Genomic DNA, 144179 nt, shown 5'->3' on the forward strand with positions numbered 1-144179 from the left:
TCCCGTGCCCCCTTGCTCTGCCCCATAACCATACAGCTTGTCCTTCTTGGTGTTAGGATTTCAGTGATGAGGAGGCAACTTCACATCAGTCCCACTCCAGGGATTATGGTGTGTGTGTGTGTAGGAGCATAATGTATGGTAGCTGGACCCCTGTAGTCATCATTCCAGGTGCACCAGTGTTACATTGATTTGCTCATGTAACCAGTGGGTACAATCCCTTCTTCAAAGTGTTGCAAGAGCCACTTTTCAATATGAAATGTTGCCTATACCACTTTGAGCCGTCTGTGTGGCCTACACATGCTGCCATGGCCTGCAGCGTCTCTGGACTTGCCTCCTATCGAACACATCTGGGACCTCATTGTTCATCAATCTCAAGAGAAACTGCCAGCCAGGAATCTTGATGATTTGAGGGCCCGAGTGCATTCAACGCCGCAGAACATTCTTTAGCCATTGTTAGGAAAATATGGCTGCTTTCTTCTAAAAACCGTGACACAGTAGTCCTTTTGTGTGGTAATAGTCAGCTCGATTTACTTTAATGGACCCGAGCTGCAATACTACACACAAACTGAGGACAGGAGTGGCGCTGTTTTCATAAACCTTGAAATATTGTTTGGTTTTAATCAAATACAGTGTTTTACAGTATTTTGGGTGCCTTTTTGTGTCTATTTCTAACTACATCCTTTTCAGCTCAAAAACCATATAAAAATGCTACATATATAGTATTTTTATATGTAGTGTTTTGTAATCACTGGCACTTTTTTTTCTTCAATACCATGCGGAGATTGATCAAACATGGTGTAAAGTGAAACTGGCTCAGTTGCCCCTAGCAACCAACCAGATTCCGCCTTTCATTTTCCAAAGAGTCTGTGAGGAATGAAAGGGGGAATCTGATTGGTTGCTAGGGGCAACTGAGCCAGTTTCACTTTACACCATGTTTGATCAATCTCCCCCTTGGTGTTTTTTTTCCCTCTGTTGCCTTCTCTATAGAACATCAAAGGGTGTAAAATATACACTGGTGCAAACTACCCACAGCAACCAATCACAGCTCCTCTTTTATTTTACCAGGCCTAAAAGCTGAGCTGTAATTGGTTGCTGTGGCCACTTTGCACCAGTCTATATTTTACACCCTTTGATAAATCTCCCCTATAGTTTTCTGCAGTTCAATTCAGATGAATGAGACATAGAAATTTCTGCCACAAAATCTTTGGTGCTTGAATCCCCCTTAAAGGGATTTCTTTTATTTTTGTGGCAATAATGCCTTTTCCTTCCCCCAAATTCAGTCACTTAAAAGTACTTTTCTTCCAGCTAATTCTGCCAGTGAATTGTCACACCCCGCCTATACCTCCCTGAGACAGTCAGCTGCTAAAACAACAGCTGAGCAAAGAGCTCAGTTGACTTTGAGTCCATGTTTAGCTGAGCACATGTTATACGGTAGCCGCTGATCTAACAGACTGGCAGCTGTACTACACTGCTCACAACAGTATACATGACCTAATTCTCTCCAAACTAGAAGGAAAATGCTAGACAGCTCACAGGGCAGAAAAAAGCTGACCTCACCCTATACACAGATCCCCCTGCTTTGTGTGCATTTGGTTATGAGTTTATATATAACTGGTAAAAAACTATGGTATAGGTACTGAAAGACTTGTTTATGGTGCGTTCACACCTACAGGATCTGCAGCAGATTTCATTTAAATAACTGAACACAGCATCAAATCTGCACCATCAAATCTGCTGCAGATCCTGTAGGTGTGAACGCACCCTTAATCTATAGTAAGAAAGGGTATTATATTAAGGATAGGTTCACAGGTGCTCCATTATTTTTCCATTCATCTGCTCTGTCATTGGAGTAGAAGAATTAGAAATGGAGCTGGAAGATATGCTGCACGACAGACAATAGTGACTTGGGTCCGTCAGGTTTTCTGTCCAGTAACTTGGATCTGTGATTGTGGTCCCCAACAGGGGCTCCAATGCAGATGTGAACATAGTTGTGATGTCCGCACAGTACGCAGAAGCCGGGGTAACAGCATGCAGTGTACCAGTTAGTTCTGTGCTTCACCCCCAAGCTTTGTGTACAGACTCTATTTTCAGGTCTCATTTTGAGGCTCAAGAAAGCAGTGGTTTCCGAGGGTTGAAAAAGGGATAATTTTCAATCTTTTTTTTTTCCTATTTGGCAAAACCTACAGCCCCATAAATTTTGATTTGGGCCACTATACAGCTGCAGAAATGTCTGTAATAAATGACTGGTGACTTAATTTTACGCCTATAAAAACTATCGATGTAAAGTTAAAGGGGTTCTCCAATTTAAATGTGTTCCCTATCCACAGGGTGGGGGACGGACAAGTAAGGGTCCTATTCCACATGCCAATGGGGGCCCGATCAATAATGTAAACGAGTACCGATCTGCTAGATCGGCGCTCATTTACTGTGCCTATTACACAGCCCGATAATCGTTTAGCGAGGGCTGCAGGGACATCGTTACCGATGTCCTTGCAGCCCTTGTTTAAACACCATACATTACCTAAGCATGTTGCAGGGCTTTTCCTGCGCTCCTTCTTCCTCCCGGTCCCACGGGCAGCAGCAGCTTCGGTACGGCCTGTCTGAGCTGACAGACCGCTCAGCTAATCACTGGCCGTGGCGGTCCTGGACAGTGATTGGCTGAGCACTCTGTCAGCTAAGACAGACCGCACCGAAGCTGCTGCTGCGCGCGGGATTGGGAGGAAGAAGGAGCGCAGGAAAAGCCCTTCAACATGCTTAGGTAAAGCATGGTGCTTGTGGAATCGTCGGTCGCCCGCCGCGCAACACTATTGCACGCAGCGATGTGCGGTCGGTGCCCGATGATTTTACGCTTGAACATAAATAAACGTGACATGATCATCGGCTGATCGTTGTCTCTATACCATGGAGCAATGTAGCCGATTACCGCTCCGTGGAACAGGCCCCTAAGAGATTGCAATGGGTTCGATCTCCGTACCCCCTGCTGATCTCCAGATCGGCCTCCTTTGTTTGGAGTACAGCTCTATTCATTCTCTATGGAGCAACAGCACCTGGATCTTTTACTTGTTCCGTATCCTGTGCATAGGGGACACATGCAAAACTCATTAGTGAAAAAAAAACAATAAAAAAAACCCAACTCTTGAGACATAAAACATTTGTTGAACATAGTGATTTCAAGTACAGGTGAAGCATGGCTATTTGCAGTAATCCCCAAGTGATTACCACAGTAAAACCATGGACTGGAGCCCTTTATATGCAGGTAGCTTTTATTTTCCCTATGAAGCACAGGCCACAGACTGACCAGGGAAGGAAGGGAGGAGAGGAAAGGAAAGGAGAGGAGAGGAAAGGAGAGGAGAGGAGAGGAAAGGAGAGGAGAGGAAAGGAGGAAGGAGCAAATGTATGATGAAGGTGAGGACTGTAGACCTAGTGTGATAAGTAACTACTATAGATGCTATTACCAATGTAGAAGTACCAGAGCTACTAAAAAGGAACAAGTGAATATCTTCATAATAATAGGTGATAGGAGAATCCAGAAAGGACAATAAAAACAAATGACTTGTTGCTGAATTTTTATTTTGCAAATATAATCACTAGAGATGAGCAAACCTTGAGCATGCTCGGGTTGTCCAAACGTTATCCTTTGGCAATTGATTACCAGTGACTGAAGAAGTTGGATGCAGCCCTAGGGAGTCCTGGAACATGTTTTCCAGGTAGCCTTAGGGTCCTATTCCACGGGCCAATGGGGGCCCGATCAATAATGTAAATGTCTAGCAGATCGGCGCTCGTTTACTGGGCCCGATAATCTTTAAGCGAGGGCTGCAGGGACATTGTTACCGATGTCCTTGCAGCCTTTGTTTAAACACAATACTTTACCTAAACATGCTGCAGAGCTTGTCCTGTGCTCCTTCTTCTTCCCGATACTGCACGCAGCAGCAGCTGACAGACCGCTCAGCCAATCACTGGCCGCGGCTGTCCCGGCTAGTGATTAGCTGAGCGGTCTGTGAGCCCAGAAAGGCCGCTCCAAAGCTGCTGCTGTGCGCGGGACCGGAGGAAGAGGGAGCGCAGGAGGAGCCCTGCAACATGTTTAGGTAAAGTATGGTGCTTGTGGAATCTTCGGTCACCCGCCGTTCATCGCTATTACACGCAGCAATAAGCGGTTGGTGCACAATGATTTTAGGTTTGAACCTAAATAAACGATTAGCCGATGACACGATCATCAGCTGATCGTTGTCTCTATTACATGGAGTGATTCGGCCAATTATCGCTCCGTGTAATAGGGCCCTTAGGGCTGCATCCAAATTCTTCAGCCACCGGTAATCAAATGCAGAAAGATAATGTTTGGACAACCTGAGCGTGCTCAAGGTTTGCTCATCTCTAATATTACATTACATCATTATTAGATAACAGTATTAGTTTACTTAACAGTGTTTCCAGAACCTTTTATAATTTACATTTTCTATATGACTGCAGTGTCTGTAGAAAATTGATTTAAATACATGTACATTCTCAAATACTTGGAGAACTACTTAAAGGGAGTGCCATGAGAGTTATATATACATTAAAATACAAAAAATAAATAAATGACAAAATCACTCACCTGTTTTAACTATGCCGAGTCCTACAACCTGGCTCTGCCCCCCTCCCCACCACCTTTGTTTATTTCCCCACAGTAATAACAACCCCCTAATCTCTGGTAGCAGAAAAAAACCATAGCAGCATCACTGGACACCAGAAAGTTAAAACAGGTGTATTCTGTTATTTTAATAAATACTATTTTTCATCTACTTTGGACAATCCCTTTAAGAACTAGTAAAAAGTCTTACAAAATCAGTTACAAGCTAAAATACAAAACTGGTCTTTCCTTATGATCCCTACATATTTTTTTTCAAAATATGCTAAATATTAAGCCATGACGTCCCATAGACCTTGTAGAGTGAAACCGTCCTTTAGCTTCTCAACAGCGAGGCCAAGTTCCTCAGAAAAGACTGGCTCACGATCTTGTTGCTTGTAGAATGGGGAAAAAAAAGTTTCATAAGTCTCCCAGTATATCCTAAGGCTGTACACTACAAATACTGAAATACTGTACCTTGTTTCCATCAGCAAAATAGGCCTGAAAAATATAAACCAAATACACAATCAGTATGACACTGATGGGCAAATGCTAAAATTGGTCTAAAATTGGCCATTGACCAATTTTTAACAAATTCTGGGTAGTGTTCACTTTAAAGTGGGGTTTCTAACTTTAAAAAAATAGAAATAAAATGAACCATCCACAATAACATCATAACTGTGGCCATTGCTGCAACCAAAGGCTGACAAGGCCCAAAGAACTGTGAGAACTTTATAGGTGCACAGGGAACATTATAGTTGCGTATTTGCCTATTTTTCACCCAAAATGTCACAGCAAATGTCATTGCATTGATTTCATGTAGACAAACAGGGGAGGGAGACATGAGAAGTGCAGGTACCATGCTGAGGCAGTGAAATTTTGGGTGAGATCATACTTCTTGCATGTGAGGACTTTACCCTATCTACAATAGTGGTGCACCCCCTAGCTGCATGGTGTATTACTGGCAACCTCTTAATCGTGCCTTCTAAAATAGCATATATGCTGGACTATCGCTACATATTAAAGACTGTGTGAACTGGTGCCGGATTTGTTTCTCTAGACTTGTGTGTGTGTGTGTGTGTGTATATATATATATATATATATATATATATATATAAATTAGGATAAAATATGAATGAAATCCACACCTGTGTATGGCCTAAGGGTCAACCTGGCCTGAAAGCACTTACCACAAATGCATCCGTGTGCTCATCAGCTTCTATCTCCACATCATCCTGAACCTGTTCTACTGTTAGCTCCTCCAGAGCCTGGGGCTGAAAAATAAGATAGAAGACATATGCATTGATCTTCCCTACAGTGCTCAGAGACATGACAGTAGTTTACAGCCTATTTTAAGTGGTTACTATTAATAGTTGTTAAAGTTTTTTCTTATGATTCCTTTAAAGTGTCCCTGTCGTTATAATTTTCAAATCTAAATCAACAGTAGATGTGATATAAAGCAAGTTTGCAATTTACTGTAAATTTCTTTTTTTTTTAGTTATCATGGAAAACACGGCACTTCCTGTTTCCTGACAGTTTTTTTTCTAAAAGAGTCAGAAAAACAGGAAGTCCAGTGTATCCCAGGCCATCTGAGCGCTCACAGAGAGAAAGCAGTCATGTGATTGACGCATTGGGCTGTGATTCTCTGTACTGGCCGGAATTCCTGTGTTTAGTCTGTTTTTTACAACCAGCACAAGTCAGAAAATCTGCCTTCAGGAGACTGGACCTGGATTGCTGGTAAGTACAGTTTTGTTTTACAGCATAATAACGGCAAAAAAAATAAATAAATGTATATTGCATACTTGCTTTATATCATATCTACTGTTGATTTAGATTTTAAATGATATAACGACAGTGACACTTTAAGATAGGCCAGTCTCACACAAACATAATATTGGACATGTTTTCATTTCTATTGCAGCCACAAGCCCTAACCTGACCACAGGTCAGATGACCATGATAGCTGTCAGCTCAGGTCATCAGATTTGTGGTCGGGAAGGAACTTGTGGCCGTAATATGAAGGTCTGTATGTCTGTATTATGTTTATATGAAACCAGCCATAAGCTTAAAGGCTGTTCAGCTGTTAGCTGGGAGGGAAATGGGCAGGTCTATCAAGAGTCATATGAGACTTTACACATTTCCCATTTAAATCAATAGGCTGCCTACAGTATAGCTTGGACCTGGTGGGTCTTAAAGAGAACTGGAAGCTCTTTGTTGCCACTTCAGCTTGATAAATAAGGCTTTTGATCTTTTAACTCTGAATAGCCTTAAAGGAGTTGTGTGGCAGCTATTGGTCATCCTGTACGTGTGTGGGTTCACCAGCATGCGATGATCGGATATACACCAATCCCCTCCCATCTCGGAAAGTACACTTCCAAGATGTGGAAAGACAGGAAAGGCTTTGCCAGAACAACTTCTTTAGGAGCTAAGTGAATATAGGATTTTTTCTGTAATGTACTATAAATACATAAGTGTGGTTATACTTCTTGCTGTCTCATGCCTATGACAGTGAAGAGATGTCACGGACAGTGTAAATGAAGTGTCCTGGGTCACCCATGAGTAAAAGGGCACCTCGCCATGAATAAATCACAGAGCGCTGCACCTTGTCATTTTATTTATGGTACAGCTAATCTTCTCCAGGCAACTATACACATATATTCTTGAAAAGACCTTTAACATGACTCACAGCGCAGTTATGTGCCTCCGTGCCAAGGTATTATAGAACACACATAAGCCTTCCAGCAACTTACTACGTCTGTGACACATGAAGTCTAATAAACTCTTAAAGGTTTATTCCCATCATGTAAAGTGACAGCATATCACTAGGGTATGCCATCCCTTAATGATTAGTAAGGCCCGACCTCTGGGACCCCCACCGCCCCTAATAATGAAGCATTCTCACCACTGATTCACTGCTGTAAAGCCGTCACATTCCTCCCCAGGACAGTACGTCCCAGACACCTAGCCGGGCAGGGAACTGAAACTCTATGTAAGCTGAATTAATGCTGTGTCCTCCTCATTCTCAGGATCAGTGGGGGTCTCAACATTGATCATGGAGCAATAGCATATCTGGATGATATGCCATCGCTTTATGAGACGAGAATAGCCCTTTAGGCATCTGACAAACAGTATGATATGTAAAAAAGGAGTGGGGAGGTCAATTTAAAATCATCTCCTAAAAAAGGCTGTGTAAGGGTAAATAGTGAATGAACGTGTCCTAAGGCCCTGGAGAATTACTTGAGTTAAAGTTATTCTGCTGAAACGCTGAAACTAATCAACGTAAAGCGAATGTACCATCGGTACATTCACTTGAAGTTTTACACATGAATAGAACATTGCCAGAGCGGCCCAGTTCCCACACACAGCGCCGGTCTATTACAAAGCACCGGCCCGGGCTGAAGCACTGAAGTAGGCCCGGCTTGTCCCCAGTGGGAGGAAACCCCCGCCCCTCTAAGGAACGGCTGCTTTAATTCTAATTTTTTATCAGATGATGAATAGGAAAAATCCTGCCCAGGGGCATTCCTAATGGTAAAGAGGGTGGGGAGGAGGGACAGACACTCTAGGCCACACCAATTTGACACAGGACTGCAAGTTTTGTTTTTTTAGGACAATAACTGCATCACCTGCTGAACGGACCCCAGGACAGATCTTGGATTAAAAGCAGCTATATGAAGGTACAAGTGGGGGGAGGCAGAGTCACTTTAAGAATAATTAAAAAGAGAAAAAAAATTTACCTTTTCTTCCATTTCATATTCCACGCCAAATATGGGGCTTGCAGAGTAGACTCTGTGCAGCGAATTGATCTCTTTTACGGAATCCTGGAGCTTCTCTACCGGGTCAATTTTAAAGCCGAGCACATACCCGCCACTCTATATGACCAGAGAAAATGACAACACAATAACAATGTTTCTAGGAAATTATGATTTATATACGTGAAACATTTACTACAAGGTTAGGTCCATATAGGGTGGAAATTAGGGCTGGGCGATATAAACGATATGCCAAAATATCGTCATCAATTCGGTTGACGATATAGATTTTTGGCATATCGTCATATCGCGATATACCACGGAGCGGTAGTGAATAAGCTTCTCACTTACCGCTCCGTGGTACCGCGCTGCAGGGCCTTCCGTTCACGCATCGTCAGCGCGCTAGCGCGCTGATGCGTGTGACGTCAGGTCTCCCAGTGCATGCTGGGAAGAAGACGCGGCCCGTCTCACCTCGCGGACTCCATCAGCCAGCCCTGCAGGAAAGGTAAGTAGCAGAGGGGTCGGGGGCGGCAGATGGCTTGGCATGGGGCTGATGATGGCCCTGGCTGGGGGGACATGATGGCTGGCACATGAAATGGCTGGAAAACAGAGGGGAGATGACTGGCAAGGGGGGGCTGATGACTGGCAACGGGGGGCTGATGACTGGCAAGGGGGGCTGATGACTGGCAAGGCGGGTGATAACTGGCACAAGGGAGGGCTGATGACTGGCACAGGGTGGGCTGATGGCACAGGGGAAGGCTGATGACTGGCAAGGGGGGCTGATGACTGGCAAGGGGGGCTGATGACTGGCGCAAGGGGGGCTGATGGCATAGGGGAGGGCTGATCACTGGCACAGGGTGGGCTGATGGCACAGGGGAAGGCTGATGACTGGCAAGGGGGGTGATAACTGGCACAAAGGGGGCTGAAGGCATAGGGGAGGGCTGATCACTGGCACAGGGGAAGGCTGATGACTGGCAAGGGGGGGTGAGTATACACACAAAATTTTTTTTATATATCGTGATATATCGTTATATCGTGCATGCATCAAATTATATCGTGATATAAATTTTAGGCCATATCGCCCAGCCCTAGTGGAAATGCTGCTTAAAAATATAAAAGCATCATACACTAGTGATCAAGTGGGTGAGTGTTTGTAAATGTCTACCACATGCTGAGGACTTTCTAATTTATTAAATATCCGCTAGAGATAAGCGCAAATCAGGCATGCTGAGGTCAGTTGGAACCCAAGTGTGCAGCATTTAGATATTTAAAAGTTGGATGCAGCCCTAGGGAGTCCTGGAAAACATGGATACAGACTATGGATTTATCCATGTTTTCCAGGCAGCCTTAGGGCTGTATCTATCTTCCTTGAATAAGCATTTATCCCCTACAGGAAAGTTCTGGTTGGTTGGTTACAACTGGCATCACTCACTGGGCTGTTCTCTCACCAATGTAAAAAAGCAGCTATCACTGTTTCCTGCCATCTACAGCAATAACACTAGTCTGAACAAAGCATTTATTGTAGAAAAGCAATACATAATCTTAAACCATGAATCAGTTCATTACATTTTGCTTTCACGTCAGCAAGTATTTAATCCCAATAGCTTTACCTCATATACAAGCATCTGGCATTGTGAAGGTATAAGCAAATACAGTATTATACAAGTCAGTAACATTTACCTGCTGGGAGCTTTCAATCACAAGAGCCAAGCCAAACTTAGAGTCTCGTATCTTTATAGAGCGCTAATATAAAAAACAAACAAACAAAAAACTAAAACAACTATACAGGTACACAATCTATGAAATGCAGTACAATATGTAACATGTAAGCATGAAGGGGGTCACATAGTGTTAAAGGGAATGTATCATTTTAGATTGTTCTTTACTGGTCAGAGCCAGATGCTGGAACATGTTCTTTTTTTCTAATCTTGACTGTAATTTTTTTTATTTATTATTTTGTACAACACTATTGGGATTCTCATCTTGCCTGAGTTATTTTAACAGAATTTAGAGATCTGTTTTACAGCAAGCCCCCTGGACTATGGACAGGACATGTCGCATTCAGATAATTAAGAAAGGCTTCTGGGCATGCTCAGTGACCTTTATGGAGGTCAGTCTGCAGGGAGGTGGCTCTGTTGTGAGCAGCAGCTTCTGTGTGTACCTCTCTTATCTATATACTGGTGTCACCTGTCAAAGTACTCCTGCCTGTGATGATAAGGAGGAGACTGCTGGGAAATGATCTGTACAGAACAGGAAGTCTCAGCTTAAGGCCCTATTCCACGGAACGATTATCGTCCGCATTCGGCTGAAATCGGCCGCTACGGACGATAATCGTCCCGTGGAATAGAGTGCAACGATCAGCCGACATCGTTCATGTCGGCTGATCGTTGCAGTCGCTTGTTTTTCAACATGTTGAAAAACAAGCGACTGATACAGCAACGATCTGCTGCCGTTGCTCCGTTGAATAGGAGCATCGGAAGCAGACGCTGCTGTATCCTATGGGCTGACCGGACAATCAGCGATCCTCCGAGCAGCCCCCCCGCAGCCCCTCCCGCACTCACCCGCTTGCTGCAGCCGCATGGAATAGCGGCAGCAGCAAGCGGGGAACGAGGAGCAAACGAGCGCTGAGTTTGCTCCTCTAGACGGCCCGTAGAATAGGGCCTTTAGTCTTAGGCATAGTGACAAGAATAGTAACAATAATTTAGGATTATTTTAAAATATGCATAGTAAAATAGAAAATTAAAAAAATTCACCAAAAAGATTATTTAAATAAAAATTTTTGGGGGAGTGGAGTATCTCTATAAGAACAGGGTCCAGCAGCCGAATCTTAAAATGTTCAAACCCTCTTAAACCCAACATCATCTGTCTGGGGAGAGTTGGGAGGCCCTCAAATCTGCCATAATTATGTAATGCCTGGAGTTGTTCTTTCAGGTTACAACAGCATTTGGCTATGAGGTGGTATCATAGGACAGTTACATATATGTAAATTACTACATAAGTAAAAGGCATAGATGAAGGGGTATAGTCTGCTCACTCCATAAATTTGGTCATATTTCATTACTGAGTTAATTTATTATGTATCATGATGCAGCATTTCCAATATTCTGACTGAAGATCAAAACAAAACACATCAAGGATTTTTTTTTTAGAAGAAAAAACAGCAAGAAATCAATTTCTTTTTACGTGGAATAGTTTCTAATGGACCGGTGCAGATGGAGAGTGGATTTGTTTTAGTGTCATGGGAAATGGTCTTCAAAAAGGTGCTAGCAGCTGCTCCTGAAGACAAATCCAGCAATCCCATTCTGCACGTGTATTCAGCCTCACTCCTACAGTGTTTCTGTAGCAGCAACAACTGACTGTCTTCCCACAAGATTTAGTGCAAGGAAAGAGGAAAAGCACAGGGCACCGGTAGCCATTCTGTTATGCTTGGCAAAATTCCTATACAAAAAGGAAACAACTTACGATTTGAAGGTAAGGGATGCTGACATTAAAGCTATCGTTCATGTTGGCATGCCAAACTATTCTGACATTAGTTATGAAGAACGTGCCTAAGTTGCCCTGTAAAAGAAAAATAAAAGTATATATATGGAGTTAAAAAAAACAACAACTTAATAACATATATGATGCTTCGATAGACTGATGTGAATTCTAAAGGAAAACTACGGTACTCCATGTCCTGTGCTGTGTAGAGTCAGTGTTGCCATTGGGAGATGGCAGGGAATAGGAATGGCTACACAGTATGATCCAAAACAAAGGAGAAGACAGCACTTCCAAAAGCTTCCAAATGTAATATCACATCAGATGTGCGATGTTATATAACACACAGTGTCATCATTACACAATCAATTAGTGATGTGTCAATTATTAAAAAAAAAAAGGTTAAATATCAAATAACACACAGATGCATGTGGATTGGAATAAACAGTGTATCATACTATAGGAGGACCAATGTACAAATAAACAAATCCATATACAAATGTATATTCATATACCTAAATGAGGTGATACTCTTATCTAAAAACATTAACAAATAAACCCATGTGAGTATACATACATCAGGCAGGTCAGGGGAATTAGCAGGCCGGGAAAACACTGTCTCTCCATAGTGAGAAAGGCTATAACAGCCGAAACGTCACGCCTCTGATGAGATATTAAATATGAAAGCGTCTTCTCCTTTGTTTTGGATTTATGACCTTACGGGCCCAGTTTGGTGAGACGTGCCCCCACCTACAACAGTATTATCCTATCCTTTATCTGTGCTTTTGTTTTGTTTTTTGTTTTTTTTTACACGGCATGATAAATTCTCCTATAAACCTTTATGTACATTTATGTCTGCATCTTCACGTGCTAACATTAGTTAGGATGGGAACACCAAAGTAATGTGGCTTCATTGTAAAACCTAAGGCACCATCCTAGAAGGGTTAGTGCTCCTTTGACCAAGTCTGTCTGCACAAATTAATTTTTCATTTAATCAAATTCATCCTTTTATTCAAATTCCGCACTGAAATCCGTGGAATCCGCGCTGAAAAATTTCAGAGCAGAAACTCACTGCTCAATTCATTTCAATGGGATTCCTCCAGCGGAATTCACCAGAAGAACTGACACGTCAATTCTTCTGGCGGAAAGCGGATCTGCCGCAGAAAATTCAGTGCGGAAATTCCACTGTGCGAACTGCAGAGCGCAAATTCCATTGTACTCAATGTAATTTGGCTTTGCACTATTTTTTCAGTGAGGGATCAGCGCTGAAATTCAGCACTGATTCCTCAGTGTGAACTGGCAGTTATACTAAACTGTACTCAGCTGAATGGTATTTCCTTATTACCTGGTCACTGGATAAGTTCCACACGCCGTTGATCTTGTCATACACTTGTTCCCGAGGAAGGAGTCTCAGTTGCTTATTTTGGATGAGGGCGCCTCTTAGCTTGAGATCTCGGTACATCTTAGACGTTTCATAAGCTCTACGTAAATATAAAAGCAAGCAAAATGATTGAAATACATAATAAAAGCATAACAAACACTCCAGACTTTCTACTGCAACTGTCCCTAATAAGATACATTAGAAACAACCCAAAATCTCCACAATACAGAACAACAGGAAAATGTCACTACCATGAGGAAAAATAACAATGGAAAACATAACATTATTACCTGTGTACAGCAATAACTGAAGTGAACAACCGCGGACTCCCCGGTACCACATTAGTAAATATAAACTCGAAGCGAGTGTTGTTGCATTTAGTCAGTATGTAGAGCGCTTCTGTCTGGCCCCGCAATTTCTAATGGCAAACAGAAAAATATCACAAATTACATTCACATCAGAGCACGACTATCTATCTAATAGAGCACGACTACTTAATACAGCATGACTATCAATCTTATCTAATTATGAAAGGGAATCTGTCAGCTCCAAAACATGTCCAGAGCTCAAAAGTCCAGGAGGCCTTGCCAAGTCGCAACACATATGCCTCCTCCATGCCCCATTCCTTCCAGCTCTGCACATGAATCCATCAAGGCGGGGAGGAGGAGTGCAGGCAGAGACCTGACACCACCTCAATGACACTCGAGCTCTGAGCCTGTCTTCTGTCTGTGGTGCAGATGTTGTAAAAAGAAAACCCTTTTGGTGCGTTTACACAGAACGATTATCGTTCAAATTTTCACAATAACGATCGCATTTGATCGATAATCGGCTGGTGTAAACACAGCGAACGTTCAGGCAACGAGCGAAAAATCCTTCATTGTGATCTTTCAACATGTTCTCAAATAGTCGTTGGTCGTTTGCTAAAAATTTGCAGATCACTTTGTGTAAACAGACTTTCAGAGATTCATCCTATGTGTGAGATGGGCTTAAGCGATCTTAAAAAAGATCGCAATAACAATTTTTCTAACAAATTTTCTAACGATTTATTAGTCTAAATGCTAATCTGGTATAAAAAGCAAATCGTTGCTTCAAAATCGTTATACGATCGATTGGGCGAATTATCACTTCGTGTAAACGGACCATTTGTCTACTGACTAAAGAAAGTTAGTCGGCAAACAGCTATCTCTTCCAATTCCACCTGCACACAAGCATGGCTCAGCTGGGTGTGCAAGTATTGTAAATGGTGAGAGACAACAAAGCCACAGCCAGTCAGCTCTGGTTGTGTCCTGTCACCCCAAGAACAAACCCACCATGCACAACCATCTGCCGCCGAGGGAAAGTCAGGAGACTCCATACACATTAGATGGTTGGCCATTTGGTGGATGAGTAGTTTAAAAGGAAAATTCCAGGCATGGACATGTGTTCAAAACTGCCATGGAGTTAAAAAAAAAACAACAAGCTCCAGCAGTGGCGTCCGCTGTCCCTTGTTCCAGTCCCTGGTCGCTTCTAGATCTGAGGGGGGATCTGTGACATGGTGTGTCAGGCCTGCTCAGCCACTCAGAGGTGGTACACTGCTACAGCCGCTAACTGGCTGAGCGCGCTTGGAGCACCACTTCCCAACTCCTCTTTCTAGACCTGAAAGCAGCCAGGGACTAAAACGGAGGACAGTGGACACCAGCGCTGGAGCCAGGGAGGTAAGTACATGTTGTTTTTTTCACCCACCCCCTCCCCGGAGGTCTGTGTCCAGAATTTTCCATTAACAAACATGATTAAAATGTCTTTTATGTGTTTGTCCCATTCATGCTACGTTATACTTTTGTGCCAACACAGCTCAGAAGAGTTAAGTTTTTAGTTCATCCATGGAACAAAAATCAGCAACACTTACCGAGTTGGCTGTTCTGGTGGTAATGTTTATTATACAATTGTAGCCAACCGCTGGAAAACAAAGGAAAGAGGAAATACAATGAACACATTTCATTCCCAACGGCCGAGGGCCAGTAGCTCATACAGGATATTCATCAATATAGATGAGGCTCTTATATAAACTATCCAAATACACCGACTATACCATACTTGTATACTTACCAAGGTTCACTCTGGGCAATGCTATCGAATGCCAGATGATTCTCAGATTGCTTACTAAAAGCCTCCCTAAAAGAAGAAGCCAGGTATGTGAGTGATAAAAGCAACGTTAAAACGTCCAAGGTCAGCAGATGTATACATTACACCAATAACACAGGCAAATACTTCATACATCTTAATCATAAGTTACCTCTGTCCCCATTGTTCCCTTTGGTATCTTCAATAGAGTCCAAGCAGTCTATAAGAACCTCTCCTGGTCTCATCTTCATTTGTCTGAAAGATAATGCATTGACACAGAAAATAAGACCGACCTTGTGGTGAGACAGAACGTCGCTTTGGCCAGTGATTGGCTGAGAAAGCAAGTTGAGGGGACTGGATGGAGGCGAAAAGTGGCTGGAGGGGAACAGGGCTCAGTGAGTATGCTTTTTTCTCACCTGGCCGCTTGTACCCTCCTCAACCACTTTTGTCAGCTACTAGTGTAAGTAAGATCAACATTACTGCTTATGTGCTGACCCACTTTGCTGGGCTTTCTCAGCCGAGGGGAACACCCTGTGGGCTTTTATTACTCATTCATCTATCATAAAATATCAGTGCTGGAAGGGTAAAAAGGGGTTATCCAGCGCTACAAAAACATGGCCACCTTTCCCCCTACTGTTGTCTTCAGTTCAGGTGCAGTTTGCAATTAAGCTCCATTTACTTCAATGGAACTGAGTTTCAAAACCGCACCCAAACTGGGGACAACAGTAGGGGGAAAGTGGCCATGTTTTTGTAGCGCTGGATAACCCCTTTAATTATGATAAAAAGGTATGCACAGACTAAGGGGCACAAGCCCTATAGATATGGTATATACACTGAAAACCTCACAGGCTCACAGGAGAAAGTCCGCTGCCCACCCCTGGTCTATATGATGGCTGGGAGGCAAAAAAAACGACTGTGAATATATATTCAGTGGTATGTAAGGATACACTTCTGCTACCACCCTTATACACCAAACCAGTGTATGGGATTGTTCTGTATTATTCCAGCTATTTGGAGTCTGATGGCTGAAGCAGCTTACTGTCAGGGCTCCTAATAAGATTATCTACAAGGACAGATGCGGCTGATACCAGAATACACATGTATTATAAGGCCGGGTTCACACATAGCTAGTGAACTGTGTGGCCGCTTCCCATGCACTAGAGATGAGCAAATCTCCAACCCAATCGCTCTGCATTTCATTACTGAAGACTCCCTAAGGCTGGGTTCACAATACGTATATTTCAGTCAGTATTGTGGTCCTCATATTGCAACCAAAACCAGGAGTGGATTGAAAACACAGAAAGGATTTCTGTGTGAACAGAGCCTGTGTGAACAGAGTCTGTGTTTTCAATCCACTCCTGGTTTTGGTTGCAATATGAGGACCACAATACTGACTGAAATATATGTAGTGTGAACCCAGCCTTAGGCTGCATCTTACTTCTTCAGCCGCCGGTAATCAAATGCCGAACGATCGGACTCACACATATTCTAGTTGCGCTCATCTCTTGGTTATACCGTTTCTGCTCCCTGGACAACCCCTTTAAGTGCAGATCTTTTCAAGGTGTGTAAGACCCAAAATGTGTTCTCTTTCCAACTGGCACTTTTTTTGGGCATCGAGGGTGGGGCACCACTATGGTGGACCCGGTGGGGGTTCAGGCAGGTGATTGTACTATTTTTCTTCTAGCCCAAACCCCAACAGCAACATTTTATTTGGCTGGACAATCCCTTTAAATTTCATTTATAAACTGTGCTCAATTCCCCATCCCTGCAGCCGCCCGCCATCAATGTACTCAGCGATCACACTGGGTGGGGGGCTCCAGTAGCATACCTGCGTCCGCCATCACTCTACTCAGCGATCACACTGGGTGGGGGGCTCCAGCAGCATACCTGCGTCCACCATCACTGTACTCAGCGATCACACTGGGTGGGGGGCCCCAGCAGTATACCTGCCATCACTGTACTCAGCGATCACACTGGGTGGGGGGCTCCAGCAGTATACCTGCGTCCGCCATCACTGTACTCAGCGATCACACTGGGTGGGGGGCTCCAGCAGCATACCTGCGTCCACCATCACTGTACTCAGCGATCACACTGGGTGGGGGGCTCCAGCAGTATACCTGCGTCCGCCATCACTGTACTCAGCGATCACACTGGGTGGGGGCTCCAGCAGTATACCTGTAGCCGCCATCACTGTACTCAGCGATAACACTGGGTGGGGGCTGCAGCCTCCGCCATCACTGTACTCAGCGATCACACTGGGTGGGGGGCTCCAGCAGCATCCCTGCGTCCGCCATCACTGTACTCAGCGATCACACTGGGTGGGGGGCTCCAGCAGTATACCTGCGTCCGCCATCACTGTACTCAGCGATCACACTGGGTGGGGGGCTCCAGCAGCATACCTGCGGCCTCCCGCCAGTACTCAGCGATCACACTGGGTGGGGCTCCAGCAGTATACCTGCGTCCGCCATCACTGTACTCAGCGATCACACTGGGTGGGGGGCTCCAGCAGTATACCTGCGTCCGCCATCACTGTACTCAGCGATTACACTGGGTGGGGGATCCAGCAGTATACCTGCGTCCGCCATCACTGTACTCAGCGATGACACTGGGTGAGGGGCTCCAGCAGTATACCTGCGGCTGCCATCACTGTACTCAGCGATCACACTGGGTGGGGGGCTCCAGCAGTATACCTGCGTCCGCCATAACTGTACTCAGCGATCACACTGGGTGGGGGGCTCCAGCAGTATACCTGCGGCCGCCATCACTGTACTCAGCGATCACACTGGGTGGGGGCTCCAGCAGTATACCTGCGTCCGCCGTAACTGTACGCAGCGATCACACTGGGTGGGGGGCTCCAGCATTATACCTGCGTCCGCCATCACTGTACTCAGCGATCACACTGGGTGGGGGGCTCCAGCAGTATACCTGCCATCACTTTACTCAGCGATCACACTGGGTGGGGGGCTCCAGCAGTATACCTGCCATCACTGTACTCAGTGGTCACACTGGGTGGGGGGCTCCAGCAGTATACCTGCGTCCGTCCTCCATCACTGTACTCAGCGATCACACTGGGTGGGGGCTCCAGCAGTATACCTGCCTTCCCTGTACTCAGCGATCACACTGGGTGGGGGCTCCAGCAGTATACTTGCCATCACTGTACTCAGCGATCACACTGGGTGGGGGCTCCAGCAGTATACCCGCCATAACTGTACTCAGCGATCACACTGGGTGGGGGCGCCAGCAGTATAATTGCATCCGCCATCACTGTACTCAGCGATCACACTGGGTGGGGGCTCCAGCAGTATACCCGCCATAACTGTACTCAGCGATCACACTGGGTGGGGGCGCCAGCAGTATAATTGCATCCGCCATCACTGTACTTAGCGATCACACTGGGTGGGGGCTCCAGCAGTATACTTGCCATAACTGTACTCAGCGATCACACTGGGTGGGGGCTCCAGCAGTATACCTGCCATCACTGTACTCAGCGATCACACTGGGTGGGGGCTCCAGCAGTATACCTGCCATCACTGTACTCAGCGATCACACTGGGTGGGGGCTCCAGCAGTATACCTGCCATCACTGTACTCAGCGATCACACTGGGTGGGGGCTCCAGCAGTATACCTGCCATCACTGTACTCAGCGGTCACACTGGGTGGGGGCTCCAGCAGTATACCTGCCATCACTGTACTCAGCGGTCACACTGGGTGGGGGAGCTCCAGCAGTAAACCTGCCATCACTGTACTCAGCGGTCACACTGGGTGGGGGGGCTCCAGCAGTATACCTGCCATCACTGTACTCAGCGGTCACACTGGGTGAGGGCTCCAGCAGTATACCTGCCATCACTGTACTCTGCGGTCACACTGGGTGGGGGCTCCAGCAGTATACCTGCCATCACTGTACTCAGCGGTCACACTGGGTGGGGGCTCCAGCAGTATACCTGCCATCACTGTACTCAGCAGTCACACTGGGTGGGGGGGCTCCAGCAGTATACCTGCGTCCGCCATCACTGTACTCAGCGATCACACTGGGTGGGGGGGCTCCAGCAGTATACCTGCCATCACTGTACTCAGTGGTCTCTCTGGGTGGGGGCTCCAGCAGTATACCTGCGTCTGCCCCCCATCACTGTACTCAGCGGTCACACTGGGTGGGGGGGCTCCAGCAGTATACCTGCCATCACTGTACTCAGTGGTCTCTCTGGGTGGGGGCTCCAGCAGTATACCTGCGTCCGCCATCACTGTACTCAGCAATCACACTGGGTGGGGGCTCCAGCAGTATACCCGCCATAACTGTACTCAGCGATCACACTGGGTGGGGGCTCCAGCAGTATACCTGCCATCACTGTACTCAGCGATCACACTGGGTGGGGGCTCCAGCAGTATACCTGCCATCACTGTACTCAGCGATCACACTGGGTGGGGGCTCCAGCAGTATACCTGCCATCAATGTACTCAGCGGTCACACTGGGTGGGGGCTCCAGCAGTATACCTGCCTCTGCCCCCCATCACTGTACTCAGCGGTCACACTGGGTGGGGGGGCTCCAGCAGTATACCTGCGTCCGCCATCACTGTACTCAGCGATCACACTGGGTGGGGGCTCCAGCAGTATACCTGCGTCTGCCCCCCATCACTGTACTCAGCGATCACACTGGGTGAGGGCTCCAGCAGTATACCTGCCATCACTGTACTGAGCGATCACACTGGGTGGGGGCTCCAGCAGTATACCTGCCATCACTGTACTTAGCGATCACACTGGGTGGGGGCTCCAGCAGTATACCTGCCATCACTGTACTCTGCGGTCACACTGGGTGGGGGGGCTCCAGCAGTATACCCGCCATAACTGTACTCAGCGGTCACACTGGGTGGGGGCTCCAGCAGTATACCTGCGGCCGCCATCACTGTACTCAGCGGTCACACTGGGTGGGGGCTCCAGCAGTATACCTGCGGCCGCCATCACTGTACTCAGCGGTCACACTGGGTGGGGGCTCCAGCAGTATACCTGCCATCACTGTACTCAGCGATCACACTGGGTGGGGGCTCCAGCAGTATACCTGCCATCACTGTACTCAGCGATCACACTGGGTGGGGGCTCCAGCAGTATACCTGCCATCACTGTACTCAGCGATCACACTGGGTGGGGGGCTCCAGCAGTATACCTGCGTCCGTCCTCCATCACTGTACTCAGCGATCACACTGGGTGGGGGCTCCAGCAGTATACCTGTGGCCACCATCACTGTACTCAGCGATCACACTGGGTGGGGGCTCCAGCAGTATACCTGCCATCACTGTACTCAGCGATCACACTGGGTGGGGGCTCCAGCAGTATACCTGCCATCACTGTACTCAGCGATCACACTGGGTGGGGGCTCCAGCAGTATACCTGCCATCACTGTACTCAGCGTTCACACTGGGTGGGGGCTCCAGCAGTATACCTGCCATCACTGTACTCAGCGATCACACTGGGTGGGGGCTCCAGCAGTATACCTGCCATCACTGTACTCAGCGATCACACTGGGTGGGGGCTCCAGCAGTATACCTGCCATCACTGTACTCAGCGATCACACTGGGTGGGGGCTCCAGCAGTATACCTGCCATCACTGTACTCAGCGATCACACTGGGTGGGGGCTCCAGCAGTATACCTGCCATCACTGTACTCAGCGGTCACACTGGGTGGGGGCTCCAGCAGTATACCTGCCATCACTGTACTCAGCGATCACACTGGGTGGGGGCTCCAGCAGTATACCTGCCATCACTGTACTCAGCGTTCACACTGGGTGGGGGCTCCAGCAGTATACCTGCCATCACTGTACTCAGCGATCACACTGGGTGGGGGCTCCAGCAGTATACCTGCCATCACTGTACTCAGCGGTCACACTGGGTGGGGGAGCTCCAGCAGTAAACCTGCCATCACTGTACTCAGCGATCACACTGGGTGGGGGCTCCAGCAGTATACCTGCCATCACTGTACTCAGCGATCACACTGGGTGGGGGCTCCAGCAGTATACCTGCCATCACTGTACTCAGCGATCACACTGGGTGGGGGCTCCAGCAGTATACCTGCCATCACTGTACTCAGCGATCACACTGGGTGGGGGCTCCAGCAGTATACCTGCCATCACTGTACTCAGCGATCACACTGGGTGGGGGCTCCAGCAGTATACCTGCCATCACTGTACTCAGCGATCACACTGGGTGGGGGCTCCAGCAGTAAACCTGCCATCACTGTACTCAGCGATCACACTGGGTGGGGGCTCCAGCAGTATACCTGCCATCACTGTACTCAGCGATCACACTGGGTGGGGGCTCCAGCAGTATACCTGCCATCACTGTACTCAGCGATCACACTGGGTGGGGGCTCCAGCAGTATACCCACATACAGCACACTATAGCACTGCCCAGCCCCAGACACCACTTGGGGGCGCTCTCTTGTTATTTGTTGGAACATGTTACTTGCTATGCAAATGCTGATCACATGACCAAGGCAAAGTGACGTCTTTGAGGGCACGCTGCGACTTGTAGTACAACTGCTACTACTATAGCAGATTGAATTTTTTAACAGTGTGTACTCACTGGGGCGATATATCAAACCGGACATCCCGGTCCTCCCACAGGGCATCCAGGACGGACAACATGCTGAGCTAAGGTTCCCGGCCTGTACGGAGAAAACGCAATGAAGCCGGACCAGGTTACCAAGACGACCAGCTTCCGTACAGCGCATGCGCGTTGACTGACGGTAATCTACCATCTCGCAGCGTCGGAAGGTCACGTGACACTCTCGGAAGCTTTGCGCACGCGCAGCAGCTACGTCTTGAACATTATTATTGCTGAGAATATGCGCAGAAATGTACTCTGCTGCCCCCTGCTGTTCAATGTGATGTGTATCAATAATAAGGAAAATACAGATGAACAATAAATTGAAGAGAATAAAATGGAGTATAAGGGTGCATGAAGGGGTGCTGCTAGGGGGCAGAGGTTGTGATGACAATAAGGTCATCACTGTGATGTATCGGGGTTCTTCCTTTTAATTAGTGCACCCATACCTTCCACCTGTTGTGATAAGGTTTTCAGGATGGTTGGGGGTTGTGTATATATGATGTATATATGGTGGCGTCCATGTTGGCATGATATGCTATGGTGTGTCACTGTCACTTTAACCCCTTAGGGACACAGCCAGGTTCGGCGTTTATAACACGGCCAAATTTTTCAAATTTGATATGTGTAACTTTATGTATCAATAATTTTTTTCTGTGACATATTCTACTTTATGTTAGTGGTAAATTTGCGTTGATACCATAAGAATTTTTTTGTGAAAAACTCCAAAATGTTGTGAAAAGTAAAAAAAAACAAAACCAAACCATTTTTCTACATTTGAAAGTCTTTGCCAATAAGGAAAACAGTAATACTACATAATTTATTTATTGATTCATATCTATAACATGTCTACCTTATATTAACATCATTTGGTGATTGTGCTTTTACTTTTTAAGGATGTTAGAGGTCGTAAATATTTAGTAGCAATTTTCAAATTTCTTCATGAAAATTTGAAACTCAGAAATTCTTTAGGAACCAGTTCAGTTTTGAAGTATATTGTAGAATCCTGTATACAAGAAACCCCCAAAATTTACCCCATTTTTAAATCTTCACCCTTTCAAGTATTCACATTTTTCATACAGTTTTTTTTAACCCTTTGGGCATTTCACAGGAATAACTGCAAAGTAACAAAGAATAGTTAAATTTAGCATTTTCTTTGCAGAGATTCGAATGTAACCTTATGTGGGGGGCACTTTGAGTTTGGTCCTGTGACATTGGGGTTGCAGGGCCATTCCATGGCCTCCCTTCCCTGTTTGTGCAGGCTTTGCAGGGTTAGCGGTCGCTGACCGACACAGTGTGGAGATACCCATGTAAACCTGGAGACCGGCATGTGGTACATGGGGCAATATGGTTTGATCAAATTATATACCAACATCCTGGCGTTGGTTTTTAAATGTAGTTGAGTGGCATTGGTATCAGCCATAGGTGTGAGGTGCAGCAGCTCCTTTCTCTCCATGTCGTATTTTATTTTTCTCCCTTTTCTGAGCAGTTGGCACTCCTCTTCATAAGACCCACATGACCCAAATTAGCAGGATACACCTGTGCTCACATGTCAGTACCTTCTATCTCTCCCATTCTACCTGCAGCAGTAATGGTGGGTACAAGAGCATATTCACACTTGTGTTATTTGTCGGCAGCTTTCTCAGCCGGTGGTGCCAACTGGCTTTGGGGGGGCACTTTGGGTTTGGTCCTGTGACATTGGGATTGCAGGGGCATTCTATGGCCTCCCTTCCCTGCTTGTGCTCGCTTTGCTGGGTTGGCGGTTGCTGACCAAAACAGTGTGGAGTTGGTGTAGGGACCCATGTGAACCAGGAGACCGACACATGGTACATGAGGCAATATGGTTTGATCAAATTATATACCAACATCCTGGCGTTGGTTTTTAAATGTAGCCGAGTGGCATTAGTGTCAGCCATAGGTGTGAGGTGCAGCAGCTCCTTTCTCTCCATGTCTTATGTATTTTTTACCACACCAATTAGGCTGGGTTCACACTGCGTTTTTGAAATCCGTTTAACTTATACGTCTTATGGAAAAAACGGATGCAAAAAAATTATGCCAAAACGGATGCAATTGTGTGTCATGCGTTTGGATCTGTTTTTCCATTGACTTCTATTATAAAAAAAAAAACGGATGACACAAAAGTAGTGTTGACTACGTTTTTCTGTCCGTTAATAGTAACCAATTAAAAACGGGTACCTTGAACAGATTGCAAAAACTCAGTGTGAACCCAGCCTTACCATTACCGATCCACCAATGCCGGTGATTGCCCTTTGTGGGTCCAGCGGCAGTTACACTAGACTGTCAGCTATCAGTTGACAGTTTAGTTGTGGCTCCCGGGCACTGTTTGTGTAAACAGTGAACATCAGAAGGAGGTCAGTAAATATACGTCCTGGTGCTGAAACTAACCTCCTACAAGGACTGTCCCCTGCTCCATCCTGATTGTAGGTGGTGGTATGTGATGGACCCCAAACCACCAAGCGAAATAAATAAAACCCAAGATTGCATAATAAAGACACAACACACTGTAATCAGGTGTCAAATAATCACAATTTTATTTAAAATCACATGACACTGAAAATGGCAGACCCCTGACTCACGAAAAGCCACCCTTCAGCACTCAGACGAGGAAAAAACCCCTGTGGGGGAAACCTTGAGGGAGCCATGGCTGGAGGGTTGCCCCTCCCCTGGGCTTAGAGGGTAATGTCGATATAACATAGTTTGTAGATTTTACCAGGATATAAATATACTTAACCTGATGTGGGAGAGATCTGGCTGCCATATCTGTCACCTTAGTAATAGCTAAGCTGATGTATATCTTCCAGGTCCACCTTTAATGGGTAGTCTTAAGCAGACAACCCCATTTCCCCTGCTTGAACCTCCAAAATTAAGGGTAGAAGAGAGTAAGTTAGTCAAGCTCAAGGTCCTCTGGCGCATCCAAGATGGCACTGATCCAGACAGCGGGCCTTTGTTTTATAGAAGCTTCTTTATGACATAAGTGATTGACCTCACAGCTCACGGTTGCCATGGTTACTATGTGTACACACAGAGGTCTAAAGCATTAACCCTATAATGACTGGTGATACACTTTACTGCAGAGGTCATCAAACACACTGCTTGTGGTTAGGACATAATAAGAAGGCTTAATAATAAGAGCTTAGAGATGACATGTACAGGTAGTTGTGGATGTGCTATACCCCAGATCGGCCATGTAACTAGCTGACGTCGCAGGGCTGCTATGCAAAGTGCCAATTCCTATTGGCAGTCAGTAAATGAGTGCGGATCTGGCAGATGGTAGGGGGCTTGACCCTCACACAATTGTTGGATCATTCAGTGCATTTATTTCGTGTAATAGGGCCCTAAGGACAAGGTGGAGGGGCCCTACAATTCCTGATGGCAGTTTCACGTTTTTTTCACCTCACTGTAGCTTTGGTGTTGTATCGGACACACCCAGTGGACAGGCCGCCAGTGTGATCATACGACCATGGAAGTGCATAAAGGAAGTATATGAAATATACAAAAAAAATTCCTTATATCACCAGTATTTTTTTATTAAATTTTATTCGATTTTAAGAGTCGTACAAAAAAAAAAAAAAAAAACACAACATCTCTACTCTCTAAAAAAAATAGTGATATGTACAAAGATGAAGGTTACATTCATGTATACAGCAGTGTGGGTGCCGGTGTGACCGTCCTATGTGATATGGACTGAGAGCTAGTATAAATATTAACTTATGTTTGACACACAACTAGTCACATGTCATTGTAAAAAACATAAAAACAAAAAAACAAAAACAATAATGTAAAGTATAAAACATCAATCTAATGAAAACTACTATTCATGGCTACAGTAATGTTGTACATAATATACATTATAGATTCAGCACCAAAAACATAGATTGACAATATGCCTTTAGGGTAAACATAAGGCAGATGTGCTAATATGTTAGAATTTGACTTATTAGAGGAGCAGTTTGTGCTGCAGAGCTGCTATTCCTAAAGTACGTAAGGACTGGAATGACTAGGAATACTAGGAATGGACCTTGCTCGTCTTTAAGGAACACTTCAGGTAAAACTCAGTGCACGGCCTGGGGGTAGCTAATGTCACATGGTTTGGAAGGCTAGAATCCCTATGTCATATACCTATGTACGTCACATTTGAATGGAGTGTTCCCTTTAAGAATTATTGCCATGTCATAGAATGATAGTAGGGGTTTAGATGCTGAGACCCCCCCACCAATTGCTGAAAAGAAGGACACGCCTTGCTGGGTTCTCGTTGGGTAGATGGGACTAGCATTGTACAGGCTCATAAGACAGCAGAGCTATAGTGAATACAGCTGTAGCTTTAAATACAGTATTGAAATAGTCTATCCTAAGGGACATTGGTCGACAAGATAAAAAAAAATCCTTTAGTCTCCTATTGTGTGACGTCAGTTCAAGTGAGCAAAACCTTTTGCTATTGTGCTAACAGCATAAGACTTTGCCCCCGGGGCATAGAAGGCAACATAACATTGGGATAAAGCTATAGGTCACTAAAAAAGCTATTCCGTGACATCATAAACAGCACTGGCGGTGAATCGGCACACTTAGGGAAATGTTCTTGTGAATCCTTCAGTTTCTAGAGTATCGCCTCTCGCTTTACTCCACCTTATTTTTCTGTAAAAATATAAAAGAAAAAAGTTTACCTCCAAGCATCGCTATACAGTAAAGTCAATTCACTACACGCCTATGCCGGCTTTTGTAAGAAGGTTTGTGTATTGCTTTTTGACACCGTTGGCAGTGCCCATTGGAGGCAGAAATTAGGGGATGATCTTACATATACCTCTGTTGTATATCTGTTACAGTTGATACAAATGGTATTTACCATACATCACCTATATAAACCTATGGTTATAGAACAGGGGTAGGGAACCTTTGCGCTCCAGCTGTTGCAAAACTACAACTCCCATCATGTCTGGACAGCAAAAGCTTTAGCTTAAATGGGATTACTATAGAGGGCACTATTACTAAGAGAGGTGCACTAAGGGGCCACCACCATTGCTGAGTAGGGGCCCAATTACTGTGTGGAGGGCACCAAGTTGGCACCACTACTGGAGGGGGCACCTTGTAGGAGCACTTTTACTGTGTGAGGAATTCATGGGGCACCATTACTGTGTGAGGGCACTCAGGAGAAACTCCTGTACTATGTGGGTCCCAAAGCAGGGTACCACTAATATGGGGGCACTAAGTAGGGCACATAACCCTATGGTACCCTATGTATTTAGGAGTCATCATGGTGGTCTGGGCTGGATGGAGAGGAAAAGAGAATGACTGTAGTCATCCATCACCAGTGAGGCAATGGATGGATGGATGGATGTGATCAGACATACTGTATTCACTTATATGTGGTCTAATGCAGGGCTATACTGTGCAGGGTGCCACTATAGGACTGGTATGTGACAGCTATATGGGCATTGTGATTAAGCAATGTATAGGTATTGTGTAATGTGGTGGTTAGGAGCCTATCCTATTCTATTTTGTATCTGCCTTCAAAAGTTTTATTATATTACTTTGGGATTTTTTGTATAACTTACCTCCCTCATGGGGGTAGACACAGGATTTCTTACATTCATCTTCAGTATCAAAACGATTACCATTCCCACTGCAGCCACCGTACCAGAACTGGGCACAAGAGTTGGCTTGTTTATCGTAATACCATTTAATGATATAAGTCCGGCATGGACCCTGATCTAATGGCAGCTTGCATCGTGCATCCTGGATGTATTCTACAAGACATTAAGAGGGATATAAGGATAAAATAAATATTTACTGCTGTGGACTTAAAGGGATCTCCCCATGTACACCAGATCTGTGGGGGTCACAACGATTGGATTCCCATGATTCTGCAGGTTATCCCCTATACACAGATAACATGCTCAGATGGAAATAATATCTTTAAAATTCAAACCACTGGTGCATTTCTGCACTGGTTTTCTTTGCACCAAAAAGGGTTTTTGCATGCAAATCCACTATAAAAAAAGTTGCAAAGTATCTTCCTCATTCATCGCGGCAGGTACCATTGAACACGTGTCATAACTCAATACTTTTCATAGGTCTGTCTCAGAGAAGGGTAGGTATAAATGAAGCGCACCTATTTTTGGTTTTATTGGTTCGACAATCTCTGATGAGCTTGGGGACAGTATGACAGTCCTAGATGACGTTGATGATCCTGGAGATGCAATCTCCGCTGACGATACTGTATAGCAAACACAAAGCAGACATAGTTAAGTACATTAAAGCAATATTCCAATACTATGGTATATCCATTAGATACGTAAATGTCTGATGGATGCAAGTCCCATCGCTAGGACCCACCCCTATCTTTCCACCAGGGGCCTCCTATCCCCCCTCCAGTCTGATTGATGTAAACTAAAAGCAGCCGAGGCAGTTGTTTTACGCAGTGTGTAATCCCCATTGACAATGTAGCATCACAATTTATGTTGTTTCTGTAACTCCTGAATTACAGAAACATCATCGCTAACAGCGCCATTGATATGCTGCTTATGCAACTCCCATTAACGTCTATGGCTGTTATCTAAACTACTAGTGTATGTGGCTGTGTTCAGCTTCCTAACCACTTCCAGTGACCACAAGGAGGATGGAAAAGGCCAGGGGGTCCTTGATCTTGTGATAGGTACAGGTCCCAGAGGTGGGATCTATTGGTTTTATGCATCTACTGGACATTTATGGGGTATCTTGTGGATATTCCATATGTGTCCAGATGGGAATATGCCTTTTAGGTAATAAAGTAATAGACTGTAAAGGGAAAAATCAAAGCATTAGTTACCCCTGGTGTTGGAAGATGACGGCTGCCCTGTGTCCTCATTCTCATCAGCATAATCTTCTTCTTCTTCTTCTTCTTCTCCTTCATCTATGCTTGGAATAGGGACCACTTCTTTTGGCTACAAATAAAAAACAATAACCATTGAAGAATACAAAAGATGAATAATCATTTCCTGCAAGTTGAATTTTAAACTTTAGGTTTATTACGTTTGGCCACATTCTACCTACAGTATAGTTTTGGTGCAAACATAGTCTACATAGTCTAAAATGCACCATATTTACTGGAGTGTATTACATGTGGTAAATTTGGTGCACTGTCTGGTCTGGACTGTCTAGTTTGCTCAAAGGTGAACCTATAAATTACTCGATTAGTGGGAATTTGAGTAGTTGACATTTGCATATTTTGACAATACCGAAACTTGTGGCTGCCGATTAATAACAATATTCTGTTCTGTCCTTCGTCTCTCTTCCTCTAGACGAATCCTTTCTTCTTCTCGTCGAATGATTTCTTGCTGCCTAAGTCTTTCTTGTTGGATTCTTTCTTCTTCTAACCTTATTCTTTCCTCTAACCTACGTTTTTCTTCCAGTCTAAGACTTTCCTCCGTGTTGACGCGGTCATTGTTGCCTGGAGATGCCACAAAGGTAGTACTGCTGGAGGAGCCTTTCTGGGTATACATTGTACTGATTTTGTTCCCTACTCGGTTGTAGATGAGGGCACCATTTTCATCCTCACAGAACTGGTTCACCAATTTGGATTCCAAAGCTAGAAGAGATTATAGTATAGATTATTGACCTTACTAATAATACGGCAATATATTCACAAAGTTACTCAACTTTTTTACCTGGTAAAGTGTTGAAATCATCTATTAAGTACATGTGTTCAGCATCAGGGTCGGATGCAATAAGATTTAGTTCCCTAATGAATTCTTGTTGAGTTGGGTCACTGGAGTTCACAATTCCAATGGCGTACATTTCTATATTGGCCGCCTGAGCCTCCCGAACAGCTATGTCCAGTTTCACAGTTTCCCTCTTGTCTGTCTGACCATCGGTGAGGACAATGGCTACTTTCCTCACACCATTCCTTGCTCCGTAAAAACCTTCCTGTGTAGCTTTTCGTATGGCGGTTCCCGTGTAGGTACCTTCTCCCATGTACATCATCTTTCTGATGGCTTGCTTTACGTCTTGCTGAGTGGTGAACCTGTTTAGGCCAAATTCGAGCTTTACTTCTAAACTGTATAGGACAAGTCCTATACGAGTGGCATTCCGTCCTACGGTTACGCGCTCAACCAGCGCTGTCACAAAGTCTTTGATGATTTCAAAGTTTTCTGGTCCAACACTCTCAGAGCTGTCAATGACGAAGACAAGTTCCATGGGGATCTCTTTACATTTAACACCGCAACCTATAGGGAACAATACAAAGAATTGTAGTTATAATCCCCTCTAATCTTTTATGTGATGCCACAGTTCAGATTCCTTTAGAGGGAATTTAACATTTCCAAGTAACAAAGTTGGGCAATGTTTTTTTTGTGTGCAGAAAATGGGAGTTTTCACACAAAGACAGGGCCTTCCACTTTCCTCTGGCACAGGAAATTATATATTCCCTCTATATGTGAGCAAATAGTAAAAAGATAAAAGATTGTATTACTTAAAGACCAGACTACACAGGGGTTGGTTGCAGTCTGTTACCATGGGACACATAGGCCTACATAGAAACAAAACTACAATACTAGCTCCCCAGTTATATTGCGAGGTTTCAGGTTTTTTTTTATAGATACAACAAAACTAATATGGTCTCCAAGGTGGATATAGTTTTTAAAGTTTTACCAACATATGATGCAAAACAAACAGTAAAATAACTTACCACAAATTTCCTTGATCATCTTAATGATATCTTCTCTCTGTGTGATTAGGAAATAATACAGGCGTGTATATGAGAAAAACATATATAAGTATGGTACATAAAATACATAAAAAGACTATATAACATGATTTTGCTAAATTTTATGCATACTTAACATAATAATGGTATAGTAACAGCATTTAACTTACTGTTAATCCCGGGTCTCCTTTATTTCCAGGTCTTCCCTGTAAAAACATGGAAAATATTGTTATTTCTGGATGGCAGGGCGGCTTTCCTGCTCTCCCAAAACAAGACAATATTCTGTCCTCTATTCTTAAAGGGGTTATCTAGCGCTACAAAAACATGGCCAATTTCTTTCAGAGACAGCCCCACTCTTGTCTCCAGCTTGGGTGGGGTTTTGCTGCTCAGTTCCATTGAAGTGAATAGAGCTTATTTGCAAACCGCACCTGAACTGGAGACAAATCGTGTTGTCTCTGAAAGAAAGTGGCCATGTTTTTTTGTCAAGAGCAGTAGCAAATCCCCATAGAAAACTTCTACTACCCATAACAGTTCCTGACCTGGACAGAGGTGGCAGCAAAGAGCACTGTGTCAGACTGAAAAGAATACAGCACTTCCTGCAAGACATACAGCAGCTGCTATGTACTGGAAGATTTTTAAATAAAAGTAAATTACAATCTATGATTAAGGGCCTGCCGGCCAGAAACGCACATGTTCGTGTCTCCTTACTTGTGACTTTTGTACCATGAGATTTTAACCCATTGGAATAAAGTACAGAATTTTTTTCATCTCAGGACGTGCTGACCTGCCTTTTCTTTTTTTAAAATTACAATCTTTTTAACTTTCTGAAACCAGTTGATTTGAATGAAAAAGATTTTCGCCAGAGTACCCTTTTAAAGCCAGTGTTGCACTCCAATTTGGAGTCCCTGTGATAAGAAGCCGGCTGCGATTGCCCATTATGTTTTACTTATTTTGAATCTGCAGTGTAAAACCCAACCCTTAGTGTTTGAAATCACCTGATGTTAATGTGTGTGTGTAATATGTTAATTTCTATGAAATGCTATGAAATGGTAACCTTCCACCAGCCCTCCTTAGCTATGAGCCGACCGACGTGGTTCTCATTTATGGATTTCCACTCTTCTGTTTGTATGTTCTCCTTGTAAGATAAACTCTACCAGTTGTGTCTTGCAGCAGTTTAACCTTCTCCCTCATGAAATGAACAAGTATATACACTTAGGGAGGGCTGGGCAATATTGGCCTAAATCAATATCGCGGTTTATCACACATGTAGCCGCAGTAACGATAATTCAACGATAACTATGACACGCCCCTTTTTGCAAGCCACACCCACTTGCCGTGCCATACTGGTGACATTTTGATTAAAAAAAGTAAAAAAGAGCAGCAACCTGTGGTTAGTTTATTATCATTATTAATTTTTGTCATTATTAGGGGATCTGGACATGTATATAAAGGTATACAGCCTCTACAGGATGTGTATACACAGAGGGTCACATAGGGATAGGTGTGTATGACTATATGGGGGGGTGGAGGGTGGATAGGGGTGTATTACTATACAGGAGGTACATAGGGATGGGGGTACAGGACTATACAGGGGGGACGGATTGGGGTGTATGAATATACAGGGGGGACAGATAGGGGTGTATGACTATACAGCGGGGACGGATTGGGGTGTATGACTATACAGGGGGGACTGATAGGGGTGTATGACTATACAGGGGGGACGGATTGGGGTGTATGACTATACAGGGGGGACGGATAGGGGTGTATGACTATACAAGGGGGACGGATAGGGGTGTATGACTATACAGGGGGGACGGATAGGGCTGTATGACTATACAGGGGGGACGGATTGGGGTGTATGACTATACAGAGGGGACGGATTGGGGTGTATGACTATACAGAGGGGACAGATTGGGGTGTATGACTATACAGGGGGGATTGGGGTGTATGACTATACAGGGGGGATTGGGGTTTATGACTATACAGGGGGGGTGGATTGGGGTGTATGACTATACAGAGGGGACGGATAGGGGTGTATGACTATACAGAGGGGACAGATTGGGGTGTATGACTATACAGGGGGGGATTGCAGTGTATGACTATACAGGGGGGATTGGGGTGTATGACTATACGGGGGGGGTGGATAGGGGTGTATGACTATACAGGGGGGTGGATTGTGGTGAATGACTATACAGGGGGGACGGATAGGGGTGTATGACTATACAGAGGGGACGGATAGGGGCGTATGACTGTACAGGGAGGGCGGACAGGGGTGTATGACTATACAGGGGGGGGTGGATTGTGGTGAATGACTATACAGGGGGGACGGATAGGGGTGTATGACTATACAGGGGGGACGGATAGGGGTGTATGACTATACAGGGGGGACGGATAGGGGTATATGACTATACAGGGGGGACGGATAGGGGTGTATGACTATACAGGGGGGACGGATAGGGGTATATGACTATACAGGGGGGACGGATAGGGGTGTATGACTATACAGGGGGGACGGATAGGGGTGTATGCACTGGCGGAACTACCACCGTAGCAGCCGTAGCGGCTGCTACGGGGCCCCGCCGCATCAGGGGCCCGTGACGCGGGCCCCTGGAGCTTACATATCCTGCAGCACCCGGCGGCTGAGCATGCCTCCCGGGTGCTGTAGCCGGGGGCCGGTCCCGTGCTCCTCCCGACCCGGAGACTCCTTTCCCCAACCATAGGGAAAAGGAGTCACTGGGCCAGGGGGAGCACGGGACCGGTCCACAGCGCTCCTGTCATCCCCTGTCTGATGGGCAGCTGCCGTCTGATGCCGCGTCCTAGCCCCGGCAGCGCGCGTATCATAGAGTTCTGTGTGGGCTTGTGCTGCGGCCGCGACTTCCGGCACAGAGACGTGTGCCGGAAGTCGCGGCCACAGGCTCACACAGAACTCTATGATACGCGCGCTGCCGGGGCTAGGACGCGGCATCAGACGGCAGCCGCGCATCAGACAGGGGGTGACAGGAAAAAGGCTCGACGGGGGAGCATGTTGTTAGGTGAGTCTTTTTCTTTTTTTTAAACTTGCTTTCCTCGGACAAAGGGGGCGGAAGGGGGAATCTATAAGGAAGGGGGGGGGGGAGAAGGGGGCATCTATAAGGAAGGGGGGGAGAAGGGGGCATCTATAAGGAAGGGGGGGAGAAGGGGGCATCTATAAGGAAGGGGGGGGGAAGGGGGCATCTATAAGGAAGGGGGGGGAAGGGGGCATCTATAAGGAAGGGGGTGGGAAGGGGGCATCTATAAGGAAGGAGGGGGGAGAAGGGGGCATCTATAAGGAAGGGGGGGGGGGGAGAAGGGGGCATCTATAAGGAAGGGGGGGGAGAAGGGGGCATCTATAAGGAAGGGGGGGGAAGAGAAGGGGGCATCTATAAGGAAGGGGGGGAGAAGGGGGCATCTTTAAGGAAGGGGGGGAGAAGGGGGCATCTTTAAGGAAGGGGGGGAGAAGGGGGCATCTATAAGGAAGGGGGGGGGGGGGGAGAAGGGGGCATCTATAAGGAAGGGGGGGAGAAGGGGGCATCTATAAGGAGGGGGGGAGAAGGGGGCATCTATAAGGAAGGGGGGGGAGAAGGGGGCATCTATAAGGAAGGGGGGGGAAGAGAAGGGGGCATCTATAAGGAAGGGGGGAGAAGAGAAGGGGGCATCTATAAGGAAGGGGGGGAGAAGGGGGCATCTATAAGGAAGGGGGGAGGAGAGAAGGGGGCATCTATAAGGAAGGGGGGGGGAGGAGAGGAGGGGGCATCTATAAGGAAGGGGGGAGAAGAGAAGGGGGCATCTATAAGGAAGGGGGGGGAAGAGAGGGGGGCATCTATAAGGATGGGGGGGGAAGAGAAGGGGGCATCTATAAGGAAGGGGGGGGGAGAGAAGGGGGCATCTATAAGGAAGGGGGGGGGAGAAGAGAAGGGGGCATCTATAAGGAAGGGGGGGGGGGAGAGAAGGGGGCATCTATAAGGAAGGGCGGGGGGAGAGAAGGGGGCATCTATAAGGAAGCGGGGGAAGAGAAGGGGGCATCTATAAGGAAGGGGGGGAGAAGAGAAGGGGGCATCTATAAGGAATGGGGGGAGAAGAGAAGGGGGCATCTAGAAGAGAAGGGGGGAGGGGGACATCTATAAGGAAGGGGGGGAGAGGGGGGCATCTATAAGGAAGGGGGGGAGAGGGGGGCATCTATAAGGGAGGGGGGAGAGGGGGACCATCTATAAGGAAGGGGGGGAGGGAGACATCTATAAGGAAGGGGGGGGAGGGGGGCATCTATAAGGGGGGGGGGAGAGGGCCATCTATAAGGGGGGGACACCATAGGGGGAGAGCAGGCCATCTATAAGGGGAGAACATAGGGGGAGAGGGGGATATAAACGTACAACATTGGGGGAGAGGGGAACATCTATAAGGGGACAATAAAGGGGGAAAGGGGGCCATCTATAAGGGGACAATATAGGGGAAGAGGGGGCCATCTATAGGGGGGGCAACATAGGGGACCATCTATAAGGGGACAACATGGGGGGGCATCTATAAGGGGGACAGCGGGGGGGGGGGCAACATAAGGAAGCTATCTATAAGGAGGGGCGACAGAGAGGAGGGCCATATACTAAAATGGGATCACATAGAGTCAGCCTACCCACTAAATGTGGGTGTAAAGGGGCCAATACAGATGTGCAGTTGGTAGAGATGAGGATGGTGACAGAGTGTGGAGCCTAATATGTCTGTCTGGCAGATTCTGTGGATTCGTGGCCCGGAGAAGTTCTCATAACGGCCCAGGACGGATGGAAAATAAAATGAAAAGGGAAAAACTCCGATCAGAGAAGACGTCTCCTGTAAGTCACCTGATGTAACTGTACTGTAATTTATATGGTGTACAGAACCTGTGTAGAGCTGAGTGTGTTGATGGCGTAGTGGTCGATCGAGAGGGGGTGGGGCGGGGGGGCCCCAATCAAAAGTTTGCTATGGGGCCCAGCCATTTCTAGTTACGCCCCTGGGTGTATGTCTATACAGGGGGGACGGATAGGGGTATATGACTATACAGGGGGGACGGATAGGGGTGTATGACTATACAGGGGGGGATTGGGGTGTATGACTATACAGGGGGGGATTGGGGTGTATGACTATACAGGGGGGAATTGGGGTGTATGACTATACAGGGGGGGTGGATTGGAATGTGTGACTATACAGGGGGGGTGGATTGGGGTGTATGACTATACAGGGGAGGTGGATTGGAATGTGTGACTATACAGGGGGGGGTGGATTGGGGTGTATGACTATACAGGGGGGGTGGATTGGAATGTGTGACTATACAGGGGGGGTGGATTGGGGTGTATGACTATACAGGGGGTGGATTGGGGTGTATGACTATACAGGGGGGGATAGGGCTGTATGACTATACAGGGGGGGTGGTGGATTGGGGTGTATGACTATACAGGGGGTGGATTGGGGTGTATGACTATACAGGGGGGGATAGGGGTGTATGACTATACAGGGGGTGGATTGGGGTGTATGACTATACAGGGGGGAGGGGAGGGATTGGGGTGTATGACTATACAGGGGGTGGATTGGGGTGTATGACTATACAGGGGGGATTGGGGTGTATGACTATACAGGGGGGAGGGGAGGGATTGGGGTGTATTACTGTACAGGGAGCACAGGGAGGTGTATGCTGGGACCTGTAGTCCCCTCAGTACAGGGCTGTAACATAGGAGGAATGGATGGGCTGCAGCAGGCAGGATGCCATACACAGCAATGTCTCCTATAACTTATCCTGCCTGCTGCAGCACATTCCTCCTATGTTACAGTCCTGTACTGTTACTGAGGGGACTACAGGACAGCCGCCGCCAAGTGCTGCTGTGACATGGCTGCGTCCCTGCACACATAGGACAACATGTGCAGCGCTCGCCGTCAGGTGTGGGGGGGCGCTCGGACGGGACTGGTGCCGGTCCCCCCTCCCGGAACAGTCCCGTCCGATCGCCCCAACACCTGGCCGGCGAGCGCTGCACATGTTGTCCTGTGTGTGCAGGGACGCGGCCATGTCACAGCAGCACTTGGCGGCGGCTTTCCTGTAGTCCCCTCAGTGTGCAAGGACACCGGACGGGTGGTGGGTGCTTTGGCAGGACAGGTGCAACGGGACGGAGCCTCGGACCGGACGGGTGGGTAGGGCAGACAGCTGCGCGGACGGGGCGGTCGGGCGGTCGCTTGAACTTGCCGGGGGGGGGGGGGGGGGAATGCATTGTCACCTGGACCCTGCTGCTGCTCCTCCACCTCCCGCTCTGATACCAGCGCTGGTGCCTGGCCTGGCTGGTGTGTGCGGGGGCCTCTGACAGGATGGGCGCAGGGACACAGAAATACAAAAATACTGCAAATACCGTCCTGGTCAAGTTGGAGTCGGTTAACCGACGCCAGTGACGGTATCTGTATTTTTGCGGTATACCGCCCAGCCCTACACTTAGGGTACTATTACACGGCCCGATAATAATTGTAAACGAGCGTCGATCTGCTAGATCGGGGCTCGTTTACTGGGCCTATTACACAGCCCGATAATCGTTTAACAAGGGCTGCATGGACATTGTTACCGATGCTAAAACTGCATGCATTACCTGTCCATGGTCCAGGGCTCCCCTTGTGGTCTGCTTCTCCCTGATCCTGCACGCTGCATCTTCAGAGCAGCCTGTCTCAGCTGACAGGCTGCTCAGCCAATCACTGGCCGTGCCGGTCCTGGCCAGTGATTGGCTGAGCAGACTGTCAGCTCAGACAGACTGCTCTGAAGTTGCATCGCGCGGGACCCGGGGAGAAGCAGACCACAAGGGGAGCCCTGGACCATGATTAATGTGTACACTTTGCAAATCATCAGCCGCTGGCTGTGCATCGCTATTACACATTGTTGGCGCCTAACAATTATAGATCCAAACCTAAATCAACGATGATCGTTGTCATCGGCTGATCGTTGTGTTTATTACACGGAATGCCAATCGGCCAGATAGGGCCGATTCGGACGATTATCGTTCCGTGTAAAAGGGCCCTTATGTAGAAGTCACAGGGGACTACTGATAGTTGTCATGTGTATGGCAGATTTACCAAGTGTAGTTATAGGTGATCTATATAAAGCTTCCAATACAAAGAGCTAAGCTGTTGGAGATATTATTGTGTACCGAATCCTTACCGAGTCTCCAGGGCTACCAGGATCTCCATTGTCACCTTTCTCTCCTTTTCTTCCTCTTTCACCAGAAGAACCACGATCACCCTGAAATAATAAATTGGCTCCGATTAGAAAAGGCCATAACCAAATATTCTCTTGGTGTAAAATTTATAATTTTTTTAACAATAGTAACGAATACAAAATGTATTGTTAGAGTATGAAATCTTTAGTTTTGTGCCTGGGGACATATGATGTGGCTTATTCAATCATATGATCTGCACGTGTGGTGACCCCCTGGGATGTTATGTCTGAGGTGCGGCCCGTCACTTGCTAGATGTTGAGGTGTGACGCCAGATCTATGGTGGTTGGCCAAGACACCGCACACAGGTCTCATTGGTTGAACCTGGGCACAGAAGAGTTATTATTGGACAATTCCAGGGAAGGATCTGTTCACATCAACCTTTTCCCAAAGTGTCCCAAAGCAATAAGTTGTAATGTATGGGGAAACCTGTAACTGTTCAAGCTACCTGTAGCAACGCTAAAAGGAAAATTAAGAATTAAACAGTGCCCATTCAAATGAATGACTTTTCTGTGTAATTTAGGATGGGCAGGCCGTCTAGACCAGGGATAGAAACCTTTGGCCCTCAAGCTGTTGCCTAACTACAATTCCCATCATGCCTGGAAAGCCAAAGCTTTGGCCCTGGGAACTGTAGTTTTGCAACAGCTGGAGGTTCGGAGGTTCCCCTTCCCTGCTAGAGCAATTGATGCAGTTTGTAATCTTTCTCTGGACAACAAATGAAGATCCTGGACATGAAACCCCCAACTAATTGAACTCAGAGTTCACTAAAAAAGGTATATGAAGATGGTTTTCCTGAAGTGGACTAAGGATTAATTTGGATTATATATTTGGAAATATTGCATCTTGAAAAAGAATAAAATTTGTCCTGACCTTTGGTCCTAAAAGTCCCTCTCCTGGAAGTCCACGTGGTCCTGGCAAACCTTGAACCCCTTGTTCTCCCTAAAAACAGATTAAAAACATTAAATTTAAGAACAACAAATAAAGGTAGAAAGTTCTGAGAAGTACTAAAGAATTAAATACTTGGCAAAAATAGAACATTGGGTCAAGTGTATTTCTTACCTTTGGACCCTGTATGCCTTCTCCTGGAGGACCCTGGGGGCCGGGTATTCCTGTTTTTCCTAAATTTCCCTAAAAACAGTATTAATATTAATAAAGTGTCTAGTATAGGATAACAACAAATACATAATCATCTGTAGTCATTTTCAGAAGGGTTATGCAGACAAATATATGGAACTAATGGAATATATATATATATATATATATATATATATATATATATATAGTCTCACTATGTAGGGTTAATATTGAGGTGGGGCTAGATCTGAAGCCATGCCATGCTGGCTGCTTTATGAACAAAAGTAAAATAAACCATGCCTCTTAATGGATCTGGTGTGTTTTTCAGTTGTCCGTTTTGCAAGCATATATTAGCACAATGGTTTTTGCCCATTTCTGGCATGTTATGGTAAGTTTGTAAGAGAAACAGATCGCTGATCTCAGGGAGACCAGGCAAACGATAACACTGCCGGCTGCTAGTGAACGCGCTCAATGCAGTGAAATACTAGGTGCATTGCCCCCTGGGAAACATAAATATGCAAAAGAAGATCCCATGGAGCCTCATCAAAGAGTCTCGAAACACAGGACTAGCCAGATATCCCTCCGGGATGTTTCCCAGGGGGCAATGCACCTAGGATTTCACTGCATTGAGCGCTTACTAGCAGCCAGCAGTGTTATCGTTTGTCTGGTCTCCCTGAGATCAGCAATCTGTTTCTCTTATGGCTCTACTAGGCATTGCTCCCACCTAGCCAGAATCCTGCTCCACACTGATGAGGGGCAACACCCCGAAACAGCTGTATGTGGACGGATACCTGGCCTTGGTTTTTTCCTTGTCGTTACATTGACTTATAGAGCCACTTAATATGGTGGTTTTGGTGGTGTCCTTACAGGATCCACCCCTTGGAGGAGCCAGGTCCTTCCTGGAGGGATATCTGGCTAGTCCTGTGTTTCTAGACTCTTTGATGAGGCTCCACGGGTTCTTCTTTTAAATATTCTTGGTAGTTTTGTGGGTCTGTGGACGGTCTTACACCCTCCCAATAAACCACATCCACTTTTTCATCTAGTTCCTTATAATAAATTTAATTGTCTAAATAACAGGTATAAGGCCTTCAGTGGTTCCCTGCCAGATACAGGTCATAAGGCTATCTAAAATATTCTTCATTTAAATGTAATTTAAAAGTATTATATCTTAAATATAGTGAATATTTAAAATTTCCTTACCTTAGGTCCTGGCAATCCTTCACCAGGGGGACCGGATAGACCAACAGGACCTCTGAAACCAGGGTCTCCCTACAAATAAATATATTTATAATAAATACATGGCAATACATGGTACAGTTTTGTTATTCGGCTGGGTTGTTTTATAGACAAATAATAAATTAAAAGTAATACTGAATATTTTCCCATAAAGTTATATATCAATCTGTTCCGTTCCTTCTGCTCTATAACATGATGCTGATAGCTTAGGTAGTATTTTCATGGTGACGGGTTCCCTGTAATCAACACTGGACTGGGCTGTCTTCTGCTTTTACCACTAACCGTTGCACCAGCTTCACCTCTGCTTGTGTCAGTATGTCCTGCTTGGCCAGCCATGACCTATACTGGGTCCCCTCTTGGGGTAGAAACCTGGTATCTTCTAACAGTAGAAGTCCCATTTTCCACATTGTGGAGTTGTATACAGTGTGAACATCTAAGGCAGTGCGTCTCAAACTTTTTGTTCTCGGGCCTCACCCAGCAATCCATGTTGATGCTCGGGCCTCACCAACAAACATATACAGCTATGAAGCGCCAGATACCGCCATGTAGTGCACATAATATCCCAGAGCAGCTTAAAAACAACACCAAAGTGCAGAAATAAATGTTGCTTCACCTTTAGTAAACCACCAACACAGTGCAGAAAATACATACTGCTCCACCTGCAGTAACCCATTACCACATACTGCTCCACCTGTATACCAGCCCCACAGTGCAGCATTTCTTTCTCCATAACACACACACACACTAGTATGATTCTACTCTTACCCTCCTCTTCCTGTGGTAGCTCCCTCTCCCCTCCTTACCCCATTTCTGTACATTTGGCATTCCTGACACTGTCAGAGTGATGTGCAGTGTTCCTGGCACTGTCAAAGTAGTAGGTATTCACATAATAGCTCCCCTATAGTAGTTAATACCTTCAATAGTGCCTTACAAATAGTTAATTCCCCCACTAGAGCCCCACAAAAAGTTAATAACCCCACTAGTGACCTACAAATAGTTAATTCCCCTGTAGTGCCCCGCAAACAGTTAAATACCCCAGATTAGATATGTGGGTTGCCCCCTGTGGGTAAGATCCCCTGCTTTTCCCCATATAGTAATAATGTCCCGACTGTGACCCTCATACAATAATAATGCCTCCTGCTGTGTCCCCATATAGTAATAATGCTCCATATGCTGTGCCCCATATAGTAATAATGCTTACTGCTGTACCCCCATATAGTAATAATGTCCAGTGCTGTGCCCCCCTACATAGTAATAATGTCCAGTGCTGTGCCCCCCTACATAGTAATAATGTCCAGTGCTGTGCCCCCCTACATAGTAATAATGTCCAGTGCTGTGCCCCCCTACATAGTAATAATGTCCAGTGCTGTGCCCCCCTACATAGTAATAACGCACCTGCTGTATCCCTCAGTTAAGTTCCCCCCTCTGCCTGCAATTAACCTGACCCCTCTGCACACAAACTACCCCACCTGACCCCCCCCCCACACACTACCTCACCTGACCCCCCCCCCCACACACACATTACCTGGCCCTCATCCCCACCTGACCCTCCCCCTTTCCCCCTGTTTTCCATATGTCCCCTCTCCCCTTTTTCCACACACATCCCCCTCTCCCCTTTTTCCACACACATCCCACTCCCCTTGTTTTCCCTATGTCCCCCTCTCCCCTTTTTCCACACATCCCCCTCTCCTTGTTTTCCCTATGTCCACCTCTCCTTGTTTTCCACACACATCCCCCTCTCCTTGTTTTCCCTATGTCCACCTCTCCTTGTTTTCCACACACATACCCCCTCTCCTTGTTTTCCCTATGTCCACCTCTCCTTGTTTTCCACACACATCCCCCTCTCCCCTTTTTCCACACATCCCCCTCTCCTTGTTTTCCCTATGTCCACCTCTTCTTGTTTTCCCTATGTCCACCTCTCCTTGTTTTCCCTATGTCCACCTCTCCTTGTTTTCCACACACATCCCCCTCTCCTTGTTTTCCCTATGTCCACCTCTCCTTGTTTTCCACACACATCCCCCTCTCCTTGTTTTCACCTTCCTCCTGTTTTCCACATGTCCCCTGACCCCTTCCCCTGGTTTGCACATGTGATGTCCCCCAGCGCAGTTTACCACAAGACTGGCTTGGAGATGGATGTCCGGCTCCCATCCTCCTGTCACTGTGACTGTACGTCCCTCGGAGCCCAGGGGGAGAGCTCGGCGCCGGCGGTGATGGACAGGTGGACGGGCCAATCAGGAGCAGCGGTGCGCTGAGACTGTACGGAGCCTCAGTGCACCAGATTAAAAAGAAATGGCGGCGCCACGAGGGGGCTGAGAGGGCGGCTGGAGGAAGTGCGCGGGGCCTCCCTGTCAGCTGAGCGGCAGTGCGCGGCACAGCTTAACGCTGGTGACAAATCCTGGAGCCCCTGCTGTGTGCCGATGTCGGCCACAGACAGGCAGGGCCGTATTTACCACTAGGCACCCGTGGTCCGGTGCCTAGGGCAGCACCTTGCAGGGGGGCAGCACCAGGGAGCAGGGGGAAGGAAACAACTTTTATTTTGTTTTTATTTTTTTAGTCTCCCACCTTCTGTTCAGACTTGCCAGTAAATCTGATGTCTTTTTGAGGGGGGTAGGGGGGAGGTATGGTCAGGTCTGGTGTGGCGGTGGTGTTCAGGTTTGGTATGGCTGTGACGCCTGGAGCCATACCTACCAATCTACTAATCCTGTGGTGAGAATTCTCTCAGACAATATGCAGACGGCTCTAATCATTGATTCAATGTGGAAATTTATGTTTTAAGGTGTTAAAAACCATGAAAAATGCCATTCAGACAATGTTTCTACATGTAGAGAAATGCATGTGGCTGAAACCACACCAAACCAATGCTGTTCCATGACTTTAAGGGTATATCTGAATGGAGTGCTACCTTTGGTCCTGGAAGTCCAATGCCGTCTGGACCTGGATCACCTGGAAGACCTGGAAGTCCTGGCATTCCCTAATGTCAAAGAGAATGAGTTACCAGATATTAGACGTTGGAAGGTTTCACTTGGTCTTTAATATTCGTAAACTCAGCAAAGCTTATTGTTTTACTTACTGGAGGTCCTGCAAATCCATCTCCCTTCGGCCCATATGGCCCTGGTGGTCCTGGATTGCCTCTGTCACCCTAAATAGATAACAGTTGATAGATGTATACTTGGTTGAACTTGATGGACATGTGTCTTTTTCAACCGAATTGACTATGTAACTATTATTACTTCTGGTTATATACATCATTATATGATTAAATAATATATAAAAAGCAGATTTCAGATTTATTTGATGTATTAAATTTATCTGTGAGGCTGTCACGTGCATAAAATAGTTCTAATGGAAACTACCATAATCCTCCTTATAATGACTATGAAATCACAATCTGTCCCCCCCCAAACCACTTGTACCTTCGGATAGCTGCTTTTAATCAAGATCTTTCCTGGAGTTTGTTTGGCAGGGGATGCAGTTATTGTCCTAAAAAACAACTTTTAAACTTGATTGTGACACCCATCCGTCCCTCCTCCCCGCCCTCTTCACCATTTTTCCTATTCATCACCTGTCAGAACACTGCACAGGTGCCTTAACGATCCAGCTCATGTGCAGTGTTCACACAGGTGATGAATAGGAGAAAATATTCCAGGGGCATTCCTAATTATTAAGGGGGGCGGGGAGGAGGAACGGGAGGTGTCACAATCCTAGGGCATGGGTACTCTAGGCCACGCCAATTTGACACAGGGCTGCAAGTTTAATAGTTGATTTTAGCACAATAACTGCATCACCTGCCGAACGGACCCCAGCACATATCTTGAATTAAAAGCAGATAACCAAAGGTACAAGCGGTTTTGGGGGGTCAGATTCTGAGTACAGAGTCACTTCTAAAGGGAATCTACCACTGGGTTTTTGCTGCCTTAAATGAAGGCAGTGTAAACTAGTGACAGAAATGCTGAACAGATCGCTGTATTACTCCCCCCCCCCCCCGCCCTCCAGCTGCTGATTGACAGTTGACTGACTATACACACCGTGGATAGATAACTGGTAGTGGGCGGAGTTTTCTGCTCCTCATGAATATCCAGGACTACTGGGCTCATGCACATAATGGAAAAGACTACTTATTGTCCATGTTATTCAGGAGGATATCTCTGGATCAGCTGCACAGAACATTGTAAGTGATACATCATTCTGTTCAGCTTCTCTGTCACCAGTTTATGCTGGCCTAAGATAAACCTACATAAAGTGTCTCTTTAAGGAGAAAGAGCTATTTGGCATATAATAGTTCTATTCACTCAAGAACAAATATCAGTTTTGGCCGCAGCAGATACATTTCACATTACCTTTGGACCGGCAATACCAACTCCTGGTTCTCCTATAAGGCCTTGTGAACCTGGTGGCCCGAGGTCTCCCTTAAATAAGATAAAAGTTTATATTTATGTGAAACAGTTATAAAAAAATAAACTTTAATAAGAAGTTATTAATTTTAGCTTTATCCATATAGTATGGCCCTAAATCTTTTGGTTTGAATAGATGTGGAGTCAAAACGGCTAGAAAGGCATAACTGCATATTCATTTGTGCTACCTTTAAATAAATGTACAATTTATAACGGTAAAGCATACCTTAGGACCCACTATTGCCCGACCGGGGGGACCTGGCATTCCAAGGCGTCCTGCAGCTCCAGGTTCACCCTAAAACACAAGAAGAAATCCAGTAACATAAGTGATATAAATGTAGATGTAAGTAGATATAGTCTGCACTAGATCCCCCAGCAGGAAGAAGCACCAGTGTGCATGAAACAGCTGTACGGAGGTGCTGTGCGCCCACTAGAGAGTCAAGCCTGAAGATCTGGTGAGTGCCCTTTATCTTTGTCTACATTGTGAAATAAATCATATAATATTGTTTCTCATCTATGTTTTGTAATACATACTAAAATAGTAGAGAGTCCTTAAAGGGAATGTGTAATCAGAAAATAACTTATTGTTTAAACAATGTTTTTATGTTAAATATATTTTTAAAGAATTTTGGTGACTCTTTTCAAATTTTCCATGTTTCTATCTATATTATAAAATATTCCTCAGATTTCATTCTTACCACTGGGGCTAAAACTAAGCTGAGACATCCTGTTGTGTTTGTGGTGATAAAAGGAGGCTGCTGTAAAGTGATCTGTACAGCATTGCAGCGACATGTGACACCAGTAGACAGAGGAGACAATAGCAGCTCCCTGAGGAATGACCTCTTGGAAGGTCACAGAGCATGCTCAGTAATGTTTCACATTCATCTCAAGTGGACAGAATCTGACTATTGTCATATATGTCCATGAGTCTTGCTTTAAAGCATGTTACTCATAACAATGTACAAAAACATTAAATACAGAAACAGATTAGAATAAAAGAACAAGTTTTAGTATCTGATTCTTATCAGTAAAAGAAAATGTAGGTAACACATTACCTTTGAAGTATTTTATATATATATCGTTAATAAAAAGTTTTGAAATTATATAGGGACATGTTAAAAGTTTTTTACGTAATTTATGTAATGTAATCTAACCCTATAAGATGGTCAACGATTTTTATCCATTAGTAATTCTTAAACATTTAAATAGGTGAATTTATATGAAAACATACAGGTGTAGAGCCATAATGGTAGATAAGTAAGTGCTTACTTTTGGTCCTGATGGTCCGGCAGGTCCTGGGGGCCCAGTTAACCCACGGATGCCACGTTGTCCTTGGTCACCCTTAAAACATAAAAAAAACATGTGTGAGAAAATGTAGTCTCTAGCCAAAATACTATTATTCTACAATAATAACCCACTAATATTGGCTGTTCCTATCACAATGATCTTTATTTCAGGAGGCAATAAATCATGTTGACCCTGGTATAATAAGGTTTAAAGGGGTTACCCAGCGCTACAAAAACATGACCGCTTTCTTCCAGAGACAGCACCGCTCTTGTCTTCAGCTTGGAAGGGGTTTTGCTGCTCAGTTTCATTGAAGTGAATGGAGCTTAATTGCAAACCGCACCTGAACTGGAGACAAGAGTCGTGTTGTCTCTGAAAGAAAGTGGCCATGTTTCTGTAGCACAGGATAACCCCTTTAAATATTTGGAACTTACCTTTTCACCTTGTATGCCAACACCAGGAGACCCTTCTGGCCCCCTGAGACCTGGAAGTCCTGGCTCACCCTATAAAAATTAAAATACATTTTATATAGTAAAAACTGCAAAGCAGCCATGTTGTTGTTATTAATATTAATAATGTTATATTATATAAATATTATTTATATTATATTATAAATATTCTAAAATTATATTATTATACAAAAAAAATTATACAAAATATAATATAATATTATATATGAAAATTTAAATTCCATATTGAAATATCCACAAGTAATTATTGTCATTTCTAGACATATTTGAAGATATTATATAATACGTATAGACATAAAAACCTTTTGTCCTGGAGCACCGTCTTCTCCTGGTAAACCAGGTAACCCAGCTAAACCTGCAGACCCGGGCTCACCCTGAAATAAAGAAGGCAGAAATAAAGCACATTGTGTAATGTATATAAATATGTAATTATGGGGTCAGGTTCTTTGCCAAATCCATCAGGGCTGAAGAACCTTCCACCACTGATTGTATTTGACATTAAGAAAAAAATCTGATGCTTTTGTCCTGGTGGCCGTGTCTGGTACTGCAGCCCAGTCTAAGCTCCTCCCCCTTTGCTGGGATGGGACTGAGATATATCAGAGGCTGCAGTGAAGGATCCTTTGATCTACTGACTGGTGGGGTCCAGAAGTATACATACACATTTTATTAAAGTTGATAGAAAGTGACAATTTTAACCCATTATCAATAAACAGTTGTCAATAGACTGCTGTAATCTATAAAGAAGGATGTATGTTTGAAAGATCTTTTATTCACAAGATCTTACATCCATGAAAGGCCTTATGGGAAAGAGATTCTTTGCCATTCGCTTGATGATCTGGATTATGTATAGCCAGGCTAAACTCCTGTAATGGCCGTAACTAAAATGTGTCTATAAAGCACCTATACACCTAAAGGCCGTTGTTGCAATCAGTACGGAACTTACATTGTGCTGCAGGCTGAGGGAATCCCGGACGGAGTGTATACACATAGTATATACTCCGGCTGGGATCCCTAGCGGCGCCGTGAGAAACTGACATGTCAGTTTCCTGTGGCCGCTATTCAATGAAAACCCTATCAGTGCACGCTATGCTCCATAGTGTGCAGTGGAGAGTTCTGATGCGGGCGCTCACGGATGCGCAAACATCAGAATTCTGTGGCGCTAAAGATCATCCGGCTGGTACTGCAGTACCGGACGATCTCATACAGAATCAGAATATCATTTGGTCAAGGGTTATTCAGCCACCTGCCTACTTCTGTCTAATTTGTAAGGCCACCTTAAAGGGGTCGTTTTTTTTTTCTTTTAATTAAACTGGTGCCAGAAAGTGCCAGAGATTTGTAATTTACGTCTATTAAAATATCTCAAGTCTTTCAGTAATCATCAGCTGTTGCATGTTCCGCAGGAAGTGGTGTATTCTTTCCTGTCTGACACAGTGCTCTCTGCCGCCACCTCAGTCCATGTCAGGAACTGTCCAGAACAAAAGCAAATCACCATAGAAAGCCTCTCCTGTTCTCCAGACTAAAAAGAATACCACTTCCTGCTGGACATACAGCAGCTGATAAGTACTGAAAGACTTGAAATTTTTTAACAAAAGTACAGGCCAAATCTCTGGCACTTTCTGGCACCAGTTGGTTTGAATGAAAAGATTTTTTGTTGAAAAACCCCCTTAAAGTTGCAGTTTACTTTCAACCAGATGTATACATAAAAAAAATTTGTCCCACAGTAAAAAAAACAACAACCCCCCCTCCTTTCTGGAACTGGTTGGCGCCTCTGCACCTCCCCCATAGAAAGTCCTATTCACTCTCAGTCTCTTTTCCAAGAGCCATAGGCTGATCTGATTGATAACTTTGTAGGTCCTGGTTGAGGCAATCTACTTTTGTTGGGCAATGATGGTGGGCAAATATGCAGACTATAGTCAAAGATTGATATGTTGTGAATAAACAACGGGAAGGTTAGCCGCCATCAGGCAGCTCTAGGGATGGTTTAGCTCTTGGGAAAAAAAAGATATGCCTGACTCCTCTCTCCCTGACATTATTTATCAGGGGGGAGTCGTGAGGCCTCCACATACAATGGAGAGTCAGCCAGGGCCGACGGAATCGGTAGGGGTCAGCTGACTTTGTGCTACAGTGTATGGTGGTCTTTCGAGTTGTCGTTATGAAAAACAAACCTACTAATATATAAATTACCTTTGCTCCAGGTTCACCAACCCCTCGTTCTCCAGGCAGTCCAGATTCTCCTGGCAAACCTTGGTCTCCCTAAATAAGAAAAGTTTATAGACAAGAAGGGTTTATAGTAATCAATATACAAGTCTACATGACTGTTGTTGGTTTGTTGGATATACAAGTCTACATGCTTTTTGTTGGGTTGTTGGATATACAAGTCTACATGACTTTTGTTGGGTTGTTGGATATACAAGTCTACATGACTTTTGTTGGTTTGTTGGATATACAAGTCTACTGTACATGACTTTTGTTGGGTTGTTGGATATACAAGTCTACATGACTCTTGTTGGTTTGTTGGATATACAAGTCTACATGACTTTTGTTGGTTTGTTGGATATACAAGTCTACATGACTTTTCTTGGTTTGCATTTTCCGTATGGCAACTTTCTGAAGATCCACTACTACTACTGACTGCACATGTATAGCAGAATGACTGAATAGCCCTGAGGTCAACCATCATCCCTTTTTGCATGCACTTACTAGCATTGCTCCCACTAGCCAGAAACCTACTCCACACTGATGAGGGGCAAATACCCCAAAACAACTGTCTGTGGATGGATACCTTGCTTGGGTTTCCTTAACTGGACACATTCCTTGGCTTGGTTGTTCCTTCCCTGAGGGAAGGTCTGGCTAGCTCACTACGTTGAGACCTGTAATGGTGTCTCTGGAGTGTTCTTTTGCATATTTGAATGGCCGGTGGAGTCATCTATGTACTTTTTTACCAGATTAATTACTAGGGGATCTAACAATACAAACCACAATTATTATTTTTGTTTTCTATTAATAGTTTTTTTTTTTTTTTTACCTTAGGCCCCATAAGTCCTTCTCCTGGTGGTCCCCTCATGCCTGGAGGCCCAAGAGGACCCTGAATTCCCTGAAAACAAAGGAAAAAATATTTTTTGTTTAAAATGTTATTCTTTTTTTAATATTTTTTACTTAATATGATATTTTTGACTTACCTTTTCACCTTGTACCCCAATGCCAGGTAAACCGATTGGTCCAGGCAATCCAGGAGGACCAAACTCTCCCTAGAAACAAGATACTGATGAGAAAAAACTAATAACAAGACAGGGCAAAAACAAATCCTTAAAGTGAGTAGTAGTAGTAGTAATAATAAGAAGAAAAGACGGGGCAAACCCAAATCCTTAAAGTGAGTAGTAGTAGTTATAGTAATAATATTAGTGTATTGTAGCCACTTAAAGTGTCACTGTCATTTAAAAAAAAAGAGTTGTCATAGAGACTGATAAAATTTGTTGTCTTTAAGGTGCAAATTTTTTAATTTTTTTTAAATGAAAGTGACACAAACGAAACAGAGCACCTTAAATACTTACTTTGTCACCCTTAATGCCAGGACCTGGTGGCCCACGAGAGCCTCTCGGCCCTTCAAATCCTCGATCTCCCTATAAAAGAAACCAGTACATTACTTTTACATTTTAATAAATATGATGGAGTTGATAGGCTGTGTAGAAAGACACATAGTACGGGGACGGGTGAAACATTAATCCACTATATTAATGCAACTTTGTGTATAGATATTTAGCAATATTTAGAGTTAATTTAAAGGTATTTTCTGCTTTGACAATTTCTTTTTTCTTGAAAGGAAATCAGGGTCCAGTGCCTAGGGTGGCTCCCTTGCATCTGTAATCATTTATAGAACACCACTTCCATTGGGCACCCTGTCAGATCTGGGCAGACAGTTGGCACTTTGCAGCTTTGGGTACTATTAGACGGCCCGACTACGCCCTGATTGGTGCTCGTTTACTGGGCCTATTAGACAGCCAGATAATCAGGCTCCATGGACATCGTTAGCGATGCTTACCTCTCCCCGCTCCCGGTCTTCTCTCCTGTACTCTGCAGCTTCCTGGTCCCAGCAGCATCATCATCTGAGCGGCCTGTCAGCTGATAGGACGCTCAGATGCTGCAGCCGCCGTGAAGGGAAGCTGCGGAGCACAGGAGAGAAGACCGGGAGCGGGGAGAGGTAAGGTAACAGGTGTTTGGGGAATTGTCGGCTACACATCGCTATTACACATAACAATGCGTTGGCGTCGCCTGATGATTTTAGGTCCAAATCTAAAACAAAGATCAGCCGATGATCGTTGTCATTGGCTGATCGTTGTCTCTATTACACGGACCAATAAGACGATTCGGCCGATTATCGCTCCATGTAATAGGGTCCTTAGTCATAGGGGTAGGAATTAAAAGGGGCAGCTGACAGCACTTTTTCTGCAATACAATATTACGGCATAGTGAATAGCACAGCGGGCACACTATTGGGGTCAAGGGGTATTTGAACGGGAACAGCATAAAAACATAGAAGATTGATGTCAGAAGAAGGAGAAGACCACCTGGTCCATCTAGTCTGCCTTTATATTATTTTCTTTATTATTATCTTAGGATAGATATATGTTTGTATTAAAAATGTTCCTCCCCCACTGAGCTGTCTGTGTATGGCCTGACATAACTACTGCTCCCAAAACTGCCTAAGAGCTTGGTCAGAAGTCTAGTTGTCAGACAATCTATCTTAATAGCCATCTTGCTTCTCCAGTCTACCAGACTACCAGTCATCAATCTCTCACCAACAGGTACACTTCACAAAAGTAGCCTCTGAGAGATGTTTTATAGGGTGGGAGGGAGGCGCTTTTATATCCTCTTGTGCAACTAGACCCCACCTATAATCAGTTACACATCGGCCTGAGACATAACCATATGACGAGTTTTGCAGCAATCTGACATTTTTATTTTCGTGCTTTATTGGTTTTGTCAATAGAAAAGACATAAACAAAAATACATGAACAGCAAATGACGGTGAACTCGAAGACAGTGACTAACTTAGCTAATAAGATAAAAAAAAGAAGACTAAGCATTACCTTTGGTCCAGGAAATCCTTCTCCTTGCGGTCCCCTTTCTCCTGGAAGCCCCTGTGCTCCCTGAGGGCCCTGTTACAATGGAATTATTACAATATATCATTCTTTGCACGAAACGTCTGCTTAGTTGGCACTATAAGGCTCCTTTCTTTACAGGTCATCCAGTTGTAACTTGTTTTACACTAATGCTGTCATGTTCCTTCAGATGAGACATCACAATGACTGCAGGTTAATATTTCCTATTGTTTTAACAGGAAAAAAAAAAAACTAAAAAAATTTTATTGTTGGGTGAGATTAGATCTGTTACGTTTTATCTCCAATATTCACTCTATGATCATTTTTTTTTCTCTAAAACTTCAGGTAATATAAGATATGACTCAGGAATTTTTTGACGATCTGTCAGAATGAGGATAGATTACAGAGACCTGTCCCGACATGATCCACGTGGAGGGAAATCACTGGGTTATTGCATTCCATATAAACGCTGAAAAGATATGACAAACTATCCCTTCATATAATAGAGACTATCTTATACATAAAGTACATCATAGATGACTTTCACTACTGCAAAAATTCTAGGCTATACCAACTAATGTATTGAGTAGCTTTACTTATTAAGATTTATTGGTTATATGTCCATATACTTACTGCCGGTCCTGGTTCTCCAATCCCAGGTGGTCCATTTGGTCCCGGTCTTCCTTGGATGCCCATGTCTCCCTAAAATTATTAATGTACGTTAATTGATATTCTTTCTTCTTATCTGACATTGACCTCATTGTATCCTCCGGCTATCACGTTAACATTAGGGAGGATGGAGGCACTGCTGCGCCTCTTCTGGTTTAGTTGCAAGAGAAGTATAATATTACATGGTGTCGATGTAATATGTGGTCAGGCCAAGTCCTCCAAGTGAAAGCCACTTTTTGTAATATATTTGATGCTGTGCCTGGTGCAGATAGGCAAAAAGTTTTGCACAAACTGTTTTTTTGATGGTCTCTACCATGTTCATTAGGTGGGCAGGGCTTACAATGGAGGGGCGTGGTTTGGTATGAATGGGGTGTGGCCAAATTTCATAGAATTTACAAATGGAAATCGACTCCAGCTCAGAGCTATAGAGTTATAGGGGGAGATTTATCAAACATGGTGTAAAGTGAAACTGGCTCAGTTGCCCCTAGCAACCAATCAGATTCCACTTTTCATTTTCAAAAAAGTCTGTGAGGAATGAAAGGTGGAATCTAATTGGTTGCTAGGGGCAACTGAGCCAGTTTCACTTTACACCATGTTTGATAAATCTCCATAGAGTTATAGATTCTGGAGGTTCTTCTTGATAAATCTGGCTGTACTGTTCACTGGAAGGGTTTTACCTAAGATTGATCTGTAAAACGCTGGTATTAGTAAATTTTAATAGAGTTCCTTTGAGTCCAATAGACAGAATTTAGTCTACTAGTGGTTATGTTTGACCACTTCTGACCACATATTGTTATTTTGTGGGAAATACACAGCAGCCACAATTTTAGATTCTCTTACCTTTAGTCCAGGCAGTCCAATTCCTGTTTCTCCTTGTACTCCAGGTGGTCCAGGAACGCCTCGATCCCCCTATGTCAGTCAATTAGACAGCATTAATTTATTGATGATTTTTTGATAGTTGGAAGTTTTTTTTAAGTGTTTTTATTAACAAATTTGACCAACTTTCATCACATATCAACCAACAAATTAGAAAGAAACCTACTAGAAGGAGGGGGAGTACTGAGGAAAGAACAAGGCAGGTTGCCAGGTCCATAGAAGGAGAGGGGTGTATCAAGTTCCTGGGATAGTTACCAAAGTTTTGCAAGGAACTAGAAGGCCATGGAGCCCAGCTGTCAGGCAATTCCTATAGTAAGAATCAGGTGGTAACCTCCAAAAATTGTGCTCTTCCAAACAGTAGCATTGAGTACAGCCAGGGATGCCTAATGGGACGTCTCAAGGGCAGCATTGTGGGGACTCATTGGCAAAATGGAGGGGAAGGGGGTTGGGCCTTCACACCTAACCATCACCCATATATACAAAGCAAGTGATGGTGGGTGTTCAAATCCCCCCCACCCCACCCCACCCCACTAATTATTAAAAAGAGTTTCGAGAAATGATCAGTCAAGTGCTTTTCTCTCCAAGCTGCTTCTTTTCCGCTGCATTAGGTGGTCTCCATTGTAAACCTATAGAGACCTTCTCCCACAACAACCTGGGAATGAAGCACTTAGCCAAGCACTTCTCCCAGTTATATAAAACAATTATCGGGGTCTGAACACCCAGAAACTGACCAAGCAAAACTTTTGACATGTCCTTTAGACAGGAACAGGAACAGGGATAATTACAGGGATAATTTATGAATAATATATATATATCCTGAGTTTTTCTTTTTTACTCAAAAGCCAATGGTGCATTCTGTGCTGAGTACATCTACTGTATATTGGATGCTAAGGTCACAGGCCCAAGGATCTACTGTATTCCGTATTTGTAGTTTTCACACAACAGGACTTGTAAGCTTTCTATCCACAATCTCAATCAATACTGATAGAATGAAGTATCCTATTTATGTTTTTTATTCCTTTCTTTACTTACCTTTGATCCCTGCGGTCCTTCGGGTCCTTGATCTCCTGGGGGTCCTTGGACGCCCTATATAAAAATAATAAAGCTTTAATATTTGCTTTGTGTTCTTCAGTTTACATATTAGTCTCTAGATGCTGTCGGCCATGAGCAATGCTAAGAAATGAAGTTAAAGGAGCATTTCCACTATACACGCTTATCCCCTATTCAGAGAGTAAGTGGCCTTATATTTAGGGTCCGAGTGATTGTTTCCTTACCTGCACACCTCTAAGTCCTCTTGGTCCAGTTGGACCTTCAGGACCCTAAATGATCAAAACATAAATTTTGCAATTAGAATAATAAATATATTACGTGTATAAAAACAACCTGCCACTATAGGTATACAGCTTATGGGCACACTGCAGTATAGTATTTGTATATACATTATTCATTATATTCTGGATCTGTTATCATGCAGGAAATTTGATCCTTAGGTCACATACATGTACGGAAATGAGAATCCACAGTGAATCTACAACTATATCTGCCTGAGTTACAGTGATATGTGCTGCAAACCCCAATATGTATCCGACTAGACTCTCCTCCAGAAGATAGAGAACTCATATACCAGGTGATCCAGAATGTCCATCCTCTAAATCCACAACATATAATAGACATGCTCCAGACTTAATGAGACTCTGTCAGTAGGTTTATGGTGTCCTATCTCAGGGTGGCATAAAATAGTGAGAGAAGCTGAACAGAATGATGTATCACTTACATTGTTCTGTGCAGCTGATCCAGAGATATCCTCCCGAATAACATAGACAATAAGTAGTCCTCTCCATTATGTGCATGAGCCCAGTAGTCCTGGATATTCATGAGAAGCAGAAAACCCCACCCACCAGCTGCTGATTGGCAGTTATCTGTCCATGCTGTCATTCAGCAGCTAGAAGGTGGACGGAGGGGTGTGGCAAAAATCCGATACTCCTGCATATTAGGAGAATGGCTGAACAAAATGATGTTGGTAATACACCGATCTGTTTAGCATTTCTATCACTAGTTTATGCTGCCGTCATTTAAGGTGGAATAAACCTAGAAAGAGATTACTTTTTAACACGCACTCAAGTTTGCAGCAATAAAGCTACATGCGAATGGTGTCGTGTAGAACCCCGTTCACTAGCATAATACTTGATATTCACCAAATCTGCCAAAAGTGAAAGCTAAAGTAAAATATCATATAATTGATGAAATAAAGTATTCCTGATAATTATAAAATGTTATTATTTGGTCTTTGGTAACATACCCGATCTCCCTTGACACCAGGAATACCGCATTCTCCTCTCTCTCCCTAAAATTAAAAAAAAATTAAAAAAACATATTTAAGCCAATAATAATTTTCCATTAAAGTCATTTTTTTATTGGAGCTTTGAGTTGAAGTTATAATAAAGGATTGAAGAGAAGATAGTACCAGACAAGCCGCAAACATGTGCAGGGATGAATATACAAAAAGGGGAAGTAAGAGATCCATGGATGGTCTGATCTACTATATTTTATATTATTTACTATATTTTCTTTTGCTTTTTTTGTCAGCACCATGGATAATGCAGAATTGTTCCATTACATGCACTATATACTCAGAAATGGGAAACAGATGGTTAGGAAATCCAATACATTACCTGTTCTCCTTTATATCCAGGTTTTCCCTATGAAAAAAACACACAATTGAATTGAAGAAACAATTATTACTAATAATATATATATACTCTATGTACCTATCCACCTATCTATCTATCTATCTATCTATCTATCTATCTATCTATCTATCTATCTATTTATTTCTCTGACCCAATATACATGGGAACGCCTCTTTTATGTTGATGTAAATAAACTCTACCCTTTTGTCGTCTTGCTTGTGTGTACCATATGTTGCACTATGAGTTTTTTTTTACTGTTGAAAACTATAAAGCCCAAATGTAGCATCTATGTGAATGCAAAACGCATCCATAGATAGAAAGCCAGGCTATGTCTTATATGTCACATCCATTTATGATTTACAATGAAGCTAATATAACTAAAAGGTGTATGCTGTTTTGGGGGATATGGCTGAAACTACATTGCCATTTTACACTGGTGTGTCTCCGCTACTCCCTGTATATTGTATCATTATACTTATATACTGATATATTATTTATATGATTTTATAATTTTACCTCTAAGCCATCTCTTCCAGGAATCCCATTAAGGCCGGATTCACCCTGCAAAGAGAATACAAACATATTATACATCTTGTTAGGAACATTATAAACAAGGATGGGTTATAGTGTATTCATAGATAGATAGAGATACTATGGTATATACTCTGATTTAGCTCTATAGGAGCTCCTTTTAATTAAAGGGGTTCTCTAATAAAATGACATTGCTGTTCTCAATCTTGGGGTCCACTGTCTTTGTACCATTGTTTAGGGTGCCTGGGTGGGATATATAGTCTATATAGTCTATACATGGTCTCCTCTCTGGGAACAATAAATACTCTACCAGTTTGGTAATTGTAACATAATTCTGATATTTGCAATGGGTTTGTTTTTCTTGTATACCACCTGTAGTGACAGTAAACATTTTAAAAGATTCTTCTACAGTAAATGATGTTAATTTCGTCGATGTGCTAATAAGGATATAGACTGTGAATGGTGCGGTCACCACTACTCAGTTCTTAATGCTGATAGCACCTAACAGCGGTGACAACCCTCCCTCTGATAGTCCATAGGGTTTTACACCAACTGTCAAGAGGGAGCGTCACCACTGCTCGACTCTCCATAGGGAAAGTGCTCAGGTTTACATACCACAGAAGACTTTGCAGCGGTGACTATTCCATTGATAGATTGCATTAGATTGCACAAACAGTCAAGGGAGCCGTCACTACTGCTGTCAACAGGGCGTGAACCTGTGCAGAAGTGATCACCTTGTTAACGCTCTATGCCATACTTAGCACATCAGCCTGTGTTCACATTTAGCAGTTTCCTTGCAGTACTGTTGTTGTGGTATTGGCATGGTACTGCGTAATTTTAATGAAAGCGATGCTTTGTGAAGTACCACAAGAATACTGCAATGAAACTACAACCATTGCTAGAAAAAGGGGTGGTGGTTACACAGGATAAATTATTGCCAGTGGCCAGTGATTGGCTGAGAGGGCTGTCACTCTCCAGGAACAGCCTGCTCAGCCAATCACTGGGCGTGGCGCTGTCCCATTTCAGTCAGTAATTGGCTGAGCGGGCAGGAGGCGGCTGAAGACACCAGATACATAGAAGAGGACACTGGGGAAACGTGGACTGGTGAGCATATCATTTTTTTTTCAAACTTTGCTTTTCTCATCCCTGCATTTAAAATTTCTTTCCTTCCTTAGTGTCATAACACTAAGATAAGATAACACTATCTTGAAATGCAAGTAAACATAATGTTTTCGCCTTATAAAATAGGAAAGGGAATAACAAGTTGATCGCTGAGAGTCTGACTGCTAGGACCCCCCACGATCCTGAACTCGGAAAGACTTGGCAGCCCCATAGAGAATGAATAGAGCACAGGCCAAGGTGGCCGCACAGGCGTGGTGAGCGCTCCATTCACTGTGAGAATAATTGCATCCCTGTTCTTAGGGTCTTCCCTGTTCCAGCAGTTGTACCCCCAGTGATCAGCTTGTTACCCCTCATCCTATGGATAGGGCATAACAAGCTGAGATAGAAATACTGCTTTAGAAAATCTCGCTGTGTTTTCAGGTTATGATAAATCTCTTCATGTAAGATGATAACTTTTACCAATGGCATCTCACAGCATAACATAAATGATTTCTTAATATATTAGATGTAATATATTAGGTTTACATGATGGCAGATATATTTGGATACGTACCTTACTGCCTTTCTGTCCAGGAATGCCATCATCACCAGGCCGACCTTTCTTACCCTATGAAATAGAAATAGAAATAGATCTGCATTACAGAACAATAACAATAACAATAACAATAAGGAACGTCACAAAAAGAACGATCTGAATGTTTTCTTAAAAAACTGTTTCTCTGGGAGATATGTCTGGATTCACTAAAGTTGTCACTAAAACGCAGTAATAATATGTAGTGAGAGACTACCTAAAATCTCAGCCTACCAATCCTTCAAAAGTCCCCATCAATAACAGATAGAAGCTTGGAAGGACCACATACTGTAGTCTCCATTCTAAGATCTGGTAATGTCACCAACGATTGCATACATGTGGAATAAAATAAATAAATAGAAGTGCAATTCATGTTTCTAAACACTCTATCTGTCTATCTCCTATCTATCTATCTATCTATCTATCTATCTATCTATCTATCTATCTCCTATCTATCTATCTATCTATCTATCTATCTATTTATCTATCTATCTAAGAAATTCAGAATGAATGCAGCACTCGTGTAGCGATGAATGTGGTGCCAGGCGGTATATACCAGTGACCACCCGGTATAAGTTATATAAATCAGAAGAATACCGCAGCACTCATGGGATAGAATTCAACACAACGTGTTTATTTCCCCAAACCGCGACGTTTCGCTCTCCACACTGAGAGCTTTTTCAAGCAGTCAAGACTGCTTGAAAAAGCTCTCAGTGTGGAGAGCGAAACGTCTCGGTTTGGGGAAATAAACACGTTGTGTTGAATTCTATCCTATGAGTGCTGCGGTATTCTTCTGATTTATCTATCTATCTATCTATCTATCTATCTATCTATCTATCTATCTATCTATCTATCATGTTTACATATATCTTGCATCAATTCTATCAATAACTACATAAAGCATTATAAAATGTAAGACTCACTCAGGACCACTGGTGTCACTGTTGTACAATATAAATTGTCTATAAGGAGACGTAGATGAGTTAGTATAACATGTTACTGTCGGATGAATATACTTTTAGGTTGGGTTCACATGCAGCAGTAGTATGCCACCCAGAAAACTGCACACATTTTACTTTACCTACAAACAAGCTTTTACCATGCAGATATTTGACACGTGTTTTCTTGGGTGATACATGTTAAAAACAACAGGGCAGATTTACTAAAGACTTCCATTTTACACGTCACTCTTTAGATAAAGTCCCCCAAGTAAGCTGCTACAAATGTGGCAGTGTGTCATTGGTATAGGGTCTCTTTTTGCACAGTTTTATTATCATTCTGTAACATTTTAAATAATCATGTAATAAAGTAATAGATCTTGTAGATAGATGACGTACGCGTTGTTTTGAGTTGCACAGTGGTGTATATTATGTGCTGCTGGTAGGATATGTACAGCATGGTGGTCTTTGGAGAGGCTGTGGAGGAATTTTGTGCTGTCCTGTTGTATTTGGCTAGTGCTGCTTGAGGGTATTATGTGTGCTGTATGGTGATATTTATAATAGATTGGCTGGTGAGGCCCAGGTTTAAACGATTGTTCGGCATTTGAATACCAAGGGCCTGGAAAACATGGACACAGCCATAGGCCATAGGCGGTCTCCATGTTTTCCAGCACTCCTTAGGACTGTAACCACTGGTAATTAAATGCCGAACGATTGGGCCCGAGCATAGTGGAGCTGCGCTCATCTTAACTAAATAACTTGGGATATAATAACTAATGTGCTAAATGGCAGATGAGTAATCATTTTCCTAATATATTGTTGCAAAAAAGTTCTAACTAGTGTTGAGCGAATCTGTCAAAATGTTCATGTTCAGCAACGTTAACCGAACCTGAACGCTCTACACCTTAGTCCCTGCGGCTGCATAAGTTGGATGCCGCCCTAGGGAGTCCTGGAAAATGTGGATACAAACGCAGAATATATATATTATACACCTATATTCTTCATCTAATTTGCAGACAACAGGCTGCAACACTAGTGACCTTTAATCTGATTCACCTGCAGCAGCTGACACTGCGCATAGTATCGTTCATATTTCCTGTATTACTGTTTATGGCCTGTCCCAACATGGTGCTGTACTTACGGCGGTTCCTGGAAGTCCCTTTTCACCTTTTTCACAGGTACAAACTGGAGATTGTCGACACTGCAAAGAAAGAGCAGTCAGTAAGTGAGGAACGTCCCTTTAAGGATAAATACACAACAGGGCAGATGTATCACTTTATGTACTCTAGTACGTGTAGTTCTACAAAGGACTGACCCAAGTGCTGCAATATACAAATATACATAATAATAAAACTGTGTGACTCTTAGACAGTATAAGTTTAGACTTAACAGTCTAAGGGGGCACTCACACACATTCTGTAATTACGGTCCATACACGGGCAATGAGCTACTGACCAGACCTCAGAACTCCTGGCAACAACATCCATTATGATGCTGTGAGCTCGGAAACTGTGCAAATCTTTTCACTACTGTACATTAGCGCAAAGATTTAAAGGAGAAATCCGGCAAAAAGAAGCACTGTATTGCTCCCCAAAAGTTATACAATTTACCAATATACACTTATTACAGGGAATACTTATAAAGTGCTTTTTTCCCTGCACTTACTACTGCATCAAGGCTTCACTTCCTGGATAACATGGTGATGTCACTTCCTGGATAACATGGTGATGTCACTTCCTGGATAACATGGTGATGTCACTTCCTGGATAACATGGTGATGTCACTTTTTGGATAACATGGTGATGTCACTTCCTGGATAACATGGTGATGTCACTTCCTGGATAACATGGTGATGTCACTTCCTGGATAACATGGTGATGTCACAACCCGACTCCCAGAGCTGTGCGGGCTGTGGCTGCTGGAGAGGATGATGGCAGGGGGACACTGAGGGACACAGGGCACTGGAGGGACACTGAGCATCCCTCTGCCATCATCCTCTCCAGCAGCCACAGCCCTAACAGCTCTGGGAGTCGGGTTGTGACATCACCATGTTATCCAGGAAGTGACATCACCATGTTATCCAGGAAGTGAAGCCTTGATGCAGTAGTAAGTGCAAGAAAAAGCACTTTATAAGCATTTCCCGTAATAAGTGTATATTGGGGATTTGTATAACTTTTGGGGGGCAGTTCTGAAGCCTGGCCTGTAGCTCATCGCCCATATATATAGACCATGCACAGAACATTTGAATGCCCCCTAAGAATGAGGTTGATACTCTTTCATACATTTCTTGCATCTTTAGCCTGTCTAGTCTAAATTTACACCATCAGTGGCAGTGTTAAAGCCTTTTTTTACCTGCCCCAGTGCACCAAAATGCCTTATTAGCATAGTGATCAAACTCCTAATATAACGGAAAGGGTGCCGAGGATGAAGGAAAGAAGCTTACCTTTATCCCCAGCCCCCTTTGCCCCATGTCAGCAGGTTAGATTTTTTTTAACCTGCTAATAGATTCCTTTTAAAGGGAATGTATCACCTAGACTTTTCATTGGCTCATTAGAGCCAGATATTGAAACATCTCCATTTAAAAAAAAATAAAATCTGTTTTTTGATTGTAATTTTTAAAATTAAATTTTCTGTACATAAATATGGGGACAGCCATCTTACCTAAGCTATTTTTAAAGCGACTCTGTACCCACAATCTGACCCCCAAACCACTTGTACCTTCGGATAGCTGCTTTTAATCCAAGATCTGTCTTGGGGTCCTTTCAGCAGGTGATGCAGGTATTGTCCTAAAAAACAACTTTTAAACTTGTAGCCCCGTGCTAAACGGGAGTATCTATGCCCTAACTTTGCACCACCCCTCCGTCCCTCCTCCCCACCCTCTTCATCATTAGGAATGCCAATTAAACATTTTCTCCATGCTGAACATTGCACAGGTCCTTAACGATCCAGCCCATGTGCCTTGCTGACAGAGGTGGGGAATAGGAGGCAATCTGCCTGGAGCATTCCCAATGCTGAAGAGGGTGGCGAGGAGGGACGGAGGGGTGGTGCAAAGTTAGGGCACAGATACGCCCGTTGGGCACGGGGCTACAAGTTTAAAAGTAGTTTTTTAGTACAATAACTGCATCACCTGCCGAACGGACCCCAGGACAGATCTTGATTAAAAGCAGCTATCCGAAGGTACAAGTGGTTTGGGGGGGGGGGGGGGGGGGGGCAGGTCAGATTGTGGGTACAAAGTCGCTTTAACAGCATGTAGTTTGTGAAATGCTTCACAGCAAGCCCCATGGACATAGACAGCCATGAATAGGACTTGTTCCACTGACATGAACATTAATGAGCATACTCTATGACCTTAAAAAGGTATCATACCGATACCACAGGGAGGGGGAGACTGAGCTGTGAGATTCACCTATTGTTTTTTTTGTATATATCTTATGGTGTCACTCTTATAACACTTATGGTGTTATTCTGTACAGATCACTTTAAACAGACAGAACAGGACAGTCTCAGCTTAGTTTTAGGCCTAGAACTAAGCTGGGAATCAAAACTGGTTAGAATTGAAACTACTACATTTTAAGGATTATTCTATAATATAGTAAAATAAAAAATGCAAAAAGGTCAATAATAATTATTACAAAATATATTCAAGTAATTTTCTGATTATACAATCCCTTTAAGTAAAATTTTGGAGTAAAAATTACTGAATGTATAAATGGATATGCACCAGAATAGTAAATCCATGCCCAAACTTAGACAGCCCGAGCTAGTTCTAAGATAGACAATTTTAGTAATTCCAATAGTAAATCTTCCCTATTTTACCAAGCCCCTATAGCTAACTACATACAATGGTGCTAAAAGAATAAGAAATATTTCTTTAAAAAAAATAAAAATAAATCAGAGATTGAGACCGGACAATGCTGTGGCCACTGACTGACTGGGTGGGCTGGTACTACAGGTAACAGACAGAGAAAGCAGAGACCAGCTAAGGACTGGGAGGGTTGTGCAGGGAACGAAGGAGGTGACTATAGGATATTATTTTTATATAATCCCAGCTCTAGAGCAAACATGACCGGGCAACCCTTTAAATAATTAGTAGATCAAAACAATATTTCATAATTGCCCTAAGGCAGCTACATGGATTACAGTCACTGCAATAGTGCACCTGCAAGTAGAATAATCCTACATTGTTCAGGTCATATGTATCTATAGTATCTATTTCCTATCTATCTATTATCTATCTATCTATCTATCTATCTATCTATCTATCTATCTATCTATCTATTATCTATCTATCTATCTATCTATCTATCTATCTATCTATTATCTATCTATCTATCTATTATCTATCTATCTATCTATCTATCTATCTATCTATTTATCTATCTATTTATCTATCTATCTATCTATCTATCTGTCTGTCTATCTATCTATTATCTATCTATCTATCTATCTATCTATAATCTATCTATCTATCTATCTATCTATTATCTATCTATCTATCTATCTATCAATCTATCTATTTATCTATCTATTTATCTATCTATCTACCTATTTATCTATCTCCTATCTATCTATCTATCTATCTATCTCCTATCTATCTATCTATCTATCTATCTATCTATCTATCTATCTATCTATCTTCTATCTATCTATCTATCTATCTATCTATCTATCTATCTCTATCTATCTATCTATCTATCTATCTATCTATCTATCTCCTATCTATCTATCTATCTATCTATCTATCTATCTATCTATCTATCTATCTCCTATCTATCTATCTATCTATCTATCTATCTATCTATCTATCTATCTAATAGATAATCCATGGCACTCACGGGGTTAAACGGTGAAAAAAGTGTCTTGTTTTGGAATGCTGCAATAAATCACTTACTTTTTTCACCGTTTAACCCCGTGAGTGCCGTGGATTATCTATTTGCTATTTGGGAACGATCTGTGGTCAGGATCCAGGACCGCTGGCACCCGAACATTTTTGAGCAGTGCTGCTTAGATTTTCTGTTACATATCTATCTATCTATCTATCTATCTATCTATCTATCTATCTATCTATCTATCTATCTACTCTTTTCCCTATTCTTCCCTCATGTTGTTATGTATAACCTAATATCTAGATATTCCTATGCTAGTATGATTTATACCTTATGTTTAGTAGTTACATTAGACTCCAATGATAACATTTTCTAAGCTCTTTCATTTTTTATTCACATTCTGCATTGTAAACAGCTGCCAGTACTTACCCCTTCTTCTGCAAGTTCTTTCTGCAAAGGGAAAAGAAAGATATATAAATATATAAAAATATAAACTTTACCACACAAACATTTTCTAATATTTCTTCTCTTGATTTAAAAAAAACTTCTAGAACACTAAAACCAGATATTAATCTATATATAAAACTATTAACGATATAGCGTAAGGTCTGGGCCACTACTCCATAGTAATGGCTCCAAAATGTTTAGCTGCCCAAAAATCAAAGGCAATCTGTGCATAGACCTGATAGGAGGGCAATGCAGAATGAACTGGCTGGACGACTCAGTATCAATGCAATGTTCAAAGTTGTCACAAGGCAACTGCATTGGATTACAATCTGTTATGTCTTACAAGCCATTCATTGGACTAATGCACTACTTATATTAGCCGGAACAATATGCCTTGCTTTGGGAGCTTGAAAGCCAAGCTATGCCACTGCATAAAGCAAGACAGCCTTCCATCGTACTATTATAGCAACCTCCACTAGGGGGAGCTAACTGCACACAGAAACATACAGCTCCCATCAGGATCAGTGACGACTGTATGAATAAATATGCATTTAGTTCCCCCTACTGGTGGCTGCTGCCAGACCGAATTTTGTCATTTAAAAGGGTTATCCAGCACTACAAAAACATGCCAGCTTTCTTCCAGAGACAGCACTACTCTTGTCTCCAGGTCAGGTGGGGTTTGCAAATAATCTCCATTTACTTCAATAGAACTGAGTTGCAAAACTCCTCACAAACTGGAGACAAGAGTGGGGCTGACTCTGGAAGAAAGTGGCCATGTTTTTGTAGTGCTCAAACTTTACGAAGAGTTGAAAAATGAAGCTGTGATGAAGCTTTGGATTGGATGGATCTCACCTAGGTTGGATTGTCCTCCACTTAGATAAAGTAACCTTCTTTTTCAAGGGGTTAATACTGTCAAAACATGGACTTCCAGAGCAGAGAGAGACTAAAAGAATTGTGTCTGTCTGGAGGACCCAGCAGGTCCCTAAATTCTAAGGACAATGCAACATTGAGTTCAGTGAATAACATGTAATACCTCATTTACCCTGCGGAGGTGCTGCAGAGGAATTAAATACCTGCTGCCATGCTTCAGTAGAGGCAGCCTATGATCAACCTCTTATGAGGCACTACTCTTACAAAAAGGGATAGTAAAAAGCAGACAATTTTTTTTTATGTTAAATAGGAATACGTTATCTACAATTAAAAGGGGTTATCCAGGGACAATCATTTTCTTTCAAATCAACTGGTGTCAAAAAGTTATACAGATTTGTAATTTACTTAAATTTAATTATTTAGAAATCTCAAGTCTTCACAAACTTATCAGCTGCTTTATGTCCTGCAGGAAGTGGTGTTTTCTTTTCAGTTTGACACAGTGCTCTCTGCTGACATCACTGTCCAGAGCAGTAGCAAATCCTCATAGAAAACCTCTTCTGCTCTGGACAGTTCCTGACATGGACAGAGGTGTCAGCAGAGAGCACTGTGATAGACTGACAGGAAAACATTTCCTTCGGGACATACAGCAGCTGATTAGTATTGGAAGAATTGAGATTTTTAAGTAGAAGTAAATTACAAATCTATATAACTTTCTGAAATCAGTTGATTTGAAAGAAAAAGATTTTCGCTGGATAACCCCTTGAAGTATTGTGTAAACCAGGCTGAAAAAACTTTATTTCCATGCATGGAATACAGATGTGCATTGGATTTGAATGAGCCTTTATTTCGGTATGAATGTGATTACTCAGCTCAGCTTGTACACCAATCTTTATATAGGGCCTGTGGTCCACCATAGAGATGTTCTCAGTTATTTTAAAGGGGTTATCCAGGATTAGAAAAAACACAGCTTCTTTCTTGCAAAAACAGCGCCAGCCTGTCCTCAGTTTGTGTGTGGTATTACATTTCAGATAAGTGGTGTTGAGAAAAGGGGCCATATTTTTGTTAGGCTGGACCACCACTTTAATTTATGAGCCAAATACAGATATGATACTTATGACGGATAAATATTTTAATGCTGCTTTGACCATATCGATCCAAATACAAGTGATAAAATTTTAAAGATAAAGGGGGAGATTTATCAAACATGGTGTAAAGTGAAACTGGCTCAGTTGCCCCTAGCAACCAAGCAGACTTCACCTTTCATTCCTCACAGACTCTTTGGAAAATGAAAGGTGGAATCTGATTGGTTGCTAGGGGCAACTGAGCCAGTTTCACTTTACACCATGTTTGATAAATCTCCCCCATTGATGTTAAGACTGAAGTCCCCAGGATATAAATTACTGGGATTCCCTACTGTCTTAGGCATAAATATAATATATCAGTGGTGAAGTAACTCTCTCTTACGGTATGTAACATGGGACAATGTACTAATACAGGAACCAGGTACAGGTACTTTCCCTCTATATAGGTTAGTATTGCATTTTTGCATTGGCAGAAATTCATACATGATAGTGACTTGTTACTTACCACTTCCTTGATGATTCTATCCAGTATATCCGTCTCCTGCAAATGGAAGACAAACCTGGTGGCTGGCACACTCGCCAGGAGACGTAGTTTTGCAGCGTTGGCGGCCTCCTTGGCTACGGACGTCATTCCAACAATGAAAAGCTTAACGTCGTGGTTTTTGGCGTTAGCGGTAGCAGCAAATATATCGGGATTTCTGGGATGGTCTACCCCATCGGTGAGAAGCATGGCCACCTTCACGCTTTTGTGTGTACCTTCATTCATATACAGCTGAGTTAAGTTTGTTATGGCGTAGGAGGTGAATGTGCCGTGGCCGATATATGCAATGGGAGCAATGCGGGCTTTAAAATTGTCCGGTCCTTTCCAGTCTCTGAATGTCTGCTCTATCTGGACGGTGCTGCTGTACTGTATTAGTGCCATCCTCCAGCTAAAGGGCCTCTTGGAGTCCAGCTGAACACCCTTCAGCTTATCTACCATTTGCAAGACAAATCTTTTCTCCTGATTGTGATTATAGTCCTTAGCACTTTCTGAACTGTCCAGGAGGAAGGCCATTTCCAGAAGGCAGTCTTCATCTGGAATGAGATCACAGGACATGAGGGATGTCCACATAACGTGGTTACAATCAATTAGGGTATGTGCACACTACGGAATTTCCGCAGAGACTTTAAGCGGATTCTGCTTGAAGTTCCGCCCTTTCCATAGACCCAATGATATTTCCTGGCGGATTCCACAGTACAACCAAAGAATTGACTTTTACATTTTTTGGGCAGACGGCGGAATTCGCCGGCAAATATCTATGAAAGGGGCGGGGTCTATGAAACTGAACTTCAAGTGGAGGTTGCCCGCTCTCCGTGGAAATTCTGTAGTGTGCATGTACCCTTACTGATAACACTTTGTATTAAAAAAAACAAAAAAAACATTTTGCAACTTACAAAATGAAGCAAATTTGCATATAGTCTTTAAAAAAAAAAATTTCTATCATTTTGCATCTACATCTCCTCTACAGACCATTGTGTCTCCATGGTAACAGACAACAAAAAGCCCTCTGTGTAGTCTGATCATACAGTCATTCTCCATGTCATCTGTCTCATACACTAACCTATATCTATGTTAGCAAGATGTAGGGGGCAAGGAGAAGAGAATAACATATAACGACAGAAACAAACTACACCGTATTTGCAGTCAGTAACCACAGAGAAACATAGTTACATAAAGGAGCTGAGGACTATTTAAACGTTAAGTTAAATGTTATAATTAAAAGAAAATTGTTGGCAAAACTTTTTGGACTTTTTCTTCTTCTTTGGGACATCTCCTTAGGCTAGGCCATCAATATCAGATCATTTCCAACCCCCCTCCACTGATCAGCTAAAGTATAGGCCATCAATATTAACCCCTTCATGCAGGGGGATATGAAGCGGGCTCAGAAACGTTTCACAACTTCCTGAGACCAGATTTAACCACATAGATGCCACTGTCAATAAATACTGCTGCATCTAGGTGGTAGAAAACTGTGCACAATCTCCCTCAATTCTATTGTTTGACATAACAGCCAGGAACCCGCTGAAGGTCTCCATGGCTGAAAGAATATTAGTCTTATTACAGCCTGCCCATGACAGACTGTGCAAGGATATGAGCAGTCTGACACTTGCTGCAATCATCTGTGTTGCATTAAACCATATAACCCTATGAAGGTTAAAAATGTAATGGAAAAAGTTTTAAATATCAATAAATTTTTAAAAGGCACCCCCCCCCCCCCCAATTTTCCTTTTTTTTATACCTTGTTCACTGAGGTTGGGAACCTTCTCCACAGGACTGGATATTAAAGCTTTGGGCCGATATCTTCCATTTCTTCTCTCTTCAAAATAATGCTGGGCCACGGAGGTGTGGACATGTAATAAGAACAGGAACCACCAAACCCGAGGAAACATGACTAATCTACAGATAGAAAAAATTATTGATTAGTTCAAAAACATGGCATACGCCATTCATTCATTTCTGAAAACTCTAGAATGATTCCAAGTGAAATGAAACCTTTAAATTGGTTGTTTAATGCTAACTCAATGGGGGAGATTTATCAAAGGGTGTAAAATTTAGACTGGTGCAAACTGACCACAGCAACCAATCACTGCTCAGCTTCCAGCTATGGTGAAAGGAAAGAGAAGCTGTGATTGGTTGCTGGGGGAAGTTTGCACCAGTCTAAATTTTACACCCTTTGATAAATCTCCCCCAATGTCTTTTCTATCCAATATTTAAACTAGGTTCTAGAAAGAACTATGTAATATCTACATATATGACTTGCGGTAATGATCCACACAACATGTGGAGGTAAATACCTTTGTATCATTCAAAGTGTAATTGACATAACATAGCTAAAAGCAAAGAGACAAACATTCCTCTGACCTGGTATGTGCTGCTCTATTCATTTCAGCCACTAGGTGGCGCTGATGTATTCACAATACTCTGACTCTTCCAGATTGTTCATAAATGTCCCCCATAATGTCTAAATGCTCTAAGGGGAACTCCACATTTGAGTTGTTTTCTCTGTTTACCTGCTTCAGCATTTCAGCTGAAGTACGATTAAAATAATAATAATAAAAAAAAGACAAGGGATCGCTGCATGATGGACACCAAGGGCGCCCAACAGACCCCTTTGACTTTAATGTGGTCCGTTTAATCTCTTGTCCTCATTTCATGCGACAAAAACATCTTACATCATGCGTTATCTTGCCCGGTCTTTTGGACAGATCTGCAACAGAGCCTCCAAAACAGGTGCTTCTCCCTCTCCAACGCTCCTTCTACCCTGGCACCTTTATCATTATCAGCAGCTTGGACCCTGCATCCAGCTGGTTGTGTAAAAAAATTGAAAAGGGGTTTTCTATAACTATAATGTTGATGACCTTAATATGGACCATCAATATCAGTTTGGTGGTGGTCTATGTTCTGGCACCCCCATACTGATCCTGCAGAGCCCCAGCTGCACCACCTCCATTGTTTAGGAGACCCGACTCAGTACTTTGGATGGTGGCTGTGTCAGGTATGGCAGCCATTTATTTAAAGGGGTTTCCCCAACTTGCAAACTGTCTGATTGCAGGGGGCCTGACTGCTGTTGAGACTGGGGAGGGGCATGATTGGAGTAGCATTGCATATGCTGTGGATCCTTTGGATGCAGGACCAGTCACCGCCACTACAGAATCTAGTGAAAAGGACTGAACAATCTGCTCACTGATTGGATAATTGGTCTGACCCCTATCTATCTAATATTGGAGAACTAAGGATAGTCTATCAGTGCTACTGTCCTGGAAAATCACTTTAAATGCACTTTAAAGGCCATAGTATAATGTTCTGGCCCTGGCCACATGTGTATGTTAAAGTACACATCACTAAGCCATAGAGCTTTAAAGCAATAACTTCTTTAGACTCCTATTCCGGCATGTCCCTAGATATCGGCGTATACGTGTCTCTGGAAACCGCAATTAGTAATGCCGATTAGTAATGCAATGATACACACATTTTAGAAGACGGCATGCGATAAAAAGAAAATGTATTCCCAGATTAATCTTCAGGTATCAGCCCTGGAGCTAAACTTCACTTCTTAGGTTTGAGTAGTCTCGGGGGCAACTCCGTGGTTTCGCTAAGAATGTCTCTAAGCTGGGGGTCAGAAATAGTACAAACATTTAGAGAAGGCTTCCACCGTCGTGTTTAAACCTGCGTTCCCTTCCAGCTTATGGAATATTCACATTTTATGATATCATGATTATATAGTGTCAGATCGAGTCAAGCCCGGTAATATAAAAAAGTGATTGATGTTTATATAAAATATTTATTGTAATGTATACAGGATGAGCATAGGCCAAAAAGAAGTTATAAAAATGCAGGTCTTGTTGTCTAATCATAGTTACCATGTTTCCCTGAAAATAGGATATAAGATCCCCCTCCCCCAACTACCAGCTAGGCTAAAGTAAGACATCCCACCGAAAGTAAGGCACCCCCCCAAAAAAGGCACCCCCCTGAAAGTAAGACCGCAACCCACCTTCGCTCCCCCCCATACTCACCTAATCCCCATTTGGACCATCAAATTGGTGCTGGCCTGCAGAATGTTGCCCACATACACCCCTGCCACACGCTCTATACTATGCCCCCGCCGCATGTCCCAGTCATGCATCCCCACTGCATGCCCCTTGTTCCCTTCTCGGCTGGTGAGTGAGCCTGGGGGAAAGCCAGGGGCAGAGCTGGTGGGAGAGCTGGGGGGGGGAGAGCCTGGGCCAGGAAGAGAGCCAGGGGCAGAGCTGGGGGGAGAGCCTGAGCCGGGGAGAGCCTGGGCCAGGGGCTGAACCGGGGGGAGAGCCTGGGCCGGGGAGAGAGCCAGGGGCAGAGCTGGGGGGAGAGCCTGAGCCGGGGAGAGCCTGGGCCAGGGGCTGAACCGGGGGGAGAGCCTGGGCCGGGGAGAGAGCCAGGGGCAGAGCTGGTGGGAGAGCCTGAGCCGGGGGAGAGTTGGGGGCTGAGCCGAGGGGAGAGTTGGGGGCTGAGCCAGGGGGGGAGACATCCCTCCAAAATAAGACATAGGGGGAGATTTATCAAACTGGTGTAAAGTAGAATTGGCTCAATTGCCCCTAGCAACCAATCAGATTCCACTTTTCATTCCTCGCAGACTCTTTGAAAAATGACAGGTGGAATCTGATTGGTTGCTAGGGGCAACTGAGACAATTCTACTTTACACCAGTTTGATAAATCTCCCCCATAGTGCATCTTTGGGAGCAAAAAATAATATAAGGCACTGTCTTATTTTCAGCGAAACTTCTGAACCCGCTGAACCCAAGCGTGTGGCATTTGATTACCGGTGGCTAAAGAAATTGGATGCAGCCCTAAGCAGTCCAGGAAAACATGAATATTGCCTATGGCCTATGGCTGTATCCATGTATTCCAGGCAGCCTTAGGGCTGCATCCATTTTCTTCAGCCACTGGTAATCAAATGAAGAGCAGGTGAACCCCAGCGTGCTTGATATCTCTAATCCTGATGTCTGCTGGTGGGCTCAGCTGACTATTCCTTCTATAATTTCTCCTTGTATCTAGAATGAAGCAATTACAGGATACAATGAATACCTGGGCCTCCCTATGTGACATTGAACTCTCTTTTAGCTTGTAATTTGGAGAGACTCGAGGACTGTAATATGGTCATTACACAAGATTTAAGGCAGGGATGGGGAACCTTAGGCCCTCCTGCTGTTGCAAAACTACAATTCCCCTCATGATTGGACAGCCAAAGTTTTAGCTTCCATAGTAATTGTTGTTGTACATGTGTAAAACCTTGCATCTGGTTGAAAAAAAACACACCTGCTTTTCTTTTTCCAGAAACAGGACTACTCTTGTCCATGGGATATGTCTGGTATTTAAAAGGACTTATCAGGGATTACAGAAACATAGCTCTTTTCTTCTAGAAACAGCACCACCCTTGTTTTCAGTCTGTCTGTGGTATGGCAGCTCATTCCTATTAAAGTAAATGAAGCTGAGCTGCAGTAGCAAGTTTTTTTTGGAAGCAATCATGATTAACCTCTTTAAAGCCAATGTACCATCAGTACATTCACTTTAAGTTTTGCACATAGATAGAACGGCGCTGATGCGGGGAAGCCGGTGCCACAGTCCTTTTTTTGAACCACGGCCCGGTTCCCACATACAGCGCCGTTCTATCCATGTGCAAAAACTTAAAGCGAATGTACTCACGGTACAATCGCTTTAAGCGCATTTCTAGTGAATACTGCAGTACTAGACACAGCCCATGGACAGGAGGGGCACTGTGTTAAATGGAAAGCAAACCCCATTTTCTCAACATGAAATACGAAAAAAAAAAAGAAACATTACCAACATATATTGAAGGTTGTATATGATGGTAGAGATACAGTTTACATTTTTCGTTCAGTGCATTGTGTTTATATTTAGTGTCAGAATCCTTTCCCCCATAGGACATTTAGCTCAGTTTTTCTTTTGCAGCCTGCGAGTTCTCACATATAGTGCAGACTGCTCTGTCCCATTCAGAGTGCTCAGTCTCCAGCCAATTCATCTCCTCTCCTGAATGATGATCTAAGCTGATTTATGAGCAGAGCTCCAGAAGAACATCCAGAACATGAAAAAGAGAGAGGAGGCTGAAGACCCAGACATCATACAGTCCCTCTAAATAAGACAGGGCAGCATGGACTATATGTGAAAATGCAGGAGAAGCAACATTTTTTTTATTTAAAAAAAGAACAGTGGTAACAATATTATTTACACCAGTGCTTCTCAATTCCAGTCCTCATGGCCCACCAACTAGTCCTATTTTAAGGATATCCCATACAAAGAGACCTCTGATAATACCTAATCCACTGAGTGGAATACTAAGGAGATTAAAACATGACCTGTTGGTGGCCATGAGGACTGGCATTGAGAAGTGTTGTTTTACACCATATTCAGTAAAAAAAAATAATAATGAAAAACTGGGTCCATAGCCTTTAAAGGGATTTTCTGGTACATTTTTCATCCTGTAGTTCAGGCAGTGAAGTAAATGAGAGCTGAGCTGTAGTAACACAAAATGACCACTACACAATGTATGGAGCTGTTTGCTTCCTGCTATGTTCACTGTGTATTCCAGGTGTTGCAGATTCCCACCAATCAGATATATATGGCTTATCCTAAGAATAGGTCATCATTTAAAAAAATGTTTTGAGAACATTCCTGTGGTTGATACAAGACCTGGTTCTATGTCTCCTCCCACTCCCAATGCCACCTATGCAAACAATGAAGAGGATTACCAACCCAAGGCATCCTTCTGCTTTTCAAATGGTAGGTTGTAGTGATGGGCCACCTGCCCAGAAATAGGGATGTTCAATAGAACACACCAGCACCAATAGAAGGGCCACATGTAATTTTTTAGGCAGACTCCATAATCTAATGTTTTTGACATAAATGTTTTCTAAAGACATGATGAGATGTTTTTTGCCAGAATCTTTTTGGACCAATATATATATATATATATATATATATATATATATATATATATATATAGGCCTGTTTGGGCATATACCTAATTGGGAGTTTCTATATACAGTCCTACAAGTTTTCACCAATTTTTTGGAACACTATATGCAAATAAAAACAGCAACCCAAATAGATACTTAAAATACAGATTAAATATTATCCATAGGAGCTTTAACTAAGGGGGAACTTCAAAGAAGAGGCCGTTGTAGAACATTGACGCTCTCATTGATTGGTTGAGAAGGATCACCTGACCTTTTTTTGCTTTTTTGAATACAAGATGTTCTTTTATCATCCCGCCCTTGAATCGGGAGGTGTTACGTAGGGACTGAGGAGCCTGGATGGGACTCCTATAGTTTTCCCAAGACTCTTATCTATGTAAACTTTTCAGAACATTTAGAATAATGACATTCAGTGATAGTCAGTATGTGGTGTACCTGTACGCATTAAAAAAAGCATTTATATACAATAGGACTTTTGCTCCCCCGGTAAACATGAGCCACTACCAGATCCATAAGGACCTGTCTGGTTCAGACCATGTTGCAGGTGCGGCAGCACTGGGGGATTGCACTTGGTGATGCTTTCTAGGCTATGAAGCATTGCATATCTGGGTTATTACTTGAGATTAGCGAACATCCCGATGTTCAGTTCGGATCCTGAACATGAACATAAAAAAAAAAAAAAAAAAAAAGATTGTGATCGGTTCGTGTTCGCCGAATATTCACGAACAAATAACGAACATGCAGTAGAAGCGTTCGTTTCGTTCTACGCACATGCGTACAGATTCGGACGTTCGCAAGTTCCAATATGTTCGAAAATGATCGTTACAACCAACCATTCTAATCATCGAACGAATTGCTCCTGATCGCCGAACGCAAACAATTACAAACCATCACTGACAGCCAAGTTTATTCTAGACATTCTTTGTAGCCACGGAGACCTAATAAATTACATATTTATCCCCATAAGTGTGCAGGATTTTTTTTCTTTAAGGGTGCGTTCACACCTACAGGATCTGCAGCAGATTTGATGGTGTGTTCAGTTATTTAAATGAAATCTGCTGCAGAAAATCTACTGCAGATCCTGTAGGTGTGAACGCACCATATATGTGTATTTTATTTTGTTAATTGTGGTCATTTGAAAAATAAATTAATAATTAATAAATAAATATATATATATATATATATATATATATATATATATATATATATATAAAACTAACACAAAACAACAACTATCAAAAAGCCTAAAATACCCTGGTATTCTATCTGTTCACTTCATAGACATAGCAAAAGAACAACTATTTGCATTAATACTGCAGATAACTAGTAAGCAGAGAGTCTGTGGAATGAGAGGATTTACCTGGGAGGGACAGTGCGGAGTGAGGTAGATGAGGGGTTGTAGGAGAGAAGAGCCGGGCTGCAGATGTTAATAGCCACAGGGTTTCTTCCCCATCTTCCTGCTAATCCTTCTTCTGAAGATCTGCACTGAACACTTCTCTAAAATTTAGTCTTATAGGTGTGGGCTGGACGACTTCTACACCTGTCAGAAAAGCTGAAATATTGTTAACATGGGGGGCTTATGCAAATTCACGTGTGAGGAGGGTCTGTGCATTTTAAGGTGTGACACAACGTAAGGATTGGAATCGTGAAATGCCTAAAGCAGCATTCAGGAATAGTTCACAAAATACCTGTATGGAAATTCTTAAGCAGTTTCCATTGAGAAGAGCTGTAATTATTAAGTGATGTTATTTAAAGGAGTAATCCAGCAAAAAAAAAAAAAAAAAAAAGATTTATAGTTTACTTCTATTAAAAAATCTCCAGTACGTATCAGCTGCTGTATGTCGTGCAGGAAGTGATGTATTCTTTCCATTCTGACACAGTGCTCTCTGCTGCCACCTCTGTCCATGTCAGGAACTGTCCAGAGCAGTAGCAAATCCCCATAGAAAACCTCTCCTGCTCTGGACAGTTCCTGACATGGACAGAGGTGGCACCTGAATGCTATTATCTAATACCCGTCCTGCCCTCCACCCTATCTAACATGTTAGGGATGAACTAGAATACAGACAGTAAGCCAGGCCCTCTTGTCTAATATCTGTGTCCGTCAAACATGGATGGATTTTTTGGATGAATGGACAAAATTTCACACAGACGCCTCCAAAATCTTGTAGGAAGTCTTTCTAAAAGAGTAGAAATTGTTATAACTGCATAGGGCAACCAACCCCTTATTAAAGGAGAATTTTTAGCTCATAAAGATGGCAAACCAAAATTCTGAAAGGTAGGAATTATGTAATTTGTGTAACTCCCATTGACTTTAATGAGAGCTGCGCAAGCTGCATAGTCCTGTAAACTATTCTGTTTATGAAACTCTACAAGCTCATACCGGTGGATGAAGAAGTTGGATGCAACCCTAGGGAGTCCTGGGAAACAAGGATACAGCCTTAGGCCATAGGCCACATCCATGTTTTCTAGGCAGCCTTAGGGCTGCATCCAACTTCTTCAGTTCGCTCAAGTTCGGAAGAAAACCTAACCCTGTGCAAGGTTCACACATTTCCAATTATTATTTAACGCCACAACTACGCAAACAACATAGTTGGCGAGGATATGTGATTTGCGCAGCTCCTATTAAAGTCAATGGGCACTATGCAAATTATGTACTTCCGCTCCTTCGGCTGTTTTTGGCCTCCTCTGCCAGCTGGGGCCAAGAAGCCATCTTAATGAGATGGGAATACCCTTTAATTGCCTATGGCTTTAGAATGGGATATTCCATAAGCTTATATACAGTAGGTGTAATGTCTAGGAGTCTCAATAATTGTGTCCATATAGTTTGTTATATGTTTATCATTTGTTCGGGGGGCTAGTGCCATAGGGGAAAGGAAATGGTTTTAGGTGTTTTAATTACATTTCTGCCCCCCTTTCATATTATCTTTGTGGGGCTTTTTTTAATGCAATGTATTTGTCCTTTAAATTCTTTGCCAGTCATGCACATTAAGAAGTTAAAGTCAATCTGTATCACCCGAACACCTCCCAAAACCCAGATACCGTTCGTTAGCTCTTCTCAATCCATGCCTGGTCCAGGGGGGTCTATCTGCGTCCTAGGGTCGGTGTTCAAGTAAAAAACGTCTTTTATTCAGGTGATGCAGCGAAGTGTCAAAGGGGTGGGGCCTAGAGCATCCATGTCCTAGGCCTGCAGCACCTTCTGTGTCCCTGGGCTTGACCTTTATGTTCTGCAGGCCTAGGGCACAGAAGCTTTAGGCCCCGCTCCTTTGAAAGACGTTTTCATGCAAACACTGGCCACAGGAGACAGATAGACCCCCGCACCAGGCATGGAGTAAGAAGAGCTAACGAACAGTGCTGAGGATTTGGGGGCTATGTTCAGGCGATACAGATTCGCTTTAATTCCCATTTGCCATATGTCTACCTTATGTTGGCATCAGTTTGTTAATGTCCTCTTCCTTTTTTAGGAAGTTAGCGGGCCTAGAAGTTTTCAGATTTTCTTGAATTTTCAGTTTTTCTTAAATTTCCAACATCGATGTTTTTTAAAGCTTCACTTCATTTCTGAAGTGTATTTTAGAAGCCTGTATGCTAGACATCCCATTTAGCACCCAATTTTAAAAACTGCACCCCAAAGAATTACCAACAAGGTTTAGGAATTTTAACGCTTTAGCTGCTTAAAAGGAATTAAAGTGGAGGTGAATCTTAAATACAGTGGTGCCTTGGATTACGAGCATAATTTGTTCCAGGACCGTGCTTGTAATCCAAATCCACTCTTAAACCAAAGCAAATTTTCCCATATGAAATCACTGATATGCAGACAATTGGTTCCACACCCCAAAAATAATTTTTTATTCTGATTACCAGGTAAAACAAATGAAACAAACATTTAGAAAGCTGAATCTGTCATATTATAAGTTACTGTACAGTATAGCAATCAGCATGTGGAGTATAATGTATAGTAAGGGCATAAACCTGAAAGAACAGCAGCAGTTTAGATACAGGATGGAACTGCAGATCCCGAAAATGCAGTAGCATAGTACAACAGGCTAGAATAGAGAAGCAGGACTGCTGTCAGGGCCTGTGTGGTCACATGACAGCAATGGGGGAGGTGTGTGTGTTCAGCATGGACCAATCAGGAAGGGAGAATCACAGAGCTGTGCAGGAGGACAGTGACAGAAACATTTCTATACAGCAGTGTGAATGGCTGAGTGTAAGTGCAGACACATTAAAGCAGGAATGGAGAGGATGGGAAACAAAAGGGCTGACAGAGACTACAGGAAGGAATGAGCAGGGCAGGTGTGGGCACAGTATAACAGCACTCTCTGTCTGGGGAGAGAGAGATTACAGCTATGGCGAGAGTACCTCCACCGTCCTGTCCCCTAATGCAAGCCTCAGCCTGAAGTGGATCTGCTATGATTTGGAAGGTGAGGGAGATTTCCTGGGCTGTAGACCCCGCTATGAAGACCATGCCCCCCCCCACTCCCACTCCCACCCAGTACAGGGAGCTCTTAAACCAAAGCAATGCTCTTAAACCAAGTTACAATTTTGAAAAACTGAGCTCTTCTTGCAAAATGTTCTCAATCCAAGTTACTCTTAAACCAAGGTACCACTGTATTACATTTATGTTTTCAAAATTTGAATTGCACTCACACAAGCCTCAGAAATATGGGGCTATCTTTTTCTTTTTTTTTTATAGGTGCCAAATGTTTTAAAATAAATTGAGGTGCCAAAACATAAGAAACATTACAAAAAAGGAAACTACGCCCCTCAGGGAATTTATCTAGGGGGGTAGTGACTAGGTAGGAACATAAACGCCCCAAAATGTATTATGCAATTTCATATGGCTTCATAAACTATTGTTTGGGTATATGGCAAGGCTTAGAAAGAAAGGAGAGCCACACTGCATATTTAGCACAGATTTAGACTCGTTTTAAGGCATCATGCGCATTTGCACTGACCCCCCCTCCCAACATGGCACCAGTACAGTGAAAGCCCCCCATAAGTGACCATCATTTTGGGGTAATATGAGCATAGGTGTTGGAGAAAAGCTTTTAACATTGGGCTGTAAAAATGAAAATCTACATTTTTCCTAATAATATGTACATTTAGTAATTAATAATTTTCAGAAGGAACACAGGGGGTAAAAGCTCTCAGGTTTGAATGAACCGGGTTTTGACATTGTAAATGTGCTCTGCCACTTAATTCCATCTCTATAGGTATGACAAAGATGGCAGACCAAATAGTGAAATAAAGCATCCAGCTATTTTGTGCAGTCGAATACCCTGGGAATAAAGCAGTGGTCCAGTATGACCCAGCGTATTTTTCTGTCCAGTATGAATGTTGCTGCTTCATTCCTAAAGGATCACTCAGGGACCCAATTTTCTGACTGTGGTATCTACAGGGTAAGGCTATATTCACACTACGTAAAAGTACGTCCGTTGTTGCCGATGGCAACATTGGCCGTACTTTTGGCGCGGTGGAACAATGCCTGTTTCTTTATGGGATCCCGGCCGGAGCGTATGCACATCATATACGCTCCATCCGGGATCCCATACGGGGCCGCAAATAACTGACATTCAGGCCGCTTGCTTCACTGTGCGCTATGGATGCCGGTTGCATCATCTGGCCGGTACTTAAGTACCGGCCGCGATGGTCCGGGCGCAGACTGGCCGTTCCGTTACCCGGCCGGAGTCACGGAACGGCCGGTCTGATACGTAGTGTGCACATAGCCTAAAACTGCCAAGACTGGATTCATTGCCAGTCTCTGCAGTTGTGGTGGCAGCACTGCTGTGTTTGACAGCTAAAGGCCCTATAACACCAAGCGATTATCAGCTGTATTTGGCCTATTACCAACCGTTCCGGCCAATAATCATTTGGTGTATTAGGACGTTAAAAGTCAATGATCAGCCGACATGCGCAATGTCAGCTGATCATTGGCTTTCAACTTGTTGAAATTACCTGATCATGTCAGTGCTGGTCTGTTGCCTGTCACTTCAAGTAATAGGAGCAGCAGCAGACCTCTGCTGACTTCAATAGGCAGCCTGGACGATCTAAGGATCAGATTGTTCAGGTCACAGCTCCCCGCCCCCCACCCTTCTCCACAATCACTGTCTGTGCATGTAATAGCACGACAGGCTGGTCCTTGCTTCCTCCTGCAAATCGTGCTGTGTAATATGGCCTTAACTCCAGCCGCCAAACAGGTGGGGTCTCCTTTTTTATATGATGCCAGTTGGGTGATCTTGTTGAAATTTATGACTGATTATAGACTAGGGAAAGTATTCAGTTTCAAGAAGTTGAGAAAAACTGCTGTAGGACTAGTTGGAAAAATAATGTATTAGAGGTCAACTGGTTGCCACGTGTGAGATTGTGTGAAGGGAGGCAGTACCATTGCCGATAATGTCTTGAAGGCAACCCAACCTCCATGCCAAGAGATGCCATAAGCAAGACAACCAAAAATGATTGGGGTTGTGTGGCCATAGCCATGATGTTTTCTAGTAAATACTAATTTTACAGGATCATATTTTCCCTGTCTGTCATACTGTATATCACCGCCGTCTCATCCTTGACCCTTCACATTGAACAGCTGAAAGGTGCGCCGACTGTAGCTAGCGGACATGTTTGTGAGTTATGAATAATTACAAGTAATTTTTGCAGTATCTTCCATCACATTCCATAATGTATCTTGTGTTACGGTTGTAATTCTTTACTGTGAACCTCTAAGTGGGATAACACAAATCCCATAAATCTGCCAGGCCCTTGGGTAGGGAACGATTGACTACATTTTTCCAAGTTCAGTATATTTAATAGTGTGAATTACGTGTTTTCTCTCTGGTAGGTAAGTGGATCACATAATGTAATCCTTCACATCAGAGTCACTATGGGAGGTTGAGAATGTTAGCGTTTATTGGAAAGGCCTTAAAAAAGGGGTAAGATGGGAGTTAAACTGGGTTTAAACAATAATAATGCTTTTATTTGTATAATAAAAATAGATTCAGCAGGACTTCACCTATCTGTATGTTTTTTGGGAGTGGGAGGAAACCCGAGTACCCACGCAAACACGGGGAGAACATACAAACTCTTTGTAGATGTTGCCCAGCGCTGCAAGGCTACAGTGCTAACCACTGAGCCACCGTACTGCCCAGTTTAAAAAAAAAATCAAACAGAAAAAAACACAAACAAATAATGACTTGATCACACTTACCAGGTCCTTACTGACCTGGACCACTTCATGGTTCCTTAAGGGAAGAGGGAACTAAAATGGCAGTAGGCACTATGGGGAAGATTTATCAAACATAGTGTAAAGTGAAACTGGCTCAGTTGCCCCTAGCAACCAATCAGATTTCACCTTTCATTCCTCACAGACTCTTTGGAAAATGAAATCTGATTGGTTGCTAGGGGCAACTGAGCCAGTTTCACTTTACACCATGTTTGATAACTCTCCCCCTATGACTATAAGGGTGTGTGCACACTATGGATTTGCGCATATGACCCGAGGCGGATTCCGTCGCGGGTCATACGCGGGAATTCCGTAGTGTGCACGCACCCTAACAGAGTAATGTCAAATTTTTTTTTTTTATGTGTCTGCCTTAATAGAATTTTTTTAAGGGACGGGTCACAGACACATGGGAAAAGTTTTGATGTGTCAGGGTCACACCCCCACGGCAGAAGAGTGCTGTTATGTGTCTAATTCTCAGCTTGCTTCCTTTTCCATCTTGCTGAATGAGAGACGTATAATGGAGCTTGTCTCGTGCAGTGAGATGGAGATCATAGGAAGCCGAGGTGTGAACCACATAACTCGTTTTAGCGCATCATGTCAAACGTTTTTCTTCTAATAACAAGGACACTTTTAAATTATCCCAATTAAAATATGTTTTGTCTGATCTAATAGATGATAAACCCATCACTGGGAAAATATAGTCCAATCTGTGGCTGGTATGTTAGAGAGCTATAGGACCTATATACATCTGTACGTGTATGAGAAGTAGGTCACATGACTTTTCCACACTGGCTAGAAGCTACTGAATAGTTCTATGGGAGGAGTCCCAACCTAAAGTTCTAACCTCTCTTCCCAACTGTAGTGAAAGCTGTAGCCTGGCTCAGGCCAGTGACTTAGCTCCTGTGCACTATTCTCTGCCAGCAGAAAGATAGTAAACCCTGCCCCTGCTAGAGATAGTGCTATGGGACATCCATAAATCATTATGACCTTACACCCTGCCATAGGGAATTATAGCACATCCAACCATGAGTAATCAAAAGTGGTGACCACAGGGAGCTAACCTGTATAATAGTAGCTCGCGGTATAAGGCTATGTTCACACTACGTAAAACAACGGCCGTAATCCTCGCTGCAAAACTACAGCCGTTGTTTTGAGGTTTATAAACTTGGCTGCAATATATACGAACTACGGTCGTACAATGCACACTACGTATCAGACAACGGCCGTTGTTTATACGGCCCCGTGAAAAATGAACATGTCAATTATTTCCAGCTGGTAATGCTCCAACAACGGCCTTGGATTTCAATGCGGCCGCGAACGTAAAACTTATATCTGCCGAATTAAACTTGATTTTAATGTAAAAAATGTTCTGAGTGGTTTCTCTGGCTGGGCGCAGTATTTTAAGTAAATGACCTGTGTCAGCCCGCTTAGAAACATGCTAGGAAGCAAATTTAAACGACGGACGTAGTTTCGCGACTAGCCCATATGCTCGTATTTCTACGGCTGTAGTTTCAGGCGTACGTGTCCGGCCGGGTGAAAACAACGGCCGTTAATTTACGCTGTATGAACATAGCCTAAATAATCAATTTCTAAACTGTATTCCTAAAGTAATATTTAAAAAGTGCCTAACGTCTTCTCTGGAGTTTAACTAAACCCTCCTTTACTAAGAGCTACCAAGGGAAAAGTAGGCTGTTCTCATACACTGAAGCCAAACTTGTGTAAACATTCCATCATCCTAAGCCTTAAAAGACTGTATACTTTATTGCAATCTTCTTTAGCTTCACCCATGCATTTTCATTGCATTACCGCATCCTTTAATTGCAGTCTTTAAAGTGTCACTGTCGTTTAATTTTTTTTTTTTTCAGAAATCAAGTACAGGCGATTTTAAGAAACTTTGTAATTGGGTTTATTAGCCGGAAAAGCTGTTTGAAGCTCTCCCCCCTGTCTTCATGGTTCTCTTATGGAGAGGGGAGGGGTGGAGGGAAATGAGGCACCAAAACAGGACAACAAAGAGTTAATTTACAGCTACATCACCGGGCTATCTCCTCTGAAGACAGCACTGACCTCTCTGACCTCTGAATACTGGCTTTCACACAGCTCCCACTGTGTAATCCTTTGTTCTCTGCTCTCTGCTGGCGACTAATCTCCCTCCTTCCTCCTCTCTCCTCTCCATAGGTTACACAGGGCTCGACTGATGTAAAAGAGTCGAGATTTCCTGATAATGAGCAGTAAATGAGAGAGAGGAGGGAGGGGGGACCTGGGGAAAGGCTTTTTGAATGCAGATAATGGCATATTTGCCTAATAAACCCAATAACAACATTTCTTAACCCCTAGATGACCCAGGGCGTATAGTTACGCCATGGAAGTCTGTCCCCAGACGACCTAGGGCGTAACTGTACGCCCTGGGTGTTTCTCCCGCTATGAAGCGTGCTCCGGAGCGGAGCGCGCTTCATAGGAGGTGGGGGCCGGCTGCAGTGAGCAGCCGGGACCTCACTGGTAATGACACGCTGCAGCGATCGTGCTGCCGCGTGTCATTAACTCCTTAAACGCCGCGATCGCGGCGCCACCGCAGCGTTTAAGTGTAAGTGACAGGGGGAGTCCCCTGTCACTTACCGATCGGGACCCCCGCAGTGTGACTGCGGGGGTCCCGATCGGTAAAACGGACTGCCGGAGGTCTCTCACCTGCCTCCGTGCGGTCCGATCGGCAATCTGCTGCACTGAGCCTGCACAGGCAGGCTCAATGAGCAGATCGCCGATAACACTGATCAATGCTATGCCTATGGCATAGCAATCATCAGTGTAAAAATCCAAGTACTGGATGTACAAGTCCCCCAAAGGGACTTCAAATGTGTAAAAAAAAAAGTTAAAAACACTAACACACTACCCCAAAACCCCTCCCCCAATAAAAGTTGAAATCACCCCCTTTCCCATTATATAAATAAAACATATAAAAATAAATAAACAAATAAACATATAATATACCGTAGCGTGCGTAATTGTCCGATCTATTAAAATATAACAAGCATCATTGTGATCGGCGAACGGCGTACACGAAAAGAGGGGAAAAAGTGCGCGGATTACCGATTTTATGTTACATTATATAGAAAAAAAAATTATAAAAAGTGATCAAAACGTCCGATCTTCACAAATATGGTATTAATAAAAACTAGAGATCATGGCGGAAAAAATGACACCCCATACAGCCTCATAGGTGAAAAAATAAAACCGTTATAAGCGTCACAATAGGCCCATTTTATTTATAATTAATTGCCAAAAAAAAAAGGATTTCATTTAAAAAAAATATATATAACATTAGAGAATCTGTGTAACCTGCATATGGTTGTGTTCGGACTGACTTATAGAATAATAGTGTCATGTCGCTGTTACCATATAGTGCATTACGTAGACACAGGAACCCCCCAAACGTTACCATATTGCATTCTTTTTTACGATTTCACCAATTTATATCTTCATAAATAATATATTTGGGATTCCATCATACATGTTATGGTAAAATGAATGGCGCCATTACACAGTACAACTATTCCTGTAACAAACAAGCACTTACATGGCTTGTAGATAGAAAACTGAGAGTGCTAGAGCTCTTAGAAGGGGAGGAGGGAAAAACGGAAACACTAAGATTAAAATTTGCGTGGTCCACTGGGTCATTTTGGGCCTGGTCCTCAAAGGGTTAAAATCGCCTGTACTTTGATTTCTCAAAAAAACAAACAAACAAAAAAACCCGACAGTGACACTTTAGGTATTATATTGCTGTAATTCATAATGTACATTCTGCCCAGCCACCCTTCATTTCATTACTGCAATGAAATTCCAACGTGTGTGAACATACCCTTACTGAAAATATTGTTCCTGGCTCAAGTTTGCACCTTTGTTGTGTCCAATTTATACCTCACAGGCTCACCTGCCCCCAGACACCATTACCATAAAGTGCACTGGAGTCAAGGACTAACCTCACATGTGCAAAGCCCCATTGGCAAAGGTTGCTGAGACTATCAAGAAGGTGCTCAGGGTCAAGCTGAAGCCCTCAAGCTATTGTGATACTATAGACTCTACTTAGAGTACTACTTTGCTTAGCTGGCCCTACACTACAACACCCATCTCCCACATCACATGGCCACCACATAGCTGTCAACCTCCTTTATTTAAGCAGAATTCACTAGTAGTGTATATATTGGTCTTTAAAGCCAAACAACCCCTATAGCATGGGTAGGGAACCTTGGTTCTCCAGCTGTTTCCAAACTACAACTCCCATCATGTCTGGACAGCCAAAGCTTTAGCTTTGGCTGTCCAGGCATGATGGGAGTTGTAGTTTTGCAACAGCTGGAGGGCCAAGGTTCCCTACCCCTGCCCTATAGGCTGAGTTCACATGGCCGCTAATAATGATCATGATCAGTATTATCAGCCATCTATTTACAAGTCAACCGCCTTCCCCAATATAACTACGCAGTGGGCACATAGCTTGGCAAATTTTCGGTCAAACTCGGACAAATTTGTTAAAGCATGTTGTTGTAAAAGTTTAAAAAATTGGAAAATCACAATTTTAAAAAATGTCAATCAGCCAGTCAGTTATCCAATTTCCTCCATTTCTCTCCTCTCTGTCCCTAAATCGCTCTGTTAAGCCCCTATTGCACAGCGCGATTTGCTTGCTCCTTGTCCCCCGGCTCGCTGCCAGTGCTATTACACACGCCGGCAGCGAGCGGGTAAGAGCCAGGGGGGCCCCAGGGAGCTGCAGGGGGGCTGCCCGGGTGATTACTAGATCGTCCGGGCAGCCCATAGAAGATAGCGGTGGTCTGCTGACACTGCTCCTATTAAATGTAGCAATGGCAGCATATCGCTGCTATCCTGATAGTTGTTTCAACATTGTGCATGTCGGCTGATCATTGTCTTCTATTACACCAAGCGATTATCAGCTGTAACGGTTGGTATTGGATGAATACAGCTGATAATCGCTTCGTGTAATATGGCCTTTAGTCTCTCCCTGCTCTGCTCTAACTGCTGCCATCCTGCTCTCTCCTCCACACACAGCCGACTGGCCACCTCCATTACCGAACCGCCTTATATAGAGGGGGAGGTGCTGACATCACAGAGGGGCTTACAGCTGATTGGACAGGTGCTAGAGATTATGGCTAATCCCTTTCTCCCACCCAGTGACGCTCCAGATAGCATGTGCAGCCGCCATTTTTTTTACGAATTTCCTTAACGGATCGGCGGTAATTCGCTTTGCAAATTGAAAGCACGATTCACAGCGAATCTTGATTCACTTTGCTCATCTCTAATTGTATTAATAAATGGATTGAACTAGTTATTATGCTAATTAACCTGTCTATACATATACGCGGCACCCTCTCTCTCAACATTTCTAGTCTTGTTACGACCTTCCTTATTTCTGCAGAAAATAGAAATTCCAAAAATTTCTTACAAAAGTAATAAAGCAAACCCTGTAGGAGATTTTTGGCTCTCTATAATAGTGATAGTAAACCCGAAGAAAAAAGCATCTGATCATACGTTATCCTTGTCTCATCCCAGTATCCATCTGACAGCAGGTATAGCACAAACCAGAATATAAAAGAGACTCATGCCGTGATTCATCTTGTATCTCACATGCTGAAACTCGCCGTCTCAGCGTGAAATCCATTTGTGGCAGGCAATGTGTTTATAGCATTTAGCCTTTTATTCTATTGCCTCCGTCAAGTAATATAAACTTGTTTGTGTAGGTTATAATATCTTTTATGTTTGTTTACTTGCATCTGGCTTCTTAGAGGATAAATTACCCCCGCGTCTTATGTACAAAACAAAAGTATATAGATATAGATTAACTCCTCAATTGTCGTCTTTTTTTTTCTTTGGATCCTACCGAGGAAAATTCCACTCGTCATTTTACTTACAGACCCTTCAATTCCTAATAAAACTGCTCGTAAAATGCAGCTGGTTTCCGATGCTGAAACTATTTCGCTCTGCATTTAGCAGAATGGTGTTCTTTTAAAAACCAGAGCCAGCTGTGGTCAGGATAGGCGCGCTATTCCAAGTTACATCCTGGAGGCGAAAATAGTTTTGTAGAATGGAGCTGTCACTGAAGAATGCACCTCTGGAAGATTCAGGTTTGTTTGCCACTAGGCTTTTTGGGTGTAGAGCTTTGAGATGGCCATTCACTGTCTGATATTGGTGTAGCAAAAATAAGAGATGGACTGAAATAATTACTTATGGACGATGAAACCAGTGAATGTTCCTTAAATAGAACCATTTGTAGTGATATCAAGTCATTCCAATCTATGATCTAGGCCCCCTGAATAGTAAAAAAATAAAAATAAAATTAAAAACCACATAAAAGAAGACCCAAAGAGCAGACTTGCCGAACTGTTTGGGTTCGGCAATGCTCTCCAGGGCCGTTTCTAGATAATTTGGACTACAGGATGAATCTTGATAAAAGTTATGAAGAAGCAGTGTGTGTATTATGGAATAGAGTAGTGTTACCCAACCTTTTTCAACTTAAGGCAAAAAAGTAATTCAGCGACTCACAGTTGATGTCTTCTGAGGCGTTCACTTTCCTTTTCCTCATGATTTGTCCCAGACAACCAGGATGATTTTTTGCAGCAACAAGAAACCTGCCAGACAAATATCTTAGGCCCCACACTTCAACTTTTTTGTGTCATGTGCAGTAAAGTCAGTAGGTATGTGGGTTGCCCCCTGTATATAGGATCCCCTGCTGTGCCCCATATAGTAATAATGCTTCCTGCTGTGCCTTCATATAGTAATAATGCCCCCTGCTGTGCCCCTCCATATAGTAATAATTCACCCTGTGTTCTGCCCCATAGTAATAATGCCCCCTATGCTCTGTCCCCATAGTAATAATCCCTCCTGTGCTGCCCCCATAGTAATAATCCCCCCTGTGATGTTCCCACAGGAGGGATATTACTATTAGAACTATTAGAACTGCAAGTCCCAGCAGACCCGATGGCCATACACTGGGCTGACATGTGTATGACCATCGGGTACGCTGGGACTTGCAGATCTAATAGTAGTGACATTCCTGTAGATAGAGCAGCAGGTTCAAGTAGGAACCAATAGCACAGCTTAGACCAGGGTATGGGAGGTGTGCCAAAGCAGGGAGGGAGTGTCCAGGGGCTCAGAGCCACAGCTATGGCTGTATCCCAGTTTTCCAGGCGGTCCTCCCGCTGAATCCGCCTGCTGCACGGAGCGGGCAGACAGCGGAAATCACTACCGGTTCGGACCATCCCTAATTCATATATATATATATATATATATATATATATATATATATAGCTGTAGGGTACAATGTTGGCTGCATTCAGAAAACATCAAAATGTTCTTCTTTCCTTTACAAAACCTATTGGACCCTTACATAAAAAAATTGGAGCAGTATTTTTTTGGTTCTGTTATGAAGGATGTTCATACTACGTGAGGAACAAGGACACCAGCTGATTTGAAAACAATATTTTTTCCTTGGACTTCCACTTTAATTCATTCCTACTACTTCATAGTCTGTTATATTAAGATTTGCATTGATACCCTTATGTCATGAACCCCTTATAACCTCAGCGAGTTGAGAAAAAAGTGGTGATTCCTGTTGGCACCAAACCCTCATTTGAAAACCAGCCAGGTGTCTCCAACATAGATGACTGATGAAGAGGGGATTCTCACCCTCGAAACGTGTAGCATATTAATAACGTGTGACTTAACTCCAGGAGCTGTGAGCAACCTCTTGGTAAGTTTAGGACACCTTGCTGGTTTACACATGAGGGTTTGGCACCAACAGGAACCCACCACTTTTTTCTCAACTCGCTGCAGTTCTACTTTGCAACGGTTACCCAGCTGGGGATTGGAAGGTGGCCGGCAGTAACCCTGTTATATATAACTACCTGCGCACATTAGAATAGTGCCTAATTGTGTACGACCCCTCCAGGTGAGTGTGCATGACTATAGTTTTCATCTATATGCTATTTTTTTTTTTATTGAACTGCACATGCAGCTCTTTTGTATCCTTCTTTTCTATTCACATATGTCATGAACCCCTTGGTTTTTATGTTCACTTCCTTCTAGTCCTCAGGGTATAGAAAAATGAGTAGGATAATTAGGAAAAAAGCTTTAAACAAATAGTAAACAACATGAGCAAGGGGCCTGGTCTACTGTCACGCTCAGTGTAGGTTTTTCATAGTTGGACTTTATGGGTCCTATAATTTTGCCATAGTTCGGGCCCACCAGCTCCCTTGTCCTCTGGTGGGCCAGTCTAACATTGAATAAATTACATTACTATTTGGACTTCACTTGGAAAAATAGGCAAGTCCAAAACAAGTAAAATAATAATGGATCCAATAGCATTTGGCCTTTAAAAATGAGAATGTGGACACAGTAAAGTCTACCATATGCCCTGATCTTTTCAGATGAACAAAGCCGATAAAATGAAGCGTGCTCAGATACCATCAATAATCTATCTGCCTGTGGTGTGTGCATTGGCTGCTGGTGTCTTGACCTTTGGCTCTGTAGTTTACTGTATATGATTTTACTACAGTCTACAGCCTCTACCTGGCTGACCTGTTATCACCACTGACCCGAGATACATCCGACACCTGTGGAGGAATAACAAATCACTTGTTGTCATCCAAAAATCTTTGGTCTTCCATTCAAGGTCTATAGAATAATGAACTTATTGAACTATGTGATGCCCACTGAAAACACTCTAAGCAGTGTCCATTTTAAGGTTGGTGAGATGAAATGCTGGACAAAGTCCAGGGGAGAGAGTGGCACTGTTTTTAGAAAAGTATAATGGAATTTTTTACCATATACTTTTTAGAAAAGTGTAATGGAATTTTTTACCCAACCACAAACAAGCTCATTAGGAAATCAGGAATATATATGTGTTATTTGTATTAGCATAATAACTTATATGTAATAAGCATTAGGCTATGTTCCCACGATGTACCGAGAAGCGCTAACGGCCATTGTTGTAAAACAATGGCCCAAATTAGTGTTCATGATCATTAATTCGGGCCGTTGTTTTACAACAGCCATTGCTTGCAAACCTTAGAACATCGTGGGAATGTAGCAGTAAAACTGTACTAAGGGTAAAGTTTGGATCAAGGCTGGCCATCTGTATCTGCCATTAGGTAAGATGAGTATCTTGCCTCAGGCAGCAGATTGCAGAGTGGAGCTTACACAGTGTAGGACCAGAAACAGGAGCAGCAACATCCCATCCCATTTTATCCTATCTCATCCTCTGCCCAGTGGCACATCACAATATGGGCAGATTGGGTGGCTGCCTGGGGCCCATGGCTTCACACACCTCACAATTTCTGCTTCAGCCCCTGGGCTACAGGCTCTGGATCCCTAGGTGAGTGCTGCTTCCCTTTGACAGAGCAGTAGCAATTGTCTCCCTGTGGGACACAGCGGGGATACTATTACTGTTTTAGGGGCACGATTATTGTGTGGGGTACAAAAGGAGGCACTATCATCAACTAGCGGATGGGGAGTTTGTATAAAGATAATAAATAAGCAAAGGTTGTCTACACAAATTGTGGCTAGAAGAAGTAATCACAGCTGTCTGGGCAAGAAGGAAAAGAAATAAAAAAAGAAAATCTCACCTGTGAATGTAATTCTACTGTAATCACTATATAGTCTTTGTATGGGGCTTATGTTGGTCTATGTGTATTGGTTTTGTATGGGGCTAATGTTGGTTTCTGTATAGTGGTTTTCTATTCAGTAACAATATGTTGGTATTATTGAACCATTAGGCAGTGGTAATATGGAGTCAGGATGTGGCAGTATTACACAGCTGAGTTACATTATTATGGCCACTTCTTCCTTAATGTTGGCAGCGAGTAGCTTGTGAAAGATGTCACGTGTGGAGAGCTGGTGTGGTGTGTATAAAAGGGGTGCCTATATAGGCTATCTGCAAAAGTATACCTCGTTGTTTGCATGGGTATGAGAGTTGCAAAATGAGATAATAATAAGGGTGGTGGTATTTCTTAAACTGCCTGGTTCTGCTGTGGTGAAAGTGTGCTGTGAGTAAACAAATGGCACTACTGCGAATAAGGCACATGGAAATGGAGAGGTGAACGTTGGCTATGAAGGTGTGCAAAGTTGGAGCGTGCGGGACCCGGGGAGAAGAGGAGCAGAAGGAGCCCTAGACCATGGATAGGTAATGTATTTCTTTTGCAAATTGTTAGCCTCCGGCCGCACACCGCTGTTACACATAGCAGTGCGCTGTCGGTGGCCAACAATTATAGGTCTGAACCTATATCAACGATCAGCCGATGAAAAGGATCATCGGCTCATTGTTGTGTTTATTACACAGAAAGATAATGGGACGGATAGGGCTGATTCGGCCGATTATCATTGCGTGTAATAGTACCCTTAGGCTTTAGTCACACATCCCGCAAAGTTGTCTGTGATTGCAGGTCCCCGGCCATGGATCAACTAAATGTCCATTGATTTCTTTTGAGCTATTCAAACAGTTCGTTTTATTGTGGATCTGCAAACCCTACCGCAAAAAATAGGACATGTCCTAGTGCAGGGATTGCGGTACGGATTACCAATAGAAGTCTATGGGATTTGTGCTTGACGCCACTGAACGTGTGAATGAGGCCTAACACAACTAGAGATGATCGAAGAGTACTGATGTTCAGGTTAGTACGAACTCGAACCATCGGTATTTGACTCCTGCAGTCTTCCCGTTCCGTGAAGAAGGTGGAGACAGCCTGAGTCCAGCCTGGAAAACAGGAATACAGCCTAGGCCATAGGTTGCATTCCTGTTTTCCAGGCGGGACTCGAGCTGTCTCCACCTTCCTCACGGAACGGGAAGACTGCGGTAGTCAATTACTGATGGTTTGAGGTAGTACGAACCAGAACATCAGCGCTGTACGATCATCTCTAAACACAACATGACCAAAATTTCCAAATACTACCCTACCTGCCTAATTCCTGGACCTCAACCCATGTGACCGCTTGTGGGATCCCCTCAATCATTATGTTTTCTCTATGGGTCATCCCCCGTATACCCACCAGCAGTTGTGGGACGCTCTGCTGCCAGCATGGCTCCAGATACCTATGACAACCTACCAGGGCCTTACTGACTGACTCCCAGCCCATCTAGCTGCTGCCCATGGTATTGTAGTGTGGACTACTATTCAGGGTTGCTCCATGAGGCAATGGATGAGAATTTCACCTCAGCTATGGGGCAATATTTGGACATGTATGAAGTTTATTCCTGTACTTGCCTGTTTTGAAGATGGCGGAAGAGGGCACCATTTAACTATGTGCCTCGGGCAAGGAGGGATGTACCTCAGCTGCTAATATCCTTGCTTCCACCTGTAACTTTACGAAGCAGATTCCATGTTCTGGGTGCAGGGACTTACATAGTAACTGTGCTACAGACTCATCATTTCATTAAGCAGCACATTCTTCTGCAAATAGCTTTTTCTCTAAATGGCTCCTACCCTCCAGATACGCGGCTTCCCAGGTGTAAATCTGTCCATAAAGCTTAGTTAGGGCCTCAGTAATTTTGCAGTTAGATGAATACAGCGTACACCAGCTTCCTTTATAGAATTCTAGGTATGTAAAATGTCTCCCTGCACCTCTAGACTTGTAGTCTGGGAAACAAAGCTGCTTATTATCTGAAATATCCTCATGGCCTTCATTCATAAAGTAGCTTTAAAAATTGGTACACCGGATTCTGTAGCCTATAAAAGAGTTAATAGATATATGTTGCCTGAATAGCTCCTGTCACAATCTCCGTCAGCATCATTACCATTATGGCCGCCATAACATGAGAGATCGATGAGTCTCAAAGTAGGGTCAACAAAGGTAAAGGAAAAAGAATCTAGCCAAAGACATTGGGTGAAAGATGTCTGAACCTGCTCATGTGGGAACTAAGTAACAATCTAAATTTAAGGGTAGCAGATGGTATGCTAAAGGCCATTATGTTGGATGTTAACCCCTACGCGCCAGCCATATGGCTATATACATTCCTACTGCCAATGCCCCTGCGGGGACCCCAATCAGTTTCCGCAGGCAGATGGAGGTATAATATTTACCTCCATGCTGTTGGATCGGGGATCTGCATCTAGAGTCTGTCTTAGACAGACTCTACATGCAGAGTGCCAATAACACTGATCAATGCTATGCAATGGCATACCACTGACACTGTAATAGTCCTCTAGGGGGACTTAAAAAGAGTTTAAAAAAAAGTTTAACCAGCAAACCGTCTGGTACTAGTGCCAGTTGCCTAGAGCAGTTTTTGGTGAAGGCGTTAAATTAGGGGTCTGAGGGAAGCAGCGGTCATCCAACATCCAGCATCACAAGTAGGAAAGATGGCAGCAACACATGCATGGCAGTGGTGGGAGATGTCTGGAGAAGCATCTGGGGAGTTGAGGCACTCACTGCTTGGGTTACAAAAATGTATCACTATCGCACTACCCAAAATATCAGACTATCCAGTCATTAACAGAAAAAGAAAAAAAGTTATAATCACGGTATTCACAGTTACCTATCCTATGTGTATACGCTCCGGCCGGGATTCCATAGAAGGCAAGGTAATGTATATTTTCGTATTAAGCACGGCTGTTGTTGCAATCGTGAGCGGCACAGAGGAGGAAGGTAACACATACCTTCCTCCTCAGCGTCCCCAGCGCTATAGGGGGCTATCCGCAGGGTTAGATTTGTTGTGCTGATAGTTCCCCTTTAATAGGCAACATAAAATTACCCAATCCCAATACTTATGGCCGCTAGAATTCATGTAGCAGCAAAATGGAGGTCCATAACTTTATCAATTGAAACAATCATAGATAAGGTGAACCATATACACTTACAGTAATGCTTTATGAGAAAATTGAAGCTACATGGGTTGATACCTTGAATATATATAACAATGTCTGGCAACCTTGGATTGAGTATACAGCTATCCCTTCCTTACTTTATTTGCTTCACCTCTTTTGCCCCTAATAACTTTGGTCGTACCCTCTCATACCCTTCAATATACCCAATTGACCAGCAATACCTCTCACCATAGGATATATAACAACACTCATACATTCTATATTTGTTTTTTATTTGTTCTGCTGGTATACCTTGACATCTTCTACGCTGTGTATGTTCTGCGCCATGTATAGCAGCTGTGTGATTTGTCCATGGGAGTGACAATGACAGATGGACCTGGACCCAGCTTTTTGTGTTGGTTCCATATACCACAGGGCACCTTCTCAGTTGTTTTAGAGTCCAGTCCATCTGTTCTGGTGCCACAAGAGGGTATACACAATATTAGGTTTTAATGTTTTGGCTGGTCAGTGTATTCTGATATATAGAATATAATATCCTGATAGCTTATTTATTCTTCTTTTACCATAGTAGTATTTAGCTACTTATTGTGCAGATCTTCCTATAGCTGTTTAGGAATGTACCCTCACCTCTAACCTTTGGGGTTAGCTGGCCTTTAGACCTTTCCCCTCGCACAGTATGCCGACTATTTCGCTTCTGCATTTCTTACATATGTCTGCAGTAAAGCTGACTCCGCATAGTGCAATTGTCTGCTGCATAGTCAAAAGAATGACTGTAATAAGATAAAGCATTGGGGAATTATCAGACATATCCGAGCACAGAAAGGGGTATGTAGCCCCCCTCACCCACCCCTAGTCTCATTATCTTTATTACTATTAATATTACTACTTTTCCTACATAGTGAAGAATGAACATGCAGTTGCACATACATTACATCATATCATAAAGTATGAAACAAAAAAGCATTATTAACCTCTTCTTGACAAGACAATTGTTGGCAGTAGAGTTTTTAGTTTTTATATCTTTTCTCATCAGCATAGCTGGATAGGGGCTTGTTTTTTGTGGGATGAGTTATATTATTTTTAGTACCATTTATTTTAACATATGGGGGGAGATTTATCAAACTGGTGTAAAATAGAATTGTCTCAGTTGCCCGTAGCAACCAATCAGATTCCACCTCTCATGCCTCACAGATACTTTGAAAAATGAAAGGTGGAATCTGATTGGTTGCTAGGGGCAACGGAGCCAGTTTCACTTTACACCATGTTTGATAAATCTCCCCCATGATGTATTAAAAATTTAAATAACTTTTAAGTAGGGTGATATGAAAAAATGACACCAGTGATTCTTACACCAGCCGTATCGCCTGCTCGCCTAATGGGCAGGTGGTGGTGGTGGGGTGCACAGGGGGTCGAGGTGTGCCCTCCTACCAGCTCCTGATTTACCATGATTTACGCCTGCTCGCTCGTGCACCTCTTAGTAAATTTGGCCAGGAAAAAGAAGGCGGAGCTTTATTTAAGCCTTTCTTCATAAATGTCCCCTATATGTTCATCTACAGGTAAGATCGAAAATGCTGATGCTAAATTTAAGAAGTTTTGGTTATGTTTTATGTTAAAAAAGTAAAAAATGATTTTCTAATCACTTGAGGCTCACAAAGTAACTTAAAGGGGTAGTGCGGCGCTAAACAATTTTTCACGAAATAACACACATTGCAAAGTTATACAACTTAGTAATGTATATTATGTATGTGAATGGCCCCCTTCCCCGTGTTTCCCCCCACCCACGCCAGACCCGGAAGTGTGATGCACTATACTCACCTGATTCATGTCGACCCCCGTCCGCCATCTTGGGCCGAACCGCTCCATCCGTCCCTCGTGCTGGCCCCCCTCTGCCGCGTCATAACTGTGCTCAGCCGCGATTGGCTGAGCACAGTTATGCTCAGCCAATCGTGGCTGAGCAGCTGATGACGCGGCAGAGGGGGGCCGACACGAGGGACGGATGGAGCGGTTCGGCTGGCCGCCCGAAGATTACATCATTGTCCCAAGATAGCGAACGGGGGTCGACACGAATCAGGTAAGTATAGTGCATCACACTTCCGGGTCTGGCTTGGGTGGGGGGAAACACGGGGAAGGGGGCCATTCACATACATAATATACATTACAAAGTTGTATAACTTTGTAATGTGTGTTATTTTGTGAATAATTGTTTAGCGCCGCACTACCCCTTTAACCCCTTAGCGACCCATGATGTATCTCATACGTCATGGTGCCGCGGGGGGTGTTCAGAGCGGGGTCCCGCCGGGACCCCGCTCTGAACGGCGCTGATCCCGGCTGACATGTCTAGCCGGGCAGTGCCTCTATTAGCCGGCGCGGGTCCCGTTGCCGCGCCGGCTAATTAATCCTCTAAGTGCAGCTGTCAAACCTGACAGCTGCACTTAGAGGCTTTGCTCCGCACGTCCCTGGTGTCTAGTGGGACGGATCTCCCCCCGCGATCGGGGAGATCCGTTCTTCTGGCCGGCCCGGGCCTTTCCGGGTCATTCCGACGCTGATCCCGGCTCGGCAATAGATTGCTATGGCCTGCAGCAGGCCATAGCAATCTATGACCGATCTCATCGATCTTTGCTGTATATATACACAGCATTGATCTCTAGGGGGACTTCTAGTTACAGTAAAAATAAAAGTAAAAAGGTTTTTTTATTAATAAAAAATCCCCTCCCCTATTAAAAGTCCAAATCACCCCCCTTTTCCCATTTTATAAATAAAAATAAATAAATAAACAAATAAACAAACATGTTTGGTATCGCCACGCGTGTAATCGCCCGAACTATTAATTAATCACATTACTGATCTCGCACGGTAAACGGCGTAAGCGGCAAAAAATTTCAAAGTGCAAAATTGCGCATTTTTGGTCGCATCAAATCCAGAAAAAATGTAATAAAAAGTGATCAAAAAGTCGTATATATGCGCAATCAAGGTACCGATAGAAAGAACACATCATGGCGCAAAAAATGACACCTCACACAGCCCCATAGACCAAAGAATAAAAGCGCTATAAGCATGGGAATGGAGCGATTTTAAGGAACATATATCTGTTAACAATGGTTTGAATTTTTTACAAGCCAAAAGATAATATAAAAGTTATACATGTTACATATCGTAATCGTAACGACTTGAGGAACATGCATAACAAGTCAGTTTTACCATAGGGCGAACAGCGTAAATGCAAAATTTCCCGAAATCAAAACAAATTCATTTTTTTATCAATTTGACAGCACCAATGATTTTTTTCCAGTTTCACAGCATATGTTATGGAAAAATAATGCCTGTCATTGCAAAGTAAAATTGGTTTCGCAAAAAATAAGCGCTATGGACTTTTAAACATAAAGTGGAAAAAGCAAAAGTGCAAAAACGAAAATTGGCTTTGACCTTAAGGGGTTAAAGGAGAAGTCCAGCGAAAATTTTTGTTAAAGTATTTTAATCCCCCCCCCCCCCCAAAGTTATACAAATCACCAATATACACTTATTACAGGAAATGCTTATAAAGTGCTTTTTTCACACACAGTAAATAATACCGCAATAATTTACCTAATTTTGAGGTAAACATAGAGGGGGAGATTTATCAAAGAGTGTAAAATTTAGACTGGTGCAAACTTGCCACAGCAACCAATCACAGCTCCTCTTTCCTTTCACCAGAGCTGGAAGCTGAGCTGTGATTGGTTGCTGTGGGCAGTTTGCACCAGTCTAAAATTTACACCCTTTGATGAATCTCCCGCCTAAGTGTATTTTTCAGTGTGAGGCTATGTTCCTACTATTATTAACAACCGTCTATTTTGCAAGACATTCACCTTCCCTGATATTATTACTTAGTGGGAACACAGCCTTAGAGTAAGTTCAGTAGTAATCATGGCCGTTGTTGCCGATTTTCAACAATGGTCGTGATTACTACTGAACTTACAATGTGCTGCAGCTCAGGGAATCCCAGCCGGAGTGTATACACATACTGACAGGTTCTCTGCGGGCCTTATTCAATGAATAGCGACCGCAATGTCAGTTTTTTGTGGCGCCGCTAGGGATCCCGGCCTATGGGGGAGATTTATGAAAGGGTGTAAATATACACCTGGTGTAAACTGCCCACAGCAACCAATCACAGCTCAGCTTTCAGCTCTGGTAAAATATAAGAGGAGCTGTGATTGGTTGCTGTGGGCAGTTTACACCAGGTGTATATTTACACCCTTTCATAAATCTCCCCCATAGTATACACTTAGGCCGGGATCCCTAGCGGCACCGCAAAAAACTGACATTGAGGACGCTATTCATTAAATAAGGCCAGCAGAGAACCTGTCAGTTCACACAATGGAGAGTGCGGCTCCGGCCGCACACTCCATTGTGTGCAGCGGCAATTTTTATTTCTATTGATTTAGGATGCGGGCATACCCGTGTGCGCCTGCATCCCAATTCACCGCTGCACGCAATGGAGCGTGCGTCTGGAGCCACATGCTCTATTGTGTGAACTGACATTTCACTGAAAATGACAGCCGTATTTTGGTATTATTGTACTGTGTGTAAACATTGCCTAAGGGCCCTATTGCACCAACAGATTATTTGACAGATTTTTTTAAGCCAAAGCCAGGAATGGATTTGAAAAGAGAAGAAATCTCAGTCTTTCCAGTTAGATAATTTGTTGGTGTAATAGGGCCCTAAGACTTCCAACCAGTCTGCAAGTGATTCTGTAAGAACATTTTTGAACTGTCTGTAGTTTAAAGGAAAAGGTAAAGTCAAGACAAGTACAATAACAAAAATTACATTAAAATAAAGCCATATGGAAGCCGGAAGAAGATTATTGAAATATCTGAGTGGAAACTTTATAGCTTTCACTTGAAACAAACAAACAAAAAAACAACAATAAGAAATCTCTTAAAAAGTGAAGGGAAGAGGTGAAAATGTCTGATTCCTAAAGTTTTTGATAAACGTACTTTGTTGCCATATTTTAGGGACCATAGCCTTTCTTTTTTATCTTTTTGGCAATGGACCTGTTTAATTTTCTGGAAGTATTTTATTATATATACAGTAGGGCTGGGCGAGGGCGATATGGGCAAAAAAAAAAATCTCGATTTTTTTGAAATTTTAGACGATTCTCGATTTAAATCTCGATTTTCTTATTTTTGTTAAATACAGAACACAGAGTAAGGGCCCTATTACACCAACAGATTATCTGACAGATTTTTTTGAGCCACGCTGCTCTGTAATCTGTAATCTGGCATCTTCATGAAAAACAATCTTTTTCCCCAGGCTGACGGTGTAACAGAGGTGGGTCTGTGACACTATCTGCACCAGCACAGCATTTTCCCACCCCGCTCTCCATTTGATGCTGTAGCTTTAGGCTGGCGCCAGAACTTAGTGTAACTTACCAATGCACAGCACTCGCTTGGTTACTTGCTTGATGGGTATTTTGCTCAGCAGCCAGAAAAATTCTCTTCTTCCAAAAATTTGACAGGCGAGTAGTCTATTTGAAACAAAAAGCGATGACCACCACAGTATTAGGCAGGTTATGTTTTGGGGCAAACCAGTGGTACATTGTCAGACTTACAATCAAATGTGACTCACCAAAATCGCGGAGGTCCCAGTTGTGAACAAAAACAACGAATCACAGAAATTGTTCCAACTTCTAAGTACAGATGACTAGGTTCAGCTGGTAGGAGTGAGTTAAGAACTAGTTGAGACTAAGCACCTGTTCCTGTGTTGGGTATAAAAAAAATACATTTCAGGAGACAAAATTATTTGTGCAGTGAAATTTAAAAAAAGGCGCAATTCTTTTTATTTTAAAGGGGTTTCGTGTTTACGCAGTTGTTTGCCCTATGGTTAAACTGACTGACCCGTTATATATGTTCCTAAAGTCTGAGCAATTACAACCGTATGTAACTTATATAAAATTAAAAACCTTTTAAAAAAAAACTAAGGGGGAGAATTGTCAAACATGGTGTAAAGTGAAACTGGCTCAGTCGCCCCTAGCAACCAATCAGATTCCACCTTTCATTCCTCACAGACTCTTTGGAAAATAAAGGTGGAATCTGATTGGTTGCTAGGGGCAACTGAGCCAGTCTCACTTTACACCATGTTTGATAAATCTCCCCCCAAGTGTTTAAAACCCCCCTATTCCAGCTGGGCAAGGGGTGCTTTTTGCCTGGCAGGAGGCGCATTATGCCTGGCAGGGGGCACTATGACAGCTGGACAGGGGGGCGTATTATGCCTGGCAGGGGGCACTATGACAGCTGGGCAGGGGGCACTATGACAGCTGGGCAGGGGGCACTAGGACAGCTGGACAGGGGGCACTAGGACAGCTGGGCAGGGGGCACTAGGACAGCTGGACAGGGGGGCACTAGGACAGCTGGACAGGGGGGCACTAGGACAGCTGGACAGGGGGGCACTAGGACAGCTGGACAGGGGGGCACTAGGACAGCTGGACAGGGGGCACTATATGCCTGGCAGGGGGCACACTGCACAGCCCAGCCAGCACACCCATCAACCGCAGCCGATCACACTGAACTCCTCCCCACTGCCAAGTAACCCCTGCCATCACCATAATTAGATCCCAAAAACCGAACATCACGCCCTTGTCAGCTGAGGCGCACTACACAGCCCAGCCAGCACACTCCACCAACACAAGGCAGAGCCCAGTGCCGCCCGAACGCGGCTAGCAGTGCATCCCCCAAGCCCCCCCCCCCCGGTTGGCATTACCATAGTCAGTCACCGGTCTGGTCCCATGTTGTTCCCTTCTCCCTGCATGCCGGCACCTGTAATGTCACCCGCGCATCGGCATGCAGGGAGAAGGAAACAACGTGGGACCAGACCGGTGACTGACTACGGTGTACTTTGCTAAGCGGGGGGAACTGGTACATGGCGGGCAGGCGGGGGGGGGGAACTGAAACATGGCGGGTGGGAGAATTAGGTGGGTGGCGGGGCGCTCTGACACGCTGGGATGATCAGCAGCCCTTCACAGACAGTCCTCTTCTAACCTGGCAGCAGAGAGAGGTAATAGAGGGCCAGCCCAACAGCCATACCTGCGTCACCACCAGAAATACCAGGAGCACACACAGTACCGCCTCTGCTTCTTGTCAGTCTGGAAACGCGTGGAGGCGCCAAACCTTGCCTATTTATACTGATGATGACGCAGGACGCTGCTTGGGGGCAGAGCTTCGTCTTAACGAAGCTCTATTATCTTTACCAGCATGACGGGCGCCATTTTAAGAAACTGCTAAATCGAATTCACGATTTTATCAAAAACTGAAATCGATTTGACCCGTGACGGCGAATTAATCGAATTAATTCGATTAATCACCCAGCTCTAATATACAGTATGATAGCACTTTTTATTTTTGAGGCAAGGTGACAAGATTAAGTACTATTTTTTGAGGCTTTCACAGTGCAGGATAAATAATGAATTATTTGAATAGGTTAACCAGCCTGTAAATATCTGATTGGTGTGGGATCAGACACCCAGCATCCCACCAATCAGCTGTGGCTCATGGCTCATGCCCGTTAAGTTAAAAAACAAACAAAAAAAAACAAGATAAAAACAATAATTGATCCTAATGAAGCAGAGGCCCCCAGTGCTTTATGAATAGACCGGCGTGCAGAAAGCAGTTGACATGACCGCGTCACCGGCATCCCCGCACCGGTGCCGGTCTGTTAATTTAAAAAGCCCATAGCGATGTAACTGGTGGTACATTCGTTTTATGGTCTATTTTTTAGTTTTTTATAAACAGTAACAGTTTAAAACTTTTATACTTTTTTCTTATATTTGTTAAAATTTTATTTTACCTTTTTTATGTCCCACTTGACCATTAAAGGACAAGTGCCATGAAAAACTTTTTCCCAGTAATTGAAGCACATTACAAAGTTATATAACTCTCTAATATGCTTCAATCACCTATCTGCCTCCCTTCCCTATCTTTTCCCCCCTCCACCCCCCACCAGGAAGTGTCCTGACTCACACAGACCTGATTACTGTCGTCAACGTCACCAGGCAGCTCCTTGTGAGGATGAGTCAACAGCAGGAGGGCTGCTCTAGGTCCTGTTACACCAGCCTCCCCCTCCTTGTCAGGTGACTCTGCTTGCTCAGCTTATCTTCTCTAGTGACATGACTCCTTCACTGAGTCCAGCAGGAGAGAGGGTATGAGGAGAGGGGGAGGCTGCCTATGTGCTGGAGTCAGTCTGAGGGAAGATAAGCAAGTGAGATGTGACAATGGGAGCTGAGCAAGCCTGTCACCTGACAAGACAGGGGAGGGGGGAGGCTGGTGTAACAGGAGAAGGAGCTGAGAGAAGAGCTTGGTGACCGTGACGACAGTAATCAGGTCTGTGTGAGCTAGGACACTTCCTGGTGGGGGGTGGAGGGGGGAAAAGGCAGGGAAGGGGGGGGGGGGGGAGATAGGTGATTGAAGCATATTACAGAGTTATATAACTTTGTAATGTGCTTCAATTACTGGGAAAAAGTTTTTCATGGCACTTGTCCTTTAAGGCTTGAGGTGCGGTTGCTAATTCCATGAACTGTAGTAGTTCTATATAGCTTGGTCACAATCCTATTACAATCCTGCCTCTGGCTGGTGTAATGGGGAATACTAACATGGCCGACCTGGGGGTAGATGCTATCTACTATGTCAACCACTCAGCACCCTGTGGTTTCAGGGCACGTGGGTGGTGAGAAGCTTGGGGGTCCGATCCCTGCTACTGCCAGTGGGTGACAGCTGTAAAACACAACCACACACCTGCCATGTGTAGAGCGGGCCCGAAGCCTCAGTCTAAAAAGGGAGAAGTAGTATATTTTTTTTAAGAAAAATCCTTTTAGAATACAGCACGTCTGTGTAAATTCCATTCACACACCTAACACAATATAAAAGCATGGCTTATTTTACATTGTAAATCTTATTTAACCCTTGCAGCCCACATAAATTGTGTCTGACATACTTCCTTTCTACTAGGATGCTTTAAAAACCAAAGGAAGGATTGAAAAATCTATTTATTAAAGGTCTGACAATAAGGAATGCTTTCATTTTCTTCTTCTTTGCAGACAGATCCCGAATGGCCCTGAAGCAGTTAACGCACTGTAAAAGGAACAAATGTTATTTCATCAGCAGGAATATTTAAAGTGCACCAGTTCTTACAAGTAGACTGAACTATTTAGTCAGGCATTTACTATTTTACTTGGTTTGACCTATAATTCCCTTTTTGTTCTTAAAGGAAAGTATCTCAGATTACATTTTTGCAAAAGTAAAAAAAAAAAAACACAAAATACCAGGCATATATTTCAACTTATGCTTCTCTATTTTGGTAATACTGTAAGGTGACCCTGAATCTTAAAGGAACACTCTGCCAAAACTGATAAAAATAAAGAAAAGGCGGCTGATTCTGATATTTAAAATAACGTCTGTTTTTGCCGCGATACATTGGACGTCCTTCTTCCCATTGGCTGCAATGGCAATGCATTAAAGTCAATGGGAAGACAGACGTCCAATGCACACAATGCATTGAATAACGAACGTTTTTACAGCGGACGTCAAAATAATGAACATGCTATTAAATTCAATGGACTTTTCAATTAAGCCGCATCCAAAGTCCAATTAGTAACCCAAGCTAGAATAATGTACAAACACTCGTCAGTGCACTAAGGGGAGGTCAGGCTGCTAAATAACGTCCGTTATTTTAGACTCAAAATGACGGACGTCATTTTAAGCGGAGATGAAAAGACGTTGTGTGAACATAGCCATATACTGTAAAAGGCCTGATAGGTGGCATGAAACATGGAACTTCAAGGAACACCAAAGAGAAATGTCCTTTTGTGGCCACCATCCCCTCAAACTTTGCACTGGATATAATACACATCTCTTCTGTAGTGCTTCTTTAAAGGGGAAGCCTCACCAGTAGAGATAAGCATGTTGTGGTCCCAACCCGAGCGTGCAGCAATTGACTACCGGTGGCTTAAGAAATTGGATGCACCCCTAGGGAGTCCTGAAAAACATGGATATAGCCTATGGATTTATTCATGTCTTCCAGACAGCCATGGGGCGGCATCCAACTCCTGTAGCCACCGTTAATCAAATGCTGCACGCTCGGGTTGGGGCCAAAGCATGTTTCGCTCAGAGATTCGCTAATCTCTATTCACCAGAAAAGGACTCATTGTTTTACTTTTTTTCAAAAGAGCTGGGAAGGAGGTGGGTGAACATAACAACATGCACCTACCTCCCCCGCTTCAGCGCTGGGGTCCACTGTCCTCCGCTCCGGTTGGCGGTCCCACGGCTGCTTCTTGGCCTGAGCGGGGACCTGGGTCGTGACACGTCAGGCCCACTTAACCAGTCAGGGGCCGAGGCGGGACTCCTCCCTGTATTGAATAGACATCAGTAGGTCCCCTCTATACCGATCAGCAGTGTCTGTGGTATTGTTGAATACAGGATCAAGGATCATTGTCAACTGCTTCCAGCCACGTTTACTGTGTAGTGCAAATGCCAAACAGCTGATGTGAGTGGGTGCCTGATGTCCCCCCCCCCCCCCCCGCTGATAACTGACTGATGAGCTATCATGTGGTTTGATTGTTGGGTATATAAGTATATAATGTACGGGCACTTCAGTCACTGTTGTCACCCAGCATTTATGTAACCATAGGGAACATGCTTTAATACTAAACGTTGTTCATAGAGTCAAAAGCGTGAAGTCAAAGTGAAAATATGACACAACCAGGCTAATTTTTCATTTTCACAACTGCAGACAGTAATTACGCGCTGCACCTGGGCCATTCATGGGCTTATCCATCTGGTCCAGGAATTTTTATAAATTGCTCACATATTTTCTTTTAACTGTCGAATGTCAATAATAGAGATTTCCCCGACTCATGTCATGAAAGAAGTGCTCACCATTCATCACCAGCAGACTGTCAGTGTATAATTCCATGATGTCATCTGTAAAAGGATATTATCATATCTCTGCCGCTTGGATCATGATCCGTAATATGGGACTTTGAGGGGAGGATTGGTATGTTCGAATAATTTCAATTCTGCCAATGGCAACTTGTCATATTAGCACTTGTTATCATGTAACAGAATACAGAGTATAGAACGGAATGATATAAGCACATGACATTAAGATGAAGGCTATCAGTAACAGGAGCATGGGATGATATGGAGCCCTGGTGTCAGAGCACTAGGCAGAAACATTGTTGGGGCAAAGCCAGAGATGTACTGACTCCAAAGTAGAGCTAAAAAATAGGCCCTCATCAAAAAAAAACAAAAAACAAACAAACAAAAACAAAATACAAATTGGACCTCCTCTTTCCTGAATTCACATAACATGGTAACTACTGCTTAACTGGCTGTCTCAACAATACATGACCTGTAGGTGACATCACAGTCATAGCAAGTTACTAACACAACCAACTCAGGGTTACTAAAACAATCCTTTGACTACATTCTAAGACTTTGAAGAAAATCCCTTGAATTAAAGGTATAGTCTGGGCAAAAAACAAACAAACAAACAAAAAAAGGATAGGTAGGGGTGGTGGGAATGTGGTGTCTCACCATGGGTGTTTCTACTTTGAACACCCCTCGCAAAAGCCTGGTAGTTCAAAAGTAAAGTGGTGATGAAGTCGTGTATAAGTTTTGCAACTAGATGCCAGTATTATGTATATTTATGTATATATGTTGCACAGCTGTAGTCATGTAAGGGTGACTGTATTGTATCTTGTGATTCTGTACACCAATGAGAGAGACTCTTTTCTTCTACCTATCTCTATTCTCTTTTCTTTTCACACTCTCTTCTCCACCACTTACAGAGGTTGTTACATACACCCTTTAGGAAGTAGTCACATGGGGAGAGGAAGTGTAGTTCACTTCTTCTTTGTTTCTCAGTGGAGCAAGACACACAGATGAGGCATCCCTGCTGAGCTTAGCCAGGAGCCTAGCTCTGCCAGGTTCCCTGTCCGGGACAGACCAGCTGTAGTGTACAGACGCTTATAGAGAACACAGAGACTTTCATTCTCAAAGCACCATTTATCCTCACAATGCAGTGCTAAACACTAAAGAGAGGACAAATCAGAAGACACCCCAACCCACGCCGTGAACAACTCTAAAAGTGTAGGACAGTATCCTAAAGCAGAGGAACTGATCCGGATGGAGCAAAGCAGCCAAGAGCCTACGTACTCTATCTCAGGTATTCTTCTCAAGTATTCTTTTTCTAAAGTTGCGGCAGTGAACAGTACTTCATGGGGTTGGGACTCTCAAGACAAACTCTTGTTATTTTACTTGGACTTAGTGATCATTGCACCAGCGCCTTCATACAAGCTACACCGTCCTTAGGTCATTTCCCCTTTATGTGGGTGGCGGTACCAACAGTCTGGGTGGGTCATATCTTCACCCTGGACCACCGTAATAAGACCCCAAGGGACCCATCACAACCCTTCAGGTCATCGACCATTGGGGAGCAATATAGCCAGCCACAAAAAACTTACAGCAGGTATACCATTAAACCTGTGTGCTGAGTTAACACTGGCGTCACGACAACCTCCAAACCGGCTGAGCTATATTGCACCGACCATCCACCATAGAAGTCACACTTATCCACCTAGCAAGTGACCGGTCGCAGCTGCAGGGCAGCCACTACAGGAACAGTTAACGGAGAAGTCCGGCCATTTTTAATAACCAGCAGCCAGCAGGGGCAGGGGGGGGTTGATAATGAGTAGGAACTTACCGCTCTTGGGGGCCCGTGGTGATCTGTGGGACCGGCCCCGAGACCCCTGACAGAAGGCATTTTCTCCCGAGTTTGATGGTGTCATCACTGGGGGGAAAAATGCCTGTCCGGCTGACTGGCTCAGTGGCCAGAGCATCAGCCAGGTTGGGAGATGCCAGAGCCCATGGGAGTTCCAATGGCGGGCCTGACGCTCACAGCAGGCATGGGGAGCGGTAAGTTCCTGCTTAATATCAAATTTTCCCCTGCCGGCTGCCAAGTTTTAAAAATGTCTGGACTTTTCCTTTAAAGGAGAAGCCCTGTGAAATTGAAAAATGGGAGGAAGGCAGGAAAATAATAAACAAAGTAAACTCACCGCTCCCTGTGCCTCCGTAGCAATGTTGTCAGGTCACACTGATGGCTGCCGGATGTCATTTTTGGCTTGATTCTGGGTACATCACATACCCGACTCTTCCATACCCGACTCTGAGTGGTTGCTACAGGGGATGGGTAAGAATAAGTATATTATTTTCCGGCAGCCCCCTGCCTTCTCGTATATTTATCCATCTGCAGCACCACTTCTTACAGTCTCCTGTATCTCCCTGTTCCTGTTATGTCATGGCCTCACAGGAGCGGCTCCCCGCCTCATTCACGGAGTGGCCACTTCCTGTGGGGCTGTGACATCACAGGAAGTTGAGACACAGCAGTGGTGGCGCTGTGGGGGACAGCTAGGTATACTTACGTATAAGTTGATTATTATGTTCCCACCACCCCTGCTACCCTGTTTTTATTAATTTGCCTGGACCACCAATGAATGAATTATGCTCGGAAAACCCCTTTAATATGAATTGACACTTGGTAGAGTGGAAACTTTTACGACTGAAAATCATTCCATTCATCTGATTTCTGTAAATCCCTTTCAGGTAAATAGAAAAGTTGGTTATTTTGAATATGACTTTACCCTTAGGTCCTCTTCAAGGGATTCCTAACCTGGAGAGTCAGGGAAAATTCTAGAAAGACGTTTAGCAAGGAGAGTCTGCTCCAACATCAAATCCTCATAATATACAGCTTATTATCTCAAATGCAAGCACTGGCAGAATATTTATGGCTTCTAGTGCCTGGCAGGTGATTGATGTGTTTATATCTTCCTTTTCAGATGTCTGTTAGATTTACGGTACATTCCTAATCCTCAGCGAATCTGGCATTTATAGGAGCAGCCGAAGATCACAGGTCCTCACAGACAGCGGGGTCGTGTCCTGTTATTTGGGTTACACAGAATCATTAGAGATGAGCAAAACTCGAGACCATTTGGGTTCGTCTGAACATAGGCCTAGAGGCTTCATCCATGTTTTTTCAGGACTCCCTAGGGCTGCATCCAACTTCTTCAGTCACCAGTAATCAAATGCCGAGCGACCGTCTCAATGTTACCAATGCTTTAATTGCTTTACTTATATTCTTTAATTAATCCGGGTTGAGGAAGTATGACATGGGCTTAGGAGCCGAGCCCTCATCGTACCTGGCGGGTATCTGCAGACAGCACTCCTAAGTAATGATCAGCATGCCGAGCTGTGATCAATAGCGATCATGACATCTAAACAGTTTTGGCGGCTGTCATTGATGCTGCAGCTGCTGGCTGGGGTGTCTGAGGCCTCAGTGCCTGCTGTAACTTCTCTGCTGGTAGAGTCCGCCTGTGGGATTGCATTGATCTTTGCAAGAACGAGTAAAACGTTTGGGGTCTTAGAAGGTGAGAAAAAAGAAAACATAAGTTTTAGTTGGGGGTAGCAGCTACATAATTATTCCTTCAGTTTTTACCTGCCATAAAATATATCCCCCTCTCCCCCACAACTAAATGTTACTTTCCCAACATTGCATCTGACAACTGTGGTTACTGAGATCATATGGTTGTGAATAAAGCTGGGGCCATTTAACAATTTAACACGTTGGTCCACGTTGCTAGTGGTGGTGGGGCATCCCATATACATCAATGATGTGTTTGTGTGGGTTTCCTACAGTTAGTCTGGTTTCCTCCCACACTTAGGGTACAAACCCACTTGACGTATTTGCTGCGTGAATCAGTCTTAAAAATAAGCAGGCAAAATGCAGGTTGGCTTTATACGATTGTTCTGCGTTAAAATACGCAATTGCGTATTTTTGAAGCGTGAAGCTTGTTGTTAGCAAAGCATCAGTTGTTAACAACCTGTGCGAAAAACGCATGTAGCTTCATGCTTCAAAAATACGCAATTGCGTATTTTAACGCAGAACAATTGTATAAAGCCAACCTGCGTTTTGCCTGCTTATTTTTAAGACTGATTCACGCAGCAAATACGTCAAGTGGGTTTGTACCCTTAGGGTACAAACACACACACCAGATACGCAGCAGATTTGATGCTGTGTTCAGTTATTTAGATCTAATCTGCTGCGTATCGCAGCAGTAAATACGCTCCGTATACGGTGTGTGTGTTCGTACCCTTAAAGTGGAACTTCCTTTTAAATCAACTGGTGCAGAAAGTTATATAGATTTGTAATTTACAGCTAATTAAAAATCTCAAGTATTCCAGTACTTATCAGCTGCTGTATATCCTGCAGGAATTGGTGTATTCTTTCCAGTCTGACACAGTGCTACCTCTGTCCATAACAGGAACTGTCAAGAGCAGGAGAGGTTTTCTATGGGGATTTGCTACTGCTCTGGACAGTTCCTGACATGGACAGAGGTGGCAGCAGAGAGCACTGTGTCAGACTAGGAAGAACACACCACTTCCTGCAGGACATATGCGATGCCCTGGCCCCTGGGGGCCACTTCCGCAGTGCTGTTGTTATGAGCGGGCAATAACCGGGGCAGCTGCAGGGTGTATACTTGTCACGGTGTAGGCCTGAGGGCGGCACAGCTGTAGGGCTGGTCTGTAGAATCTGCGGGTGATGATGGGCTTGCCATTGGAGGAACCATGGTTACGATACGATAGCAGAATAAGTGCAACACTAGAAATAAGTGCAACAATGAACAAGTGCAATAATACCCTGTGTGGAACACACAATCACAGGAAAGTGCATTAGGAAGGAATGGATTAAGTGTCTCTGTTAGGGAGAGTCTCTTTGAGGCAATAAAAACTATCGTCCATGCAAAAGGCTCTGGGACAGGCACTAGAGAACAGTTTGGTTATGGTGAGTGTCCATCAGCTCATGGCTGGTTAATACAGGAAACTTGGTCAGGAGGACAAGGCACGAACCTTAAACGTTGCATGTAACTTTTTTTTCAAACCTGAAACAAAACAGTCAAATGACCAGTCAAGAACTTTGCTTTCTGTAGTAAAGCTTAATGAAAGGATCCGTGAAAAATACGTAACTTTATTCCACCATTAGTTACAACAGGTGCTCATGGACGCGGTCAGGTGAGTGAACGGGCGACAGCCTGTTTCGCGTGATGACGTTCAAGCTTCCACCCTTAGGCCTGAGGGTGGCACAGCTGTAGCCGGTCTGTGGAATCTGCGGGTGATCATGGGCATGCGATTCCTCGCTGCACCTAGTCAGGGCACCAGTTAGTGGACACCAATGCCGGGGTTCAGTAACAGCGGTTTTATTATAGATGAGGTAACTAGTAGCAACAGTTCTGTCCGGATGCAACCGGGTATATAGCAGGCTTTGACAAACAAGGCAGGAGTGATGCTGCATAGGCTGGGAGAACACGTACCGGATGATGGGAGTAGGAGTATGAGAGAAAGTAGCGTTGCTGGGTGGATTAGCTTGAGAATAATACTTGCTGTGAATACTTGGAACGAGGATGAGAGATAACGGAATGACACCCAGATGAGAGAAGGAACTCCGGATACTTGAGCAGGAAGATACAGCCGAAGACTTGAATATAGCAGAGCACCTGATCCACACTTCTAGTGGTGAAGTGGGACCTGCGACACGTCCATCTCCTCTGAGGCAGGAGAGGGACGACACACACCCTCCTTGCTTGGAAGCAGGGGGAAGACTCACTCGTTAGGAGGAAGTGGGAGGTCACATGGTTGCTCCTGGCCAGAGCTAGTCGGCCATTGGAGGAACCATGGTTACACGGTCACGTGATCAGCAGCCTTGCATACCACTGTACAATGTAATAATACACAGGAATATATAAGGATATGCATGAGAATGCACATTACCAGAGAATACCAGGGGAATACTAGCAGCAGTTGCAGTGAAAACAATTACCAGAACAGGCATTGACACAGCAATAGAAATGAGCATAATAGGAGTAGTAGTCTGCATGTTCTGGGACACTGCACATACAGCGGCTAAGAAGTACTGGAAGACTTGAAATTAGAGTAAATTACAAATCTATATAACTTTCTGACACCAATTCAATTTGATAGAAAAAGAGTTCCTCTGTAATAACAGTGAGTTAAATAATGATGCTATTTAGATCAGGATGATGATGATTATTATTATTATTAGTGTTCGGCACAGGGGCGTAGGTAACGTTTTTCTCCAGTAAATACACACGTGTACATATATAGCTTTAGTTTATGGTGAGATAAGCTGCCGCAAAAGGCGAGAAGCTAACTGTGGGTCCCTGTATACTTATGGCTACAGGGCCTGGAGCTGGAGGTACAGGCGCTATAATGCTAACCTTGCCCTGCCAACAGCTATAATAACTAAAACCAATCTATATAATATAAATAGTTACAACTGATTTCTTTTTAACCCTTGATGGTGAACAGCATAAGCAGATACCAAACAGAGAGGGAGGGGTTAACCCACAGTCCTTTTCTCCTCTGCTCCTGTCAGTGCAGCTTCTTGTTTTATGACTTCACTTCTCTCACCTCTAACCTTTGTTACACCTTTGCCCCTGTAGGTGCTGTTGCACAGACCTCTATATACTGCTGAGCATTGGGGCTGAATTTTAGCAGGTCATGCCTAAGCAGTCATGCTTGATTTATGGGCCTGTCTTAGCGGCAACCCCCTGCGACCCCCTATACCTACGCCACTCGTTCGGAAGTATTTCTTATTGATGGGCCACTTGTTCGGAAGTATTTCTTATTCATGTATTCTGACATGATGGTGAACATTGTCATTGTATGATGATATCTCTGTGTTGTGAACATAAAAGGTTGATATATGGCTGTGGGTGGCATGAAAAAAAGTCACACTTCCTGGGTCCCCTGCAGTCACTTGGTCCCCACTTATCACTTTGCTTCCTACTTTCATCATGGAATGTAACTTTTAATAGTCTCCAGTTAAAATGTGTAATCCAAAATATCAAAATTATAGGCCAAACAAATAAGGTTATGTTCAGACTGAGTAAATTCCGCGACAGAACTTTCCACCTGTAATCCTGCCTGCCCCAGTGTGCCATAGACATGTCAATTCTCTGAGCGGAGAGTGGCGGCAACGGAGGCGCACAAGCTCTCCCGTAGACAGGCTATGGCACATTGAGGCAGATGGGATTCTGCGGTGGAAAGTTCTGCTGCGAAATTCCGCCTGATTTACTCAGTGTGAACATACGCTTAAGATGAACTAGGAAAAGATGTTCTTACCACTCAGATGGTAATGATCTTGTAGATACTGGGGTGATCGTGGACTATTCTAACCCGGAAAAGGTCATGTCTTGAACTGGATTCCAGCCAACAATCTTCTGGTATATAATGTAAGCAGAAGATAAACAAGGGTGCAACACTCTATGGGAGAATAGGACAGCTGGTCCCTGACACTATCCTAGTACACCCTACTTGTTGTGTCCCTCCAGACAGAGCTCTCGCCCTAATAAGGGCGACTCCGCCACTCTCACCCCTAGGGTCCCTTGTTAAACCCTAATAAACATACACATTCTTTTTTGGGTTAGAATGGTCCAAGATCACCCCAGTATATACTGACTCATCATTACTGTCTAAGAACATTTTATTCCTAGTTCATCTTTATTTGGCTTATAATTTTGATATTTTGGATTATATGTTTAACTGGAGACTATTAAAAGTTACATTTTATGTCTTACTATTAGATACTCTGGTGAATGTTGCTTTGGTATAGTGAGAGTATATGGTGGTATTTTTTTTGGATTTATTTTTCTTCCAACATGGAAGTGGTGACAACCCACTCAGCCTATCACTGACTAAGCACGGACACTGCAGCAGCTTCTGATTGGCTGAGCAGGCAGTTCCTGCAGAAATGAGTCCTTCTCAGAAATAGGAAGCAGTTTGACCAATGGAGGACCAGATGACTTCATACCATAAGATGCGTGAGTATAATTTTTATTTTTATGTTGACTCCACTATGATGTCATGTGTTTATTACCCTGTGCTATAACATCACTGGTGGTCATGCCTGTGCTATGACATCACTGTCAATTATCCCTGTACTGTGACATCACTTACATTGTATCATTACATTGTACTATTTTATTAATATGGTTATTATCCCTTAAGGTTAGGGCTCTTTATGTGATCCTAAGCTTTGACTCTCTATAAATCCATGACATGTCCGACCATCTTAAAAGGCGTTGATTTTTTGAACAGTCCATTTTAAATCTGTGACACCAGGTCCTTCAATTACTGTATTTAACATTCCTTGGCCAGCTCCTGCCTCCGGGTTGCACACCTACAAGCACAGGCTCTGCAGTCTCCTGGAGCTCCTTTCATGTTCTAGGCACCTTCTATAGTATCTATTCATACTTCTAATAGTGCACTAGAATACTCGATCAATAAAAATGATTATTATTTATTAATTTCCTCTTGGGATTTTATCCATCTCCATCACATGAGCGGGGTATTTCTCCTGCAGCTCCTGCCGCTGACATGACTTGACCCTTGCACTCCTGCACATCTCCTAGAGCGCCTGAAGAATGTAATTCGAGGTCAAGACGAACTCTTGCCTGGTCATGCTTTATTGCTGCAATAGGGGGTATCCTTCACATTGCAATCTGGAAAGTGACAAATACATATTACAAACACAAGCTCCTTCATGTTGCCCTAAGAGCAAGTCGAATGACACCTGTAAGGCAAACAACAGTTGGGTTATAGAAAATAAAAACGAGAGGAAATATTTAATCACTATCCATAGAAGTTATTGGAATATTTGTCATTCCTGGACATAGACGTGAAGCGCTGCTTTGTCTTTTTATGAATGATTTAACAGCTTCATATTAGTGAATGGCGAGGATCTCAGAGCCCAGACTACCGATTTCTAGTACATTCATACCTCAGAAGTGTTCTGTAGCCGGAGGTACACTTTAGCCCCCAAAGGAAATGGGACAGTCAGTGCCGGACTGACCCACCAGAGGACCGGAGAATCTTCCGGTAGGCCCCCAGCTTTAGAAGTGTCACAGCCGCGGCGGCGTCCCGTGCTCCGGGCCGCCGCCGCGACCTCTCCATGCAGCCGCCAGGGTCCATGTGCAGGGACCCGGCGCTGCTACTAGTTCGGCCCCGGGGGGCGCCTTACCTCGCCCCGCTCCTGTCACCCGCTGTGCCAGCCGGCGCGCGCGTCCCCATCTCCTAGGGCGCGCGCGCGCCGGCTGTCTCAGATTTAAAGGGCCAGTCCGCCCCTAATTGGAAGTTGCACTAATCACTCCCTATAAATTCCAGCCCTGCCCCACTACAGGTGTTGGAGCCTCTACATGCTTCCCATAGCGTTTGGCCCAGCTCCCTGTTGGTTCCTGACCTCAGTCCCTGTTCCTAGTCCCTGTCCGCTGTCCCGGTCCCTAGTCCCTGTCCGCTGCTTACCCATTGTTCCTGAGCACTGCCTGCCACCTGCGGTTAAGCCTACAGACCTCTGCCTGCATCTTCTGCCTACTGCTCCTGCTACGCCTCGCCTGCTGTAACTAGCAACCAAGCCAGGGGTAGCGACCTGGGGGTCGCCTGCCGCAGCAAGCCCATCCCGCTAGTGACGGTCCAGTGGATCCACGACTCCAGGCGTTACAAGAAGCTGCACTAACACTGACTGACATGTCGTTTCTCACTGGTTCTTCATTGGTGGGCCCCCAGGATAATTTCCTCTGGTGGGCCCCAGATACCCCAGTCCGACACTGGGGAACAATAAACTTATCACAGGTTCTGCACATGAGCCATTTTGATCTGGGCATCCAAGAATTGAACTACGACCCTCCTAAAGGGGTTGTCCACTTTTGAAGTATTCCCCAAGAAAATGTCGGCTGCTGGGGCCACCAACAACCAGCTATAATGCATTGGAGAACCACAATTCCTACATGAAAACTCCAGCATTACACAGTTCTCATTGTAACCAATAGATTGTCTATGACACGCTCCGACATGTTGTGTCCTCAGGAATGATGAAAGTCTTGAACTCAGACTCATATACTGCACTTATTTAGAATTAGGGTGTTTGAAGATGGTCTTTTTAGCAACACCTTGAATGGAAAGAAGTAGTTAGTAAGTTGGATTAGTTACACTACCAGGGTACTACAGGTCACCCGCTTGCGTTACCCTTGGCTGAATCACTGATATAGTTTGGCTGCATGACATCTACCCTCCTGACCTTATTGGATGTCTACTTTTCACACCCTGCCTGAAGAAGGGTATGTATCATATAGGCATAGGCCCAGAGTAAAAAGTTTGTAGTATAAAGACGACTAGAGATGGGCGAACCTGCCAAAAACTCAGGTTTGCATAACCCCAAATGCTCAGCATTGGAATCCCGCTGCCTGAGAAAGATGGAGGCAGCCTTAGGGCTTCCTGGAAAACATGGATAGAGCCTATGGTGTGAGAACCCAAACTTTCTGTAAGTGTGCCCATCTCTAATTCCCAATGACATGGTATATCCTTCATACTAAATGAACCTCCCCAGTAATCTCTGCTTTCTGGAATTAAATTACCAACATATTTAACTAAGTTTTTCATAAATCAATTCAGACACCTGAATCCTTGCCCTTCCACTGTCCGCAATGGCTGCCAGAATTCATGTCGCTGTAAAATGGAGAACTTCAACCATACCTCCCAACTTTCTGGACGGCCAAAGAGGGACACCTGTGGCTCACTCTAGGAAAATTTTACAGACGTTTCTATACTTTTAAATTCAATTATGCAATCACCCATACAGGATCTTCTGCAGCTTGATCCAATTACACATACAGGATCTGCTGCAGCTTGATGCAATCACACATACAGGATCTGCTGCAGCTTGATGCAATCACACATACAGGATCTGCTGCAGCTTGATGCAATCACACATACAGGATCTGCTGCAGATTTCACACATACAGGATCTGCTGCAGCTTGATGCAATCACACATACAGGATCTGCTGCAGATTTCACACATACAGGATCTGCTGCAGATTGATGCAATCATACATATAGGATCTGCTGCAGATTGATGCAATCACACATACAGGATCTGCTGCAGATTTCACACATACAGGATCTGCTGCAGATTGATGCAATCACACATATAGGATCTGCTACAGATTGATGCAATCACACATCCAGGACCTGCTGTAGATTCATGCATGCATTTAGTTACATTGACATCTGCAAAAGTAACTATATGACTATTATTAAAGGGGTACTCTGTCCATTCATTTTTTTATATTGTATTGGGGCTGCATAGAGCATAATAAACATTCTTTTCTTACCTAAACACACTCCCCTGGGGTCCTCCTGCGTCTTCTGCCATTTCTGAGACAGACTTGTCGTGGCAGAGACTTGTCTTTGCAGCCCGTTCAGCCAATCACTGGACATGATGCAGACCTGCTTCAGTCATTGATAGGCTTTGCTGGCTGTCACTGCCAAGAGGAGTCACAGGCAGTGTGTGGTGTCCCACCACTGGAGTTTCTTTTGCCACACCTGTCTCAAAAGCCGTTTAACTCCAAGCTAAGTGGTGATGAAGGTAGTTTGTTTCACCACTAGATGTCAGTGTTTTGTATGTAAACTTATCTATTCCACAGCTGTAGTGAACAAAGGGTTACTGCATCTTCTATATTATGAATTTTATTGTCCAATGGAGATACTCTTCTTATCTAGTCTATCACTTTCCTTCTCTTCTTGCACACATTCCTTTCCACCACTAACAGAGTCTCTTACACACCCTTGTAGGAAGTAGTCACTTGGTAGGAGGAGACACATCTCTGTTGTAGTTGTGCCAGGGCCTGGCTTTGCCAGGACCCCTGTCCGGGACGGTCCAGTGAGTGTGAAGTGAGATAGAGACACACTTTTCTTCTTCTACTCAAGCCACTATGCAGTGTTAGACACATACATGGAGGACAAGTCGGGAATAAACCCAGCCCATGCCGAGAACCACTCTACAAAGTGCAGGCGAGTATTCTAAGCTACAACGGAACTAGCCTGGAGAGAACCAAGCTACCGTAAAGAAGGTCTACGTATTCTATCTCGCAGTGCAGGTGACTCCAGGACACCTTCGCTTCACCCAGGTAACCACGGCTGGGGCTTGTTTTACCCTAGTAGGACGAGTACCTCGACACGGTAGGGCAGAAGGTGGTTAGACAACACAGCCTAGACACGGGTACAAGTAACTCTCTCTCAAGTCTCAAGTATCCTTCTCTAAAGTTCTGGCAGAGCACAAGTACTACATTGCGTTGGGACTCCCTTGACAAACTCTAAACTATACAAGTACCGCTAAAACTACCTCTCTTGTATTCAGCACTTACAAGTAGCTCTCAGTGCAGATCCAGTGAAACACTAAAGTTTGTATTAAGATAAACTATCTACTGCCAAAGTGTTCTGTATTTCCAAGAGACTGCATAGTAAAACTGTTCTATTTATTTTACAGGGACTCAGTCTTCCTTGCATCAGCACCAGCACCTATACACATCCACTATACACCTTGGGTCATTTTCTCTTTTTCTGTGGGTGGTGGTACCGATAGTCTGGGTGGGTTAATTTCCACTCAGAACTACCGTGACAGGAACCCAAGTACAGAGTGACCGGTCTGGGTGGGAAAGAGAGCGGGGGTACATGGTGACCAGTATGAGTGGGGAGGGGGCAGGCGGTACAGGACAACCAGTCTGGGGTGAGGGGAGGGACACAAGAGAGAGGACAGTCATGGGAGCAATGTGTGTGTGTTTGTGTGTGTATGAGGAAAGGAGTGAGGGGGTATTTTGGTCTAATTTGGCGTCTGAATTAAGTTTGGGGTTCAGTGTCTTTAATTAGGGGTCTGATTGAGGTCTGGAGTTATGTTGTGAATTTATTAAACATGATGAACATTGATGAAACATGGTGTATACCTGTAGCTGAATGAACAGTCACCATCAGGCAGCACTAGTTACAATAGTACATTTTTTTTTAGATTACTTCCATTTTGAATTTGGCGCTGAAATACCTTAATGGAGTCACCGCTTTCTCCTCTCTGTGCTGTTCGTACCCGTGCATTAGAAAAGGGCGCTTTCTGCTCCATGTCCAGCCATACAGTCTCATTACACTGGGGCAGATGGTCGCTATGGAGACGGATCAGGATGGGGATAGAAGCGCTGCCTCCTAATTCACAGGTATAAACAGCAAGAAGCGGAGACAATGGCGCATGTTTGGTCTATTGCGCAATAATACTAGTTGGGTAGGAAGTTGTATATTATAAACCACCACTATGAACCTTTACAGTTCAAATTCCTACCCAAATAACATTATTTAAATGAGTTATACTTTATTTAAGCCAATATTTAAAATCTTTAGAGCTCAGTTGTCCCTGTTAAACTATCATATAAATAACTCTGTCCGCTGGCTAGCAGTACGGATTCTATTTCTATTATATATCTGTTACTGCATTTGCTAAGGATTCCTGAGTTCTACTAAAAACATACGCGCTCCCCTCCAGCTATCGTTTCACCACATCAGTGGCTTTGTCAGGGGCTATGGAGACTGGTGAACAGCCTGAGGCCTATGGAAAAGTCAATCTGCCCCGGGGGCAGATACATAAAAAACAACTGTCTAACAATGAAAACTATTTTTGCTCATAGGAAGCTTCCTTTGCTGCGCTGTGATTGGTTGCTATCGGCAACAAAGTACAATTGTTCTCTCTTAGACGGTTTCTACAGGTTTATTTTGTTTTTAGCATTTATCTGTGAACAATGTTGACCGATTTATTGTCAATGTGACATCACAGCTGCTTATTGTGACATCACATCTGCTTATTGTGACATCACAGCTGCTATATGCTGTATAACAGCTGGCTCCTCCTAGGTGGGTTCACTTACTGTTTGGCTATCATGCTTTGCACATCATCAGTTTGCAGAGCAGTCTATGGTGAAGACAGTGGAAAGAAGTGGGGAATGTGATTGTCTGACCTGGCTGGAGATACATATAAAGTAAGTGAATAATTAGGTTTATTTTTTTTTTTTTCTGTTGCTTGTATATCACCAACATATTCAATAGTGCTGTACAGAGTTTCTCCTCATTCATGGCCGGTCCCCTATGGGGCTCATAATCTAACATCCCTGCCTCAGACCCACACACATACTGCAGCCAGCGGCCACTATTAGTTCATCACATTAGTATCCTGGATGCTATGGCACCACCAGAACACCACAATATTTACCAGAACATTTTTGTACAGCGTATTAGAGGGTAGAAGCCTCCTATACAAGTTACTTTGTATATACAGTTATATGTAGGTAGGTGACGGTATTGCAGTAATTTATTACAGCTTCTTACATTTGTCATTTTGGTTTAGGTAACTGCAGACAAGGGAACAATATAAAAAAAAAGGCTTAAAGAAAAAAAAAAAAAAACGGTTCCAAAAACTTTGACGTCACCTGGAACACACACAGAACGCTATAAGCTAGCAGAAGTGGTGCCGCCGGCCAAGCCTATACTCCTAGTATCTTATTTCTTGGATTAGAGAATAAGAAAGACAAAGATGGAGATAGAGAACCTGGATGAGAGAAAATGAAGACATCAGCGACACAGCAGTAAGTTTACCACTCTAGTCCTAGAGTCCGGTAGATGCTACATGATATTGGAGATTCAGTTCACATATGATTCCACATAGTGAATTATATTATCTCTATAACCAATAGAGATACATCGGTTTTATTCGTTTTTGATGCGCTAAGTGTATTTTGTGATTTGATAGAGCCCTTAGTATCCTGGATGCCACAGCCCCACCTGTACTCCACACAATATTTACCAGAACATTCCTAGATTAATAGCACACTGAGAGTAACAGCAACATACACAAATCCTTTTGTATTTACAGAAAATCTTACATTTGTCATTTTGGTTTAGGTGACTGGCGAGTGAGTGTCCGAGCAAACGGCGAGATCCAAGGGATAAAAGGAAAAAAATAAAGCCAGAGGAAAAGATAAAAGATGTCATAAAGAATCTGAGAAGAAGACAAAAAGTGGACTTTTTTAGTTATATTTTCTATATATTTTATTTTCTAACATAGATATATATTTTTATATATTTAATTTCTTATACATTTATATATTTTTATATTTATTTTTAACATAGTTATATTTTTTTTATATATTTTATAAATTTTTATATTTTTTTTACATATTTATATTTTTACAGTTATTTTTATATATTTTATTTTTTAAATAATTATATTTTCATATATTTTATATATATATATTAAATTTTTTACATATTTATATTTTTATATATTTTATACATTTTTATATATATATTTTTACATATTTATATTTTTATAAAGTTATATTTTAATATATTTTATATCATTTTTTTATATATATATATATTTTTACATATTTATATTTTTTTACATAGTTATATTTTTTATGTATTTTATATAGTTTTATATATTATTTTTTTTCATAGTTATATATTTTTATATATATATTTTTTACACATTTATGTATTTTTTATATTTTTATATATATTTTATTTTTTACATAGTTATATTTTTATATATTTTATACATTTTTATATTTTATTTTTTACATAGTTATATTTTTATATATTTTATACATTTTTATATATATTTTATTTTTTACAGATTTATTTTTTATAGTTATATTTTTTAAATATTTGATGATTTTTTATATATACTTTTTTTACGTATTTATATTTTTTTACATATTTATACTTTTATATTTTTTATATTTTTATATATATTTAATTTTTTTACATAGTCATTTATTTTTTTACAGTCATATTTTTTATATATTTTATATATTTTTATATATATTAAATTTTTTACAGATTTATATTTTTTTATATATTTTATATATTTTTATATATATATTTTATTTTTACATATTTATATTTTTTTACATAGTTATATTTTTATATATTTTATACATTTTAATATATATTTTATTTTTTTACATATTTATATTTTTTATAGTTTTTACATAGTTATATTTTTATATATTTTATATATTTTTTTTATTACATAGTTATATATTTTTATATTATTTTTTTACAAAGTTTATTTTTATACAGAGAATATATTTTTATACCAAAAAATGTCTAAAGTGTATTTTTTTTATAAGCAAAATAACGCTAAACATGTTTCCCAGAAAAATGCATGCACTATAGGCTATGTTCACACTTCAGTCAATCTTTTGACCAGTCTTTTTTTGCTCCATTTGCTGCCCCAAGCCCCTATGCAGCCGAACCAGCTGCACAGGTGATATGTCTGTCCTTGGGTAGCAGCACATGTATTGAAGTTGTTGGGTAAAAAGTTTTTGCCTAGTTCTGTGTCTGTGTAGGGGAGAGGGAGCTGCAGGTGAGAGGAAGAAGAAAGAACAGGGCCTCTTAGGGTAGTATTAGAAGGGCCGATAGGGGCCCGATAACAACTGTAAACGAGCGCTGGCCCAATAATCGTTTAACAAGGGCTGCAAGGACATCGTTACCGATGTCCTTGCAGCCCTTGCTTAAACTATATACTTTACCTATCCACCCTCCAGGGCTGCTCCTGTGGTCCACTTCTCCCCGGGCCAGCTCCATGGCCCAAATGTTTACCTGACTGTGGACTGCAGAGGTGTTCTGTCTCCTTAGTCATAATGGGTTTGTGAAGATATGTGAATCCCTCTCTCATCTACTCTCTCTATGGAGTGACCTCTGCACAGTACTATGCACATGCTGTTATTATAGTGTAGATAAATGTTAAAGCGTACAGAGATCATCCTGGAAACCTTATCTTCTCAGTATAAGCTGATGCCCCTTTTGGCGTACCACACACCTTGACAGACTACTACACTTATTCCTTCTCCTCTTTCTAGTATGTTCCCCACCAATAGGAGGTTAGACCCGGTCACCCCATAGAAAAGTGAGCTAGTTTGTGGGAGAAGGTTATTTGTCCAGTTAGCTGCAGTGTATAGATACAGAGAGAGTTGCTTCTGCAGTCTACAGCCAGTAGTCAGTAGTGGCGTTGTTGTGAGAAAGAGACATGGTTTGTTAGAGCCTGTAAGAGAAAACAACTATTCGCTGTTAAGCCCAAAGGTGGAGTAATTGTCACCTGGGATCAACCAAGAGTCAGGACAATCTACAGAGACAGAAATAGATCCACAGTGGAACAAAGAGCCCAAACTGAAGTATTCCACTGTTATTGTGGTGTTCCACCACAGGTGTTCTTTTCTCTCATACACCTGTCGCAAAAGTTTCTCACTCCAGATTAAGTGGTGATGTAGCGCACTTTAGAGTTTCACCACAAAATGTCAGTATTTTATATGTATGCTCTTATGTATTGCACAGCTGAGGTTAGGAAAGGGTTACTGTTTTATGTGTACCATGTGTTTTGGTAGGAGATGCTCTTTACCTCTAGCCTCTTTTTCTCTTTCTCTTGCACACATTCCTTTACACCACTCACAGGGTACTTTACTTACCCCCTGTAGGAAGTTACTTGGTGGGAGAAGGTGTAGCGTCAGTTATGATCGAGATTCTCGTGGGAAGACACACAGAGCAGACGTCCCAGCTGTAACCAGGCCAGGGCTTGGCTCTGCCAGGACCCTCGTCCAGGACAAGTTAGTTGAGCCTAAGACAGATGCAACAGATGTGGTCAGATGCAACTAGAGACACTAAGTTCTTTCAGTACTTTTACTATATCTACTATGCAGTGCTAAACGCTACAAAAGGGTGAAGAGTCTGGGAACAACCTAGCTCATGCCGTGAACCAGTCTAAAAGGTGCGGGGCAGTATCCTGATATAAAAGAGGAACTACGTATCCTGTCTTGCAGTGAAGGCAACTGGGAAATCCCTGGAACATAGCTTCCCCCAGGTAACCAAGGCTGGGGCTTGTTCACCCTAAGAGGACGAGTCACTCAACACTGTAGGGAAGAAGGTGGTCAGACTATAGTCTATACACGGGTACAAGTAACTTCTTACTCTCAAGTATTCTCTCAAATTCCGGCAGAGTACATTGCTATATTGGGTTAGGACTTCCTTGACAAAGTCCTCTCCTCTACTTCCAACTCTTCAAGCACCACTACAACTACCTCTACTCTACTTCTTCAAGTATTTCCTCAGCACAGACAAGTTCAAGCACTATAGTCCGTGTCCATTTATCTATTTGCTACCAAAGTGTTTTATACTACCAAGAGACTGTGCAGTAAAGCTGTTATATTTTTATATCACTGGGACTCAGTCATCATTTCCTCCACACCAGCACCTATACACACTAGCCCCACTGCTTGGGTTGTTTTTCCCCTTTCTGTGGGTGGCGGTACGGATAGTCTGGGTGGGTCAATTGCCACTCAGGACTACCAAGACAAGAGCCCAAGAGACCCATCACAACCCAGCAGGTTACCGACCATTTGGGGAACACTACAGACCGGCCACACTAATGCAGGTACCAACATTACACCTGTGTGCAGGACTAGCACTGGCATCACGACACTACCATCTCTGGCCTAGTAGTGCACAGCCGCCCACCACAGAAGTGGCGTCACCAGTAACAGCTTAGTACGCCACATGTCGAGTTGCACAGAATTGGCATCATGAACAAGAAATATTTTTGAAATATTGTGTGTGGTGCATTTTTGTGCGTTTTTGGTACATTTTGGCCAACAGTACATTTTTCCTGCCAAAGCGTAGATACCACTGTCTGACCACCCAAAACAGTACTGCCCCGAAGATAAGTGCCCTGAAGATAGCCGCCCTGACTCAGGACATAAAAGTGTGGTAGCAATCTGTGTTAACTCAGGACTGTATCCTGTATTTGCTAACTATGCCATCACTTTTGAAAAGCCTGCCCGCAGAACCAAGAAACTATGGGACTGTTTCCAGGGGGACCCCAAAAGAGGAAACACACTTTCGTTTACGTGACTGGCGTCTCCTGCGCTTCACCGGAAGTGACGACTCCGCCCTCAGTTGTGACAAGTTGGCGAGAACAGCATGTGGTTCTCGCGGCAGCTCGGGAGGAAATCGGGAGGCAGCTATAGGAAATCGCTCAGATACTGTCCCGCTGGAGACCGAGGATGTTACCGAGGATGAAATGGCGACCCCGCCATCCCTCTCTGGAGGAAGATGGAGCAGACTACGGGAGAATGCCCCTCTTTCCAGTGGTAACACGACTTAGGAACCCGGGTCCAGCTGGAATCTGAGACCAGCTCTAGCGACGATGAAGACAACATTGTCCCGGCATCAGGAGCGCAGCCTCTGGCAAGGATGCAGCAAGTCTTTGGGACCATCTAGGAGGCCCTTGCCTAGTGCACTATGTACTCTGCTGGGATGTAGTGAATTGTTGAGAAGTGTTTGAGGAATCCTCGTATTCACGTATGGATGAGTCTGGTTGTCTCACCTAACCGCCTTCAGCGCCCCACAGTGTCGGGTTTCTGTCCTTTTGGGGTAGTACGAGTCCCAGTCCCAGGGCCGAAAAGTCTCAGGGTGTGGACCACAAAAGAAGGAAGTATGAGTGAATTACAGGGGAATGACCTATAAGGAAGGAAATGCAGTAACCCAACTTGTCCACTCTGCCAGTTCTTAGGTCTGGAGGTATGAGAAAAGCATAGACCACCATAAGTTATAGTAGGTAAGGAAACTGTCTGTCAGGCTGTTGTAGCCATGCTTTGGCAGCTTAACAGAGTATAAAGGGAATAAGTCATGAATTATGGGGAGTTTACTGCACCCAGACAAGAGAGGACATTTAAAGGAGTAGTAAGTAGTAAAAGAAGGTGAACCAGGGTTAGAGGAGATGTCCCCTCCAGCTAATAGAAGGAGACTAGAGAGAGATGGCAGATGGTTTCGTGATTTATGAGAGCGGTGTCTGTATTGCACACTGGAGTCAGATGGTTTAAAGTGATGCAAGAATGTGAATAGTGCATGTGAGCTGTACATGAGACAAGGGGAGAGAGGCAAATACAGGAGGAGTGCAGCCCAGGGGAACACCATCTGAGGGGGGCACAACCTTCACCCTGGCTCCAGGGGTCCCACATTCCCAGTGCTGGGCCAGTTGCTTAAGAAGGGGGGTTGGCTTGACTCCTGGTGTTGGTTCTTTCAGGTGTCTGGTATGGTGGAAATTGGAGAGTCCTGCTGTTTTGGTGCAGATAGAAACGTCAGTCACTGGGTTTTAGAAAAATAAAGACAGTATTGGGCTCATTCAGGCAAATGTAAGAACAATCATTTATTGCAATATAAGATTGAGGTGTGTGTGTATGTGGGGGGAAGAAACACTCCTGAGATAACACTGTAATGGATAATGGGGTTCAAGTTTGGACTGGGGTACCTGGGGCCCACCAGAGGAAATGATCTTGGGGGCCCACCAATGAAGAACGTTAGAAATGACATGTCAGTCTTACTGCAGGTTGTGAGGTGGGGGCCCACCGGAGGATCTTCTGGTGGGACACTGGTGGGGTCAACCCGACTCCCTCAACTATGTGAATAACTAGCCCAGTGGGTCTCAGACTTGCAGTGGGCTTCGGTGCAGCTTATCCTCTACCAAGTTATGCTGCATAAATGCTGCAGATTTAGTGCAGATTTGCCCCATAGACTTCAATAAGGAAGTCAAAATGAATGAATGTTAGAATGCTACCAGGGCATGAGCGTACATGTAAGCAAAAGGGATGTAGAAAGGGAGAAAATGCTATAGGAGCAGTATAGTTATGATTTGGTACAATGTGACAACATTCCAATGATAAAAGGCAGACAGTGGTAAGAGATCCATGCTGCAGGGACTGAGCTATGCTGAGATTTGTGCTACAATGTATGGCTATGTTCACACTACGTAAGTTTCCGGCTGTAGCGCTTTCTGTGAATAAGCGGCCGGAGACTTACGTAGTTTGCGTACAATGGAAAGTATACGATATACGGCGGCACAGTTCACACTACGTACAAACTTACGCCCGGATCGTACGCGGCGGCGTAAAAAATGAACCAGGCCATTGTTTGCGTACGAAAATGCCGGAACTTACGCCTGTAGCGTTACATGTGGTCCCGTACGTAGTGGTGATTTCTTCATTTTTGCAGCTTTTTGTGCCGATCCAAAAGGTTCTGTGGGGTGTCCGGGGCTAGCCGAAGCTTTCCAAGTAAAAGACCGCTGTCAGATCGCTACGCAGGGCGCTCGGGAAGCGTAAGTAGACTTTGGGCGTAAGTTCGCAGTCTGTACGTAGCCGGCCGCAAGTAGCGTAAATCTCCGGCCGGAGTTTACCGCGTATACGTCCGGCTGCGAAAATATGCGGCCGGACATATACGCAGTGTGAACATAGCCTATATGTGTATGTATATGTATATAGGATTAGTGCTGTTAATGGGATTTTCACAGGTACGCCACATTTTCCCAGCTTGTCATTTACAGGTACTGGTAATCTGACCTAAGGGTATGTTCACGCTGTGTTCTGACTTATGTTGGGATTTTTTTTTTTACTGGATAGAATAATGCAGCTGATATAAGATATACATATATATATTCAGGCTACGACACCCTTTGGCCCTCTTTGAGTAAATGGGGGCCTAGGGATGCAGTTACTGTGTGCACAAGCCTTACAGGTCTTTCAGCTTCTTCATACCATGTATTATCATATTTTACCACTAGATGACAGTGTTTGCTTGGATTCTTACCTCCCTGTTTCTTCTGGTTACAATATTATAAATATAATTCTGGGAATTTAAAGTAATTTAATTGCTTAGATAAATGAGTCGTAAATGTAATATTTTCATATATAGAAGCGCCATAATTTTCCCATACAACATTCTGATTATTTTTTTGCTAAAGTAAATATTTAATTTCTATTTTTTTTAATCTAATGAAAATAACAACAATTTATAATTTAGTGTTTCACATAATCATCTTAAAAAATTATAGCAAAACCGGGAAAACAATGCAATTATTAGTCCTTTCACAGAAAAGGGATACTCTAACTTAAAGGGGTAATCTTTAAGTTATCTTCCAGTACTTATTAGCTGCTGTATGTCCTACAGGAAGTGCTGTATTCTTTCCAGTGTGACACAACGCTCTCTGCTGCCACCTCTGTCCATGTCAGGAACTGCCCAGAGCAGTAGCAAATCTCCATAGAAAACCTCTTCTGCTCTCCATGCTTGAAAGAATATACTACTTCCTACAGCAATCTAGCGATCACCGGGGCAGCCCCCCCGAAGCTCCCCATGCCCCCCCAGCTCTTACCCGCTTGTTGCCGACGCGTTATAGCGCCACCAGCGAAGGGGGAACAAAGAGCAAGCGAGTGCTGACAGTGTGTATAGCGCCACCAGCGAACGGGAAACAAAGAGCAAGCGAGTGCTGACAGCGATTGTTTGCTACTCTGCATCACCCCGTCTATCTTCACTGTACACGTTTCATTTATTTAGCATGTCCTTGTGTGATCATGGACCTTACCAGGATGCGGTAACCTTTTAGAGAGTCCCTGCTGGAGATCTAGTGGAGGCGTGTGTGGCCACCATGTTCCTCACTTCCCAATATAAAGAGGCCAAGGTGACTTTTGTTCTCCTTGGTGGACACAGGGGTGGCAGCTCAGGTAGAAACCAGGTGTGAGACAAGGCCATAGACAACCTCAAGGGAAGCAAGCCAGTAATCCCTGACTCTCGCAAGAGCCTTCTAGCCCAGAGTTTAAAAGGGTTATCCAGTGCTACAAAAACATGGCCACTTTCCCCCCTCTCTTGTTTCCAGATTGGGTGGGGTTTCAAACTCTTGAGCCTCCATTGAAGTAAATGGGGCTTAATTGCAAACCACACCTGAACTGGAGACAAGAGAGGGGGAAAAGTGGCCATGTTTTTGTAGCGCTGGACAATCCCTTTAAGGAAATCAGTGGATTTCCTGAGCACCTTTTTTTGTGTGGCATGCTGCACATTTTATGTACGCTTGTATAACAAAATCTTTCTGCAGATGGTTGTTTCATCGCTGGTTTGGATGATCATCTAAAGGGGTCTAGCATTAAAGGGGTATTCCAGTGTGGCAAAATTGGGTTGCTTTAAAAACAAACAAACAAAAAAAAAAACGTACTTACATGCTCCGATCCCCCACAATTTCCATTTCGCTGCTCCAGATAATATGAAGGGACTGAACGCAGTGAGCCAGCTGTAGTCTTTACAATGTGCCGACACAACCTCTCCTTCAGATCTGACACTGATGCAGGGCTTTCACCGTAGACCTGGTCCTTAGAAATAACCATATCCAGGGTGAGATCAGTGAGCAAGATGGTCATACTGTTGGAAAATAACAGCCAATTGCCTATGCATCTGCGAAAGCTGCAATTTATGCAAATAAAATACAATTACAGCTACAGCGCCACCTATCTGCAACTTTTTGTACTAATTTCTTTAAAGAAGCAGTCCTCTTTTTATATTTTTATTCTGGCCCCACCAGCATATGTGCATATATATTCGTCCAGGCTGAACGGGTTCTCTTGGTGTGGCAGTGTTTCTATGCTTCACCTCCAGTGTACCTCCCCTGTTCACTTTTACATCCCAGTACATGTGCCATAGTCATTATAGTATATAGTACAACCCAGCATGCTCCCAACTAAAGACACTCCTGTTATAAAAATATATGCATGGTCAGAGGTGTCTGGGATTAGAAAAGCCAAGTGGGCTGTTCTGTGCTGTTTCTGAAGTTCCCTTAGGCATGGATGGGAGTTACAGAGCCAATGCAGCACCATGGATTATGCTACTTCTATAACTTCCAATGCTGGCTAATTAAAGTGACACTGTCACCCCACCCTTAGGGTCCTATTGCACGGGCCGACTATGGTCCAATCATTTTAGTAAACGAGCGCAGATCTGCGCTCGTTTACTGGACCTTTTACACGTCCTGATAATTGGGCAGTATGGGTTGCATGGACATCTTTAGCGATGTCCATGCAGCCCTTGCCCAAACACCTGACACTTTGCCTCTCCCCACTCCCGGTCTTCTTTTCTGTGCTCCTCAGCTTCCTGGTCCCGGCGGCTGCAGCGTCTGAGCGGCTTGTCAGCTGACAGGCCGCTCAGCCAATCACAGGCCGCAGCCATGGCTATTACGCGTAGCAATGCGCAGTTGGTGCTCGGCCATTTTAAGTCCAAATCTAAGCAAACAATCAGCTAATGATCGCTGTCATCGGCTGATCGTTGTCTCGATTGTTGGCCGATTCGGCTGATTATCGCTCCGTGTAATGGGGTCCTTACTCCAACTTCATTTCATCGGTTAACAGTGTCACCATCAGTAGACTGTTTACGCAGTCTACCGATGGAATGAAGCAATTTTATAGCAGACAGAGGACACAGACAAGTTTTATACAGGTATATATTAAATGTGCAGCATCTAAGCCTGTGGATGGTGTGGAGAACCGCACATAGAGTAAGGATGGTGACAGTATCACTTTAACGGGGTTATTAGAATACATGTTCAATAATCTCCCCTCCTGGAGACTAACAGTCTATTCCATACTTGCATTCCATGCATGTATTTTACCTAACTGGATAACCCCTTTAACTATCTATAAGCTGCTGTCAATGCTGTTGTAGCATTAAGACAGAGGCTGGATCATTGATGGTTTAAGGGTTTAGTTTGCTCTGGCAGTCCAAGGCCTTCTCTAGGCCTCTGTGACTGCCGTGACATGTCTATTGCTACAGCCTGCCATAGGTTGGCTGTATTAGTGGATCACAGACTAAACAGATCAGGGCAACAAATATGTATGAAAAAACTGCTCATACAAGCCTCCTGGAGGGACCAGAAAATTGTAAAAAAAAAAATCTTAAAAAAACCCAAAAACAAAACATATTGAAAATTGAACCTCCCTTTTCCCCACACCCTACCTTTTCAAGGGCTGCGCTGAATGGGATCTGCTTGTGTGTTACATTGTGTGACTGAAAATTGTTTAAGAACATTGTGAACTTTAGTTTATGATTAAAGATGTCCGCACTTTACCTCTGGTGGTTAAGTATTTCTGTTCTCTGTTTACTAGTGTCTACAAATAACTTCATGTCTCCCGAGACAGAGGATATAGAGACACTAAAGGACACTATGTTGATAATCGTATATTGTGTCCCTAGATTACCTGTCTATGCACTAGATTAACATTTTAAAGGGGTATTCTGACTGGTAGTACAGTACTCTGTAGAGCTACCTTTTGCTGCTATTACAGCTGCAAGTGACTTTGGATAAAGCTGCCACATCTTGAATCTGGGATTTTTGCCTATTCCTTAAAACAAAACTGCTCCAGGTCCTTCAGGTTAGATGGTTACTACTGGTGAACAGCAGTCTTCAACTCTGACCAAAGATTCTCAATTGGATTAAAGGAGGAGTCCGGCGAAAATTTTTAGGTCTCAAGCAGAGACTGGAGGATTTTAGTTTATTTTAGTTCTCAAGTAGAGACTGGAGGATATGTCCATAAGACCACAATAAGCTGTACACTATACATTGGAATGGCCTAAAAGGAGACCTTAAAGAAGTCTGGTGAACATTTTTATTAAAGTATTGTATTGCCCCCCAAAATTTATACAAATCACCAATATACACTTATTATAGGAAATGCTAATAAAGTGCTTTTTGTCCCTGCACTTACTGCTGCATCAAGGCTTCACTTCCTGGATAACATGGTGATGTCACTTCCTGGATAAAATGGTGATGTCACTTCCTGGATAACATGGTGATGTCACTTCCTAGATAAACATGGTGATGTCACTTCCTGGATAACATAGTGATGTCACTTCCTGGATAACATGGTGATGTCACGACCCGACTCCCAGAGCTGTGCAGGCTGTGGCTGCTGGAGAGGATGATGGCAGAGGGATGCTCAGTGTCCCTCCAGTGCCCTGTGTCCCGCAGTGTCCCTCTGGCATCATCCTCTCCAGCAGCCACAGCCCGCACAGCTCTGGGAGTCGGGTCGTGATATCACCATTTTATCCAGGAAGTGACATCACCATGTTATCCAGGAATTGAAGCCTTGATGCAGTAGTAAGTGCAGGGTTAAAAAGCACTTTAGAAGCATTTCCCGTAATGTGTATATGGGTGATTTGTATAACTTTTGGGGGACAATACAATACTTTAATAAAAATTTTCGCTGGACTTCTCCTTTAAGGTCTGAGCTTTGACTAGGCCATTCCAATGTATAGTGTACAGTTTATTGTGGTCTTATGGACAGATCCTCCAGTCTCTGCTTGAGAACTCTGAAGCCCTTTCAGGGTTATCTTTGGTCTCTGTTCTGCCTCTTTGATTAGTCCTCTCCTTGCCTGGTCTGAGAGTTTTGCTGGGCGCTCAGTCTAGGCAGGATTGTAGTGGTACCATGTTCTTTCCATTTAAAGGGGGGCTATTTTGGGATCTGACTGGGGAGGAGGTGGCTGAGAGACGTCCACTCAAATCCCGGGTCCAGCGGCGGGTCCCGTATTGCGGCGCTCCGGTCCCCGGCTCCCGGCCGCTTCCTGGTGTCTGACGCGGGCTCGAGACGTGACGTTTCAAGTCCGCTCAGATCCCGCCTCTGTCACTGACTGGCTGAGGGGACTTGAGACGTCATGTCTCGAGTCCGCGTCAGACACCAGGAAGTGGCCGGAAACCGGGGACCGGAGCGCCGCGATACAGGACCCGCCACTGGTTCCGGGGAGGTGAGTGGACGTCTTTTTTCTCAGCCACCTCCTCCCCGACCAGATCCCAAAATAGCCCCCCCCCCGCCGCTGGAGTACCCCTTTAAGGATAATGGATTTTATGGTGCTCAGGGGGGATCATCAGAGATTTGGATATATTTTTTTTTATAACTTTGTCCCTGACTAGTATGGAGATCTTCTTGGTGTTGTTTGGTTAGTGTTGCCTCTTGCTTAATGGTGTTGCAGCCTCTGGGAAGTGGTGGTGGTGTGTGTGTGTGTGTGTGCGGGGGGGGGGGATACCTTTGCAAGCCATTGTAAATGTTTGCACACATCTAATACCGCAGGTTCCACTTCTCCCCTTACAGAATGGTGGAGGAGCTGATAGGCTTCTTGTTGGCAGGTAAATAGCGTCGCTGCTTAGAACAAAAGAGCTGTGTGTGAGACCCAGGACAACAGCTCAGAAATGTCATCAAGCAACAATTATCATCATTCTGATGTCATCTGAATACTTTTTCTGGCTAATAGTTGGTCTGGTTTGATTTTTATCTTTGGCGACCACATTCTTTTTCCATAGATCCTCACACCGGCACCTAGATTTGGTTGACTGCCTCAAGCTTTCCACAAGGTTTAATTGTTACACTGGTTGAGTTAATATATTGGGCTCTATTCACATCATGTTTTAAGCCCTAGAAAGGCACATACAGCAATTGTTTGTTATCTAAAATATAGAGTGAAAATGGAATGCAAACTTTTGCAAGTCGTATTGCTTTCTTGTCCTAGATGAATCCAAGCTTACATACTTAATATGCCTTACTAGTAGGTCCATCTTCCCATAGAATATTGTGTGAATGTGTGCCTTAATGTGCCTTACTAGTAGGTTTATCTTCCCATAGACTACTATTGCTAATAAACTACTACAGCCATTTTATGTGATGCTGAATAACAGCTGCACATTTTGGAAGTCTTACCGCTTACTTGTTCTAGATAAATCCAAACTTACATACTTATATTTTGTAAATCTGTGCCTTAACCCTTTGAGGACCAGGCCCAAAATGACCCAGTGGACCGCGCAAATTTTGATCTTAGTGTTTTCGTCTTTCCCTCCTCCCCTTCTAAGAGCTCCAGCACTTTTAGTTTTCTATCTACAAGCCATGTAAGGGCTCATTTGTTACAGGAATAGTTGTACTGTGTAATGGCGTCCTTCATTTTACCATAACATGTATGATGGAATTCCAAATATATTATTTCTGAAGATATAAATAGGTGAAATCGTAAAAAAGAATGCAATATGGTAACGTTTGGGGGGTTCCTGTGTCTACGTAATGCACTATATGGTAACAGCGACATGATACTATTATTCTATAGGTCAGCCCGAACACAACCATATGCAGGTTACACAGATTCTCTAATGTTATATATATATTTTTTTTAATAAATCCTTTGTTTTTTGGCAATTAAATATTAATAAAATGGGCCTATTGTGACACTTATAACAGTTTTATTTTTTCACCTACGGGGCTGTATGGGGTGTAATTTTTTCCGCCATGATCTCTAGTTTTTATTAATACCATATTTTTGAAGATCGGACGTTTTGATCACTTTTTATTGTTTTTTTTTAATATATAATGTAACATAAAATCGGTAATCCGCGCACTTTTTCCCCTCTTTTCGTGTACGCCGTTCACCGATCACAATGACGCTTGTTATATTTTAATAGATTGGACAATTACGCACGCTACGGTATATTATATGTTTATCTATTTATTTATTTTTATATGTTTTATTTATATAATGGGATAGGGGGGTGATTTAGACTTTTATTGGGGGAGGGGCTTTGGGGTAGTGTAATAGTGTTTTGAACTTTTTTTTTTTTTTTACACATTTGAAGTCCCTTTGGGGGACTTGTACATACACTACTTGGATTTCTACACTGATGATTGCTATGCCATAGGCATAGCATTGATCAGTGTTATCGGCGATCTGCTCATTGAGCCTGCCTGTGCAGGCTTAGTGTAGCAGATCGCCGATCGGACCGCACGGAGGCAGGTGAGAGACCTCCGGCGGTCCGTTTCAACGATCGGGACCCCCGCAGTCACACTGCAGGGGTCCCGATCGGTAAGTAACAGGGGACTCCCCCTGTCACTTACACTTAAACGCCGCGGTCGCGATCGCTGCAGCATGTCATTACCGGTGAGGTCCCGGCTGCTCACTGCCTTAAATGAGGGGAGCATAAACTAGTGACAGAAATGCTGAACAGATCGGTGTGTTACTTACATAATTCTTGCCACACCCCTCCCCCGCCCCTCAGCTGCTGATTGACAGGTGACTGCCCATACACAGCATGGATAGATAACTGCCAATCAGCAGCTGATGGGTGGAGTTTTCTACTTCTCATGAATATCCAGGACTACTGGGCTCATGCACATAATGGTGAAGACTACATATTGTCTATGTTATTCAGGAGGAGATCTTTAAATCAGCTGCATAAAACAAAGTGATACATCATTCTGTTCAGCTTCTCTGTCACTAGTTTATGCTACCCTGAGATAGGACACAATTAACCTATTGACAGAGTCTCTTTAAAGGGGTTTACTACCATAGACATAAGTGTCTAATAGGAAAGAGAGAACTGGATAAAACTGGATGCAGCAGTGTATGGGGTGGGTCACAAACCCAGATAGAGTATAGAGGTGGACACTAGTGATGAGCGAATAGTGAGATATTCGAATATTCGATATTCGTACGAATATCCTGCGAATATTCGATCCCATTAAAGTCAATGGGAACAAGTATTCGATTAGTGAAAAACATCTGCTTGACCATTTTGACACTTATCGAATATTTATCGATCGAACAGTATTTGCTCATCACTAGTGGACACAACTTAAAGAGAGGGGGAAAAGTGGCCATGTTTTTGTCACGCTGCATAATCCCTTTAATGGCGTCGCATAATAAGAATGATTTGATCAATAAAAATCAACTCAATGATGGTTTCCATATAGCAGGAAGAGAGGTGTGCACACGTCTGTAGGGCTGTCTGTACCCATAGCTACAGATAGCACTGCAGATGTGCATCCAGGGTCATTCGCAAAGCACAGACCCATTCATTGGTCTGAATGAATGAATCCTAGCACGGACTCATGACCCCTATGGAGGGCCATTTAAATGAATAGGTCCGTGAATAGGTCCATTATATTACAGACAGGTGAAAGAGGCCTAAACTGAGTTACCTTGCTACTAACTTACTAGCCAGCGGAACAGAAGACAGAGATTGAGTTAATCTTTACATGTTCTATTACTCTGTTTGTGGTGATAAGGAGGAGACTTCTGGAAAGTGACGTGTATAGCTTTACAGCTAAAGGTGACTCCAGTATATAGATGAAACCATAGCAGTCCTTCCGGGAATGATATTTGCACAGGTCACAGGAAGTGCTTATAAACCTTCCTGTAACAGTCGCGGCACGTACCTCTTCCCATGGCCGCGCTGCCTTCCCTGGCGGCAGCTGGGCTCTTTCCCCTAGCTGCACATGGTCCCGGATGTCCCCAGTCTGCTCCTCTTCCCGCATGGTCCGGCGTGGGCGTCCCCGTCTCCTAGGGAGCACGTGCGCCAGCTCTGCTTAAATTTAAAGGGCCAGTGCATCCCTAATTGGGTGTGCACATAATCACGTGCCTATAAAGCTGCACCTGTGCTCACATTCCCTGTTGGAGCCTCTACATGCTTACTAGTGTGTGGCCCAGCTCTTGTGTATCCTGCCTGTGTATCCTGCCCATGTATCCTGTCCGTATATTCCTGCCTGTGTATCCTGCCCATGTATCCTGTCTGTATATTTCTGCCTGTGTATCCTGCCCAGTGGTTCCAGCCATTCCTGGTTCCTGCCATCTGAATGCTGTCTCAGTTCCAGCCGAGCCTCCTACTGAGTCCCAGCCTATCTGCCTACTAGTCTCCAGCTGCACCTCGCCACCGCTACTAGCAAGCCAAGCCAGGGGTAGCAACCTGGGGGTCGCTTGACGCAGCAAGCCCATCCCGCCTTGCTAGTGGTCCCTTGGACTCCGCTCCCTGGTGCGACTTGCATCATTGCTAGTGGTGGCACAGCGGATCCACAACACCCATTGTTACACTTCCATTGTGGCAATGTCTATGGGGATTGCTGTAAAGCACAAAAATAAGGCTCTGTTCACATCACGTCTTCAGCCCCACGTCAGGCTACACGTCGGGAATCAATGAAAAAAGGATGCTGACGTGCAGCTCGGCATGCAGCCGATGGCACCATTGACTTGAATGGCCGGGACGGAGTTATTCTGGAACTACGTTCTGTTCCTTTGGCCGACATATACTTCTTTTGTGCAGGACTCAAAAGCATGGTCTTCCACACTTTTGAGTCCTACACAAAAGAAGAATCCATTGGGCAGATGGACAGAATGTAGTCATATAATGACTCCGTCCGGCCCATTCAAGTCAATGGGGCCATCGGCTGCACGCCGGACTGCACGCCAGCATCCTTTGTTCATTGATTCCCAACATGTAGCCTGACGTGGGGCTAAAAACGTGATCTGAACATAGCCTAAGGTTGGGTTCACACTATGTTTTTGCAAAAAATGAAAAACGGATGCCTTTGTGTGCATCCATTTTGATCAGTTTTTCCATTGACTTCCATTATAAAAATACAGATCAAAACACACCTCATTTTTATGTCCGTTAAAAAAAATGGATCCGTTCTTATCCTTTTTTTTTTTTTTTTAAATAATGGAAGTCAATGGAAAAACTGATCGAAACGGATGCAAAAACATAATGTGAACCCAGCCTAGGTACTGTTAAAAATAACAGGAGACAAGATGGAGGCCCTCATGCTAATGTGCTAAAAATAAAATAAAAAAAAATTACAATTGGAAAATAGAAAAATATTAGTGCTATGTTCACACAACTTCAAAATGGAGGCCGTGTTTACTGGACGGGAAATAATGGCCGTCATTATACAAATAACGACTGCTGTTATTAAATAACATCGTTAAATGACGGCTATTTAATAAAAAACAAAGCATAGTCTGGGAATGTCTTCTAGAGAAAGGTCCAGTATTCAAATGGCCAGATGCTAAGCACTGGAGCCTCTATACTCCGACCATGGGGGTCACAGTGCACGGACCTCGTCTCTATGCCAGAAGTTACTTATCGCTGGAATTACACGTTAACCTTGGGAATGTAACAATAAGCCAAAGTAAATGCTTAGGCAGGAAGACACAGCTCCACTAAATATTAATTCCACCATTTGGCAAAAGTCAGGTCAAAGTTTACTTTATTTGTAAGGATTGCGGCTCTGTTGTCGCTCTTCAGTGTTTTCTTTAGTTTTGTCATCTCCATAGTTTGGATTAACGTTTAATAGTCTTTCGCTAACTCCGATCCTTCTGTGTAATTTTCATCTATCAATATAAACGTTTGATTAACTTCCCCGGCCTAGTTTCATACTCATGGATTGAGAATTTTTTTTTGCATTTTGAAATTTAAAATTTTTCCATTGATGTAGCTGTATGAGGGCTTGTTTTTTGCAGGACAAGTTATACTTTCAATGGAGCCATTTCACTGTACAGTAAAACCTCGGTTCCTCTACACCTCGGAGTTCGAACAATTCGGTATTCGAACTAAATTTCCCCCTGAAGTTTTGCTCGGTATTCGAACTTTGCTCGGTATCCGAACAAAACCAGGGGGATAACTGTCAGCTGAACTGATGTTCAGCTGACAGTTAGAGGTGTTCGGGAACAGTGAGAGGCAGGAGCGGGCGGCTATTTAAACTTGCCGCCGCGCTCCTGCTCCTCTCAGCTGCGGGGGATACCCTGTAAAGAAGTGGGGAATCCGATGGGATTCCCCACTTCTTTACAGGGTGTCCCCCGCAGCTGAGAGGAGCAGGAGCACGGCGGCAAGTTTAAATAGCCGCCCGTTCCTGCCTCTCACTGCGGGGACAGGCTGTAAAGAAGCCCGCTCTTAGCACTGTCCTCCTGTCTCTCCCCACCAGCCCCTCCGCCCCCCCCCCCCGCCGGCCTGGAGCATCTTCCAATACACTTACCCAGCCAGTACACCTCTATAGCCTGCGGCGCGCCCGTGCTGTTGCGCCCGCAGCCCCGCTCACCAGCTTCTTGCTCCTGCTGCACCCCGCCGCCTCTGCAGACTCTCCCTTATCCTGCAGAGGCGGCGGGGAGCAGCAGGAGCAAGAAGCTGGTGAGCGAGCCCTGGGGGTGCAACAGCACGGGCGCGTCGCAGGCTATAGAGGTGTACAGGCTGGGTAAGTGTATCAGTCATTATGATGGGATTCCCCACTTCTTTACAGGGTGTCCCCCGCAGCTGAGTGCAGCAGGAGCTCAGCGGCAAGTTTAAATAGCCGCCCGCTCCTGCCTCTCACTGTTCCGGTGAACATGGAGCGTTCTTACGCTCTGTGGGCCGGGTGCTCTGCACCTGACCCACGGAGTGTAAGAACCAATTAATCACATTTGCATTGTTCCCTATGGGAACTTACAGCTCGGTTCTCGAACTGCTCGCTTCTGGAACAGCCTTCCAGAACCGATTATGTTCGAGAACCGAGGTACCACTGTACATATAATGTAGCGTATAAAGAAAAAAAAAAGGATTATGAAAGGGGAACTATCAGCAGGTTAGACTAATCTAACCTGCGGATAGCCCCCTATTGTGCACGGGGTACAGAGGAGGAAGGTATGTGGTGGTGGGTAAGTAGTGGTGGGTTATTATGTCCCCCCCCCCCCCGCCCACTTCTCCCTAAAAGAGGTTGATCAGGATGAGAAAAACATAGCTGCTCACTTTCAGAAACAGCGCAGCTTCTGTACTTAGTTTACGGATGATATTCCAGCTCAGTATTGAAGTGAATAGATCTATTAAGGTGACCGTGCACCTTACATAAAAGTAGGTTGCTGGTTGAGCGATCTTGTCATGCTACTGCTTCTACTGCTTCTATTAATCAGATTTTTAAAAACATGACTTAAGACAACGATCAGCTGTCATTGTGCATGTTGGCTTATCATTGCCTTTTAGCATGACCTATTACACAAAACGATTATCAGCCGGAACGGCCAGTAATTGTCCAAGTATGGCCGATAATTGTTTGGTGTAATAGTACCCTAAGGGTCCTATTACACTGCTCGATAAGAAACAAGGTGATCGCTAGATCGTCCGGGAAGCCCATAGAGGATAGCGGCGGTCTACTGCCACTGCTCCTATTCCCAACAGATTGCTGCTATCACAGTCGTTTGTCTTTCAACGTGCTGAAAGACAAACAACAGCAACGATAAGCCGACATCGTTCATGTCGGAGGATCGTTGCCTTCTACTACACTGGATGATTATCGTCCATAATGGACGATATCGTCCGAATACGGCCGATAATCGTTTTGTGTAATAGGGCCTTAAGTATCCTGTTGTCTGTGAAGTCCAGCAGAGAAGCTAGTATGAAGAGTTTACTTTAGCCATTCTCTCCCCTCCCCTGAGAACACCACTTATTACCAGGGGCGGTCTTGGCATTTCTGGGGCTCCAAGCGAAGATATGTCTGGGGCCCCCCCCTCGACACGCGTTCCAAAACAATAGACCGCTGTGTGTTGCCCTGAGTAGTATATACCCCTTGTGCGCTACCACCAGTAATATATACTCCTTGTGTGCTGCCCCCAATAGTATATACCCCTTGTGTCCTGCCCCCAGTAGTATATACCCCTTGTTTGCTTCCCCCAGTAGTATATAGACCCCTGTGTGTTCCCCCAGTTATATTTAGCCCCCCCGTGTGCTCGCCAGAAGTATATAGACCTCTTGTGTGCTGCCCCAGTTGTATTTAGACCCCTTGGGTGCTGCCCCCAGTTGAATATACCCCCTGTGTGCTCCCCCACTAGTATATAGGCCCCCTGTGTGCTCCCTCAGGGGTATTTAGCCCCCCTGTGTGCTCCCCCACTTGGATATAGACCTCCTGTGTGCTCCCCCACTTGGATATAGACCCCTGTGTGCTCCTCCAGTAGTATATAAACCCCCTGTGTGGTTCCCCCAGTAGTATATAGACCCCCTGTGTGCCCCACCAGTATTATATAGACCCCTTGTGTGCTGCCCCAGTAGTATACAAATCCCTGTGTGCTCCCCCAGTTATATATAGACCACCTGTGTGCCTCACAAGTAGTATATAGACCCCCTGTATGTTCCCCCAGTAGTATATAGACCCCCTGTGTGCCCCACCAGTAGTATATAGACCCCTGTGTGCTCCCCCAGTAGTATATAGCCCCCCTGTGTGCTCCCTCACTTGGATATAGACCTCCTGTGTGCTCTCCAAGTTGTATATAGACCCCATTCTGCTGCCCCAAGTAGTATATAGACCCCCTGTGTGCTGCCCCCAGTAGTATATAAACCTCTCTGTGAGACCCCAGTAGTCTATAGCCCCCCTGTGTGCTCCCCCTGTTATATAGCCCCCCTGTTATGTGCGCTCCCCCAGTTAAACAGACCTCTGTGTGCTCCCCCTCCCATATAGTATATAACACAATAAAACAAACACTTATACTCACCTGGGTCCGGGCGTCTCCTCTTCTCTTCACTCTTGTGGCCGCAGGAAGGGTTTTCCCTGCGATCACAAGAGGCCGCACTCCCCTTGTCCTGGCGCAGATGCTCCAGTGATGTCACTGGAGCGCCGGCACCACAAGGACAAAGCTGCCACTTGTAACCGCAGGGAAAACCCTTCCAGCGGCCACAAGAGTGACTAACAGGAAGGGAGCCAATGTCTCCCGCCCTGTCAGTGCTGCTGCATGTAACTATGAGCGCTCATTACGAGTGCTCATAGTTACAGTTCAGATGGCAGCAGCAAGCAGGGCAGCGGCCCTGTCCAGCAGTCTTGAGCACAAGAGCGGGGCGTGGGGGCCCCCCTGGATGTTGGGGGCCCCAAGCGATCGCTTGGGGTGCTTGGTGCCAAAGACCGCCACTGCTTATTACCAGGTCAAAGGTTAACTTTGAGGTAGTCCTTAATCAGGTTTGAAGTTTGTTTAGATGAGTAGAGAAGGGCTGATAATAAACCCAACAAAGAATAGTGGTTTGTCATATAGTATTTTGAGCCAAAGCCTGAAATGGATTCAAGAGGAACTGGAAATATAAGGATGCATACTTCTCCTTCTTTATGGATCTACATTTATCTTTGGCTAAAAAAAACAAAACTAATAAAAAAAACACTGGTTCAGCCTTACTAAAACTGAGAAATGGCCTTTTTGCACCGGACAATAAGTTTCCTTAGAAATGCTGAGTCTTCCGATAATCTGCCATATTCACGTGACAGCGATCAGCTGATGGGAGGGAAAGCACCGGCTCACCGGCTGATCTCATCTTTTGTGCTATGATGAAATTTATTGCTATCGGTCACAGAAAAAAAAAAAAAAGAAAAAATGCGAATGCATGAAAAAAACACATTGGCTTTTTTTGGAGGCCAGAACAACTCCACACAAAAAGGATGTGTGAGGGCACCCTAAAACTATGTTTTTTGGGGCGGAATAAGTTTAAAATATTAACAATAAGTCTTTGAAGCTATAAAGATATGAGTAATAGTGGGGAAGTGGTACCTAACCCACTGAATCGCAACAATAGCACCACATGAGAGGATTGTCTGGAAACCTGAGAAAGAAAATATTTCATTGCATAAAGGAGGACGACAGTACATGAAATCTGTCAATAACAAGAGCGAGAAATACAGAAAAACAAAACAGTTTTGTCTAATCTGTTTCTTCTTTTCCGATTGTAATTTTTTTTTATTTTTTTGTACATTATTATGGGGAGCTGTTTTTAAAGTAGATCTGCATCACCCCCCCCCCCCCCCCTTACCTGCAGGAGGAAGTGGTGTAGAGCAGGATCTACAGGGATTTGCTGCTGCTCTGGACAGTTCCTGACATGGACAGAGGTGGCAGCAGAGAGCACTGTTTCAGACTGGACACCAATTGATATAAAAAGGTTCCCCCAAACTGCCCCCCCCCCCCCCCGCTGGAGTACCCCTTTAAATATCATATTCATCATAAAGATAATAAAAAATACATTCTCTTAAAAAAATCTTAGGTAAGACACATATCTTTCTCTTTAGAGTACCAGGAGCTATAGGGGGCAATCAGCAGCTGATGAATCTAACCTGCTAATAGTTCCCCTTTAAATTACATTTATATTAATACTATGCAATAATGTTTTATTATACAGAATGAAAGACATTTATTTTTATTGATAATTAAAAATAGCGGTGAAAATCCCTTTAAGCAGTTTTACCTGTGTGACACGGTGCTTCACCTGACCTGCAGATATGCTGTGCTGCTACTATGTCTTTAAGAGTCCCGTACTCTTCTTTATGTATAACTATGACTTAAAGGCTATGTTCACACTACATAAATCTTCGGCCGTTGAGCAATGGGATCCCGGCCGGAGCGTACACACACATCGTATACGCTCCGGCCGGGATCTGTGCGGCCCCGCAAATAACTGACATGTCAGTTTTCTGCGGCTGGAATTCAGTGAATTCCGGCTGCAGAAAGACCTGTCAGTTCACACAGTGAAGCGAGCGGCTCCAGCCGCTCAATTTACTCTGTGCTATGGGAAGCTCTGATGCGGGCGCGCGCTGATGCGCCCGCATCAGAGCTCCGTGGCCGAAAGATCATCCGGTCGGTACTTAAGTACCAGCCGAGATGATCCGGCCAGAGACCGGCCGTTCCGTGACCCGGCCGGGGTCACGGAACGGCCGGTCTCATACGTAATGTGAACATAGCCAAATACTGCAATGTACATAGAGAGCTACAGCAGATTATGGTATAAGTAGGCCAGATATTGACTGTGTATAGATAAGACCATAAAAATATTACAACCTTCAGTGCTGCAGTACAGTTCAGTGAAGTTATCTCACTCCAAATCTGTCGTATCCAAGCTCTTGGTAGTAGATAAATAATATCAGGCTGGTATGTTGAGTGAGGGATGTGCTGCGAGACAACCCTGACGAAAACGGCCAATGTCCCTTGAAATGCGTAGGATGTTTGTTTGACCTATTTTGCAGTATTTACGTCATCATTTTTATTGATAGTTATCCCCACTCGCTCTGCTACAGAGTGCCATGCTTGTAGCACTAGTGACACAGGCTGCTTCTACTAATAGACATAAACATCAGGGGAGGCTCAGTATTGCTAGCATTGCATACAGCAGAATTAGTGATATATACTCAATGGAAAGAAAAAATAAACATGGCCGCACGTCCACAATGCTTATGGCTGACCATCTGCTTCTCAGCCTTATTTACTACTAACATCAAGAGTTACATTGTAATCAAAAGGCATAAGCTCACACACCACGTCAAGATTCGTGATAAAGTGTGGGTCCCTAACTTAAAAATGGCGCAGCACCACGACAACAGCAGCAGCAGCTGTGCCATGGGAGTATATTATGTAACTGTGCTGGGACCAGGGCTTGAGCCATGAGTAAGAACCCTAAATAAAAGGGTCAAAACTTGTCGGCCAAACACCTTGAGGGAGATTTCTCAAACATGGTGTAAAGTGAAACTGGCTCAGTTGCCCCTAGCAACCAATCAGATTCTACCTTTCATTCCTCGCAGACTCTTTGGAAAATGAAAGGTAGAATCTGATTGGTTGCTAGGGGCAACTGAGCCAGTTTCACTTTACACCATGTTTGATAAATCTCCCCCTTGTTTCTGGGACATGTTGTTCTCCCTTGGCAACGCGTTTCGAGAACTTGAACATTCCCCAACTATGGTAGCTATAGTGGTTATTGGTGGAATACTGCTGTTTATACGGGGTATATTAATGTATACTTTGCCTAGGAAGCCATAGACTCGAGATCAGGCGTAATGTTATAATATTTATGAGGCCTACCTACCTAACACAGACACTTAGCCGCACTTTTTTACAAGCGACGGTGATGTAATTATTCATCATTCACTTTAATAAATGACACATTCACCAATCTCAATTAGTAAAGCCAATAGACCTCACACTGAGAATGAATAAAAAGGAGACATGGAGACCGTCCGGGAGTCTTTTTGGTTTGGGCCATTTGAGAACAAAGCCGAGTATTTCCCCCATTTAATGATGATTTTTCTGAGATGGTAAGAAAACACGCGCCCTTCAATAAACACAGAAACGCATTCAACATGGGCAAGCTGGAGAAACACGTCGGCCCGATCTAGGAACTTTGCCAAGTTATCAGAATCGGTGGACATCTCAGACTATAGAAGGTTAAGTAACAGACTGGCAACAAAAAGTGCCAATCAGTAGCCATGGTAACCAGACAAGCAGCGTTACAGAAGACAGGGCCGTATAAGGCTCTATAAACAATACAGAAATGGAGGACGGGAGTGGGGGGGAGGACAAGCCGAGACCAACACACTACAACCAGGGAAATATATACAACTGAACAATTTGCATATGAGGCTTAGGGTCCTATTAGAGGAAATGATTTTTTATTACATTTCTTTAATTTTTTTCCTCATTATCGATAAACAATCGCAAACGAGAGCTTTTGTAAATGATCTGACATTGTTCACTATAATACACGGATTGATAGTCGTTATTACTATCGTTTGTATACTCTACACTAAGCGAATAAATGAACGATGTGTACATACACCGAACGATTAGCAAACAATTACCAACGATTTTATGGTCGACTCAAAAGATCAACGACACAAACAAATTTCCGTTAGTCGTTTACTTGATGTTTGCATACACACAGAAAGATTATTGCTTATCGGTGTATTCTTTCCAGCCTGACACAGTGCTCTCTGCTGCCACCTATGTCCGTGACAAGAACTGTCCAGAGCAGCAGCAAATCCCCATAGAAAACCTCTCCTGCTCTCCACACTGGAAGGAATACCACTTCCTGCACGACATACAGCAGCTGATAAGTACCGGAAGACTGGAGATTTTTAAATAGAGTTAAATTACAAATCTCTGACACTTTCACTTCTGAAATCAGCCTTTCACTTGTCCTAAGGAAAGGCTGAGGTCAACATTATAATCAAGATCTGGAATAATTGTGGAAGCAAAAATGTAAGAAAAAGAGCCAGAATAAAAACTAGGCAGAACATGCCAGGATGATCCCCCTAT

The 144179-nt window shown here is 43.7% G+C and overlaps 2 protein-coding genes and 2 long non-coding RNA genes across 4 annotated transcripts; 1 reads left to right on the top strand and 3 right to left on the bottom strand.

Annotated features, from left to right (window-relative positions):
• Window positions 1–3638: 3638 nt before the first annotated feature.
• On the bottom strand, window positions 3639–22054 carry BBS5 (Bardet-Biedl syndrome 5). Its single transcript, XM_069982855.1, has 12 exons — window positions 21885–22054; window positions 15486–15568; window positions 15299–15364; window positions 15099–15148; window positions 13504–13631; window positions 13178–13313; window positions 11818–11913; window positions 10036–10098; window positions 8341–8475; window positions 5797–5880; window positions 5084–5107; window positions 3639–5001 (listed from the first exon to the last, which is right to left on the bottom strand). Exons 1-12 carry the CDS (start codon window positions 21944–21946, stop codon window positions 4900–4902), a joined length of 1029 nt encoding a protein of 342 aa, XP_069838956.1. The 5' UTR covers window positions 21947–22054; the 3' UTR covers window positions 3639–4899.
• A 3469-nt stretch (window positions 22055–25523) lies between these two features.
• COL28A1 (collagen type XXVIII alpha 1 chain) lies at window positions 25524–80749 on the bottom strand. The gene is made up of 38 exons (XM_069985122.1): window positions 80710–80749; window positions 74875–75066; window positions 68285–68442; window positions 66511–67079; window positions 64036–64056; window positions 59922–59981; window positions 57825–57878; window positions 56135–56179; window positions 55601–55627; window positions 55228–55272; window positions 54203–54247; window positions 53961–54014; window positions 52893–52961; window positions 52017–52085; window positions 51372–51440; window positions 49836–49904; window positions 49464–49532; window positions 49310–49378; window positions 48469–48537; window positions 46587–46658; window positions 46249–46317; window positions 45800–45871; window positions 44757–44825; window positions 44477–44545; window positions 43210–43278; window positions 43042–43110; window positions 40104–40172; window positions 38889–38957; window positions 38700–38768; window positions 37775–37855; window positions 30774–30809; window positions 30586–30622; window positions 29567–30124; window positions 29138–29487; window positions 28729–28843; window positions 28033–28137; window positions 27476–27667; window positions 25524–26558 (listed from the first exon to the last, which is right to left on the bottom strand). Exons 3-38 carry the CDS (start codon window positions 68433–68435, stop codon window positions 26551–26553), a joined length of 3732 nt encoding a protein of 1243 aa, XP_069841223.1. The 5' UTR covers window positions 68436–68442; window positions 74875–75066; window positions 80710–80749; the 3' UTR covers window positions 25524–26550.
• Window positions 80750–112908: 32159 nt separating this feature from the next.
• On the bottom strand, window positions 112909–117586 carry LOC138800494 (uncharacterized). The gene is made up of 2 exons (XR_011364470.1): window positions 117499–117586; window positions 112909–113130 (listed from the first exon to the last, which is right to left on the bottom strand). It is a non-coding gene; the product is annotated as an uncharacterized lncRNA (long non-coding RNA).
• A 703-nt stretch (window positions 117587–118289) lies between these two features.
• On the top strand, window positions 118290–119575 carry LOC138802005 (uncharacterized). The gene is made up of 3 exons (XR_011364662.1): window positions 118290–118477; window positions 118843–119080; window positions 119397–119575. It is a non-coding gene; the product is annotated as an uncharacterized lncRNA (long non-coding RNA).
• Window positions 119576–144179: the final 24604 nt, after the last annotated feature.

The sequence above is a fragment of the Dendropsophus ebraccatus genome, chromosome 9, assembly GCF_027789765.1.
Source record: "Dendropsophus ebraccatus isolate aDenEbr1 chromosome 9, aDenEbr1.pat, whole genome shotgun sequence".
Taxonomy (NCBI): domain Eukaryota; kingdom Metazoa; phylum Chordata; class Amphibia; order Anura; family Hylidae; genus Dendropsophus; species Dendropsophus ebraccatus.

Bases quoted from the DNA above. Each gene is read 5' to 3' on its own strand.
- BBS5 (XM_069982855.1), bottom strand. From the start codon at position 21,946: ATGTTGTCCGTCCTGGATGCCCTGTGGGAGGACCGGGATGTCCGGTTT. The intron at 13,632-15,098 runs GTAAGTGTTGCT...GTTTGCCATTAG, and splicing joins CCACCAGAACAGCCAACTCG to AAATTGCGGGGCCAGACAGA. The intron at 5,108-5,796 runs GTAAGTGCTTTC...TATATTTTTCAG, and splicing joins AGCACACGGATGCATTTGTG to GCCTATTTTGCTGATGGAAA.
- COL28A1 (XM_069985122.1), bottom strand. From the start codon at position 68,435: ATGTTTCCTCGGGTTTGGTGGTTCCTGTTCTTATTACATGTCCACACC. The intron at 38,958-40,103 runs GTAAGGAAATTT...TACTGTTTTTAG, and splicing joins AAGGATTGCCAGGACCTAAG to GGAAATTTAGGAAAAACAGG. The intron at 28,138-28,728 runs GTAACTAATGCT...TTTGCTATACAG, and splicing joins GTCATCTTCCAACACCAGGG to TATCGTCAGCGGAGATTGCA.